This window comes from Neolamprologus brichardi, chromosome 10 (assembly GCF_056152115.1).
Source record: "Neolamprologus brichardi isolate AB-2024 chromosome 10, ASM5615211v1, whole genome shotgun sequence".
NCBI classification, from domain to species: Eukaryota; Metazoa; Chordata; class Actinopteri; order Cichliformes; family Cichlidae; genus Neolamprologus; species Neolamprologus brichardi.
The window spans coordinates 25,815,391-25,941,478 of record NC_142113.1 but is presented as its reverse complement, the minus strand read 5'-3'; the positions used below and the strand labels follow the sequence as shown (position 1 = coordinate 25,941,478).

The following is a 126,088-nucleotide window of genomic DNA, read 5'->3' as shown; positions in this document are numbered from 1 at the left end:
AGGTGACTGTGGCATATCGCCTTGCCACTAGCTGGAAAACATAGAGTGTTTTTATGGTTATTTGAGACATCCAACATTTTAGTCATTTATTTATCCTAAGTTTATATTTACAGTACTACATGAAAGTTAGGAACATCCCAAGTTATGAAAAGAAAGTACATCTATTTACATGTAATGTGGTTTACTCAACAAATTTACTCAATTTATGTGGCACCAGTTTACAAGAAGAGTTGTCACCTTCACATTAGGTCAAAAATATTAGAAAGAAGACCCCCATAATCTAGCAATCCCTACGGGCAAGCACATGGCAATAGTGAGCAGGAAGAACTCCTTTTCAGCAGGACAAGACCTCAAGTACCATGCTCAGGAAGGGACAGACAAATAGCTGAAAGATGAGAGGAAGGAACACGGGGAAGGAAAAGAGAGGAGTGGAGGATAAACACTCACAGTGCATCATGGGAAGTCTCCCAACAACTTAAGAGATGGTGAAGGGTTACCTTGGGTTACCTTCTTTTCTACTGGATGCAGAAGATAAAATAAATTTAGGCTGAATGAAATAAAATAAAAATGAAATTTTCTTTAAGGAATCTTTAACACATCATAGTTTTATTTTAGATGCTTATATGTTTTTTACTTTGCACAGAGACAAAATTCGTTCACAAAAATCAAAAACTACCAGGGTCAAAATGACTGGGATTGCTGAGGAGACGTGTGTGAGACTTATCCAGCAACAAGGATACATAACTGACACTTAGCATCAGAATTCATGGCCTTCTGATGCTAAGTGTCAGTTATGTATCCTTGTTGCTTCAGCAATCCCAGCTCACACTTTGCTGCTGAATCTCTCAAGGTCCTCTGGGTTTGGTGATCTGGCATGGTGCTTGGTCTTTAGTTCACCTCACAGATTTTTAATGGGATGCAGGTCAGGGCTTTGTGCAGGCTAGTGAGTTACATTCTTTTTGGTTTTCTGGAGGCCCTTCTTCCATCGACGTATGCATGGGTTGTTGCTGTGTTGGAAGACAAAGTGATGACCCAGACTCAGTTTTTTTATTGTGGACTGATTGACATTTTCTTTCAATTCTTCACGTCTTTCTTTCTTTATGATTCCTTCCACCCACTGGACTCCTCCCACCGTGTTTCACTGTTGGGACAGTGTTTGGGTTGTACATCTCTCCCTTCTTTCTCCAAACATAAGCAGCATCTCTGCAGCCAAAGAGTTCTAGTTTTTTTATTTCATCTGACCAAAGTTTAGTTTGTATAATCTTTCTCTAGGTTGTCTTTAGCATACTTCAGTCTGGCTTGAAGGTTTCTCATCTGCAGAAGTGGAATTTGTCTTGGTCTACAAACCCGCGGTCCATAGCTGTGCAAGGGTCTAGTGATCATCTTCTTTGAGACTACCTCTCTTGGCTAAGTTATTCAGTAGTGTCTTGGCACTTGTTCTGGGGTCTTTAGACACATCTCTTACTAGTTTTCTTTCCAAAGTCTTTGAAATCTTTCGCTTCCTAAGTCTGCCAGGTTTGATCTGTACTATTTTGCACTTTGTAATTTCTTGATACTTCTCAAGAAATTCTGTCAGTTAATGTGTGCAAATAGAAATCGTTTATGGTTCTAAAGAAAACTGGTATGTTTATAAATACTATGTTTCCCTCTGTTTAAAAAGAACTTGGGGAAGTTTTGCCAAAAACTAAACTAAACTGGGCTAAATTTCATGGGCGGATTTAATAACTTTGTTATTAAAGGCTCTACCTGTCATTCTATTTTTAGGAATCATGAATAAGTCTTAGACCTGAGAGCATTAGAGGACATGCAGTGTATTTTCATCAAGGAGCACAACACAATACCAGTTTGTCAAATGCCATCTACTGGAAGCATAGACATTTGTGCAGCAATATTAATGTCTACCACCAAAGGATGACATTCCTATTTTAACTCTTTTGCACATGGATTTCTATTAGAGTTGTTGTCAATTGTAATGTTGTTACAGAGACCATAGTTGCTGGGCTCTTCATGCTTTGCACTTTGTTTATCTTTTTTTCCCCCTTTTTACTTTTGCTTTCGCTTGATAGTTACTTTTAAGCACTTAAAACTATTTGCCTGTGTATATATGCCATCAAAAGCAAAAAGAAATAATTGAGAATGATTCATTGATCAATAATAATCACTTAGAAAATCCCAAATGAATTTAATGTAAGTTTAGTTTTTTTTAAAAAAGCGGTTGAGTGGAACTTTTAGGAGGTAGTTGTTGTTCTTGGGAGTAGGATCGGGTAGGGAGTAGTATAACATATTATCATATGTTATTTTATTACTTCACTAATTTAATGTGTAGTATGAAGATTATAGTGCCCCCTACTGGAATATTGGCAGCTGAAGCGTTACACAAACAGCAGTAGCATGGTGTTATACATCTATATCTATATGTAATATGTAATATTAATATAGGACAATCTTTGTATAGTTATATGAAGATACTGTTGCTTGCTTTTCTCAAACCAGTATAAACAAATGTTATTATTGGTGTACTGGTTACCATTTGCATTTCTCCACAAAATACGACAGTTGGATATTTCTTTACCTGTAGTGCTGTACAGGTGAAGAGAGACAAAGAAAAAAAACTCCCCATATGTTTTTCCCCTGAGCCAAAACTTAACTGATCTTGTGGGCCTAAGAGTAAACAACTGTTTTGCCTTAAGGAGCGCATGCATTTCTTCTTTATTTGCGCTTTCATGAAGTAACCTCATCATGTGTTTGACATCTTAAAAAAGCAAATAAGCAAATAAAGATAGTAGCTCGTTATTGTCTTCATCATCACACCAGTTTTGCTTTCAGTTTATTGGCTTAACTGTCAACAAAAAACAACCACACAGCAAAAAAGCAAAGGTTTTGGCAGTTTGCTGGTCTGCAGCATTCAAGTGTGTGTTAACACAGTGCCAAGCAAGAAAGACATCAGCAATCATCTTAAAGAAGCAAGTCTTGCTCCTCATCAGACGTCAGAAACTGCAAAAAGCCCAAGAGCTACATATCGGGCTCTCTAGCCCTCGGTGAGCATGTTAAATGTTAAAAGTCACGACAGTACAATTAGAAAACTGAACACATGCGCCTTATTTGGAAAGGCTGCCATGGGAAAGCCTATGGATGACGATGAGATGAGAAAATGAAAAGAGTCAAGGTGTTGCAATAGCCCAGAGCCCATATTAAGTCAAATTGTGTGGCAGGAACTTAAGAGAGCTATGCGTAATCAAATGACCACAAACACCAAGAGTGGGCCAAAATTCCTCCATAATGATGTGAGAGGCTGATAAAGAAACACTGATACTAATACATAAAATGATGACTACGATCTCATGGGGTGGGGTCTGATTGGATGTACTCCATTATGTTTTATTTTCAGTTTTACACCCTGCTCTTTTTTTCATATATTGGCTTAGAGATCATCCAACATGCCAGAAAGAGAGTGTTTGGCAATGTTAGCAATACTGATGTAATAGATTTAAAAGTTGTTAAAAGGTTTCTACAGGTCAGATCTTCATCACTGCTTTTTGTTGCCTTCATGGAGCTTTCCCAAAGTACTGAGTACTCACTCTCGCTATGCACACATGCACACACACGCACATATATATATATATATATATGCATAGATAGATAGATAGATAGATATAATCTAGCCACCACCTGTTGCAAGTCATCTGCTGCCATCCAACCACAGTGTTTTGTTTGATATCTGTTGAGTGTGTCAAATCAACAGTATATACAATTTTGGTCAGAAGTTTTTATATACTCATCATGGGCATTAATGTCATGGTAATTTAATGATTTTTTGTTTAATTGATCTGTTCTTTTTCAAGGGCAAAATGATTGTAAAGCATACATTTTTAATTACTTCAAAAACAAACAAAACAAAAAAGACAAGAATTGGGTACAAGTTTAACTTTACGTAATCTCTAATCTACACAGGGTCATACAGCGTCAAATATATGCATACATCCCCACTAATATTTGGTTAAATGTTGCTTTGCAAGTTGCATCTCACCTATTCACTCTTGGTAGCCATCAGGCGTAATTCTGGCTGAACATTTTGGCCACTCTTCGTGGCAGAAGTGGCACAGTTAGTTTGAACTGGTTGGTTTCATTACAGGGACCCAGCTTTTACACATAGTCCACAAATTTTCAATGCAGTTGAGGTAAGGGCTTTTGAAAGGCCTTTCCAGAAGCATGATGGTAACCCTGTCCCATCTACATGCTCGCCTACATGTTTCTGTTATCATCTTGTATCTAGTATATTCCATTTGGCTACTTCCTGTATTACCTTGCTGGGGGTTTTCCTCACATGTTTTGTCTATTTTTTACTGATCGTCTTCACGTCTGTAGGATTATGTTTACATGCACCTCATTCTTTAACTCTTTCTCACCATCTGTCCTTCATCTGTCTATCCTGTCCTCACCTGTCTTTGACAGACTTTCTGTTGCATTGTTTCCATTTTTCCTCTTTTATGTAATGCTCATATCACCTTTGCACTCGTGTTATTTCCTGGTTTGCTCTCACGTTAGATTCCGGCGCTGATAATTGATTTGTTTTTTTGTTTATTTCTGCTGTGTTTGTCCCATGTTTCTGTCCTGGCTCTGTATGCTATAACAGGAGGACTGAAATGAGTTTAAAAGTTTAAAATATGGAGCAATTTGAAAAAAACGATAGAACTAAATGGGGAATAATAATAAAAAAAATTCAAGTTTCATGTAAACGTATTAGAAAACTCCTCATTAAGCAGGTGCCATTTATAGTATTAGTGTATGTTAGTAACCTATGAAAGCACTAGGTGCTGCTTGGTGGAGCACATATATGTTTAACTCATCAGCTCATGTTTGCCCATCTAGATTTGTGCTGTAGGTTTTGATTGAATGCATTTATACAATAATTCATCTAAAACCCAGGAATAGCAGAAAAACATGCAAATTTACGTTGTTATGGCCCATCTAGGGGTGGCCAGACCACAACACAAGGGTGATCTATCTTCGTCAGACCCCATGCAGCCACATCACACAACTGGTAAAGTTTCACAATGATTTATTTACCATAATTTGATTCGTTAGGTTATTTTTCACAAAAGAAGGAGGTGGTTATAACTTCAAGATGGACCTAATGCCAAAACAACAAAAAAAAGGGGCCTACCTCGACGATTACCTGCTCATAAGAATTAAACCAAATGACAGCAACATGCCCCCCTAACTATGGAAAACATAATATAATCAAACAGAATGGTAGTTCATCCCTACATACTCCTGTATAAGGTGAATGGCACTGGGCAAGTAACAAAAGATCTCCTGATGCACTGCCATTATATAAGTCGTGTCCAACTACTTAGCCAGTCCGTATGGTCAGTCCTTTGGATCCACCAATCACGGAGAGGCACCTGCACACTGAGATTTGCATATTTAGACAACATTACGACAGCAGCCGTAACAACATTATATGAGAAACTGATGACACTTGTAAAGTATGTCATGTGTTATCTATATCTTCTTCTTCGTCACTGTCGTCATCAGGTATAGCTGCTTAAAGTAAAAGAGTCTATATAATCAATAAAATAATAATATACTATGACAAATAAAAGACTGGATAAATAACCAGATTGCATCAGTAAAAGCTAAGCAAAGTAATTTATCCACTGTGTCGATCCCAGTGGAAATAAGGAACTTTATATGATAAATAAATAAAGTATACATTTAAATCAATATATGAATTAGTATAATATAAAATAATGTAACAAACAAAACAGAACAGAATTCACTACTATCATTATACAGTATACACTTTGTGCTTTGCCCTGGTTTACGCTGTACTTCCACAACTTTCCATTTGGGGGCGGCAAAGCCCCACAGACTTTCTGTCACTTGAAAACACATAAAATTAATAGAAGAAGAAAAAAAGCAATTCGATTGGTTATTGCTAGGGGACAAACAGCCTCTCACCAACCACTGTTACATCTTCAGCTTAGGTAGAAAGGCAGCTGTATACCATCCCTGGTGCGGCACAGTGTGAGGTCTACTTTGTCGCAGTTAAATCTGAGTAGCAGTTTAGTCTTTTTTATTTTTTTGCGGTGCTTTACGCGACGGAGGTGTTGTAATATATTATAATGTAGCCGTTAGCAGTGGTTTGTTTATCTGGCGGGGTGGACAGAGCCGAGTCTCCGTGTAGGTGAGTGAACGACCCTGCTAATGCGAGCAAGCTAGCTATGAAAGCTCTCTCTCTCTCTCTTTCTAGATATATATAGATATATAAATATACATACACGCACTTATATATGTTTTTGTATTCAGGCTATCCTGCTATATGCTACTCTCAGGGTATCTCTTCCTTCCATCTATAGCTGCTGCCATTGCTGCTGTCGGACTGGTTTTGTGTCTGCTGATGCTGGGCCTTTGGCACAGATTGCAGGCTGCCGTTCACAACAACTGTCATGTTGTTGCTAATGTAGGCGAGCCCACTGTTTGTGTTGTGCTCTACAGACACAGTTGCACTGATGTTATTGAGGTTTACATTCATCTTCACCACGTGCAACTATTGAGTATCGATAGAGCAGCAGGGGTGACAATTTTGATCGTTTTCCTCATTTACTCGGATATTAAATAAAAATAATAATAATATTTAAAAAATACCTTGAAAAAACTGCTGTTTACTACTGCACATTCCTGGATTTTTATGTGGCCAGACCTTCCAAACCCCATTTAATATACGATATGGCAAAGTAAAAGATGTGCCAGCAGTGCATTAATTCTTTGTGGCATAAATTGCTGGAAACGTTCTTTTGATTTTGTCCATAGTGATATGATGGCATCACACAGCTGCAGGTGTTTCATTTGCACATGTATGATGTGAATCTCCTGTTTCATCACATCCCAAAGGTACTGTACTGGACTGATTACTGTAAATGACATTGGAGTACTTGTTGTCATGCTCAAGAAACGAGTTTGAGGGGATTTGACCTTTTTCACATGGCACATTAGCTCATTAGAAGCACCTTTTAGAACATAGTCAGCAACAATACTCAGTGTGGTGTTTAAAAGACGTTCACATAGTATGACGGATCCAAAGTGTGCCAAAAAAAAAATATCCCCCACATCTTTATAGCACCAATTGTTTACACTAAATTCAACAATCTTCTGTTGTCCTGTTTAGTTTTGGTGAACCTCATTTTCGTGTTCTTGGCTGTCAATAGTGGTCCTCTGTGTGGTCTTCTGATCTTCTGCTTCAAGGTTCAACGTGTTATGCAGTCATAGGTCCCATCTGGCACCAACAGTTATGCTTCAGAGTCACTTAAATCTCCTTTATTCCACATTCTGATGCTCGGTTTGAACTTCATCAGGCCGTCTTGTCCATGTCTACATGCCTAAATGTACTGAGTTGATGCTGTGTGTTTGGCTGATTAGATATTTGTGTTAACTACCAGTTGAATGGGGGTAATACTGAAGTGGCTGGTGAGTGTAGATTTAAACTTAACAATTATGTGATGTTTTTATTTTAAAAAGTAATATTATTTGTTTTAGAAATACTTAAAATTATTAAATTGGATTAAAAACACTATTTCTATGCAGTGATGTTTCATTTAAAAAATGTAAGTAATTAAAGCAAAAATTAAGGGTCCATTCTCAGTGTGCTTGCAGTAAAGCCATCAAGTTTCTACATCACATCTGTAAACCTTCTGAACTGCTTGTGAGGTTTCAAATCCTGCAAACCTTGATCTCAATTGTCAGGTGCCTACTTTCAACTGTCCAACTAAAGCACAGTTTGTTTATTGATATATCCTTATACTGTTTTTCTTTTTTAGAATACTTGTTTGACTTGTCTGTGAAGCCCAGAACTTCAAACTGGCTGAAATGGATGAGCAAAGTGTTGAGGTCAGTCTCACTGTTAGACTGCTATGATGTATTACATTATATATTGTATTGTATAGTGTATTACTTACCAAATTCATGTTATGTGCATAGTTTAATCTTCATAATCTGTGGTGTTGATTTCTGTGGCTGTAGTTGGTTTAAAACGTTCTTCTGTCCCTGTGCAGAGCATTGCTGAGGTGTTTCGATGCTTCATTTGCATGGAGAAACTGAGGGATGCTCGCCTCTGTCCACATTGCTCCAAACTCTGCTGCTTCAGCTGTATACGAGTGAGTCTGTTAGACATAGCAGCGATCAGAAAATGTTCTCCTCACTCCACAACTCTGCATTCAGTTTTTACAAGTAAATTATCTAATCAATTTTGCGACGTGACCAAAATTACTGCGACTATGTGCAATGAACGTACAGTCTTGTTGCTTTTCTAATAGTTGTTTCAAAGACAAGGGCCACAAAACAACATACGTACTTGACAACCTTAGTTTTATAGAGGAATATAAACCAAATGCAGCCAGTTGCCAACAATTTTTGTGGAGTCCCCTGTTGCAGAAACACATGTTGCAGATGCTTATTAGCTCAGACTGACTCAGATTGTTTGCAGCATGTTGCTAGTCCGTTTTTATAGACAGCAGATTTTGCAAAACTTTGCCAACCTGTCTGTGAGTGATCATAGAATCAGACTTAAACCACAATTATTTGAGAGGTTTCCTCCAAGCAGCCAAACTGTGCAGCCACCTTGTGATTAAAAGTGGTCACCTACTGGTTGAGGGTGTTTCACGCTCAGCCTCTCGGCAACCAACTGGTTTCATGCAACTACTTGAAATCAATCACTGAATGTGGGGAATAAATGAATAAAATAATGGAAGTCACCAGGTATTAGGCTGTTTGTTTTTTTTGTTTGTTTGTTTTCCTTTTCCAACTTGAAATGAGGTTGATGTCCTATTTTAATCTAATGTGATTGAGCCATTAATGATAAAGCGGTGAGACAGATACGTCTGTTAAACCACACAGTTGGGATTTATGTAGAGCTTTTCCATTCTTACTATCCAAACCCTTAAAGAATACACAAAGCACTTTTTAAAAAATAATAAACTACACACTGTACAGCACACCTGTGTATCTTTCAGCCCACCGTTGTGTGTGTAAGATCTTCGTGTTTTTTATATATGTTATTTTTATCTTTGTAAAATTTGATGGTGACTGGTTTTGGGATTGGTCACGTGCTGCCACCACTACTTCTTTCATGTTTTATAGCTACATTGATAAATACTGAGATGACTTATCAAGTCAATAACCACCTCTTTATTAGTTCTTAAACTGATAGTTGTTACTGTTCCCTTTCAATAATATTTGGTCAACAGTGCAGCAGTGTGATGCCGATGATTCACATGAGTCAGTCTTTGCTTATCCTCACACTCAGTAGGATCAGTTTGTGTAGTTTAGTTTTTCTTGGTCTTTATAAGAAATGTACAAATAAGAAAAAAATATAAAATGATTCCAGCTCTGTCCTGAATCATGAATCTTTGGCAGACTGTTTGTGCTGCTTGTATTTAAGCTAAAATCTCTCCTGTGTAACAGCGATGGCTGACGGAGCAGAGGGCACAGTGTCCACACTGTCGGTAAGCACCTGCTAACACACATCTGCTTCATATAACTAATCACATTTGGTGGAATATTTCATGGTCCATATGAATTTTGTTTGAACTCATAAGGTACCTGGTAAGACCAGAGTAATGACTAAAAACAGTGTGTAAGAGTTATACAACTCACAATGTAACAGCGTGGAATACATATGAATTCAATGTGAGTTCATTCAGCAAGACATAAAGCATATTATGTCTTTAGTATATCCTATGGGCAAGGAGAACACCAATAAAACTGATGAAACGTAGCGCAACAGACAAAAAGCCTCAAGATAACTTTCTGATCTGCTTCATAATGTTAGAATAGATATGCAGTTATTAAAATATGTGTGTGCATTCTTCTGTGCAGGGCTCCACTTCAGCTGAGGGAGCTTGTCAACTGTCGCTGGGCGGAGGAGGTCACCCAGCAGCTGGACACCCTGCAGCTTTGCAGCCTCACCAAACACGAGGACAATGATAAAGACAAGTGAGTTCTTGACAAGTGTCTTTCAGTCCCAGTCCTGTTTTCTGAGTTGAAAGTGTTCTTGTCATTTTTATATCCCTGTCTTCCTTAAATTTCTCTTCATAAATCAAATCTTAATCCCAGAACTATGAAAAGTTATTTTAAGAAGTTTTGTTCATTCTGTGTCACCATTGTTTTATATTTGTCAGGGTTTTGGTTTTTGTTTTTGGTTGGGGTTACTTATAAATGCCCTGTGGTGCTCAACTCAGAGAATAACAATAATATTTGGTGCAGTTGTGGGAAACAAACAGTGGTTGTCTTGTTGCTCTGCAGATGTGAGAACCATCACGAGAAGCTGAGTGTTTTCTGTTGGACCTGTAAGAAATGCATCTGTCACCAGTGTGCCCTGTGGGGAGGCATGGTAATGTTTCACTTAGTTTGCAAAGTCAGAAACGCTCTCATTAATGAGTTTTCTGTTATGTAAAAGTCAGATGGCGTCCGGTAAATTTTGCTGTTTTGGTTGCTTCCAGCACGGCGGCCACACCTTTAAGCCCCTTGTGGAGATTTATGAGCAGCATGTGACCAAGGTGAAGGAGGAGGTTGCCAAGCTGCGCCGCCGCCTCATGGAGCTCATCAGTCTGGTGCAGGAAGTGGTGAGGACTGCTTTTTCTCTTATGAACAACAAATGCTCAATAGTTTGATATTTACTGTCCTGTCAGATGAAACTCCTGTTTCGTGCACTCGTCACTCTTCACCTTCACCTCTTCAGTAAATCTTTTTAACTGCAGATTCATATCATAGTACATATTTGAACTCTTCTTGACATTCATGGGACTTGAGGGATGTTCTCTCCCTCAACTATGAAGAATTATTAATGGGTTGGCGAGTTATCTTGAGGCAAACTCAGTTTTCAGTATTACAAAGGTACCCTTTCTTAGCTGTCTAGATTACCACGGTGACTTATGCTGCTTTAAGTAGAGTTTAGATTCTCTGCTGAAGGAATAGGTTTTATGTATTGCTGTATCTTACATGCCACTGTTATGATAAGCAAATGTGTTACACTGTCTGCCACAAGAATTTATACACATTCATTTTTTGATGCAGAAAATGCATAAATGTTTTTATTTTCTGACATTAATATAAAAAATAACTAGCATTTTTGTTTTGCACAAAGAAATAAAATCAGCTCCATAATCCATAATCCCAATTAATGACCCACTTGTAGAGGAAAGCTTAAGTCAAAGAGCCTGTGGAAATTGTTTTAACTTAGGACCTCTGAGGCCCACTTTAAAGTTTCAGGTTATTAACATCAACTGGGTACAGCATGAAATGTTCCAACAAAGCACTTTGCAGTGTTTCTTGGTCATTATTTGTGTGATTACACTGCTACATTATTGTAGTTCGGTGGTGGGATTCAGGAGCACCTGAGGGTCACTCTGGCCTTCTCAATTTGAGCAGTGACATTAAAGCAAACAGCAGTGAACTCGGGGAACTGTTATCATGATACTTCTGAAAGATGATAGATGAGTTGTATGAAGACTGCCCGTCTCTCTATCTCTCTTATGAAAGCATCCATTCTCTACCTGCTTCTTCACACGTATCATGTCACCTGACATGATGGACAGAGTGAGAGGAAAGGTGAAACAAAGAATAGATAATAATAATAATAAAATATAATACAATCAATTAAAATGCCCATAAATGCTGAAATAAGTGCAAGTCAGTTACAAGGAAAAAACACTGTCTGTTTGCATCATAGCTTGTGTTCAGTTTCAGTGTCTGTGGAGTCTGCTTTTGCTTTTTGTTTGAATATAATACGTCCTGGGAGAGGATGAGCTCACTCTCCTGTTTAAAAGGCTAAATGCTTTCTGTGATGGTGCCTGACTTTGTTGGTTTGTGTGTCTACTGAATGATGTATCCTAAGAGTTTTAAGGATGCTTCTATAGCCTCGGGATACCTTCATGTTCGTCTGTTAGACCAAAATCTTTGGGCTGCATTAATCTGAATTCCATATCCCATATTATCATAGTAGGCAAATTTTAGCTCTAGGTATATTGTGATTATACTGACATTCGAAAATGAAATATCATCTTGATAAATCATATAAGTGGAATTATTCTGTTACCCCCAATTTCCTATGCTTCACATCCAATGATAGATGTGACATTGTGATATAGCGTCCACAACAGTCCTAATCAACACACATGGTTAGACTTCAAAATGATATCAAATCCACAGCCTACATTAATTAATTCCAAACCTAGACAGATTTATTTAAAAAAATCTTTTGGAGTTTAGTCAGTATGGGTGTGCTGTATTGCTGACATCCAGCAGATGGCACTGTTGTTTTAATAAAAGCTTGTCCGTGAAGTTGACACAGTGAACGGATATTTAACACAGTGTGTGTGTGTGTGTGTGTGTGTGTGTTTGTGTGTTTGTGTGTTTTGTTTGATGGTTCAGGAGAGGAACGTTGAGGCAGTTAGGGGTGCAAAAGACGAGAGGGTCCGAGAGATACGTAACGCCGTGGAAATGATGATCGCTCGTCTGGATAACCAGCTCAAGAATAAGCTCATCACCCTCATGGGTAGGACTCACACTGTGCACACACTCACTGTCAAAAGCAGATGTCCAGATAAATGTTTTTTTCTCTTTTAGCTTTTTATATACATTTTAACCTTCAATTTAATTAATTACACATAATTTCAGCGCGTTGCTTTTATCTGAAAAAGAGCTGACCTCAAATCTTATTTTAAAAACATTTTTGACCACTTTCAAGCTCATTATTTCCATGTCTGAACACCTTGCCTACTTTTATGTAAAAATACTGAAAGAACTCTGGTAAGCTGAATTGAATGACTGGCTTTTAGGCTGCAGGAGAGGACACATTATTCTCATTTTCATCTGCACATTTTTGACTTCACCAGAGTAGCTTTGCACGATTAACTGTTCAAAAAAATGTCCTGCAGCCCATTAGACGGTTCAAACTCTGTTTAGAACAAGGTCAAACAATTGTCTTCCGATTGGCTGAAAAGCAGGCGGGTGGGGTTTGGGCACTCACAGACAGAACTGCGTGTCTGAGATGACCAGATTTCGGCTATCATACAGAGCCAGGAGTATTTTTAAAAAATGAATGTTTTGCTGATGGGGTGACAAAATCTTTTTACCATTAAATATAATTAAACATGAATTGAGGAGCATTCAGCAGTATTTTGCAAAAAATAAGAGATGAAACTGCTGAAAAAACATATTTAGAGTTACCTGAAGAGAATGGTGTGTTAGGGTCACCCTTACTAACTGTAGTCATTAATTAATATTCAGTAGTTAAAAAAAATTAATCCCAGTTCTGTCGCCACCTGGTTATGCATTCCCAATAGAATAAGCATCATTTTAACAGGTTAAAGACGTATGGTAGTGTTTAGTTTTCTTGTTGTTGCAAGACTGGCTTTAAATGTGTCTAAAGGTCGAGACCTTCACCCAACAAAACACGCAGACTCCCCACTGAAAGCAGTGAGAGGCGCCCTTTATAGCTGCGGGTAATATACATATGAAATATTTATCTGGACTGAGTGGATCCATGCACTCGGCGCCCACATACACAACCTGCACTCCCACACACTCTCACTCAGCAGCTTCCATCAGGGCTGACATTCAGCACAAGAGTACTGAAAATAGAACTGCGTTCCTCCCCATCAGGCCAGAAGACGTCCTTGACCCAGGAGACGGAGCTGCTGGAGTCTTTGCTGCAGGAGGTGGAGCATCAGGTTGGTCGTCTGCAGCAGATCAAAGCCTCCATTCATTTTTTTCTACTGCGTATTGTTAGTTGTGTAATATTAAAGCTGAGAAACCCCACACACAATACAGCAATACATGCTGTCTCATTGATTCAACACTATTACAGTCTTTAAGGTCAAGGTATATTTTAAATCCTCTCTTATAGCAAGTGTCTGGTGCAGTATTTTAAAAGTTTCAACTGTGCTGTTAACTGTTTTTAAAAAGGAAACGACTAATTTGAGGTGTATCCAAACAATACATCTGCAAGTTATAAAACCAAAAGTATGATGTAATGGCTGCAGAGCTGGTGAGAATTCACTGTAAGTGCTTTATTTTACACTGTGGGAACTTCTTTTATTCATTATTGAGTAGCAGAGCATGTTGCACGACAAATCGGGCGAGCAGGCATGTTGTATTTGCACGATTGTTTCTTACAATGTGATGAATCATGAGCTTTTCTGCACTAAGAGTAGCAGCCAGAAAATACTACAGCACTTTAAATACAGAAATACTGGCAGCGTTGAGGGATGGGTCATCTCATTTACCATCTCGAAGTTATTTTGTAAAATAACTCCAAAAAAGTTGCACTTTATTATTTTTTCATAGATATTCATAGCATAAATGGAACATTTTACTAAATTTATTACAATTTATTTTTACAAAAGAATCAGATTTTGAGGGGGTCAGGTGGGAGACTGTTTTTTGTTTTTGTTTTAAGGAATGAACTTTTATATTCTGACTTTGCCTCTTTTGTTACTGAATTAAGTAAAATATTTCGTTGAATTTCAGTTAACTGTTTATTTTTTCTGAGCAAAAATCAACACATCATCGATTGTTCAGCTGCTTGCTGGCAGTAACGAGATGATTTTCCTGAATTGTGTGTGTGCTGAACAGCTTCACTCCTGCAGTAAGAGCGAACTGATCTCAAAGAGCCCAGAGATCCTCCTCATGTTCCAGCAGGTCCACCGGAAACCCATGCAGTCCTTCGTCACCACGCCCGTCCCTCCAGACTTCACCAGGTAATATCCTCAGCTGCAACACCAGACGCTTTTCACGGTCCAGGGAGGATGCAACGAAATGCCTTAGCTACTAGGGATAACAAAAATTATCATCAATAATAAATGTTATGTGGCAGGAGATTCCCATTTGTTTTTTTTTGTTTTTTTTTAATCAATCGATTAAATTTTATGGCTCATAATACTAAAGGAAATAACCTGACAGTGACTGTAAACCACAGGTTATTTATTGTGCTTTTATGTGCAGTCATCTTTCCTCTTTGTGCTTTCAGTGAGCTGGTTCCTGCCTATGACTCCAGCACTTTTGTTCTAGTCAACTTCAGGTAAATCATCTCTGAGGCTGCATTTGGTCATAGAGAAGACAAACAAGGAACTCTCACTCTGACATACTGTCAGCTTCTTCCTATCTTCAAACAACATCCTTAAATTTTGTTGAGGATTTTATAAACTATGGAAAAATGTAAGGTGCTTTTTTTAAAATGTATTTAGCCTTTATTTAACTAAGTTCCTTGAGATTAAAATCTCTTTACACACTATTACAATGTTACAAGTTAAACTCAAATATAAATGCAATTTAAAATAAGTTAGAGTAAAATTAATAACCGGTTAAAAGCTTCAAATGGGAAATCTATCAAAACATCCTGATGGGGTTTCAGCTCGTTTGATATATGTGTTTGTTTGTAGCACCCTGAGGCAGCGGGCTGACCCGGTCTACAGCCCTCCCCTGCAGATCTCTGGCCTCTGCTGGAGACTCAAAGTCTACCCAGTGAGTTTAAAACGGCTGATGTATGCCTTTTAAAGCCTGGCTGCAGTTCTAGCTGACATCGATTGGTTATTGTGACTGTAGTAATTTAGACAGAAATCACGTTGTCTTTGCTAAAGCAGCACATGTCTCTGTGTTTCTGCAGGACGGTAACGGTGTGGTTCGTGGAAACTATCTGTCTGTGTTCCTCGAACTGTCTGCAGGACTTCCCGAAACATCAAAGTATGTAATATTTTGTTGTACCTTGACTGCTCTTTCAATAAATTCCTCCTCTGCTCTGTTTTCTTTCTGTGACAATTTTTTATTTTTTTTATTACAGTCAAGCCTCGGGCTAAATTGACTTGTGTAAAAGATTTCTTTTCAAGTCCAATTTGAATAATTTACAGTTAACATGCAGGAAGACACATAGATTAAAAATGTTCAGTTATAATGTAGCCAGTGTTTTTCATAAAACCGTCAAGGTTGTTTTAAAATTAAATGAAAATCTGGTCCTAATAGATGCACAGTATAACAAAAACCATTACATTACATGATATAGGATATTTGAAAAATGAGTTTGGCATCAGTGAGGAGATAATACTTTTTCTTTCATGTTTTAAAGACGTGTTACCACTTCAACCAGGGGAGGTACAGGGGAACCCCTGGATGAATATTTAACGAGAAAACTGCATCAAATTTTGTCATTTTAGACGATTTATACCAAAATCATGTGATCCTGCTTGGACTCAATAATACTTGTGGCTTGAAAAACTAATCACTTCTAGTTTGTTGTGTTAAATATCCGTTCACTGTCTTTTAGTTCTTTAAAGAAATACATCCTCAAAAGTCCTGGATGAGTTCTGCTTTTGCTGCATTTCCTGTGTGTTGATATTCTCTTTGATATGTGTAGATATGAGTACCGTGTGGAGATGGTCCATCAGGCCTCCAGTGACCCCACAAAGAACATAATTCGGGAGTTTGCCTCTGACTTTGAGGTCGGTGAATGCTGGGGCTACAACCGCTTCTTCAGGCTTGATCTTCTAGCCAGTGAGGGATACCTGAACATGCAGACAGACACACTGGTCCTCCGGTGAGAACACGCACGCCCAATTCTAATCATGTAGAATCAGGTTGAGTTGGAGATCTTTTATCCCAGTGTGACTGAGTATCATTGGTTTTCTTTGCTCAGCTATCAGGTTCGCTCACCTACCTTTTTCCAGAAGTGCCGAGATCAGTACTGGTACATCAGCCAGCTGGAGTCGGCCCAGAGTGGCTACATCCAGCAGATCAACAATCTCAAAGAGGTACTCTGTCTGTCCGTGTTTGTGTTCTGTATTTATAGGCATGTTTTGTTTTGTTTTGTTTTTTTACTGTTTGTTGAATTTAGGATTCACTGACTCTCGTCAGCCATTGTTTTAGAGTAAACAGATTCCAAAGTTTTCAAAGATGCCAAATGAGTCACTGACTCATCTAGTTGGAGTTGCTTCCATAATTAAGTGTCTGTTTATTTTGAGCTAAATAATATTCCCCGAATCTCTGTATTTCTGATTCCAGAGGCTCGCTATCGAGCTATTTCGCCGTCAGACCTCACGCAGCTCCTCGCCTCCTGACCTGAGGCTTGCTGCGGGCACCACGACCTCTGAAAGAGACCCTCGCTCGGTGAAGAGTGACGATGAGATTCAGACCACTTTGAGCAACACTAAGAAAGGAGAAGAAGAGGAGAGGACGCAACACGATGACTCTAATGTGAGGATGGAAAATACTGCTTGATTTGAAAAAACAGCTGATTGCTTCTTAATGTTTTCTTATTCGAGAGGGTGTCTGTGCATAGCTGAGCTTATACAGGTTTTCTTAGGTGATGGGCATCATGGTTTCACTGGAGGTGTTATGACTATGTCAAAAACTACTAATTATTTAGTATTATTTAGATATTTTATTTATTAAGCTATTGATTTATTGATGTTAAAATTTTCTTTTTATGGGGCATTTCATTGAATTTTAATTAAAAATCAAATAAATAAGAGCTGGAGGTTTTGGGATCCAGCATCTTCCTGTACGGGATACAGCTCATTAATTGCCTGGCTCCTCTGTTGTCCAGGAGCTGTCAGACGGTGACCTGGAGGTGGACTGTCTGACAGAAGAGGAGGTGAACCCTCTGGATGGCAGCAGCACTTCAGGGAGCTCCACAGCCACCAGCAACACTGAGGAGAATGACATAGACGAGGAGACAATGTGAGCAGAAATGGCTTTATTGTGAAACTTTCTACAAAAAATGTGCTTGGTGGTAATTTGATAATGAAGGCTTCGGTTTCTTTGTTAAGCCGAAGAAATGGATACTAACAGAAATATTTTCACAGGTCCGGGGAGAATGATGTCGACTTCATCGGCAACCTGGACACAGAAGAAGGAGAGCTTCCTGATGACTTGGCTGGAGCCACGGGTATAATTTAAAACATTCATAAAACTGTTTGATTTGAGTTTTGCACAGCTGACATGTTTTTGTGTTGTTTTTGTTTTTTAACACACAGCAGTGTTAAAAATGTCAGCTTTATCGTTATGTTCTTGAAGGATTATTTAACCTATGCAAACAGAAACAAACTTAGAACTGTGATTTGTGAACACATTTTTTATGCTGCTGAACAACAAAGAACTGTTTATTTTTTTTACCCCTGCAAATTGTGTCCTAATATAAGCTTTCATTAATATGTTCTTAAGTATAAATCAGCAGGAGGAGAAATCAATAATGAATGACTATAAAGCAGAACACAATTAAAGTAATATTAAATATGTACATTACTCAAGGTGTAATGTTGTACATTTACAGCAGATGTTCTAAATAAGGACATTTTCACACATTAAAGTTGATTATAAACCTCTATTTCTTACTTAGAAATATCAAATGGAAGCTCTTAAATCAAAATACAAGTGCAATTTACCCAGTCTCAATTCACAGTACATGAAAGCATGATTTTAAAAAAGGGGGAAAAAAAAGATTTCTAAATGCTTAAGTTCTTCTTAGAGGGCTGTAACTTGTGGTTAATAGTATAAATGAATATATTTCAGTTATTTAAATAAAATATGGTGTTTGTTCTCATTGTAACTCAGTAGGGCAGTTAAACCGTTAAATCTGATTATTTTCATGACAAAATGTTCATCTAAAAGTTGCTACAAAAGCCCAGTGGGTTTACTGAACAATTCCCTCCATTTACGGAGTGTAACCATCAAATATTTATTGTCCTTTCTCAAATAAAGGCCCTGTTGTCTCCTCAGTTGAGGCAAATAAAAGCCAGCCTCTGTTTGAGAATTTTAGGAATCTATTTGTGTTGTTTGACAACTGGAGAGGCAGATCACAGCGATATGATGGTGGACCTCAAAGCGGCTCCTTCAGGCGTGTTTGACTGTGTTGGTGTTGAAAGGCATGAAGGGGATGAGTCAGTGTTGGTGCACCATGCCCCTCGCAGCCTGCCGATATAGAAGCACTTGGTGTCCGTGTGTGTACATGTGTGGGGAGGGGGTGTTAGATGTCAGAGTTGAACATATCTTTGCTGCATATTGTTTACATCCCACATTGGAGTAATTTTTATTTTTTTATGATTAGGTTACAATTCAGCGAGAGACTCCAGCCTGTTTTGTAACTCTGTTTTTGATGCAGGTTTCTTTGTCTGGAAAACCTTTAGAGAATTTTCTCTCCCAGCTGCTGGAACCCGGCCAGTCAGAGACTCATGTGGACTGTACAGATAATAACATGACTCACTGCTGCTTAAAACCAGATCAGTGTTTCTGTTGAGCTTCACTTAAACTTGAATCCCAGATTCAGTAGGTCTAAAGATTTAAAAAAAAAAAAAAAAAAAAAAAAATCCTCAGACTTTTTGTTGGCAAATTATTGTGTCCTTAAGTTTTTAACCATATTAAAAGCTTAAGGACACAATATATCCTATAGATTTTTATTTTTGAATCAAGTTTTTATTTCAGTTAACTGAAAGGTTTTTCACAATAACTTTTAGTTTAGTTTTAGTTACCTATAGTAACAATGAACAGCACCAGATCTCCAACATAAAGAAACAGCTCAAATAACACATAAACATGAATATTTGGAAGGAGAAATGGAGCAATAATCTCTTAAATAACCCCTTATTCCTCTTTTAATTTAAGCACAGCCACACATGAACCATATGAACCCTGTTTTTGTGTCTGATCTGCAGGCGGTTCCAACTCCAGTGTGCGATCATTACACCGTAGTGCTGCAGCTGCTGCCGGTCGTAGTACTAGTGGCAGTGGAGCTGCCGCTGCTGCTGCTGCCGCCGGTGCTGTTGGGCCAGGTGGTAACAGCCTCCTGGAGATCGACCCGGTCATCCTGATCCAGCTGCTGGATCTGAAGGAGCGCAGCAGCGTGGAATCCCTGTGGGGTCTTCAGCCTCGGCCTCCGGTGTCTCTCCTCCACAGCCAAGGTCTGTAGGCACGCTAACAACATATCAGTCCCACTAAACTGGGGAGTCATTACTCAAGCTCTGACACATGGGTTCCTCAAAATAAAAAACACTTTGTAAGGTCACAGGTTAGCATGTAAACAGCACTGGTTTCAACATATTTAAGCATAGAAAACACATGTAGGATTCTGGTGGATTTGAACTTGCTTTTGATATGAATTGGTTTTGCTGCTTTCTATGGACAAGAATTTACATCTAAAATACATTAGACCAAACATAATTTTTCATTTTCAGGGTGGAAAATTAAACTCACAGGAATGAGGAAGAAGGGTGCAGTGAACGCCAAGAATTTTGTGAAAAGAACAAAGAAAAAGACCAAAATCAGTTTGCTTGGGACTAATATTGTCACAGCACCTCTGCTAGGAGAAACATTGGAGCTAATTTGTTGTGGATTTTTTTTTTTTTAAATTGCAGACATCTCAAATTCACACAGGATTAAGATCACAGACAACCTCCGCAATTCTTACAAAAGACTCCCAGGGTAATATTAACTAATGTGAACATACTGTAAGGCTTTTGAATAACAACAAATGTAAGTGAAATTCTTTTGTTTATATGAAAATTTAAGCGGCACGTTCAGCACTGTAAAATGAGCATCTAACCAATCACACTTAAGCAAAAATTCACCTGATTAAAAAATAATGGAGTTCAGAATTGTCTGGAGTCGTATCAGCACCTGTTTTAAATGGCTACAAATGGTCAAAACCATTACCACCAGCATCCTTTTGTAACCACTTTCTCTTGACCTGATCGATTAAAAGCATTGAAGAAAGGTGGAAAGAGAAAAACAGTTTTTAGGGCAACAAACTACCCTCTCACCTTGTAACAGTCGATGTTACTAAGTCTGAAACGACAGTGATCTGAAGGACTACAAAAATCTCATCTTATGTACTTTTACAGGTCGTTAAAAAAACAATATAAAGTAAAATAAGATGTTTGCCACATTGAGACCTTTAGTTCAGCAGTTTATTGCGTGAAATAGGAAACAGACTGTTAATTAACATTTATGTGACCTGCACCACTTTTTGTGAATTATAGGACGCTATCCTCTGCTAAAGGAGGTAATAAAGGAAGCATTGAAGTGTTTTCCTGAGTATCTGGAGAATTTAAACCGGACTTGGCATAACTGCCATGCAGTTTGTGAAAAGATTTTAGGTACATTTGATGTTTAGATTTTTCTCTGTACCAACAGGGAAGCTTCTGATTGGTCCCCAAACCACCATGCAGCTTGAGACCATAGCCCCAAACATAGTTTTAAGCTGTATATTTGGAGCTTCACCTTATCTGCTTCTCTAACTTGTTTCTTGTGTCTTCAGCTCATCCTCACTCGAGGAAGGAACGAGAGCGGCGTCCGCAGGTGGTGCGACGATCAGCTCCTGACTCGGGGGTCCTCATCCGCCTCAAGGCTCAGATGGCTGAGGTCCGCAGCAAGATGGCCGATGTCAAGAGTCAAGTGCTGGAGGTGCGAGGGTCAGCGGAGCCCAGGCCTGGCCCATCTGTGGCCTTCGGCACTGAAGAGCTCCCGTCTCATCACGGCGATTCAGAGATGGCAGCTTGTCATAAACCCAGCGAGCTTGACCTGGTGGGGAGAGCAGCTGCGACTCGAGCCAGACCCTGCCGCCCCGGTGAGGACTGCTGTTGCAGGCTGTTCAGTGTTAATGTGTAAACAGTGACAGTTTCAACCAAACAGGGAATCTGAGTTATCTGGTTACCCACTCTACAGTTGGTCTGTTTGATTATCTCAATCTTTGTTTGGGGAAATGAATTTATTGAATTCTTTTTGAAAAGAAAAACTCTAGACTGTAGAAATGAAGAGCTGTGTGAAAACTATGCTGCTTCTTTTTGCACGGCATATTATTCTGGTGGACAAAGTACACAGCAAATGTGCAAACCGGAATAGAGAGGACAATCAGTGTGGGTTGCCACACTGTCAGTTGTCAAGGGTACTCATATGTAGGGCTGTCCCGAATACTTTTTTTTTTTTTTTTTAAATTTTGGGGGGGTGCTTTGCAAAAGCAAATGAACATAACAGAGAGAGAGCATTGTATCTGTGCTGGGAGATCACAGAAAATGTACATGATGACCTACAGATATTTTCTTTCTTTAGCTTTTGAACAGTAAATCTATTGAATAGGTATAGCTGTTCATCACTGTAAAAATCCACCACGTTACCCTGCAATCTTGAAAACAGTGACCAAGTTGGACATTGCTGTTCTACCTAATCAGGTTTTATGTATCTTTTTAGAAAGCGGCCACATGCGAAGTAGTATGAATTGGCTAAACAACAACAGCAGTTGGTTATAAGCTAATGTTTTCCAAGTTATACTCGAGTGTCACAAAAATCGCACTCGCCTGCAGAGTAAATAGATTAATGCACTACAGATGGCCAGCATTTTTAAGCGGACTTGGTCAGAAACATAAAATACTGCAGAATATTAAATTGACACATATCGTTTTTACCCATCAGCTGCAAAAGGCTGATGAGCTATTGCTGTGGGCTGGGTGGGCGGTGTGGACACCCGAGTTTGTGAACGTGATAACTCAAGAAGGAAGTCGCCTAATATTTTCAAATATTGATATCATAGGTACATCTACTAAAAATCTCAGACAACTTCAAAGCCTGGCGACTTTGACCTCAAGGTCAGAGGTCAAGTTTTCTGAAAATCTTCTGAATGCAATGACATTAGAACAAGGCGACATAGGATTTTGAAGTTGTTACCACAAGTGTATCTACTACAAGGCTAAGGGACAGCACTGGGAGCCACCAGTATTTTTTATTACTCATTTATTGCTAAGTGTTTATATGATTCCAATATGTTACATGTTACATGGTCTAAATTTTGCTGTTTTTGAACAGGATGTTTACATTATATTCTCAGATATACGTATACTCTCAGAATCCACTAAGCTAAAACCTAACAGGTTAACATGCTCATGCTGAGACTGAAGCAAGTTGACAGGTTGGCATAGCCTCAGTTTCTTTTTTTTCTGTGTCTTTTGGGAATTGGTCAGATGGCCCGGTGGCGCCAGTGTCCGGCAGCCTCGCCTCTGTCAGTGCGCCCCAGGGCAGCTGTGGCTACAATGTAGCTTGCCATCACCAGTGTGTGATTGTGTGTGTGAATGTGTGGATGACTGAATGTAGTGTAAAGCGCTTTGGGGTCCTTAGGGACTAAGTAAAGCGCTATCCAAATACAGACCATTTACCATTTAATTACAACATTGAAAGTCAATATTTGCTACTTCTCTGGATCCAACTAACCTTACATCATTTGTAGCTTTATTTATAGATTATAAGGGAAATAAACTCTTTAAACCCTAATCATTGCATAAAACCTGTAATATTGCCCGCTAGCTCTGGGAAACATCAGTGGATGATATTCAGGCTAATTTTTCATTGGAAAAATGCACCCAGAGAAATTTTGGACTTTTTAAGATTCTATTCTGTCAGGACAGATTATGCTGTTTTTGTTTTGGCACAGTCTTAGCAAGAGATGGATTAGTTTACTTTCCATATTCCCCTATTACACTGAGACACTAAGCCAGGAAGGCCTGCCTCACTATCTTTAGATTAAACTCCAGATAACAAGGCTCACGGGACTTCTGCTGGCACAATCAATATGGTTTTTATCATTATTATTATTATTACATTTGTGTGTCTGTGTTCTGTGTGCAGCCAGGAAGTCTCTGTCTCCCGTCCTGGACAGCAGCTCTCTGGTTGTGAAGAGGAGGAGTCCAGAGGAGATGGAAAAAGACCTGAGAGGAGCAGAAGCTGCTCTGGAGCTCAGCCTGCATCATAAAGATGGGATGGGAGGAGCAGAGGGTAAATGTATTTTTTTTTGTTGTTGTTGTTTGTTTGTTTTTTATTCTCCTTTTAAACCTGCATAAAATCACAGCCAAGGTGTAACATTGTCCTAAAAAACAGAATTCAAATCTGTGAGAATGACGTGAACAGTAGATGTTGTAAAACCGAAACACTAATCTTTAAAGTGCAATAAAGGCAAATAGCAGAGTCAGGTGATCATTTGTTTGTTACTTCGTCACTTCAGGTGAACATTTACAACTGTTTAGACAAAATATGGATAGAGAAGGGTTGATTTTTTTTTTTTTTTTAGAGAATCAACAGTGATTGTCCTGAAAATTTAGGGGTGCAGAGCTTGACTGCTTGAGTGCACTTTACTCAGTCAAGTATCCACCTGATGGATCCTGAAGTTTCTGCAGTTGATTTTTATATTTACTCTCCCCTGTACTGCTTCCTTAAGACTTAAAATAGCTTGTGATTCTTTAGTTGCTTTTATGTTTTAACATCGACACAAAAACAGTAACACTTTTCTTTTATAAGAATTTAAAAAAAATCTGATTCCTGACTTTTATAGGTGACTTTATTAGATTAGCCTTCAGACGTGCAGTTCATGATCTCCCCTTTATGAGTCATGTAATCATCATAAATTATATATTGTGGTTTAAGAGGTTGAGCTTTTAAAACTTTTCATATCAGTATTATGGTGTGGCCTGCAGTTAGTTCACCTTTAAGACACTCTGAATATCATGGTAACAAAAAATCCCTTAGAGGGTTTTAAATGAGGTTTTTCATTTGGAAAAAAAAATCATCGTAGCTCTCTCCCAATACAGACGATATGTGATGACCTCCCCTGTACACATAATGATTAGTTTTGACACTTCAGTATATATTAATAAAGACCTAGTTTAATGACCATTAGAATAGTTTATGTTTATTTCCAGGGGTAACTGTATAGGCGGAGACCACCTGCAGTAAACCCAGTCTCTTTGTTCTATAAGCAGACACTGTTTGGTTCAGAAAAGGGAAACAAGGCTTTTCACGAGGTATAGAGTTAAGGCAGCAAATCACAGTGGTTTTTATTATCCACTGAACTTTCTGTAGCACCACCATCTGATCAAAATAAATAGATATCCAAAGACATTATACACTCTCCTAAACCTGCAGTATGAAGGGATTCACTTACCCCAACACTGGCGATCAGGATGAGTGGTTACACAAAGCTTGTTATGAACTTTTTTAGTTATCCCAGGGTTTCCTGATCTGCGTATGAACGTTCATGTAAAAATGGTTGGCGTTGCCAGCATCTGAACAATCACTCTGTTAAGTGTATCAGCAAGTAAAGCCATAATACAGAATAAAAGTAACACAGCTGCTCCAGATGAGTCAGCGATGTGAGATAACCAATCACTCTACATTAATTTAATATATACAGCTCTGAATAAAAGAGCTACTATATTAATGAAATTGAACTTATTTGAAGCTTGGAAAGAAAGTGGGCCAACTGTGTAAATATGTGTAAAGATACGGAAGATTAATTATTTTATTAATTTTTAAGTTGGTTTTGCATGCACACTGGATGTAAGGTCAGCAAATACAAAGAAGTGCTCTGCTTGTAGAACAATAAAAGTTATTCACAGCCAACAGAAAAATAATGAAGCAATAAAATTGTCTCCAAGAATTTATATTTCTTATTGATCATCAGGGAAATGGAAAGAAATTAGATATTACTGTCTGCACACAGTGGTCCGAGGGATTTTCCAGGAATGGTGATGCTGTTTTCCAAGAAATTAATCAGCAGGCGGTGATTTCATATCTGTTGATCTTTAATTATGTTCGCAGTTTAAGTTACCAAGCTGATATACCCTGATAAGAAGTGTGAACCTCCTCCGTGGTACAGAAAACCCAGGATGAACCTGGATGAGACAAAATCCTGCTTCATTGCAGAGGCATTTATAATTTATTCACAGTGGAATTTTCAAACTGAACGTGTCACGATCTTTGACGTTGATTCCCAAGAAACACTTTTCATGCTCCAAAGAAGATAAACTCTTCTGATTTTAATGAATCACGAGCAAGCCATGCCGAAAAAGGTCGAACTTAGAGATTTCTGCACACTCTTCAAGACGAAGCTTATGCTAGTGCTTCTTTTATTCAAGCTGTAAGGAAACTTATTATGGCAGCATCTTCTATTCTATTGAATTCTATTCTATTCTATTCAGTGCTTCCAGATTTGATTTGCAGTTTAATGACTGATGGGTTCTGGGATTTGCCAGCAGGGCTTTTTTTAGAAAAATAATACACAATATTACTTTATGGTCACACCCACTCAGCTCCCTGTTTTTATCTTTTCTTAGCATATTGCCACTTTTCCATCACGTGACTTGGCTTTTGTCTTCACTCCAGGAGTGCTGAAGGCTGACAGCCTCCAGGGGCCCCTGGTGTCTCTCGGCAGCACCGCATCAGACCAGCCCTCCACCTCTAAGCAGCAATATACGATGGAGCAACAGCTATACGGGGCCTCGGGGTCCAGGGAAGACATCTTCACCTTGGCAGCATCGAGCTACATGGCTTCAAGCAAGAACTGTGGCAGCAGGAGCCTGGGGTACGACCCAGAGACTCCTCACACACAAGAAAAATTATATCTGCAAGAGACATCCGTGTAATGGAACATCAGGGTCCCATATGTCTTTCGTTTCTTCCCGCTGCAGGGCAGCTGCGTTGGACTGTGAATCGGAGAGCTCAGGAAACTCCCATCAGTCCTTGCCGGAGGGGCCGTCTGCACAGCTGCTGTCATGTGAAGGTTGGTTCACCTTCTAACTGTGAGCCTCAGGAGTGATTGTGTTTGATGATTTGTCAAAAGAGAGATTGGCTCTCTGTATACCAGGCAGGGTTTTGTGCGTCATGCTACAAGGCCGTGTCCCCGTCAGACAGTCTAATTTAGTCTTGGTACAAGTTTGCAAAATTGAAGCTTGATGATACTTTCTTTAATTAAAAAAGAACATCTGGCACTCAGCATACTTTAAAAAAGGAATCATTCCCCTATTCTGACTGATGGTCTGTGAAATCCATCAATTCAATAAGAATTCTCCATCCATCCATCTTCATCCGCTTTATCCGGGGCCGGGTCGTGGGGGCAGCAGCCTAAGCAGAGAAGCCCAGACCTCCCTCTCCCCAGCCACCTCCTCCAGCTTATCCAGGCCAGCCGAGAGATCTAATCTCTCCAGCGTGTCCTGGGTCTGCCCCGGGACCTCCTCCCGGTGGGACATGCCCGGAACACCAACCCCAGGAGGCGCCCAGGAGGCATCCTTGTCAGATGCCCGAACCACCTCAGCTGGCTCCTTTCGATGTGGAGGAGCAGCCGCTCTACTTTGAGCCCCTCCCGGATGGCCGAACTTCTCACCCTATCTCTAAGGGAGAGGCCAGCCACCCTTCGGAGGAAGCTCATTTCCGCCGCTTGTATCCGCGATCTCGTTCTTTTGAACTCCTCCACTTGGGGCAGGAACTCATCCCCGACCCGGAGTGGGCACTCCACCCTTTTCCGGCTGAGAACCATGGCCTCAGATTTGGAGGTACTGATCCTCATTCCCGCTGCTTCACACTCGGCTGCGAACCGTTCCAGTGCTAGCTGGAGGCCATCACCCGATGAAGCCAACAGAACCACATCATCCGCGAAAAGCAGAGATGAGATTCTGAGGCCACCGAAGTGAAAGCCCTCCGCTACTTGGCTGCGCCTAGAAATCCTGTCCATAAAAATTATGAATAGAATCGGTGACAAAGGGCAGCCCTGGCGGAGCCCATCACCCACCGGGAACGAGTCCGACTAATTGCCGGCAATGCGAACCAAGCTCTTGCAACGGTTGTATAGGGATCGAATGGCCCGTAGCAATGGGCCAGACACCCCATACTCCCGCAATAAGAGTTCTGTAACACTGAACTATGAGCGTGCCTGAGAAGTTGGAACTTAAAGAGTTCTGCACACGTGTAACAGTCTCGTTCTTTCTCGTCTCGTCTGCAGATCAGCCGGCATCTGTCCTGGTGACAGCTACAAGCAGCGACAGCGACACTGAGGACGAGGCCCTGCAGAGCAACAACTCTCGCTACGACAACCACACTCCACCCTGCACAGGTAACCAGCACACACATCATGAAATGAGGCGGAGCCAAGGTGCATGATGTAGATACTAAAATCACTGTTCAGATTCTGCAGAATCTGTTAATGTTTCCCTTTTTTTTCTTTGGTGGTTCTCATCTCTACACACTCCTCCCTCTCTTTCTGCTCTAGCGCTTTTTTGGTATGTGCGTGTATAGTATACATGTACAGTCATGTACAGAGTTTGCGGCTTCAGTCGTTCGCTGATTTTTTCCTTAGACTCTAAATAATAATCGTTCATGTACACCCCTGCACATCCTTTATTATTTATTTTTTTAAGGAGAAGGCAGATTGTTATTCATTTCTCCTTACTGCGTCTCTGGCAGATGGAGTCAGGCATTCCTGCATCATCAATTTACCACCTGTAGCCATCTCGAGTGTTTTGCTCAGTTTTCTTGTGTTTTTCATTTTGTTCTTCTTAAAGCTCTATGATGCTGCCCAAATGCATATTTAGAGTTTAAACTATTTTAAAGAAGGCATTTATGGGCATTTTCTTTGACCACATCCAAAATCCACAGTTTTCACAGTTCGCGGGTGCTCTTGGAACGTAATCCCCGCAGATTTTGGGGGACGACTATATTTGATGAGTATTAGTACCACTTCTTTTTATTACTTTTTTTAAAAAAAAAAAAACATGAGAGCAACTGGATGAGGTGAGTGGGATCCCACAGGGGTGGTGTGTGAGACAACAGGCTGTTATCAAGCAAAAAGGATGCACATCATCAGAGAGACTAATGATTGTGACCCTGGCAGTTTTTGTTTTGTTTTTTCCCCTCATCTGTATATTTGTGGATTACTGCTAGCTAAAATTATTTAATAGTCAGATGTTTGGGAATTTCCTGGTACTTTTTGGCTACATTCACACTGCAAGTCTTAATGCTCAATTCCGATTTTTTGATCAAATCCGATTTTTTTTGTCTGCGTGTTCACACTACAAATAAAATGCGACAGCAAACGTGCTCTAGTGTGAACGCTCAAAGCGGCCCACATGCGCAAAAGAAGACTTCACACACAACGCGCTCTGTTTAGACCCAGAGCAAACAGTATTGTTTGACAGATGGCCGTTAATATAAAGACTTCGGACTTTACGTTTCCCAATTTTTGCTTTAAGTTATTTTGTTATTTACATAATAATGTAAATAACCTAATAATTATCCTTGTTGCTGTTTTAGAGGAGCGGTGCTTCAAAGCAGGGGCGATTCTAGAATCAGAGCTTTGGGGGTGCTGAGCACCCAGAGAGCTGCCCAGCCAGGCAAGATAAACCTGTCTCTGTCAGTCCCTGCATCCTTAAATGTTGTCCCGAGTTCTCTCTGACTGTCACTTTGGTGCATTTAAACCCCTGTTCCTCCCTGTCCTCGTCGTCTGTTGTATTCATCTCCATTATCAGTCATCATAATTTTACCATCTCTGTGTAAGTCTGCAAATTTCTTTATTAAATCATAAGATTCTTAAATTCATCAAGTCTCTCTGTGCCTGGGTCCTCGTCACAAAACATGACATCACTGTTTTGTACATTTTAACACAATTTAATCCCCACATTTGTGAAAGAAAAGCAAAACACTTTTTTGAAAAGTCTGTAACAAAACCATCAAATCTGATCAAGGTTATTTAAATGCTGCTAAAGAAGAATGGATTGGAATAGAAAAAATCCTAACCTTAATTACTGGGCGAGAATAATGAATGATGCTCATAGTGAGTAAGAAGTAAACTGAGTGCATTTTTTGGACAGAGATTCACATTTAATGTGTATGTATAATATAATACAGATACATAAAAAACACTCCCGAAGCAGAATAAATTGTTACAAATAAATTATTACATAATATTAATAAAAACTATAAAAATGGAGGCAACTTTGCCTGTGGTAGAATGTATACAATGTGTACAATGTATGCAGATACTAATTTTACTAATTTAATAATACTAATTTTCTGTTGTAAGATTTATGAGTTTCATGCTTTCATAGTGGTACTTAGGAGAGCTTGACATTTTATCAGGTGGTACACACTGTAAAAAGTTTGAGAAACACTGAGAAGTGTATGTGTGCTTTTGGAAAACATTTAAAGCTGCTGTAATCTTTGAAACAAGCTTAAAACATTTTTAGAATATAAACAGAGCACTCTGCTTCTCTTTACAGCTCCTCACTCCACCAGGGCTGTTTGGCACTTTCTGATAGTGTGCAAATGTGATGTACGTACTGCGGCAGTCATACAGACAACTGGACGGTCCAAAAGCTGGCCTACCTATTACTGGCTGAGGTTTTAGAAGAGTTGTGGCTGAACCACATAAAAATATATCATTAATTTTAATCTCCCCAATCTCCCCAATAATGTTATGTTGGAATGTTGTTAAAGAGGGTCAAAATGTTTCAACCCAGTTTGTTTTGCAGATTCTGTATAGCAGCTTTAATATAGGGAGGACACAACTTCCAGATTGTGTGAGTTTCTGTTGTGCCTGTCACTGTTCCCTGTCTGTTTTCTTACCTGGTTCTTCCTGACCTTGCCCTTTCTCCTCACATTCCCCTCTTTCCTCTCTCCCTCTTTGGACTGACAATCATACACAAATAGATTGTATTAAATTAGATGAAAATTAAATTAATATGAAAAAATACTATTAAGATCACTAATAAAAAAGTCCTCTCTCAGTGTACTTTCAACCAAAAGGCAAATAACCAAACCACATGAACATCTAATAAAAGATATAAACATTGAAACACTGATCCAACATTATTCTTGATTGACGGATCATTTGATCTTACACTTTTACCTGAATGTGGCTCCTTTTTTTTGAAAAAACTTCCTCATATTCATTATGAACCTGGCTGTCTCTCTGTACGCACACACGCACACACACACACACACACAACAGGAGTTATAAGGTTAATGGGCATTCAGTCAGTTAGCTAGTTAGTATCCATTTAAAACAGGACAGTGGTCACAACTTTAGGCTACGGAAAATTTAAAGTTTTAGATTTTTAAATAGGCTGTATACATTTCAATGGGAGGAACAGGACGGTGAAATGTCGCTGAATTTACTACAGAGCAGGACGGATTGTAGGGTAGCAAACATTGTCGGAAAACACGTTTTCAACACTGCAGGTTACCTGGTGTAATGTTTTTCAGTTAAAACGAAACATGGTCTGACTCCTACCTAACTATATAAAGAGTAACTGAAGGTTAAATGCAGCTAATATATCCTGTTTTAAGCCAGGCACTCACACCTCCGCTCTGCTGCGTCTCAGCCACCATCGCTCTGGCAGCAAGAGCGCTAGAGCCAGAGCAGGAGAGAGCTGGAACAAACCATTTTGGGAGGGGGGGGTTATCTATACTTTTGTTGTTAAAATGTTACGTCTCAAACAAGTACAGTACTGTATGCTTTTTATATTTTTAGTAGTGTGTCACACAAACAGCAAATATTGTCAAAAAAGGAAGGAATCTTTGGGGGTGCTTTGATTCATTTTGGGGGTGCTGAAGCACCCCCAAAAATGGGCTAAAATCGCCCCTGCTTCAAAGGATAGTTGCAGATTTCTGTCAGAATCTGCAGATTATACAGTACAAATAAAATGTTCACGTTTCTCCAACGTTGTCTTCCCAGCAGTTTCACTGACATCTACACGGGCTGACCAGGAAGCGTTAGCGATGTCTTCTCGGGCGCTTCTCTAGCGCTGATAATTGGCGTCTGTCTTGTGTCAGTGACGTAAAAGACGGATTTAATGCGACATGACCGTTCACACAGCAGTCGCTTTCTGAAACATCGGATATGTATCGGATTCAGTACCACATACGAAAGTGACCCAGATCGGATTTGAAAATATCGGATTTGCGCCGTTCACACTGTCATACCATGATCGGATATGGGTCGCATAGGGTCAAAAAAATCGGATTTAATGCGCTTTCGCCTGCAGTGTGAACGTAGCCTTTGTCTCCTGTTCAGATGCTGATTTTGTGTTGTAATAGTGTTATGAGTAACACACAGATTGGCATGTTTTCCCTCCTTACTTCTTCCAGGAGAGCAGCTCCTGTCTGATGACATGAGTCTACCTGCTGACAGGTGAGCGCAGAAGGGCGCCAGCTTCACGCCACAATAACGATGCAATAACGGCTGGAGAGGACACACATGCTAGTTACACACAGCTGTAGAGTAGAAACTATTTGTTATGCATGAACTGAAAACAAACACTTGTTTTTTTCTTAGTTTCCTGAATGTCTTTATTATAGGACCATGGCAGAAGTTAATGAAATAACTGTTAAGGGCATCACTTCATGTTGTGCAGAAACAACAGAGCTGCTCCCTTCAAGACAAACAACATCACAGTTTGCGTTTAAAGTTGTTTTTCTCTGTTCTGGGTTTGTCTTCATTCGGGGGTTTGACCTCTCGGTGCTGCTTTTTGCTCGTCAGTGTGGCTGTTATATAGCAGCACTGGGTTTACGTAAGTCAGTTAGTCTCATTATTTAATAGCCACGTACTAATGGCGACACTGCTGTTTGTTTAATGACTGAATTTCTAACAGTGTTAGGTGCATAGAAGCAGGACTGCAGTGCTTTTTAGTCACTTTATTTAATTCCTTGTGTATAAATGCTTTTCTAAGTCTGGCCTGTCTACAGCATATATATGTAAATAATATGTAGCCTGTCAATAAGAGTTTAGTGTTTCTACTGCTGTGCTGTTCATGCTGAGTTCAGTCTTCCTGCCCTTCAGGCTCAGTACCTTCTCCTCTTCCTTCACCCACTCGGCTCTCTTTATCCACCGCTCAAACACTTCGTTTCAGACACACAGTTTTCTTTTTTCTTTTTCTCCAGGTGAACCATTAGCTTTCCTTGTAAGTCATGTAAATGTCTTCGCTCTTAATAACAGCCGCGTCAGACTTTATTTGACATTTGAAAAGGCTAAACGATCAACTGAGTAACGTGGTTTATGAAGCTGCCGCTGCAGTCTGTGGGCTGAAACTTCATAGCACGCCACAGCCTCCGCGGTGACCCTCAGACTCTCAGGCAGGTGTTTTCACTTCAACATCTGCATAAACACCAGTTGACTGCAGGGCAATGGGCCTCTGCCCGCAAAGACTGTCACACATACAGCACACCTGACAGCTCATCAGTTATTATTAATTTAAAGGAGCAGTCTGAGTTTGGGTCTTCTCTTGATTCTGTAAAAATCTTTGTTAGCTTTACTGGACTCTATCCACACCTGCTCCTCTCCACTCCCACAGATTCAAACACTACTAAAACAACTGCCTTTTTTTTTTTTTTAATTCCATGTTTTATGTCTACAGTGAGTGAGCGAGCATTAAAGGCAGTAGCTCTGTTTAAATTATTAGTAACACCTCTGTGTTCCTGATGTGGTGTGTCAGCACATCTGCTCTGGAGAGTTTCTGTATGTGGGCTGTACTCAGGCACAAAAGTGCAATATTTAAAGGGCTAGTACACCCAAATTAAAAAGCTTACGTAGCGTTATCTATTAGTGAGATTGTTGTTCTTACATGGACACGATGGAGGGGCACGCAGGGCATTTACTTAGTACTCTCTCGATTAATCCTACGGATCATTTTCTCAGGATTTCATTTGGCTTATTTAATGGTTCCAAAGAGTGAAAAATGACCGTCGCAGAAAAAAACGATCGGCTTATCAGAAAGTTTTCCCTTTAATTTCCTCTTTATCTAGATTTACTGAATAATTGCTGCACCTCTAGGTGGGTGCTAATTAGTTTGGGGAGCTCTGAAAAATGACTTTCCTTCTAGACCCTCTTACCATTGATAATTTAATTAGAAATATGTGGGGACCTTCTAATGAAAACTTCCCAGGATGGAAGGTTTTTGTTTTGGGGGCTTTTTTTGGGTGGGAAACCAAACTAAACAAAAATAATCTGCACAGAATGAAAGTGTGTTTCTAATTTTGGGTGAACTGACCCTTTAAAGTCGAGGCACATTTAGTTTTCAGAGGAGTTGACAGCAGAGCTTAATAAGAATCGCTGTAATTATGTAACGTGTGCTCTGCTGCCCTGCTGGCTTTTCTTGATGGATTAATTATTTCTCACCTCACTTCTCTGAACAAACAGAGCGAACACGAGTGAAACGCTGTTGCTGCACTTCACTGGGAGAAAACATGTCGAGCACTCTGTCAGACCTTTCTCTTTCACCCCTCAGCTGTAACTCATTTTAAAAGCCACTTATTCTTCCCATAATCGGGAGTTTGTGTTGTAAATATGTTGGAGTATGTTCTTTTGAGGCTGTGCCTGAATGCACATGGCTTTAACAGCTGGACTGAGAGAAGATGGACTTCTTGTGCGCACCAAGTCTTTACACTAATAATTGAAAAAGTCCATTGCAGCTCATCTTGTAAATTACGCCTTTTCGTCTGTTCCACTGTTGCGCGCTTTCACATACATGACCGAAACATGGAAAAGCTCATATTCTTCACATGTTGTTTTGTCAAAAGCTGCTTTTGTTTTACATTTCCAGAAGGTGCAGTCTATAATTTTATGTGTATATTTTCTTTTTCTTTTGTGTGTAATAAATAAAATGTTTTATGATACTGAGAAAGAGCACGGTTGCTTATTTGTGTACCCCACAGCTCACTTATGCTCGTAAAGCTCTTGGAGCTGTAGCCGAAACCCAACAGGAAGTAATTTTGGCCCTGTTTTTTATGCTATTTTAGGATGTTATGTTTCAACCAACTACTAGGGATTCAATTTGATCAATTTTGTTTCTCAATCTCATCCAAAGACCTTGGTGATGCTAAGCTTGGTGAAGCGTTTGCAGCTTCGTTAACGGGCGTGTCTGTGGCGGCTTGGAGAATGCCATTTATCCGCCATAGCGTTGGAAGTTATCAGAACTCACGTCTTTGTCAGTTTGGCATGGTTGATAAACCTCCAGGGTTGAGACATGCTGAAAGGACATCGCCACCGTAGCTCCGCCCAGTGCCTACAGACTAAAGCCTTTTGTGATTTAAAAATTCTGATACATGTGACCTTTTCATCATGGGTTTACATTCTAACAGGACTAAAAGACTTGGAACAACAAAACAATCCAGTGGCACTGAAGCGACTCACAAAATGATAAGAGGAAGAATTAGTGCAAATTACCAAAAATGAGATGTGCAAAAATTAGGCTTGAAACAGGCGTAATATACTGTCAGCTCAAGACTACAGAGGTCCTGGGTTTGAATTCAGAGCCCTTGTATGTGCAGCTTGTATTTCATCCTTTTACTTAATTATGTTTAATTCTCCTGTCACTGTAATTGGTCCTGGGGTACCAGGATCACTGCCCGCTGCTTCTAACACTAATACAGCATGGAGGATACGCTCCTGAACCAGTCTTGAACCAGAAATTTTTGCTGCATAAGCCAAATATGCTAATCACTACCATTGAATAATAAGCAAAAACAAGTAAAAGCCAACCCCTCCCCCCCCCCCCCCCCCCCCCCCAAACAAACAAACAAAAAAAAAAAAAACGAGAGGGTTTATGGATATTGTTTAGAACAGCATGCACATTTTGGGTTTGAGAGAAGGGGTATGCTCCTTATTCGTTGTAGTCAACCCTGAAGTGAGCAGTGGAAAGAAGGTCAGACGGATTCAAAGCAGGACTGAGAATGACTGAAAATACAAGAAAGATTCAAAGAGACCTCAAACTGATGCAAATCAGCTAAACAAAGACAAAAATGTGCATCAGAGAGACACAAAATGTAGAAGTCTGGATCTCAGGAGGGAAGCGGTGTCCATTTGGAGTATCAAATAGCAGCTTTCACTGAATTGAAAGGCCTGAGCCCCTGATATTAGATGCTCAGTATATTGAAATGAATCGGTAATCATATTTATTACACTCTGGTACGGGTTAATACTGCAGAGCATCTTTAAATGTCACGTGTAAAACACATTATTTACACATTATTCGCTGCACTGGTTCCCATACTCGAACACGGTTCTTTTCCCGTTTCCATATTGGAATAAGGGACAGAAACATTTTTACCCTTTTACCTCTGATTCTCATTTTCCTCGGAGCCTGAACTGCTGGAATGGAGAGAATAAAGCCAGATTATGATAGGTATGATAGGGGTGAAGTGATGAGTCTTTTTATAGAAAGAATGTGGAGGACTGCTCACTTTTGTAAAGCTGTTTATGTAACAGCAGACAGCACCGTTCCACATGAAAGCCCTGTTACGGCATCACATCTCCGCACACCGTGGCTTCACTTCGCCATACGTGAAAACTCTTTGTGCAGGTTTCCGCTTATTCTCTGCTGCAAATGAACAAAAAAAATGTCAGACCTTCTGTGGATGGATTTTATATCCCTCGGGCCATGTTTGACCAGACCACATTAGTGACTTCACCTTCTTTGCCCATACACAGATGGCTGCTTTTTAATTTTAGGCCATAAGAAAACAAAAGAGGGACCATCTGTGGGGTCACCCACGGGAGTCAAAAGGGATGATTGAGCCCTCGGGTCCGGCTTTACTGCTCAGTCAGTAACCGGAGCTAGAAAATCCTCATCATCTGTAGCTCAGGAGGCCAAAAGGTGTGAGACGATTAATCGGAGTGGAAAGGAAAAATAAATCAATCTTTGCTTTTTGTGAATGTGACATGTTTCAGCCTGAAAAGGTTAATTACACCAATCCAAACCTTTTTGCCTCAGACCTGTGACAAGTAGCGAAAGCAGTCGTGGAGGGCAACTACAAGTTAATGCAATATAAGAAACTTTCTGCTTCTTCCTCACTGCATAAGAAAGGCAAATGCTCAATTCTCACATTTCTCACACAGCTTTAGTTATTTTTAATATTTCAACACTGACTGATCCTATGAGATCTAACCCTAACCGGAGCACTCAGCTTTAAAGATAAGGATTAGACCTAGCCTAAAACTCACTGAAAATCTAGAGAAGCTCCGCTTCACCTTCAGGTTATTTACACTGTTAAAAAAAACAACAACAAAACAAAATAAAATCCTTAAAAATAAATCCAGAAAAGTCGGTCATTTTGTCCTGATTTCCAGAACTTAGTAGAATTTCCCCAAACTAAAAAGGGTCAGGTATTAAGGGTTAGAGTTAAGACAACAGAGGTTGAAAAGGCAGCAGTTTTTGTGAAGATGAAATCAATACTGGCTAGTTATGACTCTTTGCCAACTTTTACAGTCCTGACTTGTTTTACATTAAGAAATTCCCCTGAAGCTAGAACTCCCTGTTTTAAACAGAAAAGAAAGAAACAAAGTCAAAATTCAGTATTTTATTAGCACCGAGCCTTCTCATTTGTTTGGTTATTATCACTTAGATATTAGTATTAATAATTACAAAGTAAATTAATTATTTTACTGTTGATATTTAATTAAATGTAGCTGATGAGTCACCTTTTCAGGGCTTCAAATGAAGAACTTTCAATAGCTTTGTGGTGTTTTGTTGGCCTGGTTTATACGTGGTGGTGTTGCTTCAGTAGAGGACCTTAGTACTCCTCACCACTGCTTAAGTCACTTGTAATGTAGGGGAGTGAAAAGTGTCAGTTTTTCCCTTTTGAAATGTAGTGAAACAGAAGTGTGGTTATGGTCTGGCTATCAACTACGATACAATACAATAAAAACTAACTAGACTTTTGAAATAAACAAACTGACTGAAGGTACACTGCTCAAATAATTAAGGGACTACTTGGTCATCACAGTGTAACACAGAGCCAGTTAAACGTCAGGGATATTTATCTGTCCAATCAGGAATCAGAAACCGCTGTGAAACTGTCTCAGCTGAGCAAACCCAAGGCGGTGCCACAGACCAATTCTTTCTTCTTATCCTGCCCTGGTCTCCTTGTCACTGCTGATACCAATGGCATGATACCTGCAGCCCATTCGGGTTGCAATGGCAGATCCATCCAGGTTTGCTTTTTCTCTCATATCACTCTCAGGAGTGTGGAGGCGATGCCAGTAGATGGGTTAGACAGGAGCCACTAAAGGGCAACAACCTAGCAGCAGGAGGAACAGGAAGAGCACTGCCAGAGTTCCTGAAAATGACCTCCAGATGTCTGTTCATGTACATGTTTCTGACCACACTGCCAGAGATGGACTCCATGAGGATGACATGAGGACCCAGCGTCCTGCAGTGGGACCTACACCTCAATGCTACCATTCGTGCACCTGTTGGCACTTTGATTTCCCTGACATTTTACTGACTCGTGTTACTTTATGACCAAGCAGTGTATATTATGCACAAAACTAAAGTATAGTAAATCCACGAGAGATGGAATGTTTTTTAGTCTTTAATGTTTTTATTTTGTGGTCATTTTGATTAATATGTTTCCCCACCAGAGAGGTGACATTCCATGTCCCTATTGCCAGTCTTGGCAGCCGGGGGTCAGTCCGCCAGGGCCTCCGCTCCTGGCCGCCACCCGGCACACAATGCACCCGACCCCTATGGCACCTCCTGCGGGTGGTGGGCCTGCGGGAGGATGGGCCCATGTCGCCTCATCGGGCTGTGCCCGGCCGGGCCCCATGGACTAAGGCCCGGCCACCAGACGCTCGCCCTCGGGCACCCTCCCCGGGCCTGGCTCCAGGGCGGGGCCCCGGTAACCCTATCCCGGGCAGGGTAAACTGTTCCCTCTGTGTTTTTTTCATTGGGGTCTTCTGAATCGCTCTTTGTCTGGTCCCTCACCCAGGACCAATTTTCCATGGGAGACCCTACCAGGGGGCAAAAGCCCCCAGACAACATAGCCCCTGGGATCCCTGGGACACACAAACCCCTCCACCACGATAAGGTTGCGATTCACGGAGGTCACCTCTCTGGTGGGGAAGGAGCCTGAGTTAGTGCGTGAGGTTGAGAGGTACCGGCTAGATATAGTCGGGCTCACCTCTACGCACGGCTTGGGCTCTGGAACCAGTCTCCTGGAGAGGGGCTGGACTCTGTCTCAGTCTGGAGTTGCCCCTGGTGAGAGGCGGCGGGCTGGGGTGGGTATTCTAATATCCCCTCGGCTTGCTGCCGGTACGTTGGGGTTTTTCCCGGTGGACGAGAGGGTTTGTTCCCTGCGCCTTAGGGTCGGGGAACGGGTCCTGACTGTCATCTGCGCTTATGCGCCGAGTGGCAGTTCGGAGTACCCAGCCTTCTTAGAGTCCCTGGGGGGGGTGCTGGAAGGTGCTCCACCTGGAGACTCTGTTGTCCTGCTGGGAGACTTCAATGCTCACGTGGGTAACGACAGCGAGACCTGGAGGGGCGTGATTGGGAGGAACGGCCTCCCTGATCTGAACCCGAGCGGTGCTTTGTTATTGGACTTCTGTGCTAATCACAGTTTGGCCATAACGAACACCTTGTTCGAACATAAGAGTGTCCATAAGTGCACGTGGCACCAGGACGCTCTAGGCCGTAGGTCGATGATCGATTTTGTAATCGTATCACCAGACCTGCGACCATATGTTCTGGACACTCGGGTAAAGAGAGGAGCTGAGCTGTCAACTGATCACCACCTGGTGGTGAGTTGGATCAGGTGGCGGGGGAGGACGCTGGACAGACCTGGTGCACCTAAACGCGTAGTGAGGGTGTGCTGGGAACGACTAGCAGAGGCCCCAGTCCGCGAGATCTTCAACTCACACCTCCGGCAGAGCTTCAACAGCATTCCGAGGGAGGCGGGGGACATCGAGTCCGAATGGACCATGTTCAGCGCCTCCATTGCCGAAGCTGCTGCATTGAGCTGCGGCCGCAAGGTGGTTGGTGCCTGCCGTGGTGGTAATCCCCGAACCAAATGGTGGACACCAGAGGTGAAGGGAGCCACCAGGCTGAAGAAGGAGTCCTATCGGGCTTGGTTAGCCTGTGGGACTCCGGAGGCAGCCGACAGGTATCGACAGGCCAAGCGGAATGCGGCTCGGGCAGTGGCTGAAGCAAAAACTCGGGTGTGGGAGGAGTTCGGAGAGGCCATGGAAAAAGACTTTCGGACTGCCTCGAAGAGGTTCTGGCAAACCGTCAGGCGTCTCAGGAGGGGAAAGCGGTGCTCTACCTGCACTGTGTATAGTGCTGGTGGAGCGCTGCTGACGTCGACTGAGAAAATTGTCAGGCGGTGGAAGGAATACTTCGAGGACCTCCTTAATCCCACTGACGCGTCTTCCGAGGAGGAAGCAGAGTCTGGGGATGAGGGGAATGACCCGCCAATTTCTGGGGGCGAGGTCACTGAGGCAGTTAAACAACTCCTTGGTGGCAGAGCCCCTGGTGTTGATGAGGTCCGCCCCGAGTTCCTGAAGGCTCTGGACGTTGTAGGGCTGTCCTGGCTGACACGCCTCTGCAATGTTGCGTGGAGATCAGGGGCAGTACCCGTGGATTGGCAGACCGGGGTGGTGGTCCCCATCTTTAAGAAGGGGGACCGGAGGGTGTGTTCCAACTACAGGGGGATCACACTCCTCAGCCTCCCCGGGAAAGTCTATGCCAGGGTGCTGGAAAGGAGAGTTCGTCCGCTAGTCGAACCTCTGATGCAGGAGGAACAATGCGGTTTTCGTCCTGGTCGCGGAACACCGGACCAGCTCTTCATCCTCTCGAGGATACTTGAGGGTGCATGGGAGTTTGCCCAACCAGTCTACATGTGTTTTGTGGACTTGGAGAAGGCATTCGACCGTGTCCCTCGGGGTGTCCTGTGGGAGGTGTTGCGGGAGTATGGGGTGTCTGGCCCATTGCTACGGGCCATTCGATCCCTATACAACCGTTGCAAGAGCTTGGTTCGCATTGCCGGCAATAAGTCGGACTCGTTCCCGGTGGGTGATGGGCTCCGCCAGGGCTGCCCTTTGTCACCGGTTCTGTTCATAATTTTTATGGACAGGATTTCTAGGCGCAGCCAAGTGGCGGAGGGCTTTCGCTTTGGTGGCCTCAGGATCTCATCTCTGATCTTTGCGGATGATGTGGTTCTGTTGGCTTCATCGGGTGAGGGCCTCCAGCTCGCACTGGAGCGGTTCGCAGCCGAGTGTGAAGCAGCGGGAATGAGGATCAGCACCTCCAAATCTGAGGCCATGGTTCTCAGCCGGAAAAGGGTGGAGTGCCCACTCCGGGTCGGGGATGAGGTCCTGCCCCAAGTGGAGGAGTTCAAGTATCTCGGGGTCTTGTTCGCGAGTGATGGGAGAAGGGAGCCGGAGATCGACAGACGGATTGGGGCTGCGGCTGCAGTAATGCAGACGCTGCACCGGTCCGTCGTGGTGAAGAGGGAGCTGAGTGTAAAAGCGAAGCTCTCAATTTACCGGTCGATCTACGTCCCTAACCTCACCTATGGCCACGAGCTGTGGGTAGTGACCGAAAGGACGAGATCGCGGATACAAGCGGCGGAAATGAGCTTCCTCCGAAGGGTGGCTGGCATCTCCCTTAGAGATAGGGTGAGAAGTTCGGCTATCCGGGAGGGGCTCAGAGTAGAGCCGCTGCTGCTCCACATCGAAAGGAGCCAGCTGAGGTGGTTTGGGCATCTGACAAGGATGCCCCCTGGGCGCCTCCTGGGTGAGGTGTTCCAGGCATGTCCCACCGGGAGGAGACCCCGGGGCAGACCCAGGACACGCTGGAGAGATTATATCTCTCGGCTGGCCTGGGAACGCCTTGGTGTTCCCCCGGATGAGCTGGAGGAGGTGGCTGGGGAGAGGGAGGTCTGGGCCTCTTTGCTTAGGCTGCTGCCCCCGCGACCCGGCCCCGGATAAAGCGGATGAAGATAGATGGATGGATGGATGTTTATTGCAAATTGGATGTTTACAGGAATGTGAGTCAGGCATCACCAAATATATTATAATAAAGAAACAAGTAAAAGTAATACAGAAATAATTATGTCAAACTCAATCAGGAAACTGAAATAAAAAATGAAATTAGAATTAAACTAATAAAAGATACAAAACTAACTAACAGGGTTTATAGTTGTCAGCTGGTGACTGTGTGGAGGTGATTTGAGTACAGTCATGTTCCAGAAACCAGCTTGAGATTATTTGAACTTTGTGGCATGGTGTGTTTTCCTGCTGGAAGCAGCCATCAGAAGATACAGATGGACACACTGCTGCCATTAATGGTTGGATGTGGTTAGCAACAATGCAACAATTTCTTGTTCCCATAAGTGGAACCCAGTGTGATCTTCTGCTGCCCAATGCTTCTGCATCAAGGTTCAATTGTGTGGTGTGCTCAGAGATGCTCTTCCGCAGCTCGAGGCAGTGGGCCATTCCCCTGTGACCTCTGATTTTCTGATTATACATTTTCATTAACAACCAGTTAAATTAGTTGTACTTAAAAAGTGTACAGTGAGTATATTTTATTGAAGGTTACAAATGATCTTCTTATGGCCTCTGACAGTGGACTCATCTCTGTGATTGTCCTGCTAGACTTCAGTGCAGCGTTCGGAACTGTCGACCATAATATCCTATTAAAGCGATTAGAACATGCTGTAGGTATTACAGGTACTGCGCTGCAGTGGTTTGTATCATATCTATCTAATAGACTCCAATTTGTACATGTAAATGGAGAGTCCTCTTCACACACTGAGGTCAATTATGGTGTTCCACAGGGTTCGGTGCTAGGACCAGTTCTGTTTACATTATACATGCTTCCCCTAGGCAGTATCATTAGAAGACATAGCATACATTTTCACTGCTATGCAGATGACACCCAGCTCTATCTGTCCATGAAGCCAGATTACACACACCATTTAGTTAAACTGCAGGAATGTCTTAAAGACATAAAGACCTGGATGGCCGCTAACTTTCTGCTTCTTAATTCAGATAAAACTGAGGTTATTTTACTCGGCCCTGAAAACCTTAGAAATATGGTATCTAACCAGATTCTTACTCTGGATGGCATTACCTTGGCCTCCAGTAACACTGTGAGGAACCTTGGAGTCATTTTTGATCAGGATATGTCCTTCAATGCACATATTAAACAAATATGTAAGACTGTGTTCTTCCATTTGCGCAACATCTCTAAAATTAGAAATATCCTGTCTCAGAGTGACGCTGAAAAACTAGTTCATGCATTTATTACTTCCAGGCTGGACTACTGCAATTCATTATTATCAGGATGTCCAAAAAACTCGCTGAAAAGCCTTCAGCTAATCCAAAATGCTGCAGCAAGAGTACTGACAGGGACTAGAAAGAGAGAGCATATTTCTCCTGTTTTGGCTTCCCTTCATTGGCTTCCTGTTAAATCCAGAGTTGAATTTAAAATCCTGCTCCTCACACACAAGGTCTTAAATAATCAGGCCCCATCTTATTTTAATGACCTTGTAGTACCATATCACCCTATTAGGGCACTTCGCTCTCGCACTGCAGGCCTGCTTGTTGTTCCTAGAGTATTTAAAAGTAGAATGGGAGGGAGTTTTCAGGCCCCTCTTCTGTGGAACCAGCTTCCAGTTTGGATTTGGGAGACAGACACTATCTCTACTTTTAAGATTAGGCTTAAAACTTTCCTTTTTGCTAAAGCATATAGTTAGGGCTGGACCAGGTGACCCTGAATCCTCCCTTAGTTATGCTGCAATAGATGTAGGCTGCCGGGGGATTCCCATGATGCATTGAGTTTCTCCTTTCCAGTTACCTTTCTCACTCACTATGTGTTAATAGATGTCTCTGCATTAAATCATATCTGTTATTAATCTCTCTTCCACAGCATGTCTTTATCCTGTTTTCCTTCTCTCACCCCAACCGGTCGCAGCAGATGGCCGCCCCTCCCTGAGTCTGGTTCTGCCGGAGGTTTCTTCCTGTTAAAAGGGAGTTTTTCCTTCCCACTGTCGCCAAAGTGCTTGCTCATAGGGGGTCATATGATTGTTGGGTTTTTCTCTGTACCTATGAAGCGCCTTGAGGCGACTTTTGTTGTGATTTGGCGCTGTATAAATAAAAATTGAATTGAATTGAATATATTCAAATTTCATAAACCTGACATGAAGTCGAAGGTCTTTGACTCCTGTTTGCAGCAGCTAAATATATTTTAGAAGACGGGACCATCAGGGTGGACGACAAGCTGCGTGAATTATGTGAATAAGAAGCTGCACATGAATTAAACTTTTTTGTGCCGTTCTCGTTTATTTAATGTCTGTTAAAATCTTTAAACCCAGAAATGTTTTGATTCAAGATTGTTTATAGGGCAACTTATAGGTTATTGTGATACTCTAGTTCTGGTTAATTATTATAGGTGTCTTGTAAGCCCATTTGGGCTGGGTATAATGTTTTAAGCATCATATAATAATAACATTTGATCAGTTAGTGAATCTATAAACCTGTTATGTGTCTAATTACCAACGAAAGTATCTTCTATAGATATTTTATCTATTTTTAAACCTGGTGTTTTTTCTGGTGGGCCAAAACAGACAAAATGTGAAAAAATGAAGGCAAAGAAAGAATTATATAATAATTACTTAAATAGCAATATTTTGTTGGTAGTTGATAATTTTACTTGACAAAAGTTCACAATTATTCCCAAAAACATGCCTGCAGACGGTCCTATTGATGCAAATGCTTCACAGCTATTAGATTCAATAAATTAAATGAGAACGCATCAGCCGACAGTCTTTTATGCGATGTCAGACAGTCACAGTTAAAGAAAAAGCATCAGCCAGAGACTTGGTCTAATCTTTATATACATAATTAGTCACCAGTTACAGTACACATATTTATATACTACAGGAACACAGATAATACAGGTACTCAGTGTGTGTTTTACATTTTTTTATTATTATTATTATCATTTTTTCTTTACCTAACCTGCATGTTGAAGAAGAGCCAATCATGGGGTTTGTCTTCAAGCCTGGAGGACAAGAAGGGGAGAGGCTCTCACTCTCAGCCCTACTCCCAACTCACCACATATCCACTGGTCTACATTTGAGCAGTGCATAGGTCTCAGAAGTCTGGACTCCTTTTCTAACGCACACAGATGGCTTATACAAGTTTAAACATCCTGCCTCTTTCATCCCAGCTCCTTTTTTTTGTTTTTATAGAAGAAAGCTTCACATTCATTCTTCTATCTAATGCTAAAGCTGATCTGAGACATATTAGGACTCATCTGCAGATAAAATGAATGGGAAACGGACTTCATGGACTCGCCCATTATGCCCTTTCAAGTATGGCTTAACACAACTGTATTTTGTTGCATCCTTCAGCAGAAGACAAACCCGCAGAGAGCCTTTAATGCAATGTCATTATTGCTTACAGAGTAAAAGAAAAAGCTTTTGTGTACATAGACACAGTGCAGATTCACAGAGGGCCCTATAGTTGGACGGTGATCATGGGAGAGCAGAGCCGAGCCTCTGCTTGCTTTCATCATGAGAGCGGGGACACGTCCGACTCGGAGGAACTTATTAAGAGCAAGCAGAGTGTGAGCGGGTCGGGGAGTGTAGGGTTTCTCGATCTAAGGTGGAGGATTTACCACAGAGAATGATGGCAAATGCTTTCTTTGCTTATACAGTGACAACTTCTGTGGTTTTACAGTATGATGGGTAACACTGTATTCACATGAATGCAGCCAACGGCAATTCCTGGTCACTGAGAGCTGTCACGGTTTGAAAAACTGAACAACAGGACACCGAAAACTACAACTGCACTGCAAAGCTGGAGTGGGCACGAGTAAAACGAGCTTCAGAGTGTCAGTGTGCACACAGCAGTTTCCTATAGCAGAGCAGAACTGCCACCAAATATCAAAACCTCTTTAACATCAAAGGAGATGTCGTTCTAATGAAAAAACCATCAAACTTAATGTAATACAGTTTTATGTTGGAATAGACGGTGCAGACTGTGTGTTTGCTGGATATTTAGTGTTTCTCCGCTTGAACAGATATGGCTTCAGGATCTAAAATAATGCATCTGAAATGTATTCAGGCTGTGAGCGGCTCACTCAAGAGACAGATATGCCACCATAGTCCAATATTTCAACCCTAAACCAAAGTAAAACTGTATTAAACTAAGCATTAGAGAAATGAATGTAAATAAAATGACATTTTCGAGTCTCTCCTAGGAGTTATTAATTCAGAATATCTGGACCATTGCTTTAATGCAAAAATCATTAAGTTGTGAATAATGGTGCGATTGTTCCTTTTTGTATGGTCTTGTACAGTTATGGTTACAGACCATTGCATCACTTCCATGCATTTGTATTTTGACTAACAACTGATCACTGATAGTATTACTGCTATTTTTCCCCAGTTTGTTCAGAAATTCATGCTTTCCAGAGGATGAACCCTAACAACTTTGGTGGACCCATGATTTCCCCTCTATCACTACCATCCATCTGTCCATCTTCCACTTATCCAATTCAGTGTCACACAGTGGGACTGGAGCCAATCCCAGCCATCATGGTGAGAAGCAGGGTACACCCTGACAGGTAGTTTATTAACCTAACATACATGTGTTTGTGACGGGAAGCTGGGGCACAGAGAAAACCCCAAGCTCATGGGCTTGAACCCAGGACTGTCTCATTGTGCTGCACCACTGCTCCACTGTGCTCCCCTGCAGTAAACAAAATATCATAGAAATGGACACTGCCTTTTGGTGTTAGTGACATAATTTGGATCAGAGATGTTCGGCAATAATCTGGGAACCTGTCAATGCATTTGCAGGATTTTGGCCGGGAATTATAGGCGAGTCGCTTGTGGACGCACACCCATGCCTTTTTAGCTAACAGCTGGTGGATAGTCCAAGCTCCAGTTGCCAAGGTAACCCTGTAATGTATTTCCAACATTGTCATATGTCTATCACTATAACAGGACCCTGTCACCCGATGGCGGCTCTGCTTCCCCGGAGTTCGAGGCTTTGTGAAAGCTCTAATCTTTGAGCTAAAATGGTTGTGTTTGTAACGCAAACCTACTGATATGACTGGCATTTTTTAAGGCTGATACTAATAAAAAAAGATCAAAGCTATTGCAGAAGATTAAGCCAATAATTTAATGTATGTTTTCCCCAGATTACTATTCTCATCTGGGAAATAGAGAGCGGGATGAGGATGAAACAGCAGCGAGGCCACAATCGGACAACACTCATCTCCTCACCGCCACCTCAGTGAGATTCAGACCGTCTGACTTTTTCAAGTAGATATCTCACCAGTTGATGGACTAAAACCACTGATTTACAAGACGGAATTATTATATGTACACTCCTCCAGCACCCAATTAACTCACATTACTCATAATATACACACATCCATTCCTAAGTGATTTTTTTATAATGACTTGATTTCCTTGGTTGCCTATCGTCTTCACGCTTCTGGAGACAAACACTGCAGATACAGTCCCACAAAAAGCGATCCAGTGGCTGTAGTTTGTTGAGTGTCTGGACGGTACATTCCTCAAAAAACTATTCTTACCCTCACAAAAAAACAAAACAAAGAAAAACACCTCATGTTGACCCTCTTCACCAAGTCTGGACATTCTGGGACATGAGGTACATTCTGCTCATGCTCGTCACTATTCAGTCCACAGGATGGTTACAGGAGACAACAGCAACAGGGTTAGTGATGCTGGGTGTTTTGTCAGCCAGTGAAAGTGGATGAACTGTTTACAGATCCAGGTTATCACTAACATTTGGAAAGAGTGGAGGTACAGTGTTACAGGAAGAATTAATATGTCCACATAAAAGCGTAGCAGCCAGATTTTTAGCCTTTCCAAACCTCAAAACACAAGAAACAAAGGTAAGTAATCCCATGGTGAGCAGGCCTCTTGGACCAGTGCATGGACTCACAGGCTGGAGGGTTGGAGGAGGGGGTACAGGTGGCTTACATCTTCAAAATGGGCTTCTGTATGCTAGCATAGACAATGAAAAAATGGGTGTAGCTTCCAGGCCTGAAAACTGAAGCCAGCATAGAAGTGCCTTCAACATACATTTTTTTAAAGGGCACCAGGAGGTGACTTCTCTGGCTGCAAAAGGACTTCTGGCCCTAGAGAAGCCTATGGAAAAATATAGCTCAGAATTTCAAGTCATATCAAATAAACCGTCAGGTCCACTTTGTTAATTGTCAGAAAGGAGAACGATCCAGGGTATACTCACTGGCTAACAAGTTCTGATTGATCAGTTGTCGCATCGAGTTTCAAAACACTGAAAAAGTTCCGCCCAAGGCTTCATAACGTCATGGTGGCTACATCCATCTTTTATATTGTCTGTGCACTAGCTCGTATTGTAACCTCATTAAATAGCTGCAATCTCGCTGGCTGTTGTTGTTTTGCGTTTGGTTACCCTTGATAATCTGGATTTGAAGTTGGACTTTAATAACAAATAAAGCATGGCGAATATGTAAAAAAGTTATAGGTGCGCCACCTTTTTTATATATCTGCTCAGCTGGATAACTAGTTTACTAGTATTAAAGCAGACTACGAGACAGATGGCACTAAATTAATCCAGAGTATGTGGGAAAAACTGAAACAATGGTGGCTAATGGAGAACAAAAATCCCATTTTTGTGGCAAAAATCAACAAACTTTTTAAAGTTTTTTTAAAATCAGGTTTTACAGGTGATTTTTAATGTCTTAAGATACTTTAGATAATGATTCAAAATAAATACCTACTTTAACCCCCTTTAAAGTCTTTGCTGAGTGGTCTTAAAACACGGCCACTAAAAACATTAAAATCACCAAACACTGGTTAGTCCTGATCCGAGCCTTCTCTCATGTGGGCTAACATTAAAAGTCCAATATCAACAGCTGAATGTCAGAGAAGATTTATACTGCTTCCAAGTTGTTTTTTCCCCCGAAGCTTTAAAGAGGGTTGTATCAAAATACCTTTTACTTTTAACGCTTTACAGGGTTTTTGTTGGAGCTAATTAACTTTGCCCTCAGTACAAAAATTATTTTCTTTTGTGAAAAAGTTAGCATTCTCAGTAGCTGGAGAGGATGGTAACCTTCTTGTTTTTAGCTAGTTATGAGGGTGTATTTGAGAACCTTTTACAAGGTTTTTGTTTCTAAATTGAATGACCCCGTAAAAATACTAACCACAGGTGTTGTTTGAACTAAAGTTTGTTGGCCAGGAATCAATCAGATTAGTGCACGCTTCTGTATAAAGGTAAATATTTTTCAGAGTAAATTTTCAGTATCATTAGATTATAGCCATAGAGTATGGTGAAATACAAAGGGTAATATATTTAATGCAAAGTGAGATTAGATTGGGTTTAAGTGTTATTAGTGTCATTAGAAAGGGATTAATGAGTCCAATATGAAAAAAACTGTCTTTGTAGTATTATCACATAAAGTCAGTCAGAGGATTATTGTTTGATGGCTACATGGTTGCTTGGTATTTATGATTATGAATTATTGTTTATAGGATCTGTACTGAGTGGATATTTGGGGTAAGACATGAAAAAACAAACATAAATGGGATAAATATCTTTTCAGGCAAATTGGTATAAAAACTGAAGATTTCTATGGCCTGATAAGATACCTGAAGTGAGCCTGTTGGACAGCACAGAGGGCCTCTCCACTGCAGAATCTAGATCAGATCCAATTATAAAGGCTCTGTGAAGCCATGGGAGTAAGCCACAGTGGATTTCTCTGACAGTGGCAGCTATTTGTCTATTCATGTGGTGTTGAAAGGAATTGGAAAAAATCGCTACCAACTGCAAAACATGCCCTGAAGTTACAACAACTCTGAATGTCTGCAAAAATGTTGCTACGAGACAAATGAAGTGTTGTCTCGTAGCAACATGAAGTGTTTGGCTTATACTGAGAAATCTTTGATTAGTGGTGCAAATTCACATTTTCATACACATTTGTGATGAAAATTAACTTTGGAAATGTTTTCTTTAATTTGCCATAACTTTGGATAACAAGTCAGGTAAATCCATATTAATTCATTATAGCTCTGAATATGTGTGTACTTTTTAAAGCACTTAGTAAGAAAATACAACATGTCTTCTTTGTAGCACTCATGTTGTTTTCACATTAAACGCTATAGGCTACATGAACAGCGGAAGTCGGAAGAACAATTTTCCCAACTGGGACCATCTAAGGAGGATGTGAATGCACAGTAGTAGCTGCACTATGTAATGTCGGTGATATACTGTTATGCAGTGATTCTTTATTTACATTTTGATAGCTGTCTCTTAGGCTCCTAAGTTTTGGGGACACTGGCTGGGTCGCTTTCTTCATGAGAAGTTGAAACCACTCCCACATCTGTACACTTAGTTAAACAAGAAGCCACTGCAAACCAGATGTCAATTAGCTTAGCTTAGCTTGAAGACTGGAAGCAGGTACCCTACAACAAAATCTGTTTGGGGCAGTGTAGCGGCAACACCTCCTCCTGGTCTCTTACATTTGCTCAACATTTAAAAATGACATAATACTAACATAAAAGAGAAAGCCCAGTCAAAGCAGCATTATAAAACATTATAATGTACCTCACATGTATGACATCACCTCCACATTTTTCTATAATGTTACTACAATGTTGCAAAATAGTCTGGTTATTTTGCTACAAGAAATGATGAAGAAACTGATACCCCACTGATAACGTGGGGTATCAGACCCCACGTTATTAAAAACTTTTAGAAAATTTCCTGTTTCTCTGAATTAATAAATAATACAGCTGGAAAATACTGCATGGTCATCCTATCTTGATAGACATAGTGGTGATAGATATTGGTGTTATCCATAAGTAAGCATCAGTAAGCTGAGCCAATCAGCTGCTGGTAATAGCTTCATATTTATCAGACAGATGTGAGAGTGGTATCACACTTTCTTTTTGGCAAAATAAAAATGTTAGAGCCTCGTGATATGACTGGGCTGAACGCACAAGCCAGACTTGTCTTTAATGGTGATATGAAACAATGAGTGACCGGGTGTATGAAGGACATGGAGCTCAGTAACTCAGTAATATGGAAGGTATGGAATACCTGTGGGAAAAATGCTTTTGTTTACTGGGTTTTCTGTAAAAAACAAAAACAACCAAAACTATGATGAAATAGTTTTTTTGTTTTTTTAAACCCGCTCTAAAAACCCCATTATCTCAGGAGCATAAAAACCCCATTATCTCAGGAGCATATCACCATCTGGACTACATGGACTACATGAAGAATTTATTCAGGTAAGTGACTGCTAATCTTTTATAATCCGGTGCTAAGTGCTTTTATCTGTAGACAAATGTGGCTGGATAATGGCTGGGTCATTGACTGAATTGGAGGGGGCAGAACAGCGTGTGCTTCCAGTCCGAAAAACCAGGAGCAACAATTGTTCCGGCCTCCGCTTACGAATGTTATTCATCTGCCACCGAGGGATTGCTGAGGAGACAGAGAGGCAGGCTGCGCTATTAGAGCTTAATTTAATGCTGGGTCGCTCGACATTCTCAGTAGCTTACTCAGAAGAAAAGATGATATGTGACACCTCGCCGTGCATTTATACCTGGGTATGACTGCACAGTGAGATGCAGAATTTAAAAAAAATGTGTGGATGATTACACTTAAAAGCATGAAGTTCAGTTAGAGCTACGGAGATAGATTTGACTCCCCACCCCCACCCCCCACCCTCGTCTGTCCACTTTGTGTGAATGAGCAAACCAGCAAAAGTAGTTTGGTGGTGGCTTATACATTTTATATATTGTAACAAGAGAGTAACAAGAAATGACGGTAAAGATGGCTAAAAGGGATCAGATCCCTGCAGTACATGATACTTTTGTCCACATACTTTTGACCAAGCCGTGCAATTTTTTCCTTTATTTCATCCTCATTTTTTCCTTCTTCAAGTACCAGATTTAATCTTTTCTGTGTTGCATCTTCTTTCTTTTTAAAATTGTCTCTTCAAAATAGTCTGTAGAGCGACCAAGCACATAAATTAATCTTAAATGTGTTCAGACTGAATATGTTTCTCATCAACAAAACTGCTTCTAAATGTTTCTGGTGTCCAGTTCTTTCTGTTATTTGCCTTTAAATCTTCACTTATATCCTCGTTGATGAAATACTCAGACCTAAACTTTATGTAAGGTGCCTACGGTGGGCTGTATCCTTCAGTCTGAACACATCTTATTAACCTGCACTTCCAGCTCTGGCTTCATTTTGGCTGGTCAGTGGTCCCAATGGAGAATGCAGTTATGAGCTTTACCTACAGCATTGAGGAGTGGGGCTTGTGTTAATGGGCCAGCTTACAATTGGAAACATTTCAGCTTAGGACAGAGAGCACCACTCCTCTGACAGAGATTCAATAATCACATAACAACTGCAGGAGCTACAACTACCAACTATCAAAGAAAGACATGTTGACGTGTTGTTGAAGGCAAAGGTGGATGGGTGGACTGCGGGGCAGGAAGGAGGGTTGAAGGAGATGGTTTGGTCTGGGTCACATCTTCAGATGGTGGCATCATGGGGCAGTTGAGGCACTGCCACTCCGGATTTCCGGTTGGAGTAGCGCTGCATGTGGGGCAGCAGGGGGCCAGATGGTAACAGGCCTAGCAGCTCCCTGGATCTGCTTGGCAACCTCCGCCCCCACCGGCGACTACCATAACCGAGCTTGCGGCTTCGCGTCACTGCCTGGCCTAACAGCATGGCTGTGTGGGGCCACAGTGGGTCCGTGAAGCTAGAGATGCTGGACTCCTGAAGAGGGACACAGGACCTGCGCCTCAGTGCGCGTTCTCGGAAGATGTGAGAGGCGGCAAAGAGGTCGGGGCTAAGGCCGAAAGAGCCGCGGGTCAGCGAGATGCGGCCCTCCAGCGCCGGCCCCAGCAGGCTGAGGCTAGTTCTGTCCGTGAACGAGTCAGTTCGGTCTTCGTAGCCAAGGTCAGCGGGCGCTGAGCACTGCTGCAGGGGCCAGCCTCCACGGCTCTTCCCCCCATTGTCCGCATTGCTTCCTCCCTCTCCGCCGTCACGCTCTACCCTGACCGCTTCATCTTCCTCCTCCTGCTCCTCCTCTTCTTGCTCCTCCTCCTCCACCTCTGCTACCTCCTCCTCGTCCGCCACCTCTCCCTCCACCACACCCTCCTCCTCCTCCTCGGTGCTGGTGGGCGGTGGCGAGCGAGGGTCCCGCAAGAAGACCACTATGACAGTGATATTATCGCTAGAGCCCGCATCCCGGGCTGAGGCCACCAGCTTATGAGCTACCATGGTGGTGTCCCCAGCGTTCTCCTGGAGATGATCACTGACCACGCGCACCGCCTCATCTGGATTCACCGTGTCCCAGAAGCCATCGCAGGCCAGAATCAGGTAGTCTTCTGAACCATCTAATGGGAAGATGCCATGGTCTGCGTCACCACAGATGTAGGGTTTGTGCTCCGAGTCACCTGTCAACACAGATAACGGTTTAATCTGTGAGGATCTAAGGTAAAAACATCCAGGAACATCTCATGAATCAGGAAAAGGAATATAGTAGGAAATTATCTAAAATAATAACATTATATTTATAATAACAGCTTTCTAATAGTGGGATTAGCATATGTACATGTGCTGCTTTAAATGTTGGGGTGGGGTGTTAAAGTTGTTCTCTATTAGAGTGATCGCTGCCTTACTCTTACATTTAACACCCTACCTTAAATCTAACTCTGTTTTAGGGTTAAATTATAAGTTTAACCCTAAAGGAAATCTTTAACTCTCGTGTTAGTTCTTGAAGGGATGTGAAAAAAATAAGAGTGAACCCATACATTAGAGTTAGGTGCAACATTTCCTTTCCCTCACTCTGCAGCTTTAAAACTAAGTCTGGTTCTCAAAAAGATAGCTGGATCAATTTTTCTGTAAGGAAGCTATTTTTGGCTGCTCCCTTATTCACAAAGGGTCACCACAAAAGGTAGCTCTGCATATTTGATTGGTAGATTGTTTTACTTCCTGACTCAAAACCTCAAAGGGATTTGTCTGTATTCCTCGGTCTGAACCGGGGAGTCTTTTCCTTGCCAGGTAAACGTGTAAGCTGCTAAACTTGGATATGCTTTTACGGATGTGTTTTAATGTCATTTTATATTCGTTTTTTGTCTTTTCTGTAGCAAATGACTTCTGTCGTTCTTTTTGGATGAGCAGTTTTCAAGAAGGGTACCACCCACAATCTGCCCACAATCACACATATTTCTCTTTTCAAAAGAGAAACTTTATGATTAACTCAATGTGACACGTTTAAGGGTCATCTATGAAGCTACAAAAATGTATAAGAAATGTGCAGTAAAAAGAACATGCATGAAAAGTTTACCTATCGCTCTGGATACAGACAAGCTGCCATTGACCCTCCACGTGCCAAACCAGATCACACAACCTCCGAGAGCCTCGATCCTCTGCTTCTCATCCTGCAGACACAAAATGATTGTAATCATCTTGTGCTGCCATTCTGCAGCAGAAAGCTCAGTACTAAAGCACAATGCTTTGCCCGCCTCTGCTGTGCCCTTAAAATCTGAAATGCTGGTGCTGTTTCTAGATTAATGATGCTGGATGCTGGAAACAGGCTGGGATGTAGCAAGGAAGGAGGATGTGTCCTGTGTTACTATTGTTGTTGCAGAATTAAACAAAGAAACACATGGTGAGCAATAATGGAGTGGAAATTTTGCGACGAATTACAATAATGAACAGGAAGTGGAAAGCTCATGAAGCACAAGTTTTCCTATATACAGATTTTTAAGGGAGTTCAGTTGTTTGACTACGACGTGCAGGTACTCAGCAGGTTTAGGTACTCAGCAGGTTCAGGTACTCAGCAGGCAGGTGGTATAATACTGCTCTCACATTTGGTTGTGAAATATAAAACCTTGGCAGAAATCACCCTAAAATATCACTAAATAACACATTATATCTCATTTATTCTCATTTTTAAAAAAAAAGAAGTGTAAATTAACGATGTGTTGTTTTATCTGAGTTTATCGGTGCCAGAATATTTTTTGGCTGTAACAATTAATCTACGAAAGTTCTCACCGCCTGCCAACTGCTCAGAGAAAATAAATATTTTGCCACATAACGCCGTAAAATGGAAACTCGACGATGTTTTTACGCTTCAGTACTTGTGCCGATTAAATCAACACGACACAGTAACTGGATCTTTACATAATGCAAGTGCAGATATGATTAATCTGAAATCCATCTAAGTCAAAATGCACCAACGTATAAAACAACTCTTTATTAAAGATGATAAATTATTGTTATTTGTCTTATCCTGGCCACTGTCTATTTGAGCAAGTTTACATCTGATTGACTGCCCCTCACAAACAGAAGGTCAGAACAGCAGGTAGGCGTGGCTGCTAACAGAGTTTCTACAATCCACAGAGAAATCCATAAAGGACTCATCATGTCTGAGGTATGAGGAGACTGAGTTATCTCACCTCTCTGTCTGGTTTATGTGGTTTCATCAGCTCCACCACCTGCCCTTTCCTGACCAGAATGACCTGGGAGTCTCCAAGCCAGGCCACGTACAACGTCCGGCCCCGCAGGAACGTCACCACCCCTGTTGTGCCGCAACGTAGGTTCTGCCAGACAGACACATGTCACAGTGTTCTCAAGAGCAGCTGCATCACCACAAATACTTTGAAACGAGCAGAAAAACATTGAGCTGTTTAGAAAGATACCTCTGTCTCATTCTTATTAAAATTGGACTAGCTGTTGGAATTATACTCATAGCATAAATATAATAAATAAATAGTGTTATTCACCATGAGTAAACTTAACAGTACTTCATAGTTTAGGAATACTGTGCAGTAAATACTACTAAACGGTTTCGTCCTTGGATTATGTGGTTACCTCTCGTGAGGCCTTCTTCACAAAGCGTTCGTCGGTGAGTTTGAAGGCTCTGCAGAGTGCCTCGCTGGGGTCCTGGCTGAAGGATTCCTGCCGGACTAAGTTCACGTGAAGGTGATTGGCCGCATAAATGGCAGCATCCACACCTCCATGACCGTCAAACACAGCAAAGAAAGCCTGCTCTTCCTGATCCTGGCAGACAGGAAAAAACGTGATTTTGTAGGCTGGACTGCATGGTGTGAAACTCCCATATCACAAAAACAAATTTTCACAGTTATCTATTTGGCATTAAACTTTTGATGTAGTCCCTAAATACAGTAAACTCAAATGACTTAATGGCCTAATTGGTCAAATGATGTAACGTAATATTGAGACTGCAAACATCACAATTTGGATATATCAAAAGTTACTGTATGCAATATTTGCTGAGGTATTATATATAAAATATACGGAATTACAGGTACTTAAATGCTACATATGGGTCCTTTTAGCATGATGGTGGGTAGTTGCTAGGCACCATGATGATGAAATAAGATCCTTCAGGGGCCCAAGATGTACCTGGCTGCTCAAGGTCTGATCATGTCGGAGGAGTTTAGGGGCAACCAAACAAAGAGAGAGAGAAGCTGGGTGTTTAATATGATTTGTGCCAAATCGACTGCATTCTTTCTTATTGCCAGCAGGAGGCGACTTCTCTGATTTCGGAAAACATTTTACTGTGGAGTTTATGGTCCTAATGTAAGTTTTTGAGCCCTATTTCATCAATAAATTATTAAATAAAAATAAAATTGTTTGTTACAGTTTAATTCAGAATACAAAATAATAAATATGGTATGCTTAGGACATTTGGAAGGCTGCTAAAGTCCAAACTGTGAGCTGCATTATCTTGCAAATATTTTTCAGACAGGAGTAATTTTATTAATGTATTTATTTTATTATTTATTTTAATTTACCTATTAATTTTACTTTGGGGTAGTTGTTGACTTCATCCTAATGTTGAACAACTGCTGTTTGCTAACGTGGTTAGCTTAAAGAGAGAATGTTGCATTTTAGTCGTGGTATGCTTGAATTAAGAAACCACTTGATCATCAGAGTAATCAATATTACAGACAAGAAGAGCTTTACTAGTAGTCAAGGTAAACAGCAGACATTTGTCTAAAGTTAATTTACATCCACCATACACACACTTTTAACAATGGTGGATGTTCACTGCTTTCTAATAGTGGGATTAGCAAATGTACATGTGCTGCTTTAAATGTTCCATTTCAGACAGTTTGAGTAGGTGGACCCTTCACATTTCTTTTGTTTTGAACAGATATAAACATATAGGCTCAGAAAAAGAACATTTTCTGAAATTTTTATATTTTGACATCATTTTAGACTCCTACACCTTGTCCGGGTTTGAGGATTCCTATTGATAGAAAGCCACTATAAATGGAGCCATTGTCCAAATTGTTCCAACTCCCTGATGAAGGCTTATATGCCAAAACGTGTCAGTTTTGTTTAGTCTCTTTTTTTAAGAAAAAAAAGAGACTAGTTGTTATTTGAAAGACAGATGTAAGTTAAATCAGATTATCTTTATATGGCCATTTCAGGCACAGAACTCTTGCTACAAGGAAAGAAGCCCCACCCACATGCTCTTCAAATCTTCTTTTTGTTGGGAAGGGCAGCCAATCTTAAAAAAACCTAGCTTGAAAAGGCTTGTTGTTGCTAACAGAGTACAAAAATAGAAACAAGGGGCCAGAAATGAGCATAAAAGCCTTGCTACCTTAAGTTTAGATGTTGTGACTGAAAGTTCTGAGGTCTAATGTTAGAGAAGGGTGGACTGATATTAAAACAGACATTGGCAACCGTCAACATCAAAAGAGCCATTTTAGCTCCTCTTACCAAACAAAGGGAAAAAAGAGCCGCACACGCAGGTGACGGCGGGGGCTGACGGTGGACAGATAGGATAAAAATAATACACATAGTATATGTATTAATGTTTGATCTGATATTGTCATGTTAGTGTTGTTTCTGAATAAACAAAAGTAACGTTGGTCCAGGTTCAACATTGTAGTGATGTCATTGTTTTGCGATGTGGAAAGACCGTCCCACCACACACAAAACCGTAACCCTGATCTCATAACCCTAACCTATAGCCCCGTAATCCTAAACCTAACCTTTTCCTAAGTGGACATCAGCAAGTTTTTTTGAAAGTCGCAAAGCTATGACATCACAACAATGTGATTGGTCAGTTCCAATGTTGATCCCGGACAATCATTATTGTGTTGATCCAGGATAGTGTATTAATTAGGTAATGATTGACCGTAATTCTAACCCATGGCTCATGAGCTGCAGATTGCTGACCTCTGGCCTAGCGTAACAAATTTAATGCATGAAGTTTTGTGAGTTTTTGACACTAACCCCTACCTGAATATTGAAGAGTGTGTTGAAGTCAGGGATGATGATGTGCTTGTCCTCCATCTTGCGCCGCATGTTCTTGATGGCGTGGATGGACGTCTCATAATATGGCTGTGGACGACGGCGGAAGGGGAGCTCCTTCAGCCAGAGGCAGCACGTCTCAAACAGTCTATTAAACACCAGCCGGGCCAGCTTCACAGACTCCATCTCTGACACACACAAACACACACACACGATGAGCCGGGCTGTTCTATTTTAGCTTCATTGCTTCCACTGTTGGTTTGGAGCTCAGTTTATAGAGCTTGCCCTTTTGAAAGTATACTCTATCAGAGATGTATCTTTTGAACATCAGACAGTGCGTCTCTAGGTGCCTCTGAAAGCTGTCTGAGAGGTGATCGCTCAGTCTGCAGTAACAATAGCTTCTAATAGTGACACAGAGTACGGGAAAGATAAAGAAAATGTGCATGAATCGCTCTTACAGTTTAATCCAGTTTTCTTATCATAGCGAAAGTAAAACAATATTTCGGTTACCCTGAAATGGCACATCTGTAAATCAGTGATCATTTTTGTGACCATTTAAATTTATATGATAGTTATTTATTTCATTTAAGGAAAGGTTTAATGTAAGTTTGCAATAACTGTTTGAGGTACAAAGTACATTTATTTTTTATGTCAATTAGCTGTTCCTCAATGAAATGTCAGGAAAACACAGAAAATCTTCAGTGTAGTTTCCCAGAGTCCAAGGCAACATTTTTAGATGTCTAATCTAAAACTCAGACATTCAGTTTACATTTATATATAAACTGCAAAGATTCATGTTTGAGAAATTAGAAAACACCCGGTGTTTTTGCTGTTCAAAAAATAATGAAGGGAGCACTTATCGTCACAATATAACACAACTTCAGGGTTACCAATCTGTCCAGTTAGGAAGCAGAAACCATTCTGAATCCATGTCAGCTACTTTGGTGGAAATCAAAGTGATTAAAGGTGCATTTGAGAAGAAACAACGAGACAAGCCCTAAACAGGGGATGGTTTCGCAGGTGGTGCTTCAGGGCATCGCTCTCTCCTTCTCCTTCCTGACTGATTTTTCTAGTTTTGCTTTTTGCTGGTGCCTTTGTCACTGCTGGCAACAGGGGACGGGACTTGCAGCCCATTCTGGTTATCCAGCTAGACCAGCTTCTCCAGGATTTTAGACAGTATCTGTCTAATGAGCTCAGTATAGACCTGCCAGCTCTGTTTCCTGGTGAAAGCCAGTAGAAGTGCATTTTTCTCATCTATGAGCACAGGCCCCACTCTAGGACGTTGGGACCTCATGCACGTGAATATCCTGACCGAAGTCATAATTTACAGGACTTTGGCAGTTTTCCTCCTGTTCTTTCACACATAAAGGAGGAGATCTCGGCCCTTTTGAGCCCTTGTCTTGCTTTCCTACAGCCCATCTCCTTATATCTCGTCCACGCTCTTCACACAGGAAACCTTTTGATCGTGGAGAAGCTGGACTCCCTGTGCAACAGATACCATCTCGTGGTAACAGCAGTGATCAGGACACTGGCAAAAAGCAAAACTGTAGAAAAAAATAGAGCCACAGAGGAGAAGGAGAGAGCAATGATCTGTGCCCACCACCTGCAAAAACACTCCCTTTTTGGAGCCTGTGTTGTTGTTGCCTTTCAGTGCACCTGTCGCCAATTTCATTTGCATCAAAGCTGAAATGGACTCGCAGTGGTTTCTCCTTCCCGACTGGAGAGATTAATATCCCAGACGTTTGTGTGTCATACTATGATGATCAAGTGGTCCCTTAATTCATTTGAGCAGTGCATTAAGGGATTACATAAATGAGCATAAATACATTTTCTGGTAACTGATCAGGATAAGCCATTGCAGGGGTGTGACGTCTGTGTCTGTCACCATATCAATTTATTTTAATTTACCGACTCTGTCTTCAACAAAACCTCAGTAGTTAAGTTCAGTTAAGTTGATAGGGGGGATTTAATAGCTGAAAATAATTATGTGTTAACATTGTTATCTTGCTACTTCTTTGTTCCTATATTTTCCTCTGGCAGGTTTTGCTCGTACTGGCCAGATGGAGAGGAAAAAAGAAAGTTAATGAGTCGAGTTTCAAACCTTCGTGAGGTTGGTCTACATTCAGCTTACAACAAGAGCATTTTCTTTAATGAGTAAGTATTTGAATAAATAAACCTTTTTATTGCTTCATGTGGATCACAGTTCCAATTATTTGGTTGCACCGTTGCCATTTTCATCCTTACAGCACAGTTTTCTGGACAAGGTTTAATATTTCTCCTGATAGCAGAAGACAAATCGTCAGTAACATTTACCAAGAACTGCTTTGCGAGAGAACCGTAGCAGAGCAAACGCATAAGTGGGCATTGCTCGTATTGCATTTTTATTCCAAACAAGATGTTGTTTTAGGACAATTTCTTTTCTTCTTACCCCCACAAAAATGAAAGAAACATGGGTGAAATTAAAGTACTTTATCCCTGGGTAGTCCCTGCACATCTTCCTCTCAGAGAGATTTTACAGGGTGAATTAAACTAAAAGGTTCTTGTCTAAATTTTTCTGCTGTGTCAAAAAAAACAACCAACAATGACATTTGAAAACGCCTCATCCCCCGGAGGAAATTACACCCTTGTGAACAGAGGCACTCCAGGGGCCTGTTTTACTTTGTCAGAAAGGCAAAGTCATTGGCAGATTTCACTCAGGTACACAAGTTAGTGGAACAGAGGCGAGCCTGTAAGCAGAATAGGCGCTCGCTGTAATAACCAAGTCTGTGCGAGTATGTGAGCGTGACCTACTAATGCTAGCTGCCGGTATTATAGTCTATCCTGATTTTTCTCTCTCTTCTCGCTGTTACTCTGCTTGAAAAAATATGGCATCAGCGAGATGGAGAGCCAGCTGGTGCTGCATCCCATTCCCCCCACTCATCCTCCTTTTTAAAAGTATGTGCACATCAAACCCAATGTCCTGGTAATAAACTGCACTTTGTGAGCCGAATGTTTCACGCTCTCCTCCCGTCTGTCTTGCTCCAAATGGAGATGTTGTAAAGGTCTATTCATAACACCTTGCAAATAGTTGGAGGGGGAAAAAAAGAGAATTGTGGCGTGCAATGAAGCGGCATCAAACAGGATGTGATCGGCTGTTACACAACACAAGAAGCACAAGCAGAGAGATGGTGGTGGTGGTGGTGGTGCACTCTGAGCCTCACTACAACTCCAGCAAGAGCAGAACATTTACAACCTTTCTACAGCTCCTGATGCTGGATTCACTGTATGCTCTTCGCCCGCTTAAAGCAGGAGAACTAAAGAGAAACTGGTGTAATGTAATGGAAACAAACCCAGTCTTTATGCTTTTAGTAAATAATGAGTGTTTTTGGTAATTGGATTGCATTTATATTTTTGTACTTTTTCTATTTATTTAATTTTTTTCAATGTTGTATGTCTCAGCTGACGTTCTCTGCTCCTTTATAATTGCTCTGTTGAGAATAAATAAAGTGTTTTTGAATTTGAAACGTAAAGTTATAATTTCTTATTCACTGTAAGAAAAAACAACATCTCTGACATATGTTAGCAATACTAGATTTTTGTGACTGTTAGCAAACGATTGGCTGCACAACAAATCAAAAATGGTTAAAAACATGTTTTCAAAGAATAAATCATTTTTAAATAACTGATATTTGTACGTGCCGTTGCAATATACTTAATATTTCCTACCATGAACCTCTGAATTTACTGCTCCTACAACTTTTGGTATTTTGCAGAAATAGGTCCATTGTTGTGGCATGGATAATGGCTGTCAGTTAATACCTCTATGTCGCTCAGACTCTGAGTAGCAGAGTATCTTTTTGTCTAAATATAAGTAATTATGTTTGAAAATTTTGTGGGGTTTTTCATCTCCTTTTTGCACAAATGATTGTGTGATAGCATCACACAGTTGCTGCAGATTTGTTTTTCCCGTTGAACCACCAGTCCATTTGATTACAGTGAACTCAGAAACGAGTTTGAGATGATTTAAGCTTTTTTACATGGTGTGTTTTCCTGCTGGAAGCAGTCATCAGACGATGGGTGGACTGTGGTCATAAAGGGATGGACATGCTCATCAACAGTAGGCAGGCTGTGGTGTTTAAATGATGCCCAGTTGGTAGTAAGAAGCCCAAAGTGTGCCAAGAAAATATCCCCGACACAATTACACCACCGCCTGCCTGAAATATTGATACAAAGCAGGATGGAGCCCTGCTTTCATGTTGTTTATGGCAAATTCTGACCCTACAATCCAAATATAGCAGAAACCAAGACTCGAGACAAGACAGCAATTTTAGTGAGCCTGGTGAACTGTAGCCTCAGTTTCCTGTTCTTAGCTGACTAACTAGTGCTGTTGCTGTAGTCCATCTGATTCATTCAGAGTTGCTCTTCTGCATTTCGGTTGTAACAAGTGGTTATTTAAGTTACTATTCCCTTCCAGAACTGATACTCAATGGATATTTACTTTTTTCCAAGTATTCTCTGTAAATCCTAGAGATGGCTGTGCAGTAGATCAGCAGTTTCTGAAATACTCAGACCAGTCTGGCACCAACAACCACACCACCAGGATTAAGAGAGCAAGCTACAGTTGAAGGACTCCCTTTGAAATGAAACTGTTTTCCTTCACAAATCGATCAAAAGGGCTAACAGAGCAACACTTTAGACTGTCAATACTGAACGGGTTCCTTTACTTTAGTTCCCAAAAGAGTCATTAAGTTAAAAAACAAGTCATAAATACATCATTTCAGCTTATTTTTTAAAAAAACCCAAAAACCCCAAAAAGACAGTTGCCTTTGAAAACAGCTGGCAATGTACATGTTAAACAGCAGTTCTTTGGGACTATTTTTGACGAATACATAGCTCGTCCTCTGCAAAACATGACAGCTGACAAACTGACAGCCTAATTGCAGTTTGAGCAGATGTTGACTGTTGAAGGTAATTTGTATATCTTTGCATGCTGTGTTTTCTCCAGTATACAGCTTTCATGTAGCTTGAAAACCATTTTGATGTAAATATGCTGGCCATTGTTGGATTTAGCACATCCTGGCTGACAGCTTTGGGTGTGCTTCGGAGTCTACTTTGTGCCCTCTAGCGGTCAAACACCTCTCCGTGCAGCTTTGTGGGGGAGAACTGGGACAAACCCCTGGTGGTTATATGCCTATGTGCATGTGTGTGGGATGAAGTGAGAGAGAGACCTAATTTGTGTGAGAGAGCGGTCTCGTGGACTCCCTGGGGACTCACGTGGTAATGGGTCAGCTCCATCTTCTACAGTCTTATTGAGGTGGTGAATAGAGAGGTCAGTCTGCAGGAGGCTGTCTGCTGTGGCTCTGGCCAAGGCGGCAGCCAGGGAGCACGGGCAGTTACTGTGGTGAGGAGAGACGACACAGTTAAGAATGGGCCAGAAAGAAAAAACATCTCACATCATCGACTGACAGCATGATCTAGGTTTATTAGGAAATATATTCAAGGATCCACAATACTAACATGCCGGAACAAACAGCATTACTAATGCTTTCTTGGAGCCTTAACACAAACAAGTTTTGGCAGGTATTATCGGCTGGTTTTGGCTCGTCACAGGTGTGGGCATCAGCACAGAGACTGCATATCTGATTATAAGTAATAAGAAATGACAGCACACAGATCTCAGAAATATACATCTGTGGTCATTTTTTCGCTTCAGAGCAATCACATTTTTACATAGCAGTAAAATTATTAAAAGTTACATTTTTATAATAAGTCATGCCATTCACTTAACAAGGCAAGGCTGAAAGATGATCTAAAATTGCAGTTCCTCTAGTCACCACTTGAGGCTGGCTCCAAAAACGAGTCAGTCCCGATAGACTCCCATGTTAATGAACGTGTTTGCAGCCTGGTACAAAAAAGGGTTGGGTCTCTATGCATAGTTTCTTACTTTATATTAACTGTAAGGTAGGCGATTTATTTTTCATCCATTTTCATCCACACATCCATTTGCATACCGGTGAGGCTTAATCTTGGATATGGCTTTCTTGATTGACATATGTGGTGTAACTGCTAGCTATGTGCTAGGCCTCACCTCTACTATTCGGGTTTTTCAGTCATGGATTATCTTCTAGGCACATGATGCTGTAGGGTCAATGAATAAGAGCTCAAAAACATAAAATCAGTTGGGGCCCATTTAACAAACACAAGGCTAATCACCAATTTCACAGCAAACACTTGCCAATGGGTCAGGGAATACAATTTTTTTTTCTCTAGAAACCAGAGGTTGTATCACGTCCAACATGGCGGACCACTCTTGAGAAATATGACATCACATGAAAAACCTAAACAGAATTTATTACATGAGTGATTCTCAAAGTGTGGGGTACCGCCCCCTAATGGACACTACTGATGAGCTGTACGAGATATTTCACAATAAACAAAACACCTTTAACTTTACACTTTGTAATTCTGTTTGAAATTAACATTAATATTTAAAATATAGGTATAAAATATAAATCAAATATTAAATACAGAGACCATTTCTAAATAATCACAGTTAAACAAAGCCATGGAATTTAAATCACGTGTTTTTAGAGCTAAAAAATTACAACAACCAAATCACAAATGAGAAATCACTTCATTTTGGTGTGCGTGTGTGTGTGTGTGTGTGTGTGTGTGTGTGTGTGTGTGTGTGTGTGTGTGTGTGGCTGCAGCATGATTCAATTTGGGCACTCCCTGAATTCTGATATCATGCATGTCATCTGTGGAAAGCCCACGTGCGTATTTGCCTTGAAGGATTTTAAAATTTTATAACACAAAGTTCTGCTTAGTGCAGCAGAATATCACAACATCTGGCCACATCTGCGCACGCTGGAGGAGGTGTGCCTTTTTCTTAAGGTTAACGAGAGCTGGGGAGGAGGGGATGAGGAGGAGACGGAGTGGGAGGAAGCAGAGGAGGGTCGTTTGAAGGACTGAAGGCTTGCTGTACATGAGTCACCACGATAACTAGGCCACATCCAGATGCAGGTAACCATAGAAACCTAAAGTCTGGATAGTCTCCATAGCACTCAAATTAACTTGAAAATATATCTGAACTGAAGTGATGTTAGCTCAATGGCTTTTTAATTAAGGAGCCACAAGCAGTGAAAATGACTCTCCTGAACTGGAGTGATACAATAATCTGACCTGGTCACACCTGAAAATCCTTCAAGCATTCACACAATCTAAAACTTCCGGCAGGTGTGTTGAGAAGCTCTGATTTTGGTTACATGATTTGTTAATGAAGCAGTAATGTTGGTTTTAAAGAAAGCAGGGTATGACCGAACAAAGGTTCAAACCAGGAAACAGCACCTGAGGCTGTGCACTCCTCTGGGGGTGATTCATTAAGTGGGACAACAGATGGGAGGCAGCGAGTGTTCAGAGGTTACTGTGCTGAAAGAGAAACTTACAAACTGAAGTATATATGTGTCCAAAAAATTTGTCATGCTAAACATATTCTAACACCCTATGCTAACATCAATAGAATATACACGGCACACCCAGACTACCAGCTATGTAAGGCTGTAATAAGCAAAGTGGTACTTTTGAGAAGTTTCCCTTCAATGCTTTGTGTGCCTAGAGACCAGTCGCTAACCTCCAGTCTCTCTTGGAAAATGTGAATCCCAGGACAGACGGGTTGCTGGAGCAAATCTATCACAAACAGTGTTGGGGAGTAACGGAATACATGTACCGCCGTTACGTATTTAAAATACAAAATATGAGTAACTGTATTCCGTTACTGTTGCCGTTTAAAAAGGTGGTATTTAGAATACAGTTACTTTGTTAAAATATATGGATTACACAGCGGTACTTTCCTGTTTCATATTGTCGCGGGTCAGGCCTGTTTGGGTTTTGTTTGACAGCTATGTTCTGTTGTTCCAGGTGGCAGCGTTACGGTTGCCATGGTTACAGGGTGACGCGCGCTCTCTTTGCGACTGTGTGTTTCCTGGGTGAGAGGAAACACACAGTCGCAAAGAGACTGTTGTTGTTGTTGTTGTGCTATGCTAATAGGCAGAATGCTACAGACATAGCCCTAAAGAATGTAGCCTCATGGGCAGTGTAGTCCGTGCTGCAGGGAGAATGGACTGCCATACCCGTTATGTGTCTGTGAGCGCGAGGAGGGAGAAAAAGGAGAGTGGAAAAGTACGAGTTGTCATCGAGCAGAAATAGGAGCTGGTATCATGTAAATATAATAATAACCACTGCTATTTTTCAACTACGAGCCCGACACGGAACCTGACATATTAGCCAGAGGTCCCTTTACTACGGTTCAGAGCCGCGGACCTTCAGTAATAGTAATAAATCACATTCATGTAGTTGTAAACTGCATGATAATATATTAAGTAATCCAAAGTATTCAGAATACGTTACTCTCATTGAGTAACGTAACGGAATACGTTACAAAATACGTTTTGGGGCATGTATTCTGTAATCTGTAGTGGAATACATTTTAAAAGTAACTTTCCCAACAAAGATCACAAATAAGTATAAGGTGTTGCACTGAAAACCTCCTTGCAATTGCTTTGGTTGCTAGCAGGTCGGCATGGTCGCCTGTGGTTTGAATGGTCAGTGCCGCGTCTGCAAAAAGATGTAGTGAGACTTTCTCGTCAACGTAAAAGTTGTGCCTTACCAATGCAACCAAACATGTTTCAAAAAGCAATTAGTTAGTGTCTTCCATGACCAAAACAATCACAAACAATTGGTTGGGGAGTACACATTTCTCCCTAGCAACCAGAGGTGCGAGTGAGTTGCTGACTGGTCTCTATACCTATGATTGAGGACACTGGATTATATTAACCTGAAACCTTATCTTTTGCTAAAGTTGACCAAGTAGTTTTGGTACCTCAGCCAAACTCTGCTGCAACTAAAAACTGACAAAGATCACTGAAAAGTGAAAATATTGAATCGAAGTAGGTCTAAAAAACACTAACGACACTGTTTCCCAAAGAGTTGAATCATTTTTTGGGGGATGCTGTGCACATGTGTGGGTGAATGGAAATGGAGATAAACTAACCCTTTATTAAATTAAAGATTAAGTAATATGATTAATAAATTGCTCGGACACATAAATATGTTTAATTATCTCAGCAAATACATCCACTTCTGGATGGAGTGGCCATTCAACTTGCAGTGAACTCAAGAGCATAACAGGTCAGGACTGGAGCTGACCAACCCCAGGACCAAAGACTCTTTGGGAGGCATCTGAAGTGACTGGCTTTGTCTGACAGAAGTGAAACAAAAACAAAAAGTCCAGGGCTGGTTGGTTAACAATGACTTGAACCTTCAAAATAAGAGCGAGGGCACTGTCCACCAGTTAATCCATGGTCCTTTCAGATAGATAATTTAAAAATGTCTTGATGTGGAGAACACTTAACTCAAAGTTTTGTTTTTAGATGTTAGGCAAACCGCAGACTAGTGGGTAAAAAAAATCTGTTGCACATCGCTAACACAATGATAACTTGCTGTGGCTGGACATTGTTTACTATTTAGTTCACCACGTAGAAAATTGACTAATTTTGATTAGTGCTAAACACAATAGGTTTTGTGTCTGTTTTAGTGCTTAGATTTAAATCTAAAAGCACTTATGGTCAGGTACTTTGTTCAAAACAAAAATATTTCAGCATCACTGGGATCTCCAAAAGCAGTTGCAGAACAACAACAACATAATCTGTACCAGATGTCAGTAGATTTTAGTCTAGACCTCGATCAGCATTTTACAGCTGGGTTGTTCCTACATCTAAAAAATGATGGTGTCCGAAAAGGCATTTTGACCTTTCACCAGAGAAAAATCACCAGCACTATGTTTCCTTTGATTCATTTAAGCTGAAAATATGTTTTTGTTTATAATATGTCTGCTGTGTAGACTCTTAGCTTTAACTATATCAGCCTTACATATATAATCACTCCCAAAGGCTGATTTTGACCCCATCCTGCTTGTGCAATGTGTCATTTTGAACTCCTTGGAGCACAATATATCCATCATATTTTAACTTCAACAGATATACTGCATAATGTTCCATATTAATTTAAAATGTAGCACTAGGGCAACTGAATACAGATAATCTCTGTTGGACACTTTCAGTACAGTACTCTGTGCACTGCATTTAATTTCCCCCTAATAAATGAGCTGGGTTGGCTGAGTACAACGCAGGGACATATTCTAAAATTAAATGCAGTCAGTGTGAAAGGGGCCTCTGTGGCTCGTATGTCAAATAGCATGGGTTTAATCAATGAAAACTCAAAGCCAGCGGCAGCCAACCTCAACATTTTTAATTAATTCAGCTGTACTCTTGCTAACAGAGACAGCTAAGTGAGTTAATTTCCATGTACGACTGAAAAGATGTGTGTTTTTACTAGCAAATACCATTAGACGACTCTAACAAAGCGTGGTCTCATCGCAAGACTGACCTCCCAAGCACATCAACAGCATGAGCCATTTTACTCGTACCCATGGCAACATGGTGTCCTTTAAAGTAACAAAGCTTTCTTGCGGGATTAATTATGACAATGCAAATTCACAACCAGAGGAGGTCAGGGTGGATGGGTGGGTCCTAAATACATTTGATTTTAAGTAGATGTAGCTTTATTTAAAATATTTTAATTCCTGGACTCAAATGAGAGCTTCTAGAGTAGCTTTGCATGACTCATAGTTTAAAAAAAAAAGCACGTCTTCCAGTGGTTCATGGAGCCATGTTTTAGTATTCTGGCCATTGCTGTGGTGTTTTTGTAATAGTGGCTATAAATGAATAAAAATGCTAAGGTATCAGCTGATGCATTCACTGACTGTGCAGGTATGGGGTGTAGATACTTAAACCTGCTGAGTTGGATTGGTGTGAAACAACGCATTAATAAAAGAGTAGAATTTGTCTTGTTGCAAAGGCATTTAGTGCAATTTATCACACAGCAAGCCATTTATTTGTTAGCTAATTTAAAACATAATAAAATCCCAGTGGGTGAGTTTTTTGTTATAAAGGGTCAAAATATCTACTTTTTTGTATGAAGCTGCAGATGTAGTCTTGGAGACTAACACTCCTCAAGTGGCCACAGGAGCAACTGCAGTGTTTTGCATTTACTCTGCAGCCACAAGATATTCCCTTGATTATTATTTGTCATCCATCACGTTGGAGCAGTTTATTTATAGATTAGAGGAAAACAGTTGCACCTGCACATAAAGTCTTAATTTACATTTCATGTTGCCAACAAGAAGCTCTAATTTGCTTTTTACATTTGCAGTTACAACCTGCTGTTGCCTCTCCTTTCTTCCTGCTCTCTCAGTATATTACAGTGTTGGAGAAAGAGCCATGCCATGGCAACCACAAAAACTACAAATAACTTCACTGACGATCATCTTTACAGAAATAGTTAAATATGTTGAAAAGGCAATTACTCATTCCCACCCTGACACTGAGCTGAATATATCCAGATAGAATATGACGTATTCCTGTAGCTTCACGACAGACTTGAACTCTCGTGAACCTCAGGAACTTTTCAACAAAAGAGAAACTTTATTCGTGTTTTACTGTACTAACACGACAGTGCAGAATCGGTGATATCTTGCAGCAGCTTTAGGATCACAGTCCTGTTTACTTTATAGTTTAACAGGTTCATTCAACCTGTAATTTGTGTAAAAATGACAGGTTGTATTTCCCTGATAATTTATCATCAGAGTGACTCAAATGGAATCACATGCTATAGTCTTTCCAATCACTATATCTCACTTCAATATTTGAGAGACTGGAAGGAGGAAAAAACAACAACTCTTTGATTGATTACAGCATAAACACCTGGTATATACACTTAAAAACTCATTTATATCGGTCACATGTGCTCAGTGTCACTCTGCTGTCCTCTGTGAAAAGATGGGGCTGCCACCGGTGCAGCCTACCAGTTCTGTAGCGAACGCCAGGCCAGCTCCACCCCGATGAAGTCTGATCCTGACAGTTTGGTCAGAAACATGCACAGGAGTATCCACTGGAGGTCATTTGGCAGTGTTACTCCTTGCACAAAATATCTCATACTGCTGCTGGGTTGAATCCCTTCTAGTTGTCCAGCTCTCCTCATATCTCTTGATATCTCCTCCACTCACTTGAGACTGTGCTGGGAGACATTGCAAACCCTCTCGCATCACCCTGGAGAAGCTGGGCAATGTGTCCAACCTGAATGGCCTACAGGCATCATCTCATGCAACAGTGACAAGGGAACCAGCACAAAGCAAAGACAGCAACGATGTGTGGCCACCACCTGATAAAACATTGTCACTTTGGGTTGCACCAAAGCAGCTGAAATGGATTCACAACAGTTTAAGTGGACAGATAAATATCACAGAAGTTTAACTGACCAGATGCTGTAAAAAAGGCTGTAAAAAAATTTTTGAGGTCAAAGGCCAAAAGAGGAGGCTGAAGCATATTCAAGGTGACAGGGTGAAACACAGGTGCACAGACGAACCATCAGAAAGCTAACAAGCCTTTAACTTTTGACTTCCACAAACCAAATAAGTTCATCCCCAAATCAAGGTGAATGTTTTGGAAAGTTTGAAGAAATTTTCTTGAGAAATCCTGGAAATATCGTGTCCATGAGTTCAGAGCGGAGGAATGAACAGATAACCCAAAAACCTCATGCTTCTGTCCACGACTCACGCCACTGAGGAGAAATAAAAAGGCAAAGTAGCTTGAAACTCTTTACTGTGTTTTAAATCTTTTTGGTTTTCATTCAACATCATATTTCTTTATCTGCCTGACAAAGAAAAAAGTTTTATATTACATGTCCTGTAGAAACCTGTCTTACATTAGGTCCTTGATGCTGCTCTCAAACTGGGTCAAGGCCTAGAAACATGACAAAAGGAGTAGTAGACGCCTGCTCCCATAAAGCAGCATCCACTGTAACCTCATGGGTAAACTTCTCCTTGAAAGTGTAGACGCTGTATTGGTGAAATATCTAGTTCTCATTCTTAAAGCGCAGATCAAAGGAAAGAACAACACTGTCTAGCCGTAATGTGAATTTAGTCATCTAAGCCTGCTGCCAACATCAGGTCAAAAGATATCCTTGAAAAGGAGGTCTTTGAGTTAGAAATGTTTCTAAAGTGCTCCCAAAATATCACCATCACATCTAACTTTCTGCAGTAGCGGTGGGCTGTTTCACTTTAGTAAATGTCCCACCAAGCACCGAACATTTTCTGGGTTAAATCTGCCTGTCACTGCATTTATTTAGCCCAGAAATAGTCACTGACATCGGATTTTGTCCCAATTTAGCCTAAGATCGGCATCTGTTTTTTTGGACCACAGAGATAAAACCATGAAAACGATGATCATAGCACGTTCAACTAAGTCAGTCAGACATCTCATTAACTTTGAAACCTGGAAGGTTAAAAGCCATCTTTGCAGATTTGTCCCTTTCCACTAAATTTGCCTGAAAAGGTGAAAAAAGAACCGTCCTTTCAACCAAATCTCAATGTGGTTTGCCACGTATGCCAAAGCTATCTTTTCAGCGACTTTTAGAAGTGGGGTTACTGTTAGAGGAATGGATCCAATGAATCCAGTACAAATATTTTTATTGTTTTTATACTTGCTGTGGCTTGTTTAGTGTGTAGGTTTTAGCAGTTAATTTTGCTCTCTGTTTTATGTTGCATGCTTTTAATTTGCACAATTTTATTGCACGGCTTATTTCATTTAGTTTTACACCCAACCTGAGCCCTCACCTGATTAGCCACTAACTCAGTCCTTTGCTTTTATCACTTTTTACTCTGCAGAATTTTATTAGTTTTTTTTTTTTTTTGCCTTGCATGGCAATGTTGAATTTTGTTAATATAATTTTTATCCTTTTGCTATGAATAAATGCCTTTTTAGCTGTTATTCTTTGACTCTGTTGATCCCCATGTTGCTTTCTCTTGGCTGCTCTCCACCAAACATAAAAAGGAACCGCCTTCCCCCCTTTCTTTTACACAGTCAGCTCCCATTAGAGACATAATAATGTGTTTGTTGAAAACATGAGGTGGTGAGGGGGGGGGCTCTTATCTGGTACTGAGTCACTTCCAAGGTATTTTCATGATCACACAGGCATTTAGTGATAAGAATATGTTTTTTGTCTCCCTCCAGGGCAAAACCAGCAAACTCATCCAGTATTTCCACAAACTGTGCCCAGGTCTGTGTTATAACAGGTCCTCTGTTCTGCTTTTTGCTTTCAAAGCTGCGTAAACATACAGCATACTCCATTACTGGTTTAAACAAAAAATTATCTCTTTAAGGTTTTTAAGGAGATTTTAATGGTCATAAAGAAAAAAAAACAAGGCTAGGATTGTTTTCCTGTCTGTTTGTGATTTATTCTTCCACGCTCTTTGAAGTAATTAATATTCAAAGGGACTGCACACTGTGTGGGTTTTCTCACAGTGTGGTGAATCCAAATTAGCCGTAGGTGTGGATGTGCATGGTTGTCTGTCCGGGATGAATGACGCCTCTTGCTCAGTGTCAGCTGAGGTTTAGGCAACTGTCTGCAAGATAGAGCAGGAAGAGCTAATTGATGGATGGTTGATTATTACTCAAGGTGTCAGAACCTGGCTGAAAACACTGTTAATGCAGTAAAGCAGAGAGATGTGCTTTTACTTTAGTAACTCTTCTTGATTGCTTTCCACTGTTTACCTAAAAATTACTAGATGCATAATTAAAATAAAGACAGACAGAGAAGAGGGTGGACACCAGGAAATTAGGCAGTATGGGACTGTCCCTATTTGGGCTTCTCCATCACCAGCATCCTCTCCTCCATGTTTCCATTCATAGAAACCCATATTTTCCCCTCCCTCTCTCTCCCCTCTCTCCTCCCTCCCTCTCGGCTGACTGTTGGGGGTGGATGCTGAGCTGAGGAGCTCTGATTGGCTGCAGGTCACACAGGAGAAGACGTGACGCACCAATGACAGTTCCCTGTGGCTCATGCATCACAGTGAGGTCATGTGGAGCGGAGGAGGATTAAAGCAGGGCTTAATCTCAGTTCACACCATCATACTGCAGCGGCACGACTGACTACATGTTACTCGACCTGCGCCGGTTCAGCCGGGCTAAAAAATGCTTCTTTAAAACCAATCTGCAGGCGCTGCTCTGCCCTAGTTTACATATTCTTCCTTCTCTTTATTCTTATGTTGTCTTATGTTTTTTCAGTGTGAATCTCTGAAAAGTGAAAGGAACAAATACATAGATAAAATCATCCAACACGATTGGAGCACAGTAATACTGAGAAAGAAGGCTGGTGCTTTGGATCAGAGTGCCTTGACTGGTGTTTGTGGTACTGAGCTTGCCACTTTACTGGTGACCTCGAGACTTTGTAAAGGACAAACTGGTTTCTTGAGGAAGAAGAACTGCAGTTTTATTACAGCTTTAATATGTGTGTGATTTTTAGTGGATACTTGGTTACTTTAGAGAAGAGCAAGGACATCCTGGACTGATTTTATTTGTCCAAGTAAATAAAGCTGCAGGTTTGGAAAGCCGAGGGTAAAAGAAATAATATTTGGAAGCAGTAGTTAAAAGCTAAAAGCCTGAGACTGCTCAGCAAACAGAATAAATGTACTGAAAGCATTCTGAAGCTCTCAAAAGTGCTAAAGTTTCTTCATGAGTCATATGTCTGTGAAGGTTCTCAGTCATCCAGGTGATCGCAGTCTAAGGAGTTTGTAAAGAAAAGCGTCTGGACTTCTTTAAGCAAGTCTTCAAGCAACTTAAAGAAGTCCAGACGCTTTCTTTCCAAGCTCCTTAGACTTCATTAGTTATATTTTTCTAGTTTTACTTATTCAGTGTTGCTGTGTTGAAACACTCTTTGTGGGGTTAACTAATACCACACACAAACTGCACATTGCCTTCACTCACTCAGGCCTACAGACCGTTCGGAAAAATGTGCATTCCCCAACCAGTTGCAGAGTGTTTGCTGGCAGTCACTAGTTGAACTCAGTTGCGTACGGTTCTCTACCAGAAAACCACCTTCTTTTATTCCTCCAGCTGCTGGTGGAATACACATTTCTCCCTAACAACTGGAGGTTTCCCCTAGAAACCGGAGATTGTGTCACTAAGGCCTTAGATAATCAGCATCCAGTTTGTTAATGTCCTAATGTGTGTGGGGCATGGGGAAGTAGATCTGGATAGAAGGTTTAATATCACCGTACTGACTGTAAATGTTTCACATAAAAAAGTTTTTGTCTCCCATTAAGTGTCAGTAAAATATTAGACTTTATATAAAAGATGGCTACAGTCCTATAGGTCTACACGAGGAACCTGTGCATTAAGTATCTTAATCTTCAAATCTTTCTAATGGCCAGTAGGGGGCGACTCCTAAAGATGTCAGACTGTATAAAAGTCTAGGGTAAAACAATGATACATCTCACTTGTTTTATGACCACAGTGAGCACTTTCCCAATGGGTTTACAGGCTACAGCACTACCAACAATCAAACAACTTTCCATGACCAAGCACATGGTGACAGTGGGAAGAAAAAAAAATCCCTTTTAACAGGAAGAAACCAGGCAGAACCACGCTCAGGTAGGGGCAGCCATCTGCTGTGATTGAATGGGGGCAAGGGAAAGGAGACGGGACAAAAGACATGCTGTGAAGAGTTGTGTTAGAGATTACTAATAAGTAGTAATTTAATTCATTTAGAGCAAAACAGATGGTAAAGCAAGGCTTACGTTGGGGCTGGCTTTGTCTAGTTTGTGATTGATAAGTCTATACGGGCTATTCAAAATTGACTCTATTCATGATGATACAAAAAAAGAAAAAAATCCTTGTAATAAAGGCAAATATACTGGAGACTATTTGTTGTATGTTGTATGCTGACTGGATTTCCCCTCTAACCCTTTCATCTTGCTGTCGCTGGACTGTGATTAGAAATGAGTAAAAGATTTGCAGCTGGTATGGCGGTATGCTTGAGTCAAAGGTGATTACTGGCTTCCCCCCGTGGTCCTTAACTCAGTCTGTGGTTGCTTTTGTTCTCTCATGTGGTCTCTGCTGCGGCTGTGTTTAGCTACAGTCGTGCAGGGAGCTCTGACAGGCTGCTCGCAGTGATAAAACTGGAGAGCTCTGGGTGGATGTGTTAGCAGATGACTCATGCATGCAGCCATGTTTTTTCTCTTTCTTTTTTTTTTCTACCAATGCTTTCTACAAGCTTTTTCTTAGCCCCGCAGCGGAGCAACAAGGTTGTTTCCATAGCAACACGGAAGCAAGTGACTGACAGTCGGTGGTGTCAGTCGTCCTGCTGCCAAGCCCACAGAACAAGCTCCCACTTCATTATTCTAAATATTGAACCTTTTCTGTGCCAAGTGGAGGTGAGAGTGGAAATCCACGGGAACTCACTGGGCTCCATCGATATGTTCTGGTTTGGCCGCCGGTCCCTTGTAGCAGGCATCCCTCATATTAAACCTGGAAGACGGCAGAGCCTTTTCTAGCAACAGAGAGAAAATCCTCAGGCTATTCCCAGCCTTACATTTCCAAAGGAAATGTTGAATTAGCCTGTCCCTAACAACTACTGTTATGTGAACACAGTATTCTCAAGAGGACCTGATAGGATTACATAACACAAAGTGTGCCAGGAAGCCTTAAATCGTGGCATTTTAGTACTGCTTCTCCCTTAAGATGGCTTTCAAATGACTTTGATGAATTAATTTGTCTCCTCAGTCCACACACACCATGTGGTGCTTTAGTCAGTTACTGGGGCCTTCTGGCATTTGATGGCGAGTAGCAGGAGTCCACTGATGCCGCTTCTGAATGCTCCAATATCAAATAATTTGCTTTCATTACATCTTTTTCTGCTAAATCAAGGGTAAAGCTTGGCATTTTATATTTTTCCATTCAGGATTTTTTCACGTTTTAAAATAACACCATGTCGTAGTCTTAATATGCGTTATTAAGCCAAAAAAAACCCCAAACCCATAAAAAATAAATAAATCACCCCTTTTGTTCTTCTAATTTACCTATATAAATAAAGCTGCCAAAATATAATAACCCAACATGCATGTACAAGTTAAGCACTGTATAATCACTTGGTAATAAATACTTAACAGTAATTACTGTTTTTGTTCCTCTTTAAAGGATAAAGCTTGTGCATTTCCGCATTATCAACAAATCCTATTAAAAAGCCATCTTGCCCGCATAAATCTTTAAAAATGGGTCAGAGATGTTATAGTTTCATTTTTATCAAACTGCTGCATGATTCCCTAAAACAACCCGGCACTTTAGTTTTTAGCAGACATTAACAAACAGATTAAATCGTTCTTTTGTTGTGGACTACATTCAGCCGTGAATTACGGGACATTTGGTGCTGTGGCTGCAAAGCAAAGGATGGATACAATGAGGTTGGATATATGCAATTTAAATGTAAGCAGGCATTTAAATATAAAATAGAATGTGTGGTGAGAGCATGCACACCTCCAGGATACTACTGCAGGTGATACGAAGTATTTCCACAGTTTTCCATTCTGTAGTTAGAGTAAACAGAGCTGAGGAAATATCGATGCTTGAATTGGTTTTAGAGGAGCTTTCATGGTTGCAATGATCATGTATTGACTAAAATGTTGGAAATTTTTTGGTTCAAATTAAAAGAAACCAAGTCAGGAAACAATCAAGGTGCAGCAGCCTCCTGTTTTAAAATGAAACCTGTGGTGAGGCTATCCATCCAACCTTTCCTACTCTCTTTGTGACTCTAACAGATAAGATAAGATTTTGTAAGTTACTCCAAAAGTTGGGAAATTCCTCGTATACAGCGAATACAGGTCAAAAAAACTAAACACTAATAGCCAATAAGTAGCTTAATAAGTAAAATCTAAACATTATAAATCGAGGCGCTGTCTGTATTTGTCCTTGTGGAAGCAGAAAGTTTATCTGCTGCCTGCACAGTAATTGGTTTAGAGGGTGGTCTGGATTCATTAATTACCTACAGTCATTCACCGCAGACATTGGGACGACCTCTGCGTCAGCTGGTGGAGAAGCTTTTAAATGGCTCTATATAGCATTAGCATGACTTTGATCTTTAGATCAATCTACTCACTATAAAGGAAGGTCAAAGGTCAAATCTGATATGATATTTTAAATCATATATGATACTTTCTATATGTTGACAATATACACCACAAGTATCATAGTTTTTAAGTTATAAAACATTTTGTCCATTTTATGACCAATAAATCATTAAGCTGATCTTAAAGACGTTGGTGGATTTCAGGCAAAGTTTAGTGGGTTTTTAACACGGCCACACTCTACACCCCTACAAGGTTTTACCAGAATTCATTCAAATTTTTTTGAACTGTTGTGTTTGTTTACAGACAAAATGACGTGCACGCTAAGGAGGTTCAAAACAACAATGTGCAGCACTGCTGTAATTTTGGACACAAACAAAGCTGGAAAGCTGAATACCAGAAATGTCTGGAGGATTACTGACGATGCATTAGCTGGTATATAATGATCTACTACCTCACGGCTAGCTCATAGACAGTGTAAAGTTGAATGTAGCTACAGCAACAACTATTTTAACTGTCGCCATCTGACTGTAAAACTAATCAGGACCCAAAATCCATTTCCAACCACAGGTATGCCCCCCTGCAGGCCTTTAAAAGCGCTGCAGATTTAAAGCATTTCCATGTTGGCTTCGCTTTTCAGACCTGGAAGCTACGTCCATCATATTTGTGTCAGCACATGGGACATCAGTACCCCATCTCCACCTCCTGGAAACCAGTCTGTGGCCTCCAGTTACAAATTACGTCGCCAGGGAAACATGGCAGCGGCGATTTACTGCAATATTTTGGCTTCACTCTTAATAATTATAACAAAACTAAAGTAATAATATGCACTAGAAGCAGCAGCATTTGTAATTAATAATAAAAACCTAGATGTTGTGTAACAGCACCATATCTGATAACACAGTGAAACTATGAGCCTCAGCTACAATGACTCTTTGTGCATGGCGGTGAAACAGAGGTGGTTCTGTGCAGATGTGTTGCCCATCCTCAGTCAACCTGAGCAGTGTGATCTGCCATCGGCTCTCATCAAGCTGCAGTCAAGAAGAAAGTGTGCTGCGTTTGGCCCTTTCAGCAGCTCTACCTCATAACCTGCGTGCCCCTCCGGGTGTTTTCAGAGCTCTGCTGATGTAACATGGTGTGCCTCAAACAGAGTGGAAATGATGGACCAACTGTGACTGCAGACGTCACACAGTGCTGCTGCACACACTCGCAGTGGCATGTTCCACTTACGATGAATTGCACAATGTTGGCTGCAGAGAGGCGTGTCTAATCTGTCATAAAATTAGAAAACCCTTCAGAGCCGCAGAATTCGTACAACCGCCTACGGTACATCTGGGACTGCTGTGTAGGCAGCGGCTCTACTACTTCAACAAGACATGGCAGTAAGTGGAGACTTAAAGGTGACACACTCTGAGGAAAATGAGCCGTACAGCTCTGCATGTGTCATGTCGTTGAAGTGGTTGTGTGTCTGTAGTAGCTGAGTGTAGTCAGTTTTCAGATAAGCCTCGAGCCTGTGCTCAGCCTCCGCAGAAAGACTGGGGAACTTACATGTAATTCCCTGTGAGGTTTTTGAGCAAGCCCATCGCTGCGCTGCACAAAGCCTTAAGGCAGCATTATGTAATCCACCAGCTGGATCGTTGGTGGGTTGGTGAGGGCCTACAGGGAAGCCACATCATGTCCTGACCTCGAGTATCCTTTAATTGATCCGCTTTCTCATAAACAATAGTGACATCTGAGACAAGGGAGTGATCAAGCATATTTTGAGCTGGCTCTCTGCTCTGCATTCAAATCACAAAACAGAGACAGACCTGCAGTTTATTTGATTTAGTTGCTGTAGTGGTGCTGTAGCTTAAATGCACAGATGGATGGCTGGGCTGTAGTTTCGGGAAAACATACTTCTCTTTCTTGAGATGAGAACATCGATACCACTTTATGGTATCTCTGCCCTAAATACTGCCCGGACATTGGATTAGTTTAGCATAAAGACTGGAGGCCAACAGCTGGTCTGGCCCTCCAAAAACACACCTAACGACCCCTCTAGAGCTCACTAAGTATAATGAGAAGCGATGGAGCTGAAAGTTGCAGGCTGTGGGAGGGGTTTTCCATCTCAAATCCCGTAACAAACATCCTCAGTGTTACTTAACACAGAAAAACAAGCCCTTCACAAATACATTAATAACCCTAAACAACTGCCAGCTTTTAACATGATAGCTGATGTTCTACGTTTGCGCATCAGTTTGGCATGGTGAGAGCATTATTTAAACATCAACAATGTGTATTTAAATATCGCAATAGCCATGATGACCCAGTGGTAGCTAATGAGGAATCTGGACAAACAAAAAGAGCTGTTGCAGTGGAGAAAAGGTCAGTCAGAAGGATGGATAAAAGCTGCTCGGAACAGTTTAGTTTCTAAACTAATTCAAAACTGGCACAGCATTTACATTTAATCTGGTCTTCATATCTTTCTTGTAAAGCTTCTTAAAGTTCTGTTGTTGGATGTTTTGGGGGGGATATTTGCCTGATAAGTTTTTATGAGTGCACTCTTTAACTTTTTTTCAAAGAAGATATTTTTTAGTTTAGATGGGCTTTACTCCGAGGTGAACATGAGGTGCTCACACTGCCAGAAAGCTTAAATGCAGCGCAGACATCTCCACCTGTTTCTGCCATGAGCTGCAAGGTTTTAAAACTGTCAGTAGAGCCAAGAGGAACATTGTGTGTGGGCTCATCACTTCAAGAGACTCTTTTGACATAATTCTATGTTGTTAGGTATATGAATGACACATGCTTTAAAAGGAGACCTCTTACGGTCATTTCCAGCTCTATGATTTTACTCTTTGACTTTACTCTAACCGCGCATGAGTCACAGTTATCCTGAAATCCTGATTTATCTCAGTTCACCCCCTATGTCAAACAAGCTGTTTTTGCTCCTTCCTCTTAAAGACAACTTTCTTCCGATTGGCTGCCCCTCACAAACAGAAGATCTCAGTGTGGTTGGAGCTGCTGTGATCACAGAGCTCTGATATCACAGTGATACAAGAGTTTAAAGCAGCTAAGGTTTATTTGTACATATTTGGCTCTAATTATTTGAAGAATGTAGCAGAACATGAGGAAAAGTGGAATATGTCCCATTTCAACATGCTGTGCATATGGGGGATATAATTATTTGATCATCTGTTGAATTTGTAAGTTTGCACACTTACATTGAAATGAAAAGTCACACGTTTGTTATGGTAATTTCATTTTAATGGAGAAAGACAGAATATCAACCAAAAGTCCAGAAAAAAAGTACATAAAAGTTATATGTCATTGAGTCAAAAAACGTATTTGCTATCCTACAACCCACCCAGAATTCTGGTTATGTGCATAACTGTCCAAGGAATCAATTTCTTCCGTTCCACCACCCTAAGCAAGACCAAAGAGCTTTTAAAGGATGTCAGGGATAAGATTGTAGACCTGCACAAGGCTGGAGTGGACTACAAGAGCATCAGCAAGAAGCTCAGTGACAAGGTGACTACTGTTGCTGTGATTATTCAGAAAAGTAAGAAATATAAAATGACTCTATGACCTTCGGGCTGGAGCTCCATGCAGAGAGGTCCAAAAGTGATGCTAAGGTGCTGCTATCTGTGAGGTGCACTCCAACCAGAGCCTACAGCAGGCGAGGGTGTGATTTATATACCTCTCTACCAAATTCTCTGAGGCTGCCAAGCAGAAAAATTGCTCTCGAATATTTTTTAATCATCCTCTTAAGTTGTTGTAAGACATAATCATTGTTGTTTTTAGTGTTTTTTTTTAAAGATTTATTGACAATATAACATCATATCAGCACTGCTCACCTCTAGAATATTTTTTTCTCTTTAACTAAGTGATTTATGCTGATATAGTTGAAAAAAGAGACTCGAATACTGACTTTAAGGCTGTCCAAAGGGAAGTGAATAGTGCAAAATGAAGTGTGCCTTCAAGCCTGAGTGTGTCGATGATCATATCTCGTACATCTGTTTTTTCAAAACACCTTTTTAAATCGCTCAGAGGATGACATACTGGTGATTTGGAAGCGTTCCCTGCATACTGATGTGGCACCTGTGGCTCAGAAAACAGCTGTGAAACCTCTCACTTAGAAATCCAGCCTCGACCAGGCGTGCCAAAATTTAAATTCAAATTTTCTTTGTATTTTATCATTTCATTATTGTGAGCTTTCATCCGTTAAACGTTGTGTCATCACCACAAGCCCTCGTGCATGTTTGATGACTTAAATTGTATTAAAGGCCACAAAAAGGGCAGCGACCTTCACTCTGAAGCTGAAACTGATTCATTTCACTTCCCATGAAATTAGCCGCGGATGTTCCCAGTCTGCAGGGAGACTCAATCCTCGTGTATTTGGTGACCTCCCCTGACATTTTCTGTGGTATAAATGAGGCTAAAATTTCAAGCTGAAGACAATTTCAAACTCGCTTATCTCTTGCGACACACCTTGAAACATCGAAATCGAATCTTTTCCAAAATCACTATTCTGGATTTTAAGATGTGCGTCTTAGTCACCAAAGCCAAATCTCAATATTTAAAAACTCCCAGTTGTCAAAGTGTGCAATCATCCATCCATCCAACTTGAGCTGGAGCCTATCCCAGCAGTTATGGGGCAAAACAATAACCTATTAGACCTAACCTGCTAATAGAATGAGGCTTTAATGGTATTATCCATGTACAGTTATAAATGAACTGTTCATTTACTATAATGATTTAATCTATAAACAAAACTAATTTCAAAGGAAACCCCAGTCTGATTGCACAGCTGCTGGATAATGACACATCAGAGGCCAATCTACCTTAAGAAAACAAATATCAACAGCCTCAAGTCTGAGTGTGTCATCTGTCAGGGAAGCCGGCTAACGGTATGGTGCAATAAACCAAACATGCCTTCAAAGAGAAGCTAGACCTATTTCTACAGACTAATTTAAACCAGAGGCAGCATGACCGCCCAATGAGGCACCAGAGGCAAGTTTATTGTAGCGGGGCAACACTCTTGCATAAAAAACGTCATGCTAGGTCTGGATGAGGGAAATGAGCCATCACAGATACAGTCTAATGGCATGTGAGATGACATGTAGAGGCTATCCCTCACAGACATGAATAGATTTTGTGGTTTCCCCATTTAGCGTGCTTTGGGCAGAAGAGAGATTAAAACTGCTGTTTAAAGAATCACCAAATAAAAAACAAATGTTTGCACGTTTTAGGTTTCTCATTTTTGGGGATTTAGGACTGATAAAATAAGACAATTGACTTTAGAGAATTTATTGGGAGCATTTTTCAGTGTTTTGCAACATTTCAAGATTTCTGCAAACTCACTGCTAACTAGGACTTGATTCAGTGACATTTAAAGTCACCGTGGCTTTCTTCTGTCACTGCCCATCAGTTTTTATTTGTACAAACATTAAATTCACAACCTCAGATATCTCTGTATGACCCTGCATTAGCATACAGAAAAAAAGCCTGATATCGATTCAATTCCAGGAACAATAACTGCACTTGTGCTGTTTGTTTCTGCAGGTGCTCATTCAGATTCAGATAAAACAATCTCGGTTTGTGCACGACTGCTTTGGGGGCATTCGTTCAGCAGCTTTCAGGCACATTTTTCAAGGTCAGACAGGCAGGGATTCTGGACTATAGCGTGAGATGAACTGCTTTGCATTCAGTTCGTCTGCCACAGACATATGACTCATCATTTGAATTATGGGCACCTTGTGTGAACATAGATGCCCAGCACTTTCAAGCAGCAGCAGCAGCAGCAGGCTGGAAGAGCTTCTGCAAAAGCATCCATAATGCTGCAAAAGGAAAAAGGAGGACACTGCACACTTTTGAAGGTCATTGCACTTCCAAAAATGGGGCCTCTCCAGAGCTGAAATTAATTAAGGCGCCTGTTTTAGAGACATCAATGTGAGCCACTGCTGGAAAGACTCTCCATTCTTTACAGCCCAGTATGAGTCACAAACCGTGAACCTGCCACGCTGTAAAACTGGACTGTAAGTAAATGCTGCTCCGTTAACCTGAAGCTCACCTTCTTTTAAGAAAAGCAATGAAAATATCTTCAGTAATTTCTGCCGCTTCACATAAAAGATTTCTATTTTTAAGCATTCAAACCAACACGGCTCCAACTTTTAGTTGTCCTCTTGTAAATGTCAGTAAAAGGTGTTTCTTTTTGAAATACCAAACACATTAGAACAGAAATGTCTCACTGAGAAGAAACTTATGTTGCATCTCTCACACAAAAAGGGAAAGTGCTTTTCACACAGTAAGAAACTCAGGTTGATTAACTTGATGCATAAAAATATCAGAAAACAATTTTGTGATGAACATGGTAATAATCAAATAATCTAATTGTTTTTTGATATTTCCAGAAGCCAAAAATCTTAAGGATACTGAATATATTAGTTTCATTTTGAAACACAAAAAACCAAACATATTTTCTTCTACATTTTTTTTGAAGGTGTGGTTAGAGATGTTTGCTTAAAAGCCTGACACGGCAAGATCATTTATCTGGATATATGAAATTTTAAAAGTATGCTGTGAACTCTTCACCATGTCTCTGGTGTTTTGTTTTATATCTGGAGAACACGAGGAAAAACAATGCAGGATGTAAGAAATGTTGCTGACTCGTGTGCGATCAAAGATATCACAATGTGACAAATATCAAGATTAGCTTTGTTTGCTTCCATTAATAAGAAAAAAAACCTCCACAGGGCACATTTGGAGGAGGTCAGGACGCTGCTGTGATTAGATCTCACCACATGTAAATGCAGCGTGACCACAAAAATCCACCCATCAGGTAGAAAGGTCACCCAACAGGGCCTCTTTCTGCTAACTCACGCAAGCCCAACAAAAAGCAATGAGTAGCATTATCTAGGTACATTATGTTTGTCTGAAAGAGGGCTACTGATGCAACCACACAATGAAAAAGTTAAATGATAAGTGTAAGGCTTTAAAAGATGAAAGTTCAGGAAGAATGGTTCAAAACTCATCTCCTTGTCTCGTAAGAAGCTAGAGGAAATGCATGATGGAGGTTGTTGTGGTTAAAGGAGTTTTTAAGAGGTAGTTAATTAAAAAAAAATCCACGAGGTGGCAAAAAATCATTTTAAGTGAACTTAAATTGGACACATTACCTTAATAATAAGTATATCTGCTTCAACAACACCTTGAAGGCCCAGTTTAAGGCAGGGGGAAATGCAGCAGTTCACTTACTTTTTCAGGTAAGTGATCATTAGGATCATTAGAAGTGTTTGCTTTAGTGAGACTGTGCTTACAGGAGTAAAAAGAAGCTCAATAATTGGGTCACAGAATGACTGCAAAGCTATTCCCAGTACAGGCAGTTAAACTACATACACAGATGAAGGCAAATACTAAATAGAAATGAAGGCCTCCGTAAGTCCTTGTCCTCTAAAATGACTGGATCCTGTGCACGAGAAACGAAAGCAAAATGACCAGGTTTGCTCCAAATGTGTCACTGATGTATTCAGATAAGGATGATGAAAACAATCCAATGCTGTTTATTTAAATTTTACATTTAGAGCTGCCATTAACAAACTCCACTTCCTATTAGCCCTAGAAGGCTAAACGTTACAGTGTTTTTTAGCTGAAATAAAAATGAGAAAGCAACTTAAAAAAAGAGGAGGAGAAGTTTGGTGATGTACACAAATCTCTGAGGTGATACACAAAACCACAGATGTGCTGAATGTGTCCCTTAAATCAGAAGAACTTCTTAAATTAAACACTTTGTGTGTTTGTGAAGAAGACTGGCTTTGTAGTACATGACAGCCAGACTGCGGTTCCTGTCTACGTGCAGTTTGCATGTCCTTTCCATATTTGCATGTTTTGCCTCTGCGTGCTCTGCTTTCCTCCCACAGCTTCGGTCAAGCAGACACTCACGCTCATGACTGTGTGGCCTGTGCTGGTTTCCCTCCCCAGTCTGCCCTGGTCATGTCACATAAATCCATAACTAACTATGCATTCATAAAGAGGAACTCCATTTACTTCTCACAGACAGGAATGACCATGTTTGATGTGAGCCCAGACAGGCTTACCATTATCATTAGCATCACCGGTTACTCTTAATATTACAAAATAAAGAGGGGTTTAACCTCGAAACAAAGACTCATAATTACACAGACTTTGTAGTCTCTCTGTAAAAGGGATGTGCATGATTTCCAGATACTGAGATAGTCAGAAATCAAATGGTTTATGCAAATACGCATTGTATTAAACCTATATAAGAATAAAAGGCAGGACCAGCAGACTCAAACAGAGCTTCTTCCCATGGGCCACCAGGCTACACAGTAACCACAATAAACTTTAAGCAGTCACTGAACATTGCCGACCCCTATGCAAAACCTAGCTTAGGTGCAAAATCCAGTAGTCAAAATACCTGTATTATATCCATCTATAGTACTGTCTACCTGTGCCACTGTGAAAGCTGCTTTCATTAGTATTATTACCTATTTATTTTGTGTTTTTATTTATGTTAGAATAAAAATTGTTTCTAGCTCTTTTATTCTAATAGCACAGCTCATCTGAACGCAGCGATTTGAGTGGAACAAATGTATCAAATTCACATACATGCTCTGACTACACTTGTGTGACACGCCAAGAAACAGACAGATGATGCCTGGAAAATGCTGCCATTATTAGTTTCACAGCTGACATCTGGAGCTCAGATGAGTCCACACAAATGTGTTACTAACAGCTCAAAAAAGAGGAAGGAGAGATGTTATCGCATGTGTACGTGCAAGAGTCGGAAACGGGTGTGAAAAAGTTGCCACCATGAGGCATCCCTGCTGCCTCGTGGTAGTACTGGATGGGTGATGCTGCCTAAATCAAATACTGCAGGTTCAACAATTGCCAGTAGTGGTTGAGGGCAGTGACTGAGGCTGCCCTCTGTGGTAATCCCAGCGAGACTCTCTGATTAAAGGATTATTTCTGAAACTAATTTCAAAGGCTGGGATAGACCAGAGCAGTGCTTGGAGGAAAAAGAGTGGGAGGAATGAGAGGATGAGGATGGGGATGCATGCGAAACAGCCTTTAAATGTGTCGAAGAAGAGCACTGATAACTCTCTAAAAGCTTCCAGCACTGTCTTTCATTGGTATACATTACCAGGCTGGTGTTTTTCTAAGGCAGGATGCCTCAGACTAACAGAAAAACCCCTTTAAGGACAGAGAGAGGCTCTCGCAGCCTAAAAAACACATCTTTAGTTTTTAGAGCTGCTCTAGAAAGCCATACAGTTACTTCCCAGAAGCCTCGATGGATATACATCTCCAGGGGGATCAACTCTCCCGGCATCATATTGCTCTGATTAAACAGTGAGAAGCCAGCGGACAGACAGATGGTAGCATGAAAAAGTAGGACTTCAAACATTCCAGGCAAACACACTTTCTGTGCTCGGGCAGATCTTGAGTTTTCCTTTAAAGCTCACGATAACGACTTTTGATGGTGAGCGGCGGCTTTCACACGAGCGGCGAATGCGCCTGATGTTGTTTTATAGTGTATGTGCGGTGAGGAAGATATCCGCTGTCTTTGAAACTAGTTCAGCTCAAAAGGAGGTCACTTCATTCTGAGACAGTGCAAGTGGGACTTTGGTGGATGTTCTGATTTGTCTGCTGCAAAGTGACAAAACCACCTAACATTTGCTCACTGTCAGTAAAATCCACTTTGAGCTCTGGACTGAAGCCTTATTTTCTGGATCATTGCTATGGTAATACACACAATACATTCCCTCTGTGACTTTGCAGTACCGTTGCTGTTGACGCATCTTCTTTGGCTCTCTGACCTTTATGATGTTCTAATTAAAGCAGAAAGAGGAACATATTGTCAGCTGTGCTCGACAGCCTGTGCAATGAATACAGCTTCATTCTGCTCTCTGAAGGTGAATGGGCTTCTTTTATTAACAGAACGCCTTGGGTTGCTCCACTATGAAAACCAAGGTCCTCCTACAATGTCAGGAATCTTTGTTGCATGTCTCTACTCGATTTCTGTCATGTTTCTACCTCTCGACTGATTCCCAGCCCCCTCTGCGCACTGTAGGAGTGATTGGCACTCCACAGGTTCTCTGTGTCACCAGCATAAAACTGCTGGTCCACTTTTACTATTGTACATGTTGCGTGTCAGGTAGAATATCAGCAAGGTGGAGAAAAGTTACAGTGCTGTGAAAAGTATTACTGATCTCTTATTTTTGCATATTTGTCACACGTTTCAGCTTTAATATTAGACAAAATACCATTTTTAAATTATGATTTCATTTATTAAGGGCGAAAACGTTACTGGTTGTGCCCTACCCTATCATGTGACCTTTTGAGGTCACCTGATGGAAGCTTGAGGTCTCTGAGAAGGCATCTCGAGACTGCATTGTACGTGGCTGAGTTGGTGTCAGCCACCACCTCTGTTCAATGATGGTCGTTCACCTTTGGGATGGACATAGAAGTCCAGTCGCCTTCTTTTTAAGCTCTTACGACAACTTGTGTTTCAGATCAGATCAGATCTGATCAGATAACCAGATAGTGAGCTTGAACTACAGGGCATAAACTGATAGCCAGATATTCTCCTTCAGCATTTTCTGGTAGAGAGGATCCATCAGTCATGGCAAGTCATCCAGGTCGGGAAGAAGCTCAGCAGTCCCAGACCATCATACTACCACCACCATGCGTGACTGTGGGTCACATGTTCTTATTGTGTAATGTTGTGTTTAATGGGACTCAAACCTTCGAGAAGCACAGTACGAAGGCATTGACCCAACAGGCTTAATGAAACTATATGTATAGTTTCCCCAGTGGGTTGAATTTTCTTGCTTTAACTCCTCCACCTGGATAAGTACATTCAGATGGTGGCAGCAGGTGTCCCGACATTGATGACTGCTAGGCAGAGATGAGCAGTAACGCGTGCAGAAAATAGGTTTAAATGTTAAAAGATTTTCTTCAAGTCAGAGAATGGTGCATATAATTTAATTTTTGCTTGATGCATAAAGTTAAAAGATTAAAACTAATAAAACAAGTTTTAAAAAAAGAGACTTTTCCATTTGATTACATTTTGTATGATGGATTATGCAGAAAAAGTAGAATTGGGCTGAAAGATCTATCGCTTTATCACCTATTTAGGTTGTAAATTGTGTTTTTAAAAAAGTAACTAAGTAACTAATTACTTTTGAAAATAAGTAATCAGTAACGGGATTACTTTTTGGGAAAGTTTTTTTCAAGTAACTTGACCAACACTGCTGCTAGGCCTCATCCACTACTCTGACTAATTTAACTAAATCTCTTTGGTGTGTTTGCACTGTTGGAGATCTTTCAATGGATTGTAAGACTAATGTTATTTCTTTCTGTGCAGTACACACCATCCAAAAAAGTAGCGCTTTCATTTTGGTGGATGAATTTCGAGTGTTTTATCAGTCCATTATATAGTCCCAATTTGCCAACACGTGTATCTGTGCCATGAACGGGGTGCCATAAAAGATGGACATAGCTTCCGGGTGTGAAAAAAAACAAACAAAAATGAAATAGTAGCAGCCAAAGTGCCAACAGTGAAGCTTAGAAATGGTTAATGTCACTGTGGATACATTCAACAGGATTCTGCCTTGGAGGCAGATGGTAGCTTAGCACCATTGGCGTCTCAGCCAAGTGCATACACCAAATGTCTGAACCTGCAGTTCCTCTCATGCTTAGCAGGATTACTGTTGCAACAACACATCATCAGGCGGGTAAAACGAACCCGTCTCAGGTCTAAACCTGGCTCACTTTCTCTGTTATTGAGTAAACAATGCAAAGTTTGGCAAATTCTGCTTCACAGCCAAAACCGAAGGCTCAGAAATCAACCCACTGAGTTGCTATGAGCGCTTAGACACCACAGGTCAGTTACCTCGGTGGGATCTTGTCTGACAGCTCCTGCTTAGAAATCAATAAGTCAAGATGATCATAAGGGCCTATGTTCACAGTCTGTATTCATACTAAAAAATTAAGATGAAGTAAGCTTTTGTCCTTCTTCTCTACAGGAAGTGTTACATTCCTAATATAAACTATTCTTTAAAGAGCACCGACTGGTTTTGGAATTAGATTTCATTACTTCACAATATGTTCTTCGTGGATTACTTTTACTTTTTCTCATTAAAACTGCTCCTTGTTAACTAAAATCACATCGTGTTGCCGCTTAGATTCAGCTTAATTATGTTTGGATTACATTCGCATTGGGTCTCTCTTGTTAAGACATTTATTTATCGTCACAACAAAATGATAAATAATAAAACATTTCAAACTGTGCTCAGGAGAGACATCAGAGACAATTAATGTGAGGTAGGCTGCGCCAAGTGGAGGGAGATTGTTCATATGAGACAAGACAATCCCCTGCGTGCTCATAAAACCACAGAGTGTGTCTTCTTTCATTAAACTCCACAGAAGTGTTCACATGAAAAACTGTGTGTGTTCGCATTACGAGCACAAAGACTTGACCTTAAAAAAGCAGAGGACACACACACACACACACACAGTAGATGTTTGGGCCTAAAAAAACAAAAACAAAAAACATGTCCAACTGTTCCAGATAGGATTAAAATCATTTGATAGCACATAATATTACACCACTTCATCTCCCACTAGGAAATAAATTTTGTATCCCAGGATAAGATCCTGATATTTAATCAGCATCAGCTTTGTACAGAATGTTTTTATTTGTTATCAGTTTTAAAGCCGATTTACTGTTAAAAATGCTTTTACTGCTCCTTAATTTAACCGTTATCGCTCCGTGCAGATTGCTCGGTGTTACTACACATTAAAGGTCACTCATTTTTGTGATGCACCAGCTATGTGTGAACACATCTCCTGGTGTGTAGGGGTGGGAAGACTGTGTGTGGGCAGCTGGACATCAATGCTGCTACACACACTCCTGCACTGGCAGTATTTTCTCTCTCATTTGTAGCATCCTACAACCAGGTCCAAAAAAATACCAGAAGCTGCCGGTGCTACCCCTCAGCCTCGCGACAGGGTTACGACTATACCCCATCAACTTTTTACTGCTGAGGGGTAAAAAGTTGGGTTGTTTTTTCAAATGTAAATAAAAACAGATCTGTATCTGTAAATCTCATATAACATATTTAATTCACATTAGCTCCCTTTGAATTTGATGACTGCACGACATGACTAAAAAAGTTGGGACAGGGACAAAAACAAAAAGGCTGGATAAGTAATTGATACTAAAAATAAACAGCTGGAGAAACATTTTAGAAATAATTAATTGGCAACAAGTCGGTGTGACATGACTGGGTATAAAAAGCATCTTAGAGAGGCAGCGTTTCTCAGGAGTAAAGATTTGGAGAGGATCACCAATAAAATAAAATAAAAACTTCTACAAATGTGAAATCATTTCACAGTAATGTTCCTGAGTGCAGAATTCTGTAGACCTAGAATATCTCATCATAATACCATCAAAAGATTAAGAAAATCTGGAGAAATCTCTGTCAGCAAGGGATGAAGGCAAAAATCTGTATTTCGCGCTAACGATCTTTGGTCAGCCATGATTCTGTCATGGAAATCACTGCAAGGGCTCAGGAACGCTTTCAGACGGTGCCATCCACAAACGCATCATGCAAAAAGGAGCCATATGTAAACATGCTACAGATACGCTCATCATTTAAAACGAACTGAGGCAAAGTGGAAAACTGTGCCGTGCTCAGACGACTGGAAATTTGAAATGAATTTTGGAAAACATGGATGTCCTCTGGAGTAAAGAGGAGAGAGATCATCTGGCTTGTTATCAGAAATCAGTTCAAAAGCATGCATTGCTGATGGTATGGGGGTACATTAGTGCCTATGGAACAGACTGTTTATGCCGCTAGAAAGGGTCCATGAGTGCTGAAAGGTATATACCCACTCCCATCCAGATGACGTCTTTTTCAGGGAAGGCTTTTGAGGATCTATTACCACAGCAGGGCTTCATAATAGAAGAGCTGAATTGGCCTGTCTGTGGCTCAGACCTTTTACAAACTGAAAATGTTTGGTGCATCATGAAATAAAAAATACAACAAAGAAGCTGCTTAACAGCTAAAATCCCATATTAGACAAAAAAGTCCATCAGCTGGTCTCTTCAGTTTCCAGGCTGCTGTTAAAAGAAGAGGGGATGCTACACAGAGGTACACATGTCCCTGTCACAACTTTTTAGAGATTAATCATTCTGTTTTATTTTACATCGTCCCAGCCTTTTTCAAATTGGGCTTGTACTTCATCGACACAGCCTGAGGTAAGTCCTCATTAAAAAAAAAGCCCTTGAGAGGTATGCTTGTTCTAAACAAAGCTAAGCTTGTCCTTGACCTGCGGACATGACTTATAAAAGCAGAGGTTTGCCCAGCCCGAAGCAGACAAATGTCAGTCAGTTAAAGTCAAAGAGGTTGATCACAGCAGGCTATAACAGGGTGGCAGCTGTCACTCTCTTTAAGTATGAGTAAAGTTCATCATCTGTTGTCAATTATCTGTTAATATATTTCTGATAAAATAATACCCACCATGTAATTATTTTAGTTTTGATTACTGAAAGGAAAGAAACTGGTCTTTGGAGAGACATCAGAAGGCCTTTAGCCTGCTAGCCTCAGTGTGGGTGTGAAACCGTTCGGGTGTGATTGACAGCTAAGCTGGCAGGAGCATAGGTGTAAACTAACTTCCGCTACAAACTGTAGCTTACAAGCTGAGAACAGACAGAGGTTTGTTAGCACTGATACTGAAGGAACAAACCAACAGCAGCAGGAAGAGGAACCTTTCAAACAACTTCCTGCTATACCACCAAATAAACCAGGGTCCAAATAAAGCTTTATTAAACACAGTGGTTTAAAACTATTTGGATTTTTGCACGTTCAGCTGAATATATCACACCGGCCCCCTGTACTGCAAAGAATTAGCTTTAAAATACTATTATTAGCATTTAAAGCTCTTTAAGGAAGTGAAGAGAATTTGGCTGGAAACACAGGATTAGTTTTTATTACACCTTACAGTGAAGGGAGTGCCGCCACATGGGCGCCAACCGTTCACACATATTTTAACCACACAGGAAAATTCTAATATTTTGGGACAATATATGTTTTAAAGAAGGACCCGGGGTATGAAAACTTTAAAGGTGCCATTGTATTGTACCTTGGGCTAATGAAATAAAGTGTTGTTAAAAAATGAATGGTCTCTGTTAAAATATTACTAATTTTTGGTAACAAAAAAAAAAAAGGAGACGGACAGAACTGGAGTAAACCTGATGCTTCCCATCTTAATGATGACCATGACTTTCACACCAAGATCTAATGGGGAAATGGATTTCCTATACCTGAGATGAAGAGGACGCTGATTTCCTGCAACTTGGATGGTTATAGAAGTTTGGGACATTTGCAATCTCCCACGTGACCTTTTTCTTCTCTTTCTCTTGTAAAGATGTTAAGAGTTACTAATTTCCTCACTGAGTTATTATAGTTTTGTATTTTCTCATTTTCATTTTGTTTGACTTTTTGCTTTTATGTTTAGTTTCACTTCAGTCTGCTTCACTGAGGGAATGGGTTAAATGCAGAAAGGAATTTCCCCACGGGGATCAATAAAGTATGCATCATCATTCCAGAACCGGTTTAAGTTTAGTTTCTCTTAGATTCAGTGTTAGTTTTAGTCATTTTAAATTATTACCATTAAATGGACAGCATATGTCAGAGGCAAGATTTAGGAAAATCAGTGCAGGTATTATGACCCACAGCCTTGTAGACATCCAAAGTCTCAATAAATGCATCCATCAAAACCTCATCAGACAAGTTGAAATACAATTTATACTAAACTCACAAATACTAAAACTTCCTCTATATTTTTTCATTTCGGTTATCAAAGTTCACAAAATGATTTTTCACATCAAGTTTTACTTTTTAGTTTAATTGTAGCTACCTATTATAACCTTGATTCCTGACCTACCACCAGGAAACTATATACTTTGAGCGTCAGTGTCCGCAGCCCCATCGCCATGTTGGACCCTTCTGCATTTTGGTTGATTAAAGAAAGAAGACACACCGACAGCCACAGCTTTGGACCAAAAGTTGAACTATTCAAATAAGAGTGCCTTGAGCGAAGTGAGCAATCAAAAAGCAAAAACTTGAGTATGAGGGCGTTTGGCACCGAGGACTTTGAATGCTGTCAACTTTAAACTTTACAGGATTTGTATAGGAAACCTATGAAGTTTGCATTCGCACAGCCAACTATGGCAACTAACCATAACTAGGCAAACAATTACGTCACTAAACAGTCATCTTGTCCTGGAAAATAACCTTCCCTAACCTAGGCATTAAGAACTACAACTATTCCCAGTTGCTACTGTGCTAATTCTTTAATTGCACTTACCTGAACTAGAAAGCTGACTACTTGGACAGAAAGTACACAAAGAAATCCTGACAAATGCTTATTGTTTGTCAGATAATTGTGTTACAAAGACTCCTAAAGGGGCCACAACCACATTGAGAGGTCCAGTTGAGGTCATTGAATGAGCTGAGGTGATACCTTCGGGGAGATAGTAGCTTAATCGGTACATCTCTCACACCCCTAATAATGAAAAAGCCTCAATACAATACAAGGAAAGTAATTTAAAATTCACCCCAACACTGTTGTCAACCATTTTGGCCATTCAGGGAATGGCATTTCTGGGACTTCAACGCCAGCAGATGCACAAAATAAGGGTATTCTTCCTCCTACAGTTGTTATAGCAGTCCAGAAACATCTGTTTGTCTTAATTAAGCATTGCGGGGAATTCACTGGCTTGTTGCTAATGCACAAGCAGCAGAAAATGGTTGGCTGTTTAACGGCTTTCGTTTTATTGGACATGAAAAACAGCTATCTGACTAAAGCATTTACTGATACAAACAAAATTTCTTCTTGCTTCTTCTCAGTGCCAGTTAATTAGATAAATATCCTCTTGATTAATACATTGATTAAAAAAAAACATCAAAAGATTTTTTGTAAATTCCCAGTATAGTGGGCCTGAACCACTACGAGGCATCTACAAAGCCCTGGTTTTTCACCAGTAGGCTACATTTACTGTAAAACTTTAAGAAGAAGACAAGTTCTGTTGTCAATTAAAACAGGAATCATTGCAATGAAATCCATGTGAAGTCAAACTTTGGCTTTGACATTATACTCTGATGCATTTGCGCCAAACATATTGTGGCGTTATATAATAATTGAGGCGCAGGCAGTCCTAAACTGTAAAGGTTAGTGCTAAATAAAGGTTAGGAAAGAAGAGGACTGTCTGTGATGTGAGGCAGGTGATTTGTGGCTATCAGACGCTCGTCATGGAGTCATACAGTACATGTGCACAGCGGCTCGTCACACGTTGTGGTTTATCCTTTAATAAAGCCGTCAACGGCAGCTCCTCTCTCACCGCCCACTCTTCTATAACAGTGTGTGTGCTTGTGTGCAGGAGGAAGCCGGATCCTGCCCCCTGGTTCTTTACAGCTGTGGGAGACGTTTCTGTTTAATGAGGTATAGAAAGGCTTTCCCCTCAATTACTATCTATCAGCTGTGTGTGTGTGTGTGTGCGCGTGTGTGTGTGTGTGAGAGAGAGAAGGGGTTATTTAACTCCCCCTCTTCCTGCTCTTCAAGTCGTCATCAATTCATCAACATTCAGCACAAACAGACAGTGATGACTGCTGCCCACTTTCTTTATTCCGGAAAAGCTAAATTGTGCCCGATGAGGCCAGATTTACATTTATTTTATTTTAGACAGTTATTAGACAAAGGACAGTACTTAACAGTTTATGGGCGATAACAAATTTATAATTTAAAGTATTGTAATCTAGCAAGGACTCAATTTGAGGGAATTCCTTCAAAGGATCAAATGTGTGCAAATACACATGAAAACAATCAGGTGCAAACAGATCATTTCATTTGCTCTAAAAACAAAATAATCTCTTCACTGGAAATGTATGGTTGCTTAACTGTGCTACATGTAGTAACAAGAAAGAGATCAGCGGGCAGACAGCTCACCCGGAGCGTTGTGCAGAGAAACTGTCTTCAGTCGATAATCTCCTGGCAAACATGAGCATTTATTTAGGATCCTAGTTTCAACTGTCAACTGTTCGGACCCTATGCTCTCCTAGGGAGATACAAGTCACATCATTGGCCCCTGAGCACTGAGCCATCATATACACTTCGTGACATCTGAGCAATAATCAGATGTATCTCCAGCCACTTCTTCTGCAGACTGAAGATAGCTACCTGCATTGAGGTCCTCAGAGTAGCCCTCCAGATCCCAGAGCAGAAAAAGGCAATCACCAATAGATGGAGTCCAAAATGATGGAAACAGACTCAGCAAGCTGACCTACCTCTAGGGCAGGGGTGTCCAACTCCAGGCCTCAAGGGGCGGTGTCCTGGAGGTTTTAGATATCACCCTTGGTAAAAACACCTGAATCAAATGATTAGTTCATTACCAGGCCTCTGGAGAACTTCAAGACATGTTTAGGAGGTAATTTAGCCATTTAAATCAGCTGTGTTGGATCAAATACACATCTAAAACCTGCAGGATACCGGCCCTTGAGGCCCAGAGTTGGACACCCCTGCTCTAGGGAAACACTAGAAGAGAAGAACTGTCTGACTCTGGTTAAGGTGGTTTGCTTCCCAGATCCTCCAGTCTACATGTAGGAAGTGTCCTTGGGAAAGATACTGAAGCTCAAATGGCCCTGATCCATCTGTTAAAAAGTAATTAAAGGGCACAAAATAAAGCTGCATATGAAATCTTTGTGAGCGTTGGGTTTAGTTATATTAGAAAAGCACCTTATATGCTCTACATAACAGTCTATTAACTATTTAACTGGAGTTTTCAGTGACTAAACTTTCAAAATAAGAACTAGGGGCTATCCCAAAAACAAAATGCATCGCTGTTTTAAACATTGGTGGGTGCAGTGTGTTTTAAAGTACCACATTACAATAGTCACATTACATTTTTCTGTTGGTATTGTAATGATTTACTGTACTACATTCAGTAAATACATTAAAGTTATAATTATGACGTTGTGATAATTATGAAGTTCTTCAGTTATCTTAACAGCAGACCAAGAAAAGTATCAAAACTTGTCCTTTCCGTGCTGGGCAGTCAACACAGAGCCAAGAACCTCAAGAGATGACACAGCCAAATGTCTGCTGACCCCAGCCCAGCAGCCAGAGCCTGATCTTCAACTGGTAACAAAGGTGGTGACCAAGTGATGTAGACTCTGCTTCTACCTTTTTGTTTTTTACAGTAGAAATTTTGAGCAATACCCCTTCACAAAAAAGTGTGTTTATGAAAGTAGTAGAAGTAGAAAAGTGCTATATAAGAACCAGTACAATTTACCATTTACCAGTACTGGTTTTGGAAGATGAAAGGATAAAAATGTATCCTAACCCTGCAAAACTAAGTTCATCATATATGATACATGAGTTTTTGATGCCTCTACATCATCAGTGTGATTTCTTTTTCCTTTAAAAACCTGATGTAGACACACGCAGTGCTACTGCGAACAACAAAATGCACAAAAATGCTGTAATTAGAAAAAAATCAATAACCTTTCCTGTTTCAAAAAATGTGAATTTTCAGGGAATTATTTCATGGTTCAGGCTTTACAGAGCTGAAATTTACTCGCGTGGTGTATGTTTAAAATGCTTGGGTGACCCGCCCAAGTAAATTATATGAGTAAGGAAACACTGCTGGCGTATTTCAATATATTTAGTTGAATAATTATCACCAGCTTAAGGCTCTGTCAGCAGCTCCACCCGCTCCAAGCTAAATGATACTTGATACTTATATCTGTGTGTAATTCTATTTAAGCAGATAGTGTGCAGGATTTTCCTTAGTTAACCATAGCCTCGCGTTTAATAATAGTGCAGCACATCAGGGTTTTTTTTACTGCTGTCTGATAGAAATGAAGTAAACATCAGCAGCTGATTATTTTTGTTTAGTATCTCTACTTATATAAAGATACTGAATACTAAATTACAGGTTCCAAATTATATTTTGGACACATTTCTGGACAAGAGTAGTTTAAAAAAGCAACTTTACAAATATTACCCAGTCTGTTTGTGTGTATGTGTGTTTCCTGCTAATATCTGTAGATATTTCAACAAATGTATCAGTTGTCTACAAAAATCACATATTGTGAAAGCCCCCAATAAACACTCAGATTTAGCACTATGCTGGTTTCCATGAACAGGATGACCTGGGATGGAGTTGAATTCTGGGACTGAATTGTTAGTGTTGGTGTGTGGATGGATGGTACATCTCAAAGTAACACAGGCATGAATGTCTCAGAAGAATAATGCATTGTAATGAGATGAAGTCATCCACTTTACCTGTCAGTGGTTTTAGTGTTGTGGCTGATGGGTGTACGCACCAGCATAACGCCATCCACGTACATTTCAAATCAAACTGTGTTTAGAGAGAGTAAACCGCAACCTCTTCTTTTCAGATGTGACTCCCAGCTGCCTGGAGGAAAATGGATTAATACACACACACAAGCTCTGTCCACACCTCCAATCACGTTCTAGCACACCAAGTGCTTCACCCACCCCGTATTAACGCACACATTCACACGCAGAGGGGATCTCTCTCTTTTTGCACAAGTCTATTATTAGCTGTTCAACCCAGAGACAAACTAATGACACGTTGGGATGAATCACCAGAGCTGCTGCCTCCGACTATCATTACACTCACAGCAGAGCTACTGTAGAGACATCCATGTAGGATGCTGGCCACCACAAATATAAACACACTCATACCATTAGTCTGCTTCAACTGCTACAGCTTCTCGTCCATTAGAGTCCGAAGCCCACGTGTCTGCAGGTACAAATCTAGATCACAGCAAATACCCACTGTTTTATTTCATATCAAATCCATCTGAGGATATAACCTCATTACTGTGTCGATGGCTTGACAGATTCATATCCTAAAATTTTTTGTCAATAACCCTGCAAAGCTTTTTAGCATCTCTCAGCCTCAATGCTCAGACTGATCAGGTATCAGCCAAACTCCACACTCAGCACGTATTCTCTGTAAATATCTTCATTACATTACAGTTCAGTTACATGATCAGTCAGTTCTAACAGCCACAGCAGAGCCTCCTGTTACCGTGCATTAAAATTATCCAGGCAGTGAGGTATATAAACAGCTTCCATCTGGGAAAGGAGATTTCTTTTGCATTGCAGAGAAAAATAAGAGGCGCGCATGCACCATAAGAAGTTCAAATCCGCCCCAAGGCCTTTCTTGATTCCTCTCCCCATTGTCCTTTCAAAATTAAGCCTAAAAAGCCAAAGAGAAATACATAAAAACGTTTAATTCTGAAGTTAGTAGAGAACAACAAAAGAGCAAAAAGATTTTTTAAAAAACAACAAACCCCAAACTGATAATAAATGTGCCGGAGTTACAATTTTAACTGTTTTACAGCGCTTTTCTCATAAATTTTACTTAAACTAGTTTCGGGTGACCTGTTCCAAAGGGTCATCGTCTTCTGATGACCAATACCATCACCAACAGGTTGGCAGAGGAAGCACAGGTAGGCATGCTACCTCAGGCCTAGAGACTGGTCACCAATGGTCACGAGCTGCTGGTGGAAAAATTGTTTGAAAGACCTCCTTGCAATAATTTTGGTCACTAGCAGGTTGCCACGGGCACTGATTTGTCTACAACCACCTGCTAGTTATTGTCCAAGCAGTACTGAAACTCTGAAAAGTGCGACTCGAATGGAAATCGCCTACAAAATAAGTCAAGCCTATTCTAACATGTTAAGGCGGAACTTTTACTTTGAAGGCAAATGTCCTCTATTTCTGGTTTTCAAGTAAAGAGAATTCAGTCACACTCTTTAGCTTTTGACGGCAACCTCAAAATAATTCACTCACAAACCAATTGGGGACTACGTATTTTTCCTTCGTGACCAGATGATCATTCAAACCGGACTCTGCCTAAGGTTGTGCTTCCAACCGTTTATGTTTGCCCCGAACACAAAAAAGACAACACTGCTCTCTCTCAGCAGCACATACGTGTGCTGACACTGTTGCCTCACAGTAAGAAGGTTCCCGGTTTGAGGAGTTTGCATGTTCTCCACGTGCCTGCGTGGCTTCTTCCCAGGTTATCTCAGGATTCTAATGTGGCTGTGAATGTGAGGAAGATAAAGGGCTTAAAGCGTAGAGAATAAAGTGCTGTATGACTGTATAGCTAGATGTAGTCTAAATTGCTTTGAGTAGTCACTAAAACTAGAAAACCTCTATAAATTAGAGAGATGAGAGACATCTTTGCATGGTTACCTGTTCTTTGCACGATTTAGCCTGCCGTGATAAGTGGACGGATATCAGCCGAGCATCTTAAATGGTATCAACTTATAGCATCTCCCTTGCTCTTTACTTTTTTCATTTTAGATCTCGAGATCTACAAGCATTAATCATATCTGGAGATGGCTACATGAAACTACAGCGAGGCAGACTCAACTTGTTATCAGTCCTGTTATAATAATAATGTTAAACTGATGAGTTAACAGGGAAATGAGCAAATTGCCCATCACCTCGACCCCGTGAGGACATTGTCCATTCACACAAACCCAATTTAAACCATAAGGTGATGATTATCACATACATACCATGACATACATAAAAAAAAACATACATGACATACAAAAAAAACTATATTTAAGAGAGCCCAAATTATATCACAGCACAATACAACCCATTGATCTCATTTAAGAGGAAAGATGGCTGCTACATATATTAACACAGCTAATTTTGGCTTATTTGGTTAGCACAGGGGATAACCCCATGGAAATGTAAAAGAGGAACTCAGGGTCAGAAAAAATAGTTTTTCCCGGTTCCACCCATTATTCCAAACAGCCAGAGCAGGAAGCTGTTTTCAGCTTTCCTTCCCCTTGTCCCTTTACGCTCATTTAATTCTTTTACTGCATCCCTATAAAAGCAAAAGACCAAGACCCTGTGTTAAACTGAAAAGGGATTTTATGTTATAGTTAATGTTTATTTATTTATTTTGCAAAGTAAACTATAAAACTCGGCTCCACATTCTGCTATAAAAATGTCCTTCCCACTGATCTGAACACACTGTCCTCAGACAACCAGAAATTAAGGACATGCCAACTCAAACAAGTAAAACTAAGGAGCTAAATAATACAGTGAGAGTGGACCAGGCATACTGATTGGCCGTGTTGTTGTCTGAAGCACTGTTATCAAACTTCACATACAAAGACGCTTGATTGAAACATGATTAATCTGCTGCTGTTCCTGCCTGCTGTACTCAGACTGACCATCGTTACTCTAAGCAAGAGGATACCTGGGTTGCTACAATGATAAGTGCTGTAAATGATGTAAAAAAATAAAAACAAGTAATACACACAGCTAATACTTCTGCATTTCCACTCGCAACCTTAATGCACAAAGAGCCCAGCTTTAAGAGCTTGCAGCCAAGGTTAATGGGCGCTTAAGTGATACATTAGATCGTGTATCGGGTCTGAATTGGAGGTGATACGTGATCTATGTGTTGCCTGTTACTCCTGTACCTGCAGGACTGCCTCCAGGCTAATGCTGAGGGAGCTCATTTTACATGTTAAAACACTTTAAACCAGACGCCACTTAAATCTGCAAGATCGGCTGCTAAAGTGATGAACTTTCCTGGTTGGATTCAAGTAAAATAACAGATTTTAAACAAGTTGAGGAAACAACACTGACACATCATCCACTTTTTAGTTTGAGCTGTGAGTTTTTCTGATCCCTTTGCAAATGTGATTCACTCTCTTTTTTTGCTATAATTTTGGTTCCAACCATCTCATAACGCGTTCTGTCCATTTTGATCTGATGAAAGTTTAGACAGTTTTTGTGTTAATTCCCAATATAAAATAGAAGGACCTACTTCTGGGACTGAAAAGTGAGGCTTTAACCTGAACTCTTTCCCTTCAGGCGGAAACTTCTCTGGCTGTAAACGGTTGTATGGAAATCTACGGGAAACCGACCCTTTAGCTCCGTTGATCTATGAGCTTATAGTCTCAGTCATTAGTTTAAAGTATTATTCAATACAAGATGATGTTTGTTCTGTCAATTATTGTCCCAATATGGTCAAAAATTAAGATAACAATGGAGATGACGCTGGAGAAAATGCTCTGCTCAGGCTCACACACGGCAGGGCTTTAGTTTTAATAGAAAACTACATCATGATAACTGTGACGTTTCACCAAATCTGTTTTTTGCAGCCAAAATGTTTCTGGCAGAAAACGCTCATCTCTAGGCTTCAAAATGGGACTTCAGAAGCCGATTGGAGTGAGGTCACAGTAGCTATGTCCCATCTTTTATACTGTCTCTGTCCACTACTGCTACTGTCTTCAAACACAAGCGCTTTTTATCATTTTGCTAGTGCGATAAAACAGTCAAACTGGAGCCCTGCAGCGTGCATGCTGCTCATTTTATTTTCAATATTTATCATATTTGGCTTGTTGTTGTCCCAGCAATAGTATGGTTTGATGTGTATCTATGTCTAGTTTTTTACCATCTCTGATATACAGCTTGTTTTTGTTGGTTTGTTCAGAGGCCGTGCTCTCTTGCAAGAACTCTCCTTGAGGCACAACTTCTGAGAGTGAGCACCCACTCGTCAACTGCATGTGAGAAAAACAGTGAGACGGATATTATTGTTTCTAACTTTCTCCCTCACTGATTATTTTACTTGTAAATATAGCCAAATGGTCTGGACAGAACGAGTTTAAGAGCTTTTCTCTGAAAACAGCTGCAGCAGCCCGACACAGCACAACATGAGCAATAAGAGCAACATAAAACTTACCTAAATTCCATAAAACTGAGCCGAAAATCAGACTCATCCAATCATTCACTGATTCAACCCATTCAGTGCACAGTAATTTAAAAATGTAGTGAAACATTGGGGTTTAAACAGCTACTCTGCTAAGTCTAACTAGTAATAAGTTCATTGAGGTTTGGGGGGAAATTGTAGATCTTATTGACGCAAACCCGAGTAGAGTGTGAATCTGAAACAGTAAATGAAAGGTCATCTCTACAGTTAAATGTTTTATTGACCCATCCATCAACCCGGGCTGCTTCACACGTCCAACTGTTAGTAAATTTTATGGCTCTGCAGTAAATTACTCCCACTTCTGCTCCCAACTGACCAGCGTCATGGCTTCTAAACATATAGTTTTGCTCCACTGGCTGAAATGACTGATGCTTTTGTTTATCTTGGAGAGACAATCTGGGATATTCATGTTTCCCAGAAGACGAGTCCTCTGGGTTTTTGGGAACCAACTGACTTTTCCTTAAGCAGTATATATTAATTAATAATTTAACGTCTCCAACATTTTGCCTTGGGTATATAAGATGGGAGAAATAAATGGCCCTGTTTGACCTTCATACAGTAGCTCCTCAAATCTGTCTCCCTTGAAAATATAGTGTTACATGGAGAGGGGCCAATGAGTGATTCATTGCCTCTAACAAGCCAAATGTACAACAAAGTGCCTCTGCCAGAAAACAGAGACAGTGGGATATTTTACAAAGTAAGCCTGTGCATTGAGCTGCAGTTATTTTGGTAGGCTTGGCTAATGGATGCTTCACACATCCAGATTGGACGGACTCTTATTTTTAAAATGACTGCCACAACTTTAGCTTTTCACTCGAATCCGATCAGCAGTAACGCTCACACGATGAATCACACAGAGCTGCGCAAAAATATTACTACAGTACATATAAAACACGTACATCTTGCAGCCATGCTTCTGCCTTGTTTCACCTTCACACCTGCTTCAGAGGGCATGAAGTTTCCGAGGGCTGTAGTAAAACGAAGTTCAAGCAATAACAGCATCTAAGACTAATATCATTCTCCAAATTACCATTTATATATTACAGATGAACAAACATGCTGTGTGGCAGTTGGCTAAAATGTTTTTTTCACACCTACTTTTACTTTTTGGTTTAGCTTTAGTCATAAAAACACAGTCTTATGTAATAATCTTGGCGTGCAGCAATTATTTTGCATTATTATTGATAGTATTTTAATTCATTTATATCATCAAAGAATGATTACAAAGTTAAGAAACAGATAAAGAGGCAATGTGGAATACAGTTTGATTAAAGATTGGGATATTTTCCAGGGTTGTCTTAAGCAAGGTGCCTGAATTGGTAACTAGTCCACTGAAAAATTAGGTGTGCTACTCTTTACTAGTAAGCTGTCGGGTTAAAGATCAACTAATGTCCAATTTCATCACATCAGACATTTGTACTTTCATATGCAGCTCTGTCAGCTCTGAAATCGGTTGAATACAACCAAGAATGTACGAACTAACAGTCACTTCTATAGAAACCCACCAGATTCAAACTCTTGCTTCGGGCCTCAACTTTCTGCTTCCTTGGAGTGGTTTGGCACCAGGTGGTGAGGGTGGAGGCTCACGTTCACCCAGCTGAAAGCTTAGACTTCTGAGTCAGAGCGAAGTCACACATCTTTGGATTAAAGTATGAAGCGCATTAGCGAGTAGACTCCCAATGTGCAGTATGAACTGGAAGAATCATCACAGAAAACCAAACCTGTTTTAGTGTCCATATGGGCAGCTAGATGAAAAGAGGCTATATGATGTGTGATTTTGGGCTTTCCAAGACTAAAGATAAGCATGCTGAAATTTTCCTGGCAATATCTTTGGTCGCTCATACGATCAAAGATGGCTGCTGTATCGTTTTTGCAACCAAAGATGGTCAAAATTCAGACAATATCACAAATTTATGCTGACACACTGCTCACAGTGCAACTGCTGCTATGATCCACTAACCAGCCAAGCAATAGGAAACGTGCATATCTACAGTGCAAATCTGAAATTTTAACAAAGATTGTGTGATGTCTCCTCCCTGTGTATTCCACCTCTGTATTATCACGATGCAGGAGGGAGGGTAGTGCTGACGTGCATCTCCGTAGGTGATATCATCGTACAGGAGACATGTTTTGTCGTATCCAGGTTTATAAAGTACATGAAGCACAGTGTGAAGTGCAGTGACTGCTTAAGGCCTCAATCACAGTAGAGGAAAAAATAGATCATCAACCTCCGTGTGACCACAAAAAAATATGGTTGGTGAGCGATTGCATTTAAATGGTTTCCCAGAGGTTGAGGTTGTGAAGCTCCCTCAACGTCTTGTCGAAGGTAAGTGTGCAACAAGCTTGGAGTAAACTTGGGTTGTGTTCCCTTTTGTGACTTTAGCTTAACGCAGCAACACCAAGAGATTTTGAAACTTGAGCTGTAATGTTGAGAAAAATTCTACTTTTTGAGTTTTCAAATATGTTGTTAAATTTAAAAATTCTGGCCGCTTTTGAAGTTCTACACAAAACTAAAGAAGCTGCTGATCGTTGTGGGGAGTGATCACGTGGTCCAATAATCACCTTGGCTGTTTTGTTTTATTAATAAGTGGAAGGCAAAACTGCTGCTGAGATTAAAATTTGATTAATTGCACAGTTTTACTAAAGGCTAATCAAAACTCTGTAAGCCCTCCTTGTGGTTGATCGGTTGCTGAAAGATCAGGCACGCCTACTGTGAAGCGTTGAAGCAGTGGGTAAAATATATATATATATATCTGTAATACAGTCCCAATCACTTGTTTGTGATTGGATCGTGAGCGACAATCTTTAAACATTACAGCTTTCACTAGATTAGCATTCACTGTGAGTATCAAAGTATCACGAAAAGATGGAAGTGTGATGTGACATTGCAAAAGATGAATGTAGATGAACGGTTAAAAAAGTGGCATCACTTCACTATCGTCATCTTGATATTTGATACAAAATGTGACGGAAGGATCAATCCGAAGGGAAAACAAAGACACTGCATCCTCATTGGCTGGATTATTATGCTGGATGATCCTCCTTTCTAACTCTAATAATAACTATATTTTACAAAATTGACTTCATGTTTTAATCTATGACCTTAAACTAGTGATTGAGCCTAGGAAGTCATCAGGACGGCATTTACTGAGGTCATGGATCATAGGAGCCCACAGTCATTTCCCCATAGACTTCTATAATCTGGACTTCTTTTTGGAACCACATGAGTCGCCCCCTGTTGGTCATTATAAATACTGATTTAATGTTAAAGGCACTTCTATCTTTCATGCTTTCTTTGGATATTGTAGAGGTTTCTCAAATACAGAAGACATTAAAAAAAGCTCAATAAATTTAGAGTGGGTAGTAGCTAATTCCTCCTCTATTGTGCATCTCAGTTTGGAAACCTTTACACTCAGTGGTTATGTATTGTACCTGCTAATAACTTGTTAGCTCCTGCTCTTTGAATATTTTAAACCAACAGGCACAGGCACGCCAGCCGATACAGCTGCTCCTAAAGAGCATGAGTTAAACAGCAAAACCTACAGGTTTTTTCAGACTGTTCCCACTCTTTGTCATTTGGGGTTAACCTGCATGTGAAGACAGGGAGAGGGAGGGGGTGGCAAGCTGCGCTAGATGTAAGTGCTGAACGGTCAGTGACCTTGTATTCGCCAGCCAAACAAACCTGGACATTGCGATAGAGACAGCGTGAATGTGCGGTGACACTGATCTGGATGTGGCTGCTGCTGCAACAGGTTAAATACGCTCTGCAGAAAGCACCTGTGAGCACTCCGGGCTGTGCGTGAGTTTATCGTCCCCACAGCTGGAAGAGCATGCACGCAGACTGGTCGGTGCAGTCATTTTCAACATGCAACCATGCAGTCCCCTTGCCACTCGGTGCCCTAGATGAGTCCTTCCACCCTCTTCTTCCCAGCACAGTTTCTGCACCTATTTTGGATTCAAAAACCAGGCCAGGCAGCAGAGCTCAGGGCAGCCGTACATTTCTGTCTCAGCTTTACCGTTCATGCCAAGTTTGTTCGTGCCTCAGAAGCTGGATTGTTACTAATTTAACTGAGCAGCTGTTAAATTAAAAGCGTGCATGTTAGAGAAGAGTCCACTCATAAACATATCTGTACTTTGCTTCTTTTCTTTTCGGAATGGGATTGAGGTTGAGGTAAACAGCACACATCTGTCAAATGTCACTGATATAAATGTGGTAATATCAGTCTGCGGCCATTCATTCAGTCTGCAACTTGGATTTTAGAGCGTAACGATTCAGGCTAATAACGTAACCGGTGGGTTATTTTTAGCCCGTGAAGATGCGCTCAGCAGTGATGGCGATGGTTTCCTCCTCCTCCTACACCACAATGACGTCGTGCTGTTACGCAAAACCAGGGGTTCACCTTTTGTGGACCTACAGCTCCGACACTGCTAGCGTAAATTTCTGGCACAAAACGGGCGCAAGTGCGCAAATAAAACACGCAGAACAACACGAACACATTCCGAGGCGAGGCAGCTTTTAACTTCTGCTTTCGCTTTAATTCCGCATCTGTAACGGCACTTGTCTAAACTTGATGCTGGCACACCCTGGTATGCCCAGAAGCAGGCGGCTGGCTGCCCGGGAGGGCAGCAGGCTTCGGGCATCCCGCATCATCCTGCTCTGGACCCAGGGGTCGCAGCTCCGCTCACCTGGCGCAGCTCTCCACAAAGTAGAAACCCACATTTCAAAAGCACGGCCACTGACATTATCTGACTACACAGAGACACGGAAATGACAGCATGCCAAGAACAAAAAGTGGACACTTAACTATTTGTAGAGGTGCTGGAGACACAGGTCGAGGCATTCCCCCTCCACTTCGTCCTCAGACACCAGGTCCGACAAGGGGCGCATCGGCAGCGGGTCGCCCTCCTGCAGAGGCATCTTCATCTCCCGAACAAAGAGCTCCAAGAACCGTCGGAAGGTTTTCTCCTCTGCTGCAGAGCCGGCCATCATTTCTCATTCCTGGACAGACAGAGACAGCTCCGCCCGTCAATACACTAACTTGCCGGGCTAAGAAGAGAAGAGTCAGTACACTAACCGAACTAGTTGGACTGACAGTGCAGTACCATACTACCTGAATAAATGTGTACTACCGGAGGAGCAGGGCCGTGGACTACCGGCGCGTCTGAAAGCAGCGGACCCGACTGGATGAGCGGACCGTGGCCTCTACGGTTACACTACAGGACGAGTTGTCACAAGCTGGACTGAGCCCCCATTCAGAGCCGAGCGGGAGCGCGCGCCGTGTTATCAGGGATTTCGGATGATCAGAGGGCGGTGACGTCAGAGAGACGACGCCAAAGCGGGGTCGCGAGCGCGCACGCAACGTTGCCTCCTGACGTCCCGAGACCTTTCTGAAGACATGCCATCACGATGAAGGTGATAGGTGTTTAAAGTAAACACGAGTGGAGGAAAGAATTCAGATATTTTACTCGAGTACAACAGTACTAACATATCACAGTCAGAAAGGATTCACTACATACAAACACACACACACACACACACACACAGAGCACTTTATTACAGTTTATACAGAGAACTTTATTATACTATTTAAATGTAGTAGTATTTGTGTGTTTTCATTATGCGAGTTACTTTTAGTGCTTTTTTTAAATATAACTTTTTCTTAAGTTGTAGTATTCTTGCAGTATTTTTGGGAACAGTACTGTGACTGTGTTTCAATTTACAGAATTATTAATATATTTTGAGGAGAGCACGATGGCGTCGTCATTAGCACTCTGCACTCCGCACACAGCAAGAATGTCTTGGGGTTTGGATCCACCATCTGGCCTGGGCCTGTTTGTGTGGAGTTTCTGTGTGTGTGGGTTCTCTCTGGGTACTCCGCCTTTCTCCCACAGTCCAAACACATGCAGTTAGTGAGGTTAGATTAACTGGTGGTTCTAGGTGTGAATGTGAATGTGACTGGTTGTCTGTCTTTCTGTGTTAGCCCTGGCTAGAGACTGAAACGATATACTGTATATATCCACATGATAAAGAAAATAACAGGACTGAAAAGAGCATGTATTTTACTAAACACTGATACCTCAAGCGGGAGTTATGACTTAGTTTTTTTTTTTATCTGGATTTGAACAAACTGTTTCGAAGTCTTAAATAACTAATACTTGTCTACTTACTTTATTTCCTTTCCCCATGAGCACATCTCTGGCTAAAGTCCGGAATTCCCAGATGATTTCCCTCTTAGGGATCACTTTGGATTAATTTACTTACAGAGTACATTTCCATGGAGAGAATAGCAGCTTACAGAGCTTAGGAGAAATGTTATAACGGTCAGAAGTGATGTACATGATCACAAGTTGCAGGTATAACCTCAATGTCACAGCACACCCAGCCATACACAGAACACAAACACACACATCTCTTCACAGTATATTTTGCAGCAGCTTGATTCATATTCATTAAGAATTAAGGCAGCTCTGAAGGCGAAAGGGGCGTTCAAATCAATAGAGTGCTTAATAAAGTGGCCATGAGTGTATATCCAGATAATTACACAGCTGTCTATATGTCTATATATATAAAATTGATCAATTCGAGTAGAATAAAAAACAGAACATTAATGAATATGTTATTTCATCTGAAAGTGTATTTTAGGTCAATCCACTCATCATTTATAACACTAAAAACACATTTTTCCAAAGTAAACAAAAAACATCAAAATTTCAGTACAAGAAAAAACCTCATTGCATTTATGTGACAGCTGCTGTCGCTTAAAGATATTAACAGTTAAATGCAACACAAAAGCAGAGCTAAAACATGAGACTTACTAAAGAAAAAACTTAGAACAAAACTTTAATAATTGTTTATGTTAACTACTTAAAATAGGCAGTTTAATTTTTTTAATTTGTATTTTTTTATTTATTAATTTTTTTTTTTACAAATTAAAATTTCAGTCTCACATCATTCCTACGGTTTATATTTTGACAGTATGGTTTTGCTTTACTTTTATTTATTGATTTTACAAATTTAAAATTTATTTGATTTTTTTTTTACATCTGAATTAATATTTATGTCAATTAAGGTTATTATTAACTAAAACTAAAAAATAACACTAAAACCAAGTATGAAAATAAAAAACACACACAAAGAAAACTGTTTAGTTAATGGAAAAAAGTAATTAATTTGAAAAAGAAATTAGAAAAAAGGAAACAAAAACAACTGAAAGCACATCTTGTTATTATCAAAATAACTCAAATTAAATAAAAAAAAAATTTTTTTAAATTTAGTCTTTGGTCACTAACAGCACTAGGAGAGTTTGCGGTGAATGTTTAATAAGACTGGGATGATGATAAAGAAAACCTAAACTACTGTCTTCTTCTTTCTTTAGCAGCTCCTTTTTAGTGGATCGTCGACTCTTCCTCCTGGTATGCTCCCATCCTAGGACAATAGCTGAAACCGAACAAATAAAATAAAATAAAATAAAATAAAAACACAATTTAATAACTCTGTGACACAAACAGTGGTTTAAATTGGGAAGAGGAACGTTAAAGCTAATGCTGCACTGACTCGGACATTTTAGTACAAGGAACCGGAAATGATAGGGGAAAAGAGTCCGGGGTTGTTTTCATTCCCCTGGTTTTCAACATGAAGGAAGCAAACATGGCTCGTCCCGTCAGTGTGGGGGATCTACTACAAGCGGAGCTCTTAGAGGACGCTGCTTACCGGGAAGAGGGGCTGTGTGTGGTCGGTATTTTCGGTAAAAGCAACATGCAGCCCGGCGCGCTGAAGGAATCTCTGATCAACACACTGGCGGACAAACACCTTTTCTCGGTGTTCGGCGGACCGGAGGACGGCGGCACGCCTAGCAGCCACATCCAGGCTTTTTACGACCAAGAGAACCGGGTGCTGTACCTCCTGCTCTCCTCCGTCTGCGACAGCCGACAGCTGCTGCGAGCCTGCCTGTCTCTGGACACCGGGAACGGACACTCGGACGCCCACGACTTCTGGAAGGGCCTGGAGCGGCAGCACTGTCTCCACCTGCTCTACATGTTCTCCGTGTGTCACGTCCTGTTGCTCGTCCACCCCAACCAGACCTTCGACGTGACCTACGACCGGCTCTTCCGAGCTCTGGACGCTCTGCGGCAGAAGGTTCTGCCTCTGATCCGGGCTGCCATCAAAGACTCCCCGGTGTCTAAAGAGTGGAAGCTGAACTGCCGGCCCTGCCCCCCACGGCTCCTCTTCGTCTTCCAGATGAACGTCACTCTGAAGGTCTGCTCTCTAACAAGTCCTTATTCGCTCTCATTTATATATGCACTTTATATTAAAACTGAAATATTTTAATATAGTTACAGTGCTGTGAAAAAGTCTTTTCCCCTTTCCTGATTTCTTTGGGGGTGGTTTTGGCATATTTGTCACACTTACATGCTTCAGATCATTTAAAAAATGAACATTAGATAAAGATAACCCGAGTTGACACAAAATGCCGTTTTAAAGTTATGATTTCATTTATAAGGGGGGAAAAAAGTTATCCAAACCTACATAGGCCTTGTGTGATAAAGGAATTGCTCCCTAAACCTAATAACTAATGTGCAAACCTTTGCAGCAAGAACTGCAATCAAGCATTTATGATAACTGGCAATGAGTCTTTAATTGTTTTCATTGTTCAGCAGTGTTTTTCTCCTTTGAACCCCTCCATTAATGCTATTTTTGCCCAGTCTCTTTCCTACTGTTGAATCATTACCTCTGACCTTAACTGAGGTAAGTGAGGCCTGCAGTTCTTTAGTTGTTGTTCTGGGTTCTTTTGGGACCTGCTGGAAGATTCATTGATGTGTTCTTGGATTCATTTCGGTAGATTCAACATGCCTAGGAAGTCCCCCCAGGAGTCCCAAAGCCTTAACTCTTTTCAGACAGATAGCCGTCAATGACTTTGTTTCTCAGCTGTTTCTTTAGATTGTGGCATAACATGTTGCTTTTTGAGATCTTTTAGCCTGCTTATTTTTTGGTCAGACAGGTTCTGGTCTGGCAGTAATTCAGCCTGAGTGTGGCTGAAAATGTGACTAATTGCAGTTAATTCATGAGTCAACAAGGGACAATTACCTTTCCCATAATAACTGAAATCATGATTTAAGAACTGCATTTTGTCTTTACTTGAGTTATCTAATGACCAATTATAAAACCATTTGTTTGATCTGAAACATTTCAGTGTGACAAACATGCAAAAAAACAGAAAATCAGGTCAATATGTTTTGATGGCACTGTTTTATTTTTTCTTTTAACACAGAATTTGGACTTTAAGTAAAATTATGACAGTTCAAGTCCGTAGGAAATTTTGCAAAAATGTTTCAGAAACTGTCAAATTTTTCTTTAAAAAATGGTCACGCCATATAAGAACTCAGGGCAGCCATATGAATACAAATGATGTTGTCTTTGTTTGTTATTCTAAAGGTTTCTGCAAACGGCTTAGAGTCAAATCCTGACAAACCAAAGAAGCACTCCCCCAGGCGGAGGCTTCAACACGCCTTGGAAGACCAGATTTATCGCATCTTCCGTAAAAGCCGAGTTCTCACCAACCAGAGTAGCAACTGCTTGTTCACGGTGCCCGCCAACCAAGCATTTGTGTACGTGATCCCAGCACTAGATGAGGACCCCTTAGGTGCATTACTCGGTCAGCTGCGGTCCAACTGCATGTTGTCTGAGCAGGACTCCTCCGTGCCCGTGTCGGGGCCGAGGCGCTATCAGCAGATGCGGCATTCAGCTCGGCACCCCAGCAGCAGCAGAGACTCAGGCAGCATATCGATAGGCAGTCAGCTGGTGGACTGCAGCTTAAAGGAATTCCTCTGGCAGCATGTCGACCTGGTGCTCACCAAGAAAGGTTTTGATGACAGCGTCGGCCGCAACCCGCAGCCTTCGCACTTTGAGCTGCCGACCTACACCAAATGGGTCCAGGTCGCCTCCAGACTCCACCAAGTCCTCATCAAAAACACAGATGAAGAAATGGCTGAGCTAGCCACAAAAGTGCAAAGCCAGGTGAAGGTTTTGGAGGGTTTTCTTGACGCTGACACAAAGTTCTCTGAGAACAGGTGCCAAAAAGCGCTGCCTCTGGCTCACAGCGCCTACCAGTCCAACCTCCCCCATAACTACACCACCACGGTCCATAAAAACCAGTTGGCTCACGCTCTGCGGGTGTACAGCCAGCACGCTCGAGGAGTGGCTTTCCAACGCTACGCTTTGCAGCTTCACGAGGACTGCTACAACTTTTGGAGCAACGGACACCAGCTGTGTGAGGAGCGAAGTCTGACTGACCAGCACTGTGTTCACAAGTTCCACCTGCTGCCTCAGCCAGGTGAGCGCATCGTCTTCCTCTGCACAAGTTTGAGGAGGGCCCCTTTAATGCACTTTTTTTTTTCATTGACTGTTTCACATAATTGTCGTAGCTCTAACACTGAAATAAAATAAAAGCCAAAAGTGTGAAATCTGACACTTAATTCCACAGGAGAGAAGCCTGACATGGATCACAACCCACCAATCATGAATCACAACAGTAGGGGGCGCTCCACCAGCTCCTGTAACTGTGGACGGAAACAAGCTCCCCGTGAGGATCCTTTTGACATCCAGGCAGCAAATTACGACTTCTACCAGGTCAGGATTTACTCCACATGGGTCCTGCTGAGGACCACAGAGGGGCACAGGCTCTCTGCTCTGTCAGTGTTTCTACATACAGCTGTGAAAGACTCAGTCAGACACAAAATTTCGAGGGAAATATCTCACTCTGTAGCTGATAACAGCTCCATTATCAGCTCAGGTAGTACACTGTATGCTTTTAGAGATTTTCTTATTGAAAATTGTCAAAAATGCCTGTAAGAGCCACGAGAGTGAAGCAAAAACAGAAATGTCTTCCGGTTGCAGATTTATTGTTCATCGCTACGAGATTATCCCTCCACATTGTTCAGTTTTCTCGTGTCATTATAAAAACACTGTGTTTTTAAATTGTATATATAAAACACAACATGTAATCACTCACACGTATTTGCTTGTTAACTGTCTTTTTCCTGAGTAGATACTGGAGGAGAAATGCTGTGGGAAGCTGGAGAGGATTGAGTTTCCAGTGTTCCAGCCCAGCACTCCTGACCCGGCCCCGGCAAACCAGGCTCAGAGAAACCCCTGTGAGGCTTCAGGATCGGGTGATGCAGAGAGGTTGAAGGAGCCCAGCACTGCCCAGAGCCACACGCCTGGAGACACCAGCCTTAGCCTCGCTCTTAGTCTAGGCCAGTCTACAGACAGCCTGGGGCCCTACGGGGACGGAGACGGAGCCGAAACACAAGTCCAGCAAAAGAGGCCGAGCCTTGTTGACCGGCAGCCTTCCACTGTGGAGTACCTTCCTGGAATGATGCACTCTGGCTGCCCTAAAGGTCTCCTCCCTAAATTCTCCAGCTGGTCACTGGTGAAACTTGGCCCAGCAAAGTCGTATAACTGCCACACGGGCCTGGAGCAGCCAGGTTTCCTCCCTGGCTCCTCATTCCTCTTGCCGTGGGACTTGGTGATTCGCTCCCGATCGGAGGAAGATACAGGACTAACGGAGCCTTTGGACGGAGGCACGTCCTCGTGGCCAGCCCCCAACAAGACCCTTGTGGGAAAGCGAGGCAGCACCGGTGGGCTCGGTAGGAGTCGCAGGAGGGAAGACATGGCTCGCATCTTTGTGGGGTTCGAGTATGAAGACGGGAGGGGGAGACGCTTCATCAGCTGCGGGCCTGATAAAGTAGTGAAGGTGCTGGGGCCGGGGGGTGCTAAAGATCCTGCCACCAGGGTGCTAAACACCGACATGCCGCTGCACATCCCTTCTCCCTCCCAGGGCCGTGGCCTGAAGCCCCACTTTGCCCAGTTGGCTCGCCTTTTTGTTGTAGTGCCTGACGCCCCGCTGGAGGTTACCCTCAACCCACAGGTAAGCAGCAGGAGGAGACTCCAAGTCATCTCCAAACAGGGGTGCACCTGATGATGATTTAATGGACTCTTATCTACTGTTTATTTTCTCAGATGCTTTTGCTCCTATAGCAAAGGTTTGTTTTTTCCAACCACGAGTCTGATTTTTCAGCGATGTAAACAAAAACTCTTTTAAAAAGGGGGATTCATTTTCTGTCTTTTTTCAGTGAGTCAGCTAATTCTTTCAGCAATATGTCCATGATCACTATGTCTGGGACTCTGTAAAAGCTAAAGTTACAGTTCAAAGCTAAACTTTTAATCTTTTTCTTTCTCAGCTGGAAAAGGTTGGAGTGTGCAATCTAAGTCGGGGACAAATTGCCACGAAAAGTGGAGGAGTTTAGGTGTCTCAGGGTCTTATTCCCAAATGAGGGAAGCATTAGATTGACAGACGGATTGGAGCTCTGCCTTGTAGTCTAGAGAGAGCTGAGTGTAACCTATAGTTGCGAGCGCTGGGTAGAGACAGAAAAAAATGAGGTCGCAGATACAAGGGGTGGAAATGAGTTTCCTTTGAAGGGTGACTGGGGTTTCCCTTAAAGACCCAAACCAAGCAAAAACCTATTGCGCTGTTCAGTTCATTGTTCAACAACAGGAATGTATCACAAAATGTGCAAAGAAAAGGTTAAGATATCTGCAGCATGTCACTATTTAGGCAGGTATGAAAACTAAAATGAGCATGTCACAGTTTTAACAAAGACAAACCTTCAGACTTGGCTGTAGTTGCAGATTCTGTTGCCCTTTAACACATATATGGTGCATATATATAACAAAGAGGAGTGAAGTCTGCCAAATGATTAATAAAGGCAACTCAAGCTGCTCTGCATCATACACTAAATTGCCTCAACCATCCATCCTGCTCTTATCTGAGGTCAGGCTGCAGGTCATTCCAGGCATCCTCAGGTGTACTTTCCACTTTCTTCTGGGTGATCCTAGGCTTTTCCAGCCAAGATCTTAGTAAGTTCTGGGTCTGCATCAGGGTTTCCTCCCAGTTAGGAGGCATCCTAAGCAGATGCCTAAACCACCTCAGCTGGTTTCTTTTGACACAGCTCTACTCCAAGCCCAGACACTCTAGTGAATAAACAACTTTACTCTTTTGGTCACTACATGCCTCATTCTTGACCAAAAAAGCAGCAAAATTTCCCATCTCTCCATTGCTGCCTCCTGTTTGAACCTCTCCACTACCCCAGTATCCACCTGTAACCTGTTAACGTGACAATTTTGAAGCCTAGATTTTCAGTTGTGTGGCTAAATTTTTAGGGTTCAGCACTGAATAACATCGTCTTTTGTCCTCTGCTGTGATTTCAGGTACAGCCAGGCCCTCCTCCCTGTCCGATCTTCCACCCAGAGCAGACTGAAATATCGTTGCCACCTGATGGCCTATGGGTGCTGCGGTTTCCTTATTCCTACGCCACAGAGCGTGGTCCCTGTTACCCACCCAAAGAGAACCAGCCCCTCAACAACTACAAGGTGCTGCGAGGCATCCTGAAAGCCACCACCGCCACCTCTCCACAACAATAACCCTTAAGGTTTTATTCAGGACTCCACCTTTGCAGACCCTCCCAGTGTTGTTTCTGTACATTCTATATATTTGCAGACACTGCAGATATTTCCTTTTTTGTTGACATCTTTTACTCTGGATTTCAATGAAATGACATGTGGACGTGCATGGTCTCCACAGATAAGCATTTGCACACATGCTCTGGTGTATGTGAGACCGTATTAGCTGCTCTCTAAACCGTGTTTAGTGTCAAATCCATTCATGCAATACTGTGTTGCATTTACCTGTCCCAGTGCAGACACAAATGCTGGTGTGGTCGAATGTCTCCTCACCAAATCCACAGAGAAAGTTTGTGTTGAAGTGGGCTATTTCCCAAGTGTGAAAAATAATTTGATCTGTCTCAACTGAATATGTGACAACAGCTTTGTACACCTACAGATTTGGACCACTGGTTCTCAGACTGTGAGGCACATTTAAGCAGAGAAAAAAAAGCCTTTAAATTAAGACTTGGATTATTTTATATTTTTATCAGTAAATAAAAATTGCAAAATGTGACTGTTTTATTGGCTTGTGCACAAGGATGTGCTAGAAAAAAGTTTGAGAAGTGATTTAAAATAACTTATTTTCACTTTTTTTTTGCTCCCCAGAAGACAGCTCAATGTTGCAGTGACATTAATCTTCACATTTGAAGCTTGAGCACAATAATAGCACCAGGAAAAACTTCCTTCAAACTTAACATGAGGGGGTGTGGATCCTGTGGTAGCTGTTTGCAGCTAAGCTTAGCTAAATTTCCAGTACCAGCATCCCTGCACATTCACGCTGGCAGGCTTTAATAATGATGTAAATTTTCCTGTCACTTGTCAAACAGTGAAGCTCTCATTAGAGCAGAGACTAGAGTCGACTGTGTACGTCTGAACTTGTGTTTATTTTGTTTCAGTTTGTAAAGATATCACAACACACTATTGCTCACAAACAAAGATTTAATACACTCGAACTAAACGGAAAGACGTTTTTTGTTTTTTCTGTGTAAATAAAGGCGACTCGGACATTCTGTTTCATGTTATTGGAGGTAATTTTTTTCCTCAGTGTTGTAGATGTTAAGAAAGCAAGTGCAAAAAAAAATAATACTCAGTTACACTTTTAGAAGTATTAATTTCCTCTTTTGATGTCAAAACAGAACTTCTTGAGTCACCTGTAACTTCTTTACAATTCACCAGGAAAATATGTGAAAACATTCTAAAGGAATTACATTAAATAAGGTAAAACAGAATCTGTCTAAATTCTAAGATTGAACGTCAGTGTTTGTAATGACCACATTTATTCTTCAACACAGCCTGAACTTTCTTAGGGAAGCTTTCCTGTAATTCCTTTAAGCAGTCTTCAGGAATAGTTCTCCGGGCTTCTTGAAGGACATTCAAAGCTCTTCTTTGAATTTTGGCTGCCTTTTGTTGGCTTCTCCAGCCCCCCTTGTGACCCTGAAAAGAATAAGCAGAAGAGAATAAATGGATGAACGGATTCATCACTCCATCACAGCTGTCGCTGCTGATTTTCAGTCCAGCTCTTGTGTAAATTGGCATACCTCAGACTTTCCCTGTTTCCCTTTCTTAAGAATGGCTTTTTGACAGCCACCTTTCCACTGAGACCATTTCTGATGAGGCTTCAGTGAACAGTTGATGGATCAGCTGAAGGGCCAGGTGCATCTCTCAGGTCCTGTGTGAAGTCTTTGTTGGATTCTTTTTCCTGTTTCAAAAGAACACGACTTTCAGACACTTCATTTTAAGCTTGCCACTTCTTTTTTTGGTCCTCCACTTTTCCCATTTCTTCAAATTCTTTAAGGACACAGTGCACACCATGCCGAGATATGGAACATTTTAACACTTTCCCTCATAAAAATGACATTTGACAACCTCTCTGAACCCTTAATGAGTTTTGACACCTCAGTATTATGACATTCTGGGTTTTTACAAGGTGAGCTGCATAGGCAGAGACCACCCTCACTAACTTCTGATACTTCATTTTGTTTTATAAGCAGGTCTGAAATATAACAGAAACCTGACAGAAAGCTCAGAAAAGAGCTTCAAATATGACTCCTAGCTGGCTTTCAAGGGGTAAAGAGTATTAAATTGATGAGAAAGTCTGTCTCCACGGAAGCAAAATATAAAGAAATTAGACTTTTGCACACTACTGATATGATAGATCATGTCAGGAATACCACTAAGACTAACATCTTTAGAAGAGAAGCTTAATTAACAAATTTCCCAGAGGAACCCACCCGAGGGATTAATAAAGTTTTATCTAATCTAATTTTCCAGGTAGGTTGTGTTTGGTTTCATGAATAGCAGTACACTTTACGTCCACTAGATGGAGCTGGATTCTTTGGGACATATTTTCACTTAACTGTAGGTTCCCACACTCATAAAAAAAAGCAACTTGGACAATTTATGTGCTTCATCTTAAAGAAGAATTTAGGACGTCAAATCCATAATTTTCTTCGATATACGTTTCTTTATACTTTTAACTATGTTTTTTTCCATTACATTTGTCTGACACAGTTCAAACTTTACAAAAAGAAAACACGATGTGCTTATAAAACAGAGACAGCACAATAGTATAATCAGACCACTCGGCTTCTGATTGTTCACAAAAATCAGTGCATAGTTTGTGTCCTTCAACACATTTTATATGTTTGTGAGTTGGTAGTTGTCAGAATACCTTTTAAATGTTTCAAGTGGTTTAATTTAAATCACTCCCAGACACTCGGACAAAAGTACGAACAGGTTTGTTAATTAGTACTTAGAATTTTCTTTTTCCTTTTCCCAGTAATCATCACACAACCTCTGAAAATGACCTCATGGCCCTTTAGGGCATCATGCTGTAGTCTGGTGGACACAGAAGTAGCAGTAAAAAAAAGCTTCTTAAAGACAGTTTTACATGTGTTTCTGACTGTTTCTGACAATATTTCTGTACTTAAACTTCACAGAAAGAATGCAGGTGCATGCAGATGACAGGTTAAAAACAGTAGTTTTCTTTGTGTGTGGGAATCTCATCTGCATTTTAACACACTCTGATTCTCAGATTTTCTCTTGGATAACAGAGAACCAGGAAGTTAATGGGCAATCTAGCTCACACACATAACCTTCAGGAATGTGCACACTAACAGGGAGGTTAATAACAAAGCCAAAGACACTGATTCAAGGTCATAAAGACTCAAGGGAACACTCAAATCTGACCACTTCAGTTCAGTTAAATTTTACATTCACTGACACATTAACAGATTTTTACAATTCAAGTGACTCTTAATTTTTTTTGCTACTTTTAAGAGTACCTTTTAAACTCATCTCACTGATAACACATCAATTGAAACTAAACACAATTTTACTTTTTCTCTCTTTAACCGACACCTAACAACCTTTCAGGACTTTCTCTGACCTTCTGCTGTCTCACTTTTTAACTCACACGTCACCTGCTTGAATTTTGATTGGCTATTAGGTCATAACAAAGTCAGTCACCTGAACTTTTCTTTTGATGCAGAGTCAGGCCTGTGAGTATTTTGCTTTTGATTCATGTCATGCCTAAACAGCAGAAGTCTGGTTTCCTTTAGCTCAGTTAACCAGACTAGTGATGTGGTCCCTCAATCCTAAAACTTAAAGAAGCATCCACAGTTTTTCTAATGTCTTCTCTTTTTTCCATATGAGTAGGAGAACAGTTGGTCCATCACAGCTGGTCGAATTTAGTGGAAGTGAAGAATATTTCCAAAACATTTTGATCCATCAAAACAAGACTTGGTACGTGGAGCACATAGACTGTATATAAAAGATAGAAGTGTACGTGGCGGTGCCTTGAAGCTGCATTCTTTCTGATGGCCAGCAGGGGGCAACTCCTCTGCTGACAAAAGGGCATCAAGTTGTATCCAAGTCTATAGGTTCCTTTGACTCCCTCACTCTGTGACCTCATTAAACTCAAATGTGATGAGTTTCAGGTCCTTATTGAGTACAGTACAATGATTTTTTAGTAAATTATTATGAAAACATCATAATTTACTACAAAAATGCTCAGCTTGAATGCTTTACTGTGCTTTATCAGTGCGTGAAGTGACAGATGCCATCTTTTGTATACAGTCTATGGCATGAAGTCTGGCTCCCATTTATTGTAAATATAAAATAAATAGATAAATAACTGACCATGAGGATGTGCTACAATGAATGAAATTCCACTATGACATACTAATTGAAGCTATCGCAGTATGTTTACCGTTAAAAGGATTTAAATTTCTTGAGGGTCAAAAACATTTTTATACAGATTTTTTATAAATTGTATGAAAACGATTTTTGCATCCACATGTTGACATTTCAGATCATGGTTTCAATTTTGAGTCTTTTTTTTTTTTCAGAAGTTTAAGTTGTTTATCAGTTGTATGTATGTCAGACATTTGATCAGGAATTGCAGCTAGATGCTGAGACATCCAACATAACTTTCCATAACCACTGACAGTGTGAGGTGTTCTGCAGTAAACTGGACAAACCAACATAACTGACTCCGAGGCATCAGCATTGCACTTTTTAAAAGTGTGTTTTCTAAAATGTCTTTCATGCTTGATTATAAATTAAAAGTCAGCGCTGTAGTGCAGACATTAGCTCTGCTGCTTTGAATGTACTGGTGTTAAAATGTGTAGCAGACATCTGACGATGAGTCACTGAAATGACTTTTATGGAAAACACAAAAAAGCCATTGTACCTGCCAAATCATTAACTAACATTACTGTTGCTGTACTTTTATTATGAGTATTATACTGTAGGAGTAACAAGCTGGAGATCTTTTACAGTCTATAGAAATTCACTTACTATTTGATTCTGTCTCAAATGGCCACCAGTGGAACTGCAGTCTAAATCTAAAATCTATAAGTTTTTATATATTAATATATAAATTTGTGAAGGGAAAAAAGTTAAAACTCAATTTTTAATGTTAGAAAATGTCCACAAGGGGGCACTGATCCATCCCAGGCTGACATGTTTAAAGGTTTACTGACTCAACAGGTGCAAACATTTGTAACAGTTGGATTTGTTTTTGTGTTGCACTACAAAGGATGCGGCATTGGGTTAATAAAGTGACAACAATGTACAACAGTTTTCACTTTGACGAGAGTATTACTTATTTGACAGCTACTTATTATTAATTGTTTGCAGTATTTTGACATGAAGCTTTCTGCACTGTTTTGGTGCTGATTTGGTGTCAAATTTCCTTAGCACTATTTATTTTCAGTTACAGCCTGAGGGCTGGATTTAGACAGACCACCTTTTATTCGTTTTAACTGAAAATGTCCTTCAGAGAAGTTCTGCGAGCAGTAAATCTGGGCATGTGTGTAAAGCAACAACATACATAAAAGCAGCAAAACAAACTTGAATGTTGTCCTTACCTGCGGACAGGTAGAGGAGGTGGATGAGGGGGAAAGGAAAAGCCAGCCCACATTCAGATCACAGTTAACAGCCAAGCTTTGTCTCCCATTTCTGATCTACCACTGAAAACCACTGTGCCAAAGTTCAGATCTCACAGGTGGGCACAATAGGCGAAAGAAGACACTGAACTACATGTTCGCGGGCAGCTTCATCTTGCAGATTGTGTCAGAGACAAGTGAAAGCAAATATCTGGGACTATTCAACAAGGCAAGACAAAAGGATGTGAGTAAAATACAGATTTATGAAGTAATTAATGATTATTTAAAGTTATGGCAGGTGCTCTCTGGTTTCTGTAATGGTTTACTACCGAGTTAACTTTCAACCTTGTCTAGCAGTACTCTGTAATAGCAGCATATCATTATACATCATGTGGGGTTTTAAAAATATATATGTATTCCATTCATTAAATGATTATTTTGTCATGTTGTTGGATTTTACTCTACTGTGAATACAAATTATGCTTAACTTTGAAAGAGCATACCAGGGTTTTTACATGCTTTGCCTTATGAGACTAACTGAGTCCATTAATTAATGGAAAACTGTATATTTTTTTAGGAACCGGAGTGTTTTTGTTATATTCTCCTACATTTCACAGCTACTCTTTCATTTTTACACTTGTCATGAGACTGTTTTAAATATCTAACACTTCCTTAATGATTAATTATGTAATTTTCCCATTGAGACTGACCTCTATTCACACTAGCTTTCAGCTTTAAAGTAGTTAAATTAAAACAACTTCACAATCTGTTTACCTTTGACTCTTAATACAACATCAATTGATAGATCTACTTCATTTATGACTTGATTAGGTTTGTCTGCTATTGTTACGTGACTTTTTCCACTTCAGTCGGCTATTCTTTTCCCTAATTTATACTTATATAGATAAAAAATATCTTTTAGGATAAGGGTTTCAAACAATAGGACCAGTCTGGCCCATTTGTTGGTATTAAAACTGTGAAGGAGGGAGTAATCTTTTGACTTTTAACTATATTTTTTATAGTTTTACAGCTTTCGCTTCTGATAAAGATCATCCCCATGGCCCTCCATATTGCACCAAATAAATTATATAATAGATGAAATAACAGAACACTTCCTTTTTTCTTCTTTCAGTAAAAAAAACAGCACTGTGAATTAACAAAAACGTTGTGTTATTACATTCTGGACAAAAACTATACTACGATATACTACTGACATTGCACTTCTTTTCCTTACATTAATATACTATCTCAGGGATTAGTTGTACAGTTAAACATCTTTACACTGATACAGAGTAGCCTGGTCCAGTCAAAGTGGGCTGTATGTGGCTCACAATGAAAAAAGTTATCTTTACATTTTCTTCAGAATTAAAAAAAAAAAACTAGATGTGATCAATGATCCAAGTCAGTTCTTTGCCTGCAAATTATTTTTTAAGAATAAGCAAATGACTATAATTCTGTGCCTGTTTCTTTTTGCCCAGAATTAGGGCTGATAACAGCTTCTTATTTGAATGCTAAATAGATAGTTAGCCTAGCGGAGAAACAGTTACCTATCTCTATCTAAACGTAAAAAAACAAACAAGAAAAAATATTAAAATCAACACATAAGATTCTTATACAATCTGGAACATGAACTATCTATGCTATATTTGCTTAGACTTGGGTAAAAAGCTGTGAGTTTCATATCTATATGCGTCACATAGCCATAGCTTGGCTTAGCTGGGACTCACGAAACTGAAAAAAAAGCTATCTGGTTACTATTTTACTATTAAAAAAGTCATTTTGATTATTAAATTAAAAATAAAAAGATAAAAGGTGATGAATTACTTAAAAGTTGCATATATCTAAATATCTTATTTCTGAGTAAGTTCAAATTTTAAGTTAATAAATAGAAATTTAAAGATGCGTAACTTGAAACTTATTGCATTAAAAATTTCAGATACTAATCCAAATTTTTTTGGATAAAAGCTTGAAATAAATGGCTTCACCTTTAGGGGTTAATTATTTACATTTCATATTTGTGTTATTTTACAATAACTCCAAACATAGGCTTGCAGATTTATTTTATTTTATCTGCAGTAAAGTTAGGGTGTTAAGTAGAATGAAATTAAAATTAAAGTACCTCAATTATACTTACAAGTACTTTATCAAATCCACTTACTGGCTGTACCACAACTAGATAGTATTGAATGTGTTCCCTAACTATATCAACAGAACACAGTGAAGGGATAATTTCTTTTGGAGTTTTATGTTAGTTGATACTTAAAATATTAAAAGTTTAAATCATAAATGGATATTTGTTCTTTAATCAGTTCCAGTCAAAACCTGGTGACCTGTACAGAAGGAACACTGTGTTATTTTTAGCGAAACTTAGAAGTACCGACAGAGGCCAAAAACTCATTAAGAAAGTGTTTGCTAAGGCCATAAAACAACTAGAAGAGAGAACCATTCTATCATAGACTTCAATACAAGTAAACTTTACATTGGCCTCGCTTTTCAGACCTGGAAGCTATGTCAACCTTTTATATACTGTCAGTGATAACACAATTGGTAAAGTATAGCTCATAAAAAAGTATATATATAATGTCTCAAAATCTTTACAGTTGCTTTGATAACAACTCTGTACACCTTATTATCAAGTTCTAACACATAAGCGACCATCAGATCGCTATGATACTCCCTCTAAATCTAAATAAAACTGAACTGAAAAATTATTTCAGTTGGGTTTTGCTCCGTTCGAATTTCCTTGCGCATACTGCTGCAGCCAATGCATCTCACAAGGCACAACTTTTTACTTTGAAGGAAAACATTCTCTATTTCCAGTTTTACTGCTGCTCAACATCTTTTTGCAGACAAGTCGGTGTCTTACGTGCTAATTATGGGTAACTGTGGCAATCTCCTCCCAAACAAAGGAGTATTGAATACCCCTTCAGGATTTTACAGCAACCACTCTCTAGCTTGTCAGAGAACACACTTTTGCCTAGCAACCAGGTTGCCAGAGCATCACTGAAAGGTCCAAAGGCTTGCCTGAATGGAGCACTAATGGTGACTACCAGAATACTTTAGCAACCACTTGCTAGCTGGTTAAGGAATACACATTTTTCCCTTGTGAATGGTAGATGTTAGATGGTTGCCAACTGGTCTTTAGGGTTTTGTAACTGGGGAGTAAGACTCACCTGTTAACTCAAAGCTGTTCAAAGGTGCCACTTTCATGAGGCAGATTAGGGCAAGAGGTCAAGACAACCTGGCTACTTTAACAAGCCTTCAGGGTTTTTTCCCACATTACAGAAAACAGTATAAATAAGTAAAAGCCCTTGAATTGGTTGCCATCTCCACTGATTTGACTGGTGCTACAGCTCAAAGTGAGATATTAATTAATATCTTTTATCTCTTTTGCCAGACCTTCAATTGGCAATGCCAAACTAAAACCTCAGAAGTGACCTTCAGTTTGAATTGACCCAGAGCATCATGGCTAAAGGGAATAAAGATTTCCAGCGAAGGATTGTGTCCAAGGATGGGCACAACATGGTAAGGATCGATAACGTGGAGGGCATGGTCAAGCTGTACCTGCACGACATTTGGACGACTGTGGTGGACATGAAATGGCGCTACAAACTCACCTTATTTGCCTCCACCTTTGTCATGACCTGGTTCATCTTTGGGGTCATCTTTTACTTCATTGGAATGGGCAACGGAGACTTTGAGCCCGATTTAAATTCTACCCACACTCCATGCCTGATGAACGTGGAAACGCTCACTGGAGCCTTCCTCTTCTCTCTAGAGTCACAGACCACCATTGGTTATGGTTTTCGTTACATCTCTGAAGAATGCCCTCTGGCCATCTTTACTCTGGTGGCTCAGCTTGTCATCACTGGACTGGCTGAGATCTTCGTTACTGGTGCCTTTCTGGCCAAACTAGCTAGACCCAAGAAGCGAGCAGAGACCATCAAGTTCAGCCAGGTAGCGGTGATCTGCAAGCACCAAGGAAAGCTGTGTCTGATGGTGAGGGTGGCCAACATGAGGAAGAGCCTCCTGATCCAGTGCCAGCTAACAGGAAAGCTCCTTCAACCCTACGTGACTGAGGAGGGCGAGAAGACGCAAGTCCATCAGAGCTCTGTTGATTTCAACATGGACTCCGGTGGTGAGTGCCCCTTCCTCATCCTCCCTCTCACCTTCTATCACGTCCTAGACCAGCACAGCCCGCTGGCAGGACTGACGGCAGAAAACCTGGAAACGCGTAGGTTTGAGTTGCTCATCACCCTCAATGCCACCATGGAGTCAACGGCAGCCACGTGTCAGAGACGTACCTCCTACATCCCTGACGAGATCCTGTGGAGTTATGAGTTCAAACCGGTGCTGTATAGCACCCCCAGTGGACGCTTTGTGGCAGACTTCAACTTTTTTGACAAGGTGCAAAAGAGCAGTGATCCAGACATCCACAGCGACAGTTCAGAAAAGCTGAAACTCGAGAGGGACTTCAGGGAGGAATAGAGGATCTTAATAATTACTGTTAATTGACCTGAAGCTCAGCCACTGTGTTAATGTCCCTTACAGCTATGACCTTTGATTTAAACACGTAAAATGTTTATTTTGAATCATATAAAAGTGATTTTTTAACAGTGCTTCAAACTGTAAAGTACACTTTTAAGAAGACTAGAAACCTGACATGTGTTCACTGTAAAATTCTGTTTATTCGTTTAATCATTATGATGTTTTTTTGTATCAATATTCAAGTTAAATTAATTAAATGTACCAGAATGAAGGGCTAACAGTCCTGTATGATTCTTTCATTTGGGTTTTAATAATGGGAGCAGAGATGGGCAGTAACGTGCTACAAGTAACTGTAATCTGATTACTTTTTTCAAGTAACGAGTAAGTAAGGGATTACTATTGCAAAAAAGGTAATTAGATTACGTTACTTTCCCATAAGCACGCTGCTTTACTAAAACCGTGATTCTTTTGTGAGTGTCTCATGACAATGATGTAAGCAACTGTGACTTGGCAACAGCTGTGTGCAGATCAAGAATAGATAATATAACGAGTGTGGGAGAGAGTATGAGCGTGTAGTGTTTAAAGCGTGGAAGTACTGACCTTACTTTGAGTTTTATTCCGTAAAAAGTGACAAAAACATTAGCGTCTGCTTTTCACTGCGTGGGAATAAAACTTCTTTTTACAGCCCTTAACTTCCGAGCAAGCACTGAGTGCACTACCACGGAATGTGAAATTCACAGACAAACTCGCGGATTCTTCCACTGACCGCTGCAACACACCTGCACCAGGGCAAACCTCCGCCTATGCCACTCCGGCTATACAGGTGAAAATAGAGCAACTAGACCGCTAGTCTTTAAATTTTATTTATTTTCTGCTGTGTTTTACTTGCATCTATTTGAAAGACTGAGTGTAAACACAAAAAAATATTTTATTTTATATGCAGGAATGTGCAGAAAATAGGTTTAAATGTTAAACAAATTTC

At 40.7% G+C, this 126,088-nt stretch overlaps 4 protein-coding genes across 5 annotated transcripts; 3 read left to right on the top strand and 1 right to left on the bottom strand.

Annotated features, from left to right (window-relative positions):
• The first annotated feature begins 5,950 nt into the window (after positions 1-5,950).
• trim37 (tripartite motif containing 37) lies at positions 5,951-32,526 on the top strand. Its single transcript, XM_006785066.3, has 25 exons — positions 5,951-6,190; positions 7,821-7,890; positions 8,055-8,156; positions 9,463-9,503; positions 9,877-9,993; positions 10,303-10,390; positions 10,500-10,622; positions 12,430-12,553; positions 13,663-13,730; positions 14,635-14,759; positions 15,029-15,079; positions 15,441-15,522; positions 15,665-15,741; positions 16,409-16,588; positions 16,688-16,802; positions 17,053-17,244; positions 17,597-17,730; positions 17,856-17,938; positions 19,701-19,946; positions 21,302-21,610; positions 23,659-23,805; positions 26,188-26,386; positions 26,493-26,584; positions 27,800-27,910; positions 31,942-32,526. The coding sequence occupies exons 2-25, from the start codon at positions 7,870-7,872 to the stop codon at positions 31,986-31,988; spliced, it is 2,874 nt and encodes a 957-aa protein (XP_006785129.2). The 5' UTR covers positions 5,951-6,190; positions 7,821-7,869; the 3' UTR covers positions 31,989-32,526.
• Positions 32,527-44,443: 11,917 nt separating this feature from the next.
• ppm1e (protein phosphatase, Mg2+/Mn2+ dependent, 1E) lies at positions 44,444-107,004 on the bottom strand. 2 transcript variants are annotated; one of them, XM_035905313.2, is made up of 8 exons: positions 106,839-107,004; positions 106,533-106,726; positions 63,152-63,273; positions 57,887-58,086; positions 55,481-55,669; positions 55,066-55,209; positions 53,952-54,045; positions 44,444-53,058 (listed from the first exon to the last, which is right to left on the bottom strand). In XM_035905313.2, the coding sequence occupies exons 2-8, from the start codon at positions 106,715-106,717 to the stop codon at positions 52,130-52,132; spliced, it is 1,863 nt and encodes a 620-aa protein (XP_035761206.2). In that variant the 5' UTR covers positions 106,718-106,726; positions 106,839-107,004; the 3' UTR covers positions 44,444-52,129. The 2 variants fall into 2 exon arrangements, with proteins under 2 accessions (XP_035761206.2, XP_035761208.2); XM_035905315.2 differs by having other exon boundaries at positions 106,858-107,004.
• A 2,308-nt stretch (positions 107,005-109,312) lies between these two features.
• Positions 109,313-116,228, top strand: smg8 (SMG8 nonsense mediated mRNA decay factor). The gene is made up of 5 exons (XM_006785062.3): positions 109,313-109,984; positions 111,161-112,058; positions 112,209-112,354; positions 112,773-113,654; positions 114,995-116,228. The coding sequence occupies exons 1-5, from the start codon at positions 109,361-109,363 to the stop codon at positions 115,205-115,207; spliced, it is 2,763 nt and encodes a 920-aa protein (XP_006785125.1). The 5' UTR covers positions 109,313-109,360; the 3' UTR covers positions 115,208-116,228.
• A 4,477-nt stretch (positions 116,229-120,705) lies between these two features.
• Positions 120,706-125,464, top strand: kcnj15 (potassium inwardly rectifying channel subfamily J member 15). Its single transcript, XM_006785061.3, has 2 exons — positions 120,706-120,862; positions 124,016-125,464. The coding sequence occupies exon 2, from the start codon at positions 124,084-124,086 to the stop codon at positions 125,104-125,106; it is 1,023 nt and encodes a 340-aa protein (XP_006785124.2). The 5' UTR covers positions 120,706-120,862; positions 124,016-124,083; the 3' UTR covers positions 125,107-125,464.
• The last annotated feature ends 624 nt before the right edge of the window (positions 125,465-126,088 follow it).

Bases quoted from the DNA above. Each gene is read 5' to 3' on its own strand.
- smg8 (XM_006785062.3), top strand. From the start codon at position 109,361: ATGAAGGAAGCAAACATGGCTCGTCCCGTCAGTGTGGGGGATCTACTA. The intron at 112,059-112,208 runs GTGAGCGCATCG...TTAATTCCACAG, and splicing joins CCACCTGCTGCCTCAGCCAG to GAGAGAAGCCTGACATGGAT. The intron at 113,655-114,994 runs GTAAGCAGCAGG...CTGTGATTTCAG, and splicing joins AGGTTACCCTCAACCCACAG to GTACAGCCAGGCCCTCCTCC.
- trim37 (XM_006785066.3), top strand. From the start codon at position 7,870: ATGGATGAGCAAAGTGTTGAG. The intron at 15,080-15,440 runs GTAAATCATCTC...GTTTGTTTGTAG, and splicing joins TTTGTTCTAGTCAACTTCAG to CACCCTGAGGCAGCGGGCTG. The intron at 21,611-23,658 runs GTGAGGACTGCT...TTCTGTGTGCAG, and splicing joins AGCCAGACCCTGCCGCCCCG to CCAGGAAGTCTCTGTCTCCC.
- ppm1e (XM_035905313.2), bottom strand. From the start codon at position 106,717: ATGATGGCCGGCTCTGCAGCAGAGGAGAAAACCTTCCGACGGTTCTTG. The intron at 55,670-57,886 runs GTAGGGGTTAGT...CCTGTCTGCCAG, and splicing joins ACACACTCTTCAATATTCAG to GATCAGGAAGAGCAGGCTTT. The intron at 53,059-53,951 runs GTAAACTTTTCA...CTGTGTTGACAG, and splicing joins GTCTGTATCCAGAGCGATAG to GTGACTCGGAGCACAAACCC.
- kcnj15 (XM_006785061.3), top strand. From the start codon at position 124,084: ATGGCTAAAGGGAATAAAGATTTCCAGCGAAGGATTGTGTCCAAGGAT.